At 34.9% G+C, this 144,179-nt stretch overlaps 2 pseudogenes; one reads left to right on the top strand and one right to left on the bottom strand.

Annotated features, from left to right (window-relative positions):
• Window positions 1–42,579: 42,579 nt before the first annotated feature.
• Window positions 42,580–44,337, top strand: LOC108462521 (sugar transport protein 8-like; annotated as a pseudogene).
• A 137-nt stretch (window positions 44,338–44,474) lies between these two features.
• On the bottom strand, window positions 44,475–115,203 carry LOC108464585 (chemocyanin-like; annotated as a pseudogene).
• Window positions 115,204–144,179: the final 28,976 nt, after the last annotated feature.

The following is a 144,179-nucleotide window of genomic DNA, read 5'->3' as shown; positions in this document are numbered from 1 at the left end:
ACCCTCTTTCCTTTCCCTCCTTTGTAGTTTCGCCAAGCTAGCTCAGGGATCGGAAGCTATAACACCCCAAACCCAGCCTACAAGTTTGGCTCGAATCTGGCGGTGTCACAATGAAGTGTTTTTCGAAAACCATGTTTCCATTAATAACTCTTCTTAATAATTAAAAACTTATACCCTTTTTAAACCTTGTTAGAAAACCTCAGCTGAATAACATTCTTAACAACTTTGTAAAAATCTTGGTAGTTGCGGAAGCTTAATTTAAAAACAATTGCGGATACATGATGTTTTGAACAACAGTAGTTGCCTTGGAAAATCGTGTTCTAATACTAACAATTATAAGAACAATAAATAAAATTCCAAATTTGAAATCCAAAAAATTACAACGGCTTTACTACAACCCATATAAAAATATTTAAAACTAATAATCAAAACTGTAACATAAACAGTGTGTGTGGCTTCCTCCGAGCCCCTCGCAACTCCGATCGGTCTAAGGCTGGAAATTACCTGAAAGGTTAATAAACGGGGTGACTTTACGAAAACTCAGTGTGAAATCCCCTGCTATATAAAAGGAACAGTCAGTCAGATAAAAGAATTAAAAGTCTGGGCCCAGCCCTACTTACAGTTTCAGTATCAATTGTGCCTTAGCCCATTATAACAAATAGTACCAGATGGGCCTTAGCCCATTACAGAATAAGAAACATTATCAGAACTAGAATTAGGTGACAGAATCAGAATCAGTATCAGGTAATAGAATCAGAATCAGAATGTGAATACAATCCCAACCCAATCCATCCGTATACACCCCCGTACCAACCTTACACCATGTGGGGAGACAACTCAACCCACCCATCTGCTACACACCACAGAATTTGTAGCATAGCTGTCAGAACAGATATTGTGATAGAGTCACCAGAAACAGATATTGTGGCAGAGCCACCAGAACAGATATTTGTGGCATAGCCACCAGAACAGATATTTGTGGCATCGCCACCAGAAACAGATAATGTGGCAAAGCCACTTAACAGAATACGTGGCACAAAGCCATCGATAACTGCATTATGTTAGGCACATAGCCATCAACTAGAGTAACATAACCGGCACACAACCCTAGGTAAATGTGATCGACACAGAGTCATCAATAACCATATATTGGCACATAGCCTTAGGCAAATACGTTTGGCACAGAGCCATATGTAGGTTGGCACAGAGCCATATGTAGGTTGGCACAAAGCCACAATCAGAATAATTGGCTTTAAGCCATTGGTAGTTGTATCATGTTAGGCACACAGCCATCAGCGATGGTAATATAGTCGGCACACAGCCTCGGGTAAATATGATCGACACAGAGTCATCAATAATCATATATTAGGCTTAAAAGCCACTAGTGGATCCACAGTCGTCAAGAACCATGCGATCCTAATAGATCAGATCTTCCTCCGTACAAAATCCCAACCCATGCAACATGTCATGTATGCAGAATGTCATGCCCATATTTGAATCAATCAATCACAGTCAAGTCATTCATATCACCAACATATAGTCACAATCAAATCCGTCAACCACACAATCCAAGCCAGTCACTTGCCCACAAAGGCAAAACAGTCATTTAACACCTTAGGGGCAAAATGGTAATTTTTCCCCACAAGGGTATCTCGGTAATCCTACCATACAGGGGTATTTCGAGGGTATTTCGGTAATTCTACCCTACAGGGGTATTTCGGTAATTCTACCCTACAGGGGTATTTCGGTAATTCTACCCTACAGGGGTATTTTGGTAATTCTACCATAAATGTAACACCCCAAACCCGTCTTGGAAGTTGTGCTCGAATCTGGCGTGTCACATTGAAGTGTTTTTTGAAAACCATGTTTCCATTAAAAACCCTTCTTAATAATTAAAAACTTATGCCCTTTTTAAACCTTGTTAGAAAACCTCAGCTGAATAACATTCTTAACAACTTTGTAAAAATTTTGGTAGTTGCGGAAGCTTAATTTAAAAACAATTGCGGATACGTGATGTTTTGAACAACAGTAGTTGCTTTAGAAAACCGTGTTCTAATACTAGCAATTATAAGAACAATAAATAAAATTCCAAATTTGAAATCCAGAAAATTACAACGGCTTTACTACAAGCCATATAAAAACATTTAAAAGTAATAATCAAAACTGTAACATAAACAATGTGTGTGGCTTCCTCCGAGCCCCTCGCAGCTCCGATCCATCTAAGGCTAGAAATTACCTGAAAGGTTAATAAACGGGGTGAGTTTGTGAAAACTTAGTGTGAAAGCCCCTACTATATAAAAGGAACAGTCAGTCATATAAAAGAATTAAAAGTTGGCCCTGACCCTACTTACGGCCAGATATCAATTAGGCCTTAGCCCATTATAACGAGCAGTGCAGATGATCCTTAGCCCATTACGAATAAGAAACATTATCGAACTAGAATCAAAATGAGAATTAGAATCGAATCGAATCGAATCGGTGTGACGAATCAAAATCGAATCGAATCGAATTCTGAATGTAATCGAATCGATCGTGTCAAATGTAATCGAATCGAACCGAATCGAACTAGGTAACAAAATCGAGAATCGATGTCGAATGTAATCGAATAAGAATGTCAATGCAAACCCAACCCAATCCATCTGTATACACCCCCGTACCAACCTTACACAATGTGGGGAGACAACTCGACCCACCCATCCGCTACACACCACAGAATTTGCAGCGAGGCTGCCAGATATTGTGACAAAGTCACCAGATACAGATATTGTGGCTAGGCCACCAGAACAGATATATATATGTGGCGAAGCCACCAGATTGCAGCGAGGTTGCCAGATATTGTGACAAAGTCACCAGAACAGATATTTGTAGTGAGGCCACCAGATTGCAGCGAGGCTGCCAGAACGCTTCCTCCATCAATATAACCCATATCCCATGCAACAGATATACATGTCATGGCATACAACATACAGAATCAGAATATCATGTCCATATTTGAATCAAACAATCACAGTCAAGTCATTGATATCACCAACATATATTCACAATCAAATCCGTCAACCACACAGTCCAAGTCAGTCACTTGCCCAAAAGGGCAAAACAGTCATTTAACACCCTAGGGGTAAAATGGTAATTTTACCCCACAAGGGTATCTCGGTAATTCTACCTTACAGGAGTATTTCAGTAATTCTACCCTACAGAGGTATTTCGATATTTCTACCCTACAAGGGTATTTCGATAATTATACCCTACAGGAGTATTTTAGTAATTCTACCCTACAGGGGTATTTCGGTATTTCTACCCTACAGGGGTGTTTCGGTATTTCTACACTATAGGGGTATTTCGGTAATTTTGTAAATCGAGGGTAAAACGATAATTCTGTAAATCAAGGGTACTTTGGTAATTTTACAAGTCGAGGGTATTTCAATAATTTTACAGGTTGAGGGTATTTCAGTAATTTCACAAATTAGGGGTATTTTGGTAATTTTCAAAACTAGGGGTATTTTGATAATTTTACAAACCAGGGGTATTTTGGTGATTTTATAAACCAAGGGTATTTTAGTAATTTTACAAACCAGGGGTATTTTGGTAATTTTGTAAACCAAGGGTATTTTGGTAATTTTACAAACCAGGGGTATTTTGGTGATTTTATAAACCAAGGGTATTTTAGTAATTTTACAAACCAGGGGTATTTTGGTAATTCGGTAAACTAAAGTATTCTAAATAGGGATAACAATACGAATGGGCCTAAAGCCCTTTCTCAGCCCAAATGGGCCTATACGCTCGTGTGGCCCTTCTAACCCAAATCTAGCCATAGATATGAGATTCACCTAGCCTAGTCCAATATTTACTACATAATCAAACAACTTATCCAATTGGGCTCGCAAGCCCATTGGGCTCATGTGGCCTTTTCGGCCCATCGCGGCCCGAAGTAGCCATCTTACAGCTAGAGTAGTGAGAAATACACACCTGATAGGAGACTGGAGTTAATCCGCGCTCCGAGCACTCTTAGCCGACGCCCAACCCAAACGAGCACGCCATAAAGCGAAAGGGATCAACCAAGAAAGGTACATTTACTCTCCTCATGGTTCTCTCTATTTAAAGCCAGCTTCGCATCCACTCTTATGTTAGCTTCTCGATGTGGGATCCCTCCATCATCAGAGTTTAAATTCAACACCAACTCTTGCCGCCCCCTGTTAGTAAAATAAGTGCTCTTTAATTGCCATGAGTTTCGAACCCTAGACATCTTTGCCACCTCTATGACACAACCTTCCTGCCTCTTATGTGACGCTACTTTGCCACTAGACCACAAGGCTTTTTGTGGCACAATTTCCCCAACAATATTCTTAAGGCCTACCTACTACACCCAGGGTTTGATTCACCTTAAACCAAAATTTTTGCTAGAGTCCAGATTTGAACCCAGGACTTCTCCAACACTTCTCAGCACACTTAACCACTAAAACAAGCCTTCATTAATGAAATTTACACGCACAACAAAATATTATAAGCTACCTTCAACCGCTCCCATGCTCAAGGCCCAAAACTTCTAGGCCCAAATTCAGGGTGTTACAACTCTACCTCCCTTAAAGAAATTTCGTCCCCGAAATTTCCATCTAACAGGGTGGTCGTGTAACATCTATCCCACTACGCTACCGCTGCGCACTCTAATCCTACTATCACTATCAAACTTCAACTAGAACTTGAAACATCTCATACATAGAACACTTATTCACTGAAGCGGACACATATTTATCACATATATATACAATTTCTATATCCAAACATCACATCCACAAAAAATAAATACCAAATTTAAATTCAGACCAATATCTAAAGAATCCACAGTATTTCAATTTCTAAACAGACAAAAGTATCCAGAAGACTTACGGATTCGGTGCCTGAGACTCGGTGTGCCACACTTTTTAAGAGAAATACTTCAAACTGAGCACGTGGTTGAAAATAATTTTCTGAACTTCAACCATCGAAAACCAATCCATAGCCGAGTTGTTGCAACCCAAGCTCTGATACCACTAAATGTAACACCCCAAACCCGTCCTGGAAGTTTGGCTCGAATCTAGCGTGTCACATTGAAGTGTTTTTCGAAAACCATGTTTCTATTAAAAACCCTTCTTAATAATTAAAAACTTATACCCTTTTTAAACCTTGTTAGAAAACCTCGGCTGAATAACATTCTTAACAACTTTGTAAAAATTTTGGTAGTTGCGGAAGCTTAATTTAAAAACAATTGCGAATACGTGATGTTTTGAACAACAGTAGTTGCTTTGGAAAACCGTGTTCTAATACTAGCAATTATAAGAACAATAAATAAAATTCCAAATTTGAAATCCAGAAAATTACAACGGCTTTACTACAAGCCACATAAAAACATTTAAAAGTAATAATCAAAACTGTAACATAAACAATGTGTGTGGCTTCCTCCGAGCCCTTCGCAGCTCCAATCCATCTAAGGCTAGAAATTACCTGAAAGGTTAATAAACGGGGTGAGTTTACGAAAACTCAGCGTGAAATCCCCTACTATATAAAAGGAACGATCAGGTCATATAAAAGAATTAAAAGTTGGCCCACCTACTTACGATTTCGATATCAATTAGGCCTTAGCCCATTATAATGACGAGTACGGATGAGCCTTAGCCCATTACGAATAAGAAACATTATCGAACTAGAATCAAAATGAGAATTAGAATCGAATCGAATCGAATCGGTGACGAATCAAAATCGAATCGAATCGAATTCGATATGAGAATCGTAATCGATGTCGTAATGTAATCGAATCGAACCGAATCGAACTAGGTAACAAAATCGAATCGATGTCGTGTAATGTAATCGAATAAGAATGTCAATGCAAACCCAACCCAATCCATCTGTATACACCCCCGTACCAACCTTACACAATGTGGGGAGACAACTCGACCCACCCATCCGCTACACACCACAGAATTTGCAGCGAGGCTGCCAGATATTGTGACAAAGTCACCAGATACAGATATTGTGGCTAGGCCACCAGAACAGATATATATATGTGGCGAAGCCACCAGATTGCAGCGAGGTTGCCAGATATTGTGACAAAGTCACCAGAACAGATATATGTGGCGAGGCCACAGATTGCGCGAGGCGCGTAACGCTTCCTCCATCAATATAACCCATATCCCATGCAACAGATATACATGTCATGGCATACAACATACAGAATCAGAATATCATGTCCATATTTGAATCAAACAATCACAGTCAAGTCATTGATATCACCAACATATATTCACAATCAAATCCGTCAACCACACAGTCCAAGTCAGTCACTTGCCCACAAGGGCAAAACAGTCATTTAACACCCTAGGGGTAAAATGGTAATTTTACCCAACAAGGGTATCTCGGTAATTCTACCTTACAGGAGTATTTCAGTAATTCTACCCTACAGAGGTATTTCGATATTTCTACCCTACAAGGATATTTCGATAATTATACCCTACAGGAGTATTTTAGTAATTCTACCCTACAGGGGTATTTCAGTATTTCTACCCTACAGGGGTGTTTCGGTATTTCTACCCTATAGGGGTATTTTGGTAATTTTGTAAATCGAGGGTAAAACGATAATTCTGTAAATCAAGGGTACTTTGGTAATTTTACAAGTTGAGGGTATTTCAATAATTTTACAGGTTGAGGGTATTTCAGTAATTTCACAAATCAGGGGTATTTTGGTAATTTTCAAAACTAGGGGTATTTTGATAATTTTACAAACCAGAGGTATTTTGGTGATTTTATAAACCAAGGGTATTTTAGTAATTTTACAAACCAGGGGTATTTTGGTAATTTTGTAAACCAAGGGTATTTTGGTAATTTTACAAACCAGGGGTATTTTGGTGATTTTATAAACCAAGGGTATTTTAGTAATTTTACAAACCAGGGGTATTTTGGTAATTCGGTAAACTAAAGTATTCTAAATAGGGATAACAATACGAATGGGCCTAAAGCCCTTTCTCAGCCCAAATGGGCCCACACGCTCGTGTGGCCCTTTTAACCCAAATCTAGCCACAGATATGAGATTCACCTAGCCTAGTCCAATATTTACTACATAATCAAACAACTTATCCAATTGGGCCCGTAGGCCTATTGGGCCCACAAGGCCCTTTCGGCCCATCGCGGCCCGAAGTAGCCATCCTACAGCTAGAGTAGTGAGAAATACACACCTGATAGGAGACTGGTGTTAATCCGCGCTCCGAGCACTCTTAGCCGACGCACAACCCAAACGAGCACGCCATAAAGGGAAAGGGATCAACCAAGAAAGGTACATTTACTCTCCTCATGGTTCCCTCTATTTAAAGCCAGCTTCGCATCCACTCTTATGTTAGCTTCTCGATGTGAGATCCCTCCATCATCAGAGTTTAAATTCAACACCAACTCTTGCCGCCCCCTGTTAGTAAAATAAATGCTCTTTGATTGCCATGAGTTTCAAACCCTGGACCTCTTTGCCACCTCTATGACGCAACCTTCCTGCCTCTTATGTGGCGCTACTTTGCCACTAGACCACAAGGCTTTTTGTGGCACAATTTCCCCAACAATATTCTTAAGGCCTACCTACTACACCTAGGGTTTGATTCACCTTAAACCAAAATTTTTGCCAGAGTCCAGATTTGAACCCAGGACTTCTCCAACACTTCTCAGCACACTTAACCACTAAAACAAGGCTTCATTAACGAAATTTACACGCACAACAAAATATTATAAGCTACCTTCAACCGCTCCCATGCTCAAGGCCCAAAACTTCTAGGCCCAAATTCAGGGTGTTACACTACAAGGGTATTTTAGTAATTCTACCTTACAAGGGTATTTTGGTAATTCTACCTTATAGGGGTATTTCAGTAATTCTACCCTATAAGGGTATTTTAGTAATTTTGTAAATCGAGGGTAAAATGATAATTCTGTAAATCGGGGGTACTTTGGTAATTTTACAAGTCGACAGTATTTCGGTAATTTGGTAAACTAAAGTATTCTAAACAGAGATAACAACACAAATGGGCCTTCGGCCCAAATGGGCCCACATGCCTGTGTGGCCCTTTTAGCCCAAATCTAGCCACTAATATGAAATCCACCTAGCTTAGTCCAATATTTACAACACAATCAAACAACTTATCTAATTGGGCCCGTAGGCCCATTGGGCCCACATAGCCCTTTTCGGCCCATCGCGGCCCGAAGTAGCCATCCTACAGCTAGAGTAGTGAGAAATACACACCTGATAGGAGACTGGAGTTAATCCGCGCTCCGAGCACTCTTAGCCGACGCCCAACCCAAACGAGCACGCCATAAAGCGAAAGGGATCAGCAAAGAAAGGTACATTTACTCTCCTCATGGTTCTCTCTATTTAAAGCTAGCTTCGCATCAACTCTTATGTTAGCTTCCCGATGTGGGATCCCTCCATCATTAGAGTTTAAATTCAACACCACTCTTGCCGCCCCTTGTTAGCAAAATAAATGCTCTTTGATTGCCATGAGTTTCGAACCCTAGACCTCCTTGCCAACTCAATGACGCCACCTTCCTGCCTCTTATGTGGCGCTACTTTGCCATTAGACCACAAGGCTTTTTTGTGGCACAATTTCTCCAACAATATTCTTAAGGCCTACCTATTACACCCAGGGTTTGATTCACCTTAAACCAAAATTTTTGCTAGAGTCCAGGTTTGAACCTAGGACTTCTCCAATACTTCTCAGCACACTTAACCACTAAAACAAGCCTTCATTAACGAAATTTACATGCACAACAAAATATTATAAGCTGCCTTCAACCACTCCCATGCTCAAGGCCCAAAACTTCTAGGCCCAAATTCAGGGTGTTACAGAAGCAGTCGGAGTATTCGGTCACACTATCAAAGAACAATTGGGTATAGTGAATTTGATATTTTAAGTATGGCATGTATAGGAGACTTGGTTATTTTGTGATATGTGTCATACAAATTTAGCCAAGTTGTAAAGGCCTTTAATCTTTATGATTCATTTTGTAATAGCCATGTAACATGGCTTATGCTTGATTTTTGGGTTGTAAGACCAATTGCCCATGTATGCATGAGTTATTGTCTTGATGTTGTGGAATATGATTGCTTGGTGAATGTACAATGAAGTATGATTTAGATGCTAGAAGATAAGGAATGACTTAATGACTTAAGATGACTATAGTCATAAATGTGTAACTTGAAGTCATGGTAACAAATTTGGTCATCCGATAAAATTGGTTTGGAGTGCTTCCAAATGGTGTTGCTAATTGAGTATGCAATAGGATGACATTATGGAGATGCAAATATGCCATGATAGTGAATATTTGATTGTCTAAATATGCTAAGTTGCATGTCATGATACAAGGTTAAGTGTATGAATGATTGAGGGTGACAATTGGCTTGGAAAATAGCCTCTAAATTGTCCACACGGTTAGACACACGGGCATGTGTCTTGGCGTGTGTGACACACGGTTTGCCCTATGGGCATGTTGTCCGACCGTGTGTCCCCTGTACCTAAATTTTGCATGTCAGTATGCCCAGTAGTAAACACATGGGCTATGACACGGGCGTGTGTCTTGGCTGTGTGAGAGACACAGCCTACTATATGGGTGTGGGCTCTGGCCGTGTGAAGTCTGCACCATTTTATGAAAAATTCATTTATTTTTAATTGACCACACGGTTTGGCCACATGGACGTGTGATACGGCCGTGTGACCCTAAATTGGTGCTAAAGTCATAGTCAGAGAGTTACACGGCTGGATGACACGAGCGTGTTGAGAGCACACGGGCGTGTGCCTCTGTGTTAAAGAAATTTTCCCACACTTTTTTAGAGTTCTCAGTTTAGTCCCTGACCACCCCCAATGTATGTTTTAGGCCTTATAATGTTTTTGAAATGGTTAAAATTTTATGGCTCGATTTTTCATGTATGTGTATGTTTAAGTCTAGTAATGCCTTATACCCTGTCCCGGCATTGGACATGGGTAAGGGGTGTTACACTTGGAATACTAAAGGATACTCGGGAAATCTCACACTCATAGTACCATACCAATGCCATATCCCAGATATGGTCTTACATGGGATCTCATATCAATGCCAATAGCCCAGCTATGGTCTTACACGAAGTCTCATATCGATGTTATATCCCAGATATGGTCTTGCACGTAATCTCAAATGACCCTAATGTCATGACATTTGTATCCTATCTATTCCTAAGGTTCAACTGAGATTTCTCTCTTGTCAACTTTGTCGATTACATCCAAGGAGTCAATCATAACTCATAAAATATTAACGTAATTAAAGCATAAATAATAATGCATTATTTACATATGAACTTACCTCAGTACAAAAATAGTGGAAATAGACCTAATCATCAAAGACTTTGTTTTTCCCCCGATCTAGTCCAAACCTCGTTTCTGTTGATCTATAATAGCAAATTTAACTCATTTATTAACCACATTACTCAATCCAGTCCAAAAATCACACTATGAAAAAATTACATTTTGCCCCTAACTTTGACATATTTACATTTTAGTCCCTAGGCTCGTAAAATGAAATCTATTCAATTTCATCAAGACCCAAGCCTATTCGAACCCTATACATGCTTATAACAGCTCATAGTTTTCATTAAATCAAACTTTTACACAGATTTTGAAATCTTTTTTACAAATAGGTCCTTTTGACATTTTCATCAAAAATTAACTAGTAAAAGTTGTTTATCTAACATTAAACTTGCATAATATACCATTATACATCAAAATGCACAAATATCTAACATGGTTCAAACCCTAGACCTCAATCATAGCTCAAATTAATGGTAGAAATAGCTAGATTAGATGATAACAACTTCAAAAATGTAAAGAGCATTAAAAACGAGGGTAGGATGTACTTACAATCAAGCTTGGAAGTTGAACAAACCCTAGCTATGGTGACCTTCTAATTTTCGGCACATGGAGAAGAAGATGGACAAAAATTTTGGCTTTATTTTCCCTTTTTATTTATTTATTTATCAAATGACTAAAATGCCCTTAATGCATAACTTTGAAATTTCATCGATTCATGTCCATTTTTTTTCCACTAACTTATCCAATGGTATAATAACCAACTAAGGACCTCTAATTTAAAATATCATAGCAATTGGACACCTTTAACAAGTAGAACTCAACTTTTGTACTTTTTATAATTTAGTCCTTCTACTAAATTAAGTGCCCAAACGTCAAAATTTTTGAACAAAATTTTCAAAAAATCATTCTATAAAGCTATAGACCACAAAATATAATAAAAACAAGTTTTCCTACGTCAAATTCGTTGTCCCAAAACCACTGTTCCAACTAGCCCCAAAATCGGGCTGTTACACCTTGGTAGATCTTCCAACCACGTGCCCTTTACATCATCAACCTTCTTCTTTAAGGCTGTCAGAATCCTTTTATTTATTGCCTTAACCTAGCCATTTTTTGTGGTGTTCTAACAAAACTCTGAGCTAAGGAAATCGTTAAACCTTTGTAAAAATTCTTAAATTTTCCCTAAAACTACAAACTATTATCTATTATGGTCAAGCGACCAAACCTACACACAATTGACTTCTAGGGAAAAGATTCCATTTGTTTTTTTTTTTTTGTAATATTTTCCAATGCTTCAACTTTTATCCATTTGGTGAAGTAGTCTATAGCCACTACTACGAACTTTTTTTGAGCTGTAACTATCGGGAATGGGACAAGCATATCTGTAACAGCCCAATTTAGACCCTAATCAGAACGGTAGTTTTGGGACCACGAATCTGAGTCAGAAAAATATTTAAAAATTATTTTCTATGTTTATTATGTGTGAAATTTTCGTGATTTAATTTAGTCGCTTGAGTGTCCGATTTAATAAAAGGGCTTAATCGCGTAAAATGAAAACTTGATAGTTTAATGTGTAAGGGCCAAATTATTATTTTCTTTTTAAATGGAGGCATTTAAGTTGCAAATAGACCATTGGAGTTAGTGATGGACGGTTGTATCCTTGATATGTATGCTTTAGTTATTTAATTATAAAGGTTAAATTTGTAAAATGTATAATATGTTAATATATCATAAAACATAAAAAAATTAATATATGGTTTCATAATGCTTGGTTTTGCCGAAACATAAAAGAAAAGAAAAGAAAGAAGTGTTTAAGGGTTCGACCATTGTTGGAGTTCAATCAAGGTATGTAACTAGCTCAGTTTTTGATAATTTTTACGTTTTTGAGATCGTTGCTAAGTTATCTACAAAGCCCATACTTGAATTTCTAATTTTTGTGAATATTTTGCGTTATGCCATTGATGAATATTTGATTTTTGTGATATTAGTTGATGAAATATGAAAGATATGTTTTGGATTGGTATGTTTTGTATTGGAATTTTTGATGATTTTGAGTAATTAGCACTAAATTGCAAAAATAATAAATTTAGGGACTAAAATGTAAAATAAATGAAATGTATGGACTTGTATGAATACTAGGAACATTCGGCCTAAGCATGGTATACTCAAATTTTGCATGTTTTGTGTTTTATGCAATTTGGACTAAATTTAAAAAGTGTAAAATGTCAGGGGTAAAATGGTAATTTTCCTATTTATGTGTTTTTGGATGAATTTTATTGAATATTTGATTAAATAAGTTCAATTTATATTAATTTAGATCAAGAAAAGAGAAAATCAGATTTGGATCAGGGGAAAACTAAAGTTGTCGACTAGCTGTCTCGTTCTGTTTTTCATCGTATGAGGTAAGTTTATAAGCAAATAGACATTGTTAATTTTAATTAAATGTGAGTTATATATGCTTAAATGAAATATGTGAATATATATACGAGTTAGCCAAATGTGTGCAAGCTTGGCAGCTATGTTTATGAATTCATTTCGATTGAGTTACGACATCCGAAAGCCCCGTACGAACCTTAGGAATAGCTAGGATACATATGTCATGACATAGGATTCAGATATGAGATGTGCGAGTAAGACCATGGCATCGATTTATGTATGCGAGTATGACCATGTTTTATACGTTGGCATCGATATGTGACTCTGATATATGTGTGCGAGTAAGACCCTGTCTAGGATAGTGGCATCGATATGTGATTACATGTAAGACCACGTCTGGGACGTTGGCATTGTATGATATATGTGATTATCCGAGTGTCCTATCCAATTCTGAATGGTTCATCGAGCAACGATAAGTTGTGATCGAATGTGTAAAACGAGCTAAAACGACTAGGTATGAGTTAGCTTATTACCTACTTGAATAAGGTAAGTAAGTTATTTAGTATTTGTTACAAATCATGTATGATGTAAATGGAGAATGTATGTGAATATGGAAAGTGTATTCGGCCTTTATAATGTATAATGTGAATGTTTTTGAAATGATTCTTGAATATGTGCATATAAGATTAGGTATATTCGGCCAATGTGAAATTGTATATGGAAGTATATGTTATATATGAAATTATGATCTTGAAAATAAATGTGAATATGATAGCATAAATTAGTTTGGTTAAGTTGAGTTGATGTTAACATAGAGTTATTTATTTGCTTATGACTTACTAAGCTATGATAGCTTACTGTATGTGATTATTTGCATTGTTTTATAGATTTTGGAGTCACGTTACGAGCTCGGGGATCATCGTCAAAGTCTATCACACTATCTATTGCCTTCGGTATTTTATAAGTTGAATTTCGAACTTATGGCATGTATAGGCTAGATTATAGTTTGAAATGTTGGATTTTGGTTTTGTATAATTTGATCCATGCAAAAATGGATTAACTTTTATGCTTGAATTTGGTTTTGTTTGATTATGGTTTAAGTTCATTTTGGTTATCATGCTATGTGTTATGAATGAATGATATTTGTGATAGGTGTTATGTGCTTTGGAAATGGCTTGATAATGACGTTAGTTATAATGTGTAATCAGTCATGTATTTAGCTTATTTTGGTAATTTTGTTCATGGTATATGTGTGTGGTGTGCTTGGCTATATGAATCGGCTTAAGTATAGATTTACTTGATGGATGTGTTTTTGGCCACAATATACATATGTGTTTATAAGCTATGTTATGTATATGTGATTGTTCGTGAAGTTGGTCATTTGAGTAAGAAAAATGTAATTAATTAATAATGTTAATTAGCTAATCATGTCCAAAGATAATGTATGTCTTAATGATATAAAATATGGGTGTGATATGCATGTTATCAAGAATGGATGTATTCGGCAAATACATTTGAAAATGGATTAATTTGTTATATGTTTTATATGTTTTTATAAGCTATGAAATGACTTTGCTATATTATGAATTTGATTATTTGGAGTGGATTATTATTGATATAAATTTTGATATATAATTTGTTGTATAAACTTTGCTTAGAACTGGTAAATGTTAAGTATGTATATTCACTATTGATAGATACATTAGATATGTATGCTTATGACATATATGTGGTAGTTTGATATTTATGTGACAAGTTGATACATGTATTTGGATATTATATGGTTAGTTTAACATAAAAGTAATGGTGGAATTGGTATGACTAAATTGGTTGATTTTTATAGTCGAATATATGAATAAGTGAATAGGTTGTGTATTTGTAATTTGGTAATTATGCTAGCATATACGTTTGGTATGTTTTGATTTAGTAATTATGTTTAAAAATAGTTAAAAGATTGTTTGAATAAATAATGATTATACATGTTATTAACTTGCGAATTTAGGTGTTATTATCATGTTTAAATTCGCTTTTATATCTTATATTATTAGGTAAGTGTTTGTATTTTATATATATATATAAACACAAAATTTTTTGATGTGTTTAATATGAAATGCAAATGTAGATTGACATATTGGTTCGATTATGCGAATTTAATAAAATTGTTTATGTCATGTGTATTAATAAATCCAGAATTGTTAAAACTAAAGTTATAAATGTAAGCCTTTGATTTTGATATAAGTGATTGTATGAATGAATGAAAGTTGTATCTTTTCCAGTAATGTAACCCCATTTCGGAAATGGATACGAGTTAGGGGTGTTACAATATCGACTTCATAAGTTGCAAACGACCAAGGGCTCGACATGATTTGTATGGGCTTTGCTGGTTGCCGCTATATTTGAGCATGCCTTTGATAGGAATCACCAGTACAGACCATATAGTACACATCCTTTTTTACAGTGGGCCAGTAATACCCTTACCTGAAGACTTTCTGTGCAAGGAGCTTGCTCCCCAAATGATCACCACAAATTCCTTCGTGCTTTTCACGCATCACGTACTCATCTTTAATAGATTACAAGCATCGTGATAATGGTTGAGAATACTTTTTCTATAGAGTAAACCCTTCAAGGAGGTATATCTAGCAATTATAATTAACAAACCACTTTAGCAACTTGAGATTTAAACAATTCATAGATAATGTATTGATTGGACTACATTTGGGATATAATTGGTAGAAAAATACCACACAACTTTATGCTGGAGTCTGTCAAACTCTTTTTTGTCCAATAGAGCATCCTATTCTTATAGCGTTCACATGATTGGAGTCATCCAAGTTTCCTCTTGGCTTAAACTATACACTTGTGCCATATCATAATTTGGGACCTCCCTATGCTCCAACAAGATCTTCCATTTTGTTCAACAATAAGGGATGATCCTAATCTCGAGAGATCATCTGCGCATGTAATTTCCTTCTTTGGCAACTTCTGAATGTGCACTTCACCAATCTCGGAGAGCAATCAAGCTACCATGGCATGGTATTTCTTCAATACTGGCTCTCTTACCTCATACTCTTCATTTATTTGTTTTGCCACAAGTTGGGAATCGGTGTAAACAATCAGCTCGCTTGGTTTGAGTTGGCGAGCCAACTGCAATCCTGATATCGAAGCCAAATATTCCACAATGTTGTTGGATGCTTGGAAGCTGAAAGATAGCCCATAGTGTCACTCATTTTTTCAGGATCGATTAATAAAACTCCTGCCCCAAATTCTATTTTCGTTGGAACCATCAATATAAATTGTCCATCTTCTCGGACACTTATCTAAGCTCACTTCCCCCCTGTGGTGGAGTAACTACTATGTCCAACACAACGCATCTAAAAATGACATCTTAGAGAAAAACATGTATTTATTACAAATTATCAAAAACACGTTGGATCCATTAAATACGTACAATGACATATAGTAGTATGCCATACACATTTATTAATGTTCGTAAGTTAATACTATAATCAACAAGTTACTAGCGAGGTTAGTTGTCTACTCAAAAGAGCATTCCACTATAAAATCCACTAAAAACTAGTTCTGTACCATTGTTCTAGGGGCAAATTTTGCCAAATTCAACCAGCTCGATGCTCCACTTAGTTATTCTCTCGGAGGTGTCTACTTTGGATAGCAAATCCTTAAAGGGCTGACTTATCATTATCCTAATTGGATATGCTTGGAAATAAGGCTGCAACTTGTAAGCTACCACAATTAGAGAAAAAATAATCTTCTCGATCTTCGCATACCTTTGCTCTCCACCTTGCAACACCTTACTTACGTAGTCAACTGGGAGTTGATGAGTCCCCTCTGCCCTAACCAATACCGTAGCCACCATCTTATCCGAGGTCGCTAGATAAACAAAAAAAGTCTCACTTGTGGTTGGTGGCATCAACAATGGAGGGGAGGTAAGATATCATTTGAGTTTGTCAAAAGCTTCCTAGCATTCTTTTGTCCATGAGAAAGAAGTCCTCAAAGCTTTGAAAAAGGGTAAATGTCTGCCATTCTGGAAATGAACCTGTTAAATGCCACCACTCTTTCTATTAGCCGCTGAATATCTTTAATTATTCACGAAGGAGGAATATCTAAGATATTATAAATCTTCACTGGGTTCACTTCTATCCCCCTCTCTGAATTTATAAAACCTAAGAATTTTCTGGCTCGCACTCCCAAAGCACACTTCCCTGGGTTCAACTTCATGCTGTGCGCCCTCAAAATAGAAAATGCTTCTGACAAATTTTGCATATGCTCTCTCATAGTTGCACCTTTCACTAACATGTCATCAACGTAGATGTAACACCCCTAACATGTATCCGTCGCTGGAATAGGGTTACAAAGCATTACTTCAAAAAATTAACTTTAAAATATACACTTGCAAAATTTAATATAAACATATCATATCCATTTATATACATGTATATCATCCCATAATCAAGACCTCGAGGCCCTAGAAACACTTTAGAAATGATTCAGGATTAAATCAAAAACATTTGGAACATTTAAGAAAAAGTTTGAAAAATTGAGCTCCATGGCCACACGGCCAGGCCGTGTGACTTACACGGCTGAGACACACACCCGTGTCTCAGGCCATGTAACAATAGAAATAGGGAACACGGCCGTGTCCCAACCCGTGCCCGTGCCTGTGTAACTCTCTGAGTTGGGTCACACTGCCAAACCACACACCCGTTTCTAAGGCCATGTCCTAGGCCGTGTAATTGTCAGAATTGTAACCTTTAAAACCTATAGGGGACACACGACTGTGTCACATGGTCGTGTTTCACACACAGTTGAGACACACGCCCGAGACATATCCCCGTTTCTTAGGCCGCATGGACATGAAATTGGCCAAAATCAAGCCATTTCCTTCTCCTACTCCAAGCATATACCTACAAGCCATTTGCACACTTAACCAAGGCATCAAAACATACCAAAACATGCATAAAATAAGCAATTCAAATAACCAAATTCCATTCAACCAATATGCTATATAGCACCTCAATCACAATCAAACTTACATACCTAAACATATGAATATTTGATCACATTGCTACCATATTAAAACCTACCATACTTGATCTATACCATTTCAATATAAACTTGCCACTTGGACCATTACTCACATGCATTAAAATCACATAAATGACCCAAACCAACCATTTTCAAATGGTACCAAATAACCAACATATATATACATACCAAAATCAACCATTAGCATTCAACCCAAACTTTAAACATAAGTCCACCTATACATGCAAATACAACATTGGCCAAAACATCAAAAACTAAAAATATGTTTTTTGGATAATATGATAGGTCTTCGACGAGCTTCCACATCAATTGAGCTTCTGATAAACTATAAAACATAGGAAAGAAAACTACATAAGCATATAATGCTTAGGAAGTTCTTAAAACATGAACATAACTTACCATTTCATTATATAAATTTAAAATTAATCATGATATAACCCAACAACAAGCTTGGAACAAGCCTAAGAATCAACAACAACATATGTTAGTGCCTTAACACATAACTTAATTAAACTATGACATTGTAAGATATATTTACATGAACATAGTACCATTGAATTTATACTTTCCATAAGCATAAATATACATTCCTTGAACATTATCATTTCATACCTTTCCATAGGTTCATAACATAGCCGATTGGAACACTTACCATTCATTCCCTTTACATGTTGTTGAACCACTTAGAATAATATCAGATATGTGGGAAAGCTCACACAAAGAGTGCTAAATATATGGTCGAAATGATTCCTTTTCCTTTTCCTTTACATCGTTGCTCACTCGAGCCATAAAATAGGTCTACTCACCCAAGCTGATGGTCAGAATGTAAGCTACACGATGCCGATCACACAAGCTAACGAGTATCCATAACAAATGCCAAAACTCAGTCAACGATAGGAGATTCAGGACCAGCACCTGAACCATGGTAACCCTAATGACATGTCATTTGTATCCTATATATTCCAAAGGTTCAAATGGGGAATGATAATCGTTGTAATGTTGTTGGATTTCCATCATTTCTTTACATAATAAGTAGCATAATAACACATATATCAAAATAACATTAAAAAGTTATTAAACATACGAACTTACCTCGATAACAAAGATGTCGAAATCAGATCAACTAATCCGTGGTTTTATCTTTTCCTCAATCTAGATTTGTACAAAGTTTTTCTTGATCTAAATAAGAAAATTGTAACACCCTGAATTTGGGCCTAGAAGTTTTGGGCCTTGAGCATGGGAGCGGTTGAAGGCAGCTTATAATATTTTGTTTTGCGTGAAAATTTCGTAGTTGAAGGCTTGTTTTAGTGGTTAAGTGTGCTAAGAAGTGTTGGAGAAGTCCTGGGTTCAAACCTGGACTCTAGCAAAAATTTTGGTTTAAGGTGAATTAAACCCTGGGTGTAGTAGGTAGGCCTTAAGAATATTGTTGGAGAAATTGTGACACAAAAAGCCTTGTGGCTTAGTGGCAAGTAGCGTGTGGAGCATTTAAGGGGAGGCATGGGTTTGAATCCCATGGCAAGCAAAGAGCATTTATTTTGCTAACAGGGGGCGGCAAGAGTTGGTGTTGAATTTAAACTCTGATGATGGAGGGATCCCACATCGGGAAGCTAACATAAGAGTGGATGCGAACTGGCTTTAAATAGAGAGAACCATGAGGAGAGTAAAGTACCTTTCTTGGCTGATCCCTTTCGCTTTATGGCGTGCTCGTTTGGGTTGGGCATCGGCTAAGAGTGCTCGGAGCATGGATTAACTCAGATCTCCAATCGGTGTGTATTTCTCACTACTCTAGGCTGTAGGATGGCTACTTGGGCGCGATGGTAGAAAGGGGCCATGTGGGCCCAATGAGCTTACAGGCCCAATTGGATAAGTTGTTTGATTGTGTAGTAAATATTGGACTAGGCTAGGTGAATCTCATATTTGTGGCTAGATTTTGGCTAAAAGGGCCACACGAGCGTGTGGGCCCATTTGGGCTGAGAAAGGGCTTTAGGCCCATTCGTATTGTTATCCATGTTTAGAATACTTTAGTTTACCAAATCACCAAAATACCCCTAGTTTGTAAAATTACCAAAATACCCTTGGTTTACAAAATTACCAAAATACCCCTGGTTTGTAAAATTACCAAAATACCCTTGGTTTGTAAAAATACTAAAATACCCTTGGTTTATAAAATTACCAAAATACCCCTGGTTTGTAAAATTACCAAAATACCCCTGATTTGTGAAATTACTGAAATACCCTCGACCTGTAAAATTACTGAAATACCCTCGACTTGTAAAATTACCAAAGTACCCCCGATTTATAGAATTACCATTTTACCCTCGATTTACAAAATTACCGAAATACTCTTGTAGGGTAGAATGTAGGGTGGAAATACCGAAATACCCCTGTACGGTAGAATTACCGAAATACCCTTGTAGGGTAGAATTACTAAAATACCTCTATAGGGTGGAATTACCGAGATACCTTGTGGGGTAAAATTACCATTTTGCCCCTAAGGTGTTAAATGACTGTTTTGCCCTTGTAGCCAAGTGACTAACTTGGACTGTGTGGTTGACGAATTTGATTGTGAATATATATTGGTATATGAATGACTTGACTGTGATTGTTTGATTCAAATATGGGCATGACATTCTGCATACATGACATGTTGCATGGGTTGGGATTTTGTACGGAGAAAGATCTGATCTGTTAGGATCGCATGGTTGCTTGACGACTGTGGATCCACCGAAGGCTTAAGAGCCGTATATTCGTACTGATTTGATAAGGTCGCACGGGTCGCCCAAGACGACTGTGGATCGATCAATGGCTGAGTGCCGATCATATTTACCCGAGGCTGTGTGCTGACTATATTACCGTCGCTGATGGCTATGTGCCTAACATGATACAGCTACCGATGGCTTCAAGCCTTCTAATTATGGCTTTGTGTCAACCTACATATGGCTCTGTGCCAACCTGATTATGGCTGTGTGCCAAACGTATTTGCCTAAGGCTATGTGCCAATATATGGTTATTGACGACTCTGTGTCGATCACATTTACCTAGGGCTGTGTGCCGGTTATGTTACTCTAGTTGATGGCTATGTGCCTAACATAATGCAGTTATCGATGGCTTTGTCCCACGTATTATGTTAAGTGGTTTTGCCACATTATCATTTCGTGTCTATGCCACAAATATACATTCGGTGGCTCGCCACAATATCATGTTGGTGACTCTCACAATATCGATAACCGAGCGACAATGCCGCAACTGTGGAGTGTGAAATTTGGGTGGGTTGAGCTATTCCCACATGGAGTGTAGGGCTGATACGGGTGGAGTGTAGCGGTTGGTTATAGGTGGATTGGGTTGGGATTGCATTCATATTCGATTTTTTATTACATTACACGATCATCGATTTCGATTTTGATTACATTACACGACATCGATTTCGATTCGATTCTATCACCTAATTCGATTTCGATTACGATTCAAGTTCGATAATGTTTCTTATTCGTAATGGGTTAAAGCCCATCTGCATCTTGTCTGTTAAAATTGTCTAAGGCCCAATTGATACTGAAACTGTAAGTAGGGTTGGGGCCAACTTTTAATTCTTTTATATGACTGGCTGTTCCTTTTATATAGTAGGGGATTTCACACTGAGTTTTCGTAAACACACCCCGTTTATTAACCTTTCAGGTAATTTCCACCCTTAGATGGATCCGGGCTGCGAGGGGCTCGGAGGAAGCCACACACACTTTTTATGTTATAGTTTTGATTATTGCTTTTAAATCTTTTTATATGGGTTGTAGTAAAGCCATTGTAATTTTCTGGATTTCAAATTTGGAATTTTATTTATTGTTATTATAATTGCTAGTATTAGAACACGGTTTTCCAAAGCAACTACTGTTGTTCAAAACATCACGTAACCGCAATTGTTTTTAAATTAAGCTTCCGCAACTGCCAGGATTTTTTTTACAAAGTTGTTAAGAATGTTATTCAGCTGAGGTTTTCTAACAATGTTTAAAAAGGGTACAAGTTTTTAATTATTAAGAAGGGTTTTTAATGGAAGCATGGTTTCCGAAAAATACTTCAATGTGACACGCCAGATTCGAGCCAAACATCCAGGCCGGGTTTGGGGTGTTACAAAAATTCAATCCATTTAATACTTATGCTATTCAATTTAGCCTAAAATTCATACTTTTACAAAATTATACTTTTGCCCTTAATATTTTAAATTCTTTATAATTTAGTCCTTAAGCTTGTAAATTGAAATTATGCAATTTCACCCATATTTATGCTAGCCAAATTACCTAGGGACTTATATCAACCTATACAAATCATCATTTCACAATTTTACCCTGTACTTTTATCATTTTTACAAATAAGTCCTTAAATAATAATTCCATCAAAAAGTCACTTTACAAAACTTATTTATTTAACATCAAGGACTTATTCTTTCATTAAAATTCAAGAATCATACAAACATGTTCATGGAAAACCCTTATATCTCTAACAGATTTGCAAATTAGTCCTTGGGCAAGCTAGATTAAGCTATAACGATCCCGAAAATATAAAAATCATTAAAAACGAGACAAAATATCACTTATATGGAATGGATGAACTAGCTGAACTTATCTTCCCCCTTTCATGGCGTATTCAGCCATGCATGAAAGAAAATAAGGAAGATGACAACCTATTCACCTTTTAATTCTTTTACATTTTTAATTATTTATCAAATTACTTTAATAACCTTTTTAATTAACAAATAAAAACATCAAATTCATTCCCATCTTTGTCCACTAACTATATAAATGGTCTATTTACTATCTAAGTCCTTTCACTTTCAAGTTTCATAGTTATTTAATAACTTTAGCTACTAGAACTCTACTTTTTCATCTTTTATGATTTAGTCCTTTTTACGAAATTAAGCATGCAAACGTCAAAATTTTTGAATGAAATTTTTATATGACCCTACTAACATACGATAGACATTAAAATAATAATAAAATAAATATTTACTCATCAAATTTGCGGCCCTGAAACCACTATTCTAATTTCACTAAAAATGGGCTGTTACATTAGACCTCAATGTTCACCTAATTTTTTCTCTAAAAATTTTATTCACAAGCCTATGATAGGTCACACCTATATTCTTTAGGCCGAAAGGCATAACTCAATAACAAAACAACCCCTCCTCTGTGATAAAAGCTTTTATCTCAGTCATTTAGGGCCATAAATATTTTATTATAACCTGAAAAAATGTCCATGAAGCTCATGAACTACTGACCTAACGATGCATCAACTAAGCGATCAATCGATGGTAAAGGGAAGTTGTCCTTAGGGTATCCGTTATTGAGGTTGGTGAAATTGATGCACATCTTCCACTTGCCACTGCCTTTCTTTACCATGACGAAATTTGAAACCCAGTCCGGGTACTCAACCTTTCTGATGAACCCTTCCGACAACAATTTGGCTACCTCATGTCTCATTCTCTACTACCTGAGGTGCGAACCTTCTGTTCCTTTTCTTAACTGATTTTACCTCAGGGAGCACATTTAATTTATGGACAATTACCTACGGATCTACCCCCGACATATCTACCGTAGACCACGCAAAAACATTAGAGTTTGCTTTTAGACATTCGACTAAGCTCTCTTTCTCCTTATGTGCTAGCGCTAATGAAACCTTTATTGTTCTTCCTTCATCGTTGTAAAATAGCTATAAAGTCTCTATGTCCTCTGTCGCTTTAGGCTTTTTGCTTCTCTTCTCATCTCTTGCATTTACGTTATCCAAATCCAAGACTTGATCACCCAACCCTACTTGCTGGGAACTCTGTTCCCCTTAAGCGCGCTCTCATGTTTTCTTTATAGACAATATATTACACTACCTGGCAGTTCGCTGATCAGATTGCATAAACCCAATTCCTATTCTTATACAAAACTTAATTTTCATACAGAAGCAATCACTATTTTGGCCATTCTCATTATTGGTCGTCCAAAGATAGCGTTGTATGCCATTGGGTGATCGACTATGAAAAACTACTCATACTTAGTTGTTGTGTGCTTGCTATCACCCAACATTACAAGAAGAGTGATACATCCATTAACTTCAACAGGATGATTTTTGAAGCCATACAATGAACTAGCCTTGGACAAAGCTTACTCTTTTAATCTCATATTTTGGTAAACTTCCCAGGTCAAATTCTCAACTGCATTTCACTGCCAACAAGTATTCTCTTAAGCTCGAAGCCAGCAATAGCTCTAGAAATAACCATTGAATCTTTTCCCTCTTCTTCACACACCAATTCATCCTCGTTATTAAATTCAATGCTTTATTTCCCTTACTGGCACAATTTTTTAGGTACATTAACTAACATTACACTCTTCAGGTGAGCCTCCGTCTTCACATTAGAGGTTGTCCAATCCTCATTTGTGCCCACAATTACATGTATAGTACCTCTTACATTTTGCTTGCCCTTGTCCTCAGTATAAGAACTTTGGCCTTGCTGAGTGGTATTTCGAGCCATAAAGTCGATGAGCTTACCATTTCTTATCGCTTCTTCAATAGCATCCTCTAAAGAGAAAAAATATTCAATCCTGTACCCCTTATCATCATGGAAAGCACACCTATCCCTTAATTATGACCGACTTGCACTATGCCTCATAGAGGAAGGAGTAGGTAGGATACCTTGGCTTTTCACCTGATTAAAAATATAAGTACAAGTAGCATTCAATGGTGTATAAACTTCAAACCTACATTTTGGGATACCTCCTGGCGCACTTTGGTTAGGCGCTTTGAGATACCTTAGCTGACTCATTTCATAGTTACTATTTGTTGTCTCTCATTTTGTACCCGCAAAGATTAATGATGGCACCTCTCTATTGCAAGCCTCATCTCTGCTTCTGAACTGTCTATCATCCCTTTAGAATGTGCCACGTGCTGCTCTTTTTATCTCCTGAACTTATGGGCCCTTTCATACAAATCTGCCAAACTTTGAGGCTTATTGTTGGTGAAGGAATACTGTACATGCTCGTTCTGTACTCACATAATAAAAGCATCAATAGCCCACTGATGCTTAAGGTTCTTTGTGTTCAGTGTTGCCGCATGAAAACGTTCCACATAGTCCTATAAAGACTCTCATTCCCTCTGCTTCACAGACATCAAACCCGTGGGAGTACTCATAATTGTCCTATGTATTCTAAGCTGTCCTAAAAACATCTAACCCAACTAGTAAAAATTTCAAATATACCCATAGAGGAGAGACAAGTACTAATCTTTTGCGCTTCCCTTGAGCATTCTGGAGGAATCTTTACACTTCATAGAATCTGAAGCTCCCAACACATTCATGTAATCATTATACTGTATAAGATAGGCTCACAAGTCCTTCATTCCTTCAAACATGTTCGTCGAGACCTTAAAATCAGCTGGTAAACCTATTGCTACGACTTTTTGAGCCAAAAGATTATTGGAGTAAAAAAGTCAATCCATGTCCCGAGTGTAACACCCTTTACCCATGCCTGACACTGGAATAGGATACGAGGCATTGCCAGACTTAAAGCAAACATACAAAACTGGGCCATAAAATTTTACCTAAATTAAAACCATTCAATAATAAGCATTTCGTTCCTTATATGGGCCCACGGAGCCCAAAACATATGTTGGTGGTGGTTCGAAACTAAACCGAGAACTTTCAAAACTTTTACAACACTTAGAAAATTTTTCACATTATAAAGGACCACATGCCCGTGTGGTTGGGCCGTATGGATTTCACACACCTTTGTGGCTTTCGATATGCCCGTGTCCTCAACCCGTGTAACTCTCTAATTATGACATCATGCACAAAATGTGGTCACACGGCCAAGGCACACGCCCGTGTCCTTAGACTTGTGGCAAATTAAATTCCAAAATCAGGTGCAGACTTCACACAGCCTGGGCACACGCCTATGTGCTGAGGCCGTGTCTCTCACACGGTCGTGTCTCTGCCTGTGTATTTACTACTGAACATTCTATTTTGCATTAATTAGGGTGCAGGAGACACAAGGCCGGATCACACGCCAATGGGCAAGCCGTGTGTCACACACATTCTAGACACACGCCCGTGTGTCTACCTGTGTGGGCCACTTTAAGGCTATTTTTCAAGCCAAATGCAACCCGTGTTGTAACACCCCGTACCCGAGCCCGTTACCGGAGTCGAACACAAGGTGCACACAAACTCAGCTAAATTGCTTTCACAGTCCATAAAAATTTTCCAGACTAGCTGGTTACTGCATCACTGTCGCTTCAAAAATCATATCTTGAGTTTTAAAGCTCTAAAATCAGTTTCGTAATTTTTCCCTGAAACTAGACTCATAAGTCCATCAACATATTTTTTTCTAGAATTTTTGGTCAGGCCAATTAGTACAGTTTATTAGTTAAAGTCTCCCCTGTTGCAGGGATCAACTACACTGACCTTTGTGCGTTACGAATTCGATATCTCCCTGTACAGGGATTCAATGCTGATTCCGTTTATTTCTATAGAAACTAGACTCAGAGAGGAATCTATACATATATGGCATGACTCCTAATTATCTCTGGTTAATTTACAATGAATTTCTAAAGTCGGAACAGGGGATCCAGAAACCGTTCTGGCCCTGTTTCACGAGAACTTTAATATTTCTTAACATATAATTCATATGACAGTTTCGTTTCTTCTATATGAAAGTAGATTCATCAAGGTTAATTTACATAATTTATTCACTATTTAATTCCATTCCTACAATTTTTAGTGATTTTTCAAATCCACACCACTGCTGCTGTCAGCATCTGTTTTTCAGGTAAACCTTACCTATTTCGTGGTTTCTATGGACCAACTAAAGTTTTGTCATACATAGGTCCACATATAATCATTTTTAGCCATTCCAATGGCTGATCATTTGCTCACACTTCCATTCAGTCCGTAGTAACATCATAAAACCATACATATATACATAAGCACAAATGGTCTAATGCCATACTCCACTTTTACGAGCCATTTTCGCATGGTCGTACACACATACATCACAAAAGTACTTAAAACGTAACAAAAGGGTAGTCCTATACATGCCATTTCAAAATCCAACCAAAATATATACCGAAAGGGACTTTGATAGTGTGGGAGACTTGACTTCCAGAAATCCGAGTCCGATGGTGACGAGCCAAAATCTATAGACAGAGAAACAGAAAGCGGAGTAAGCAATTTATGCTTAGTAAGTTAGAGCAAGGATTCCAGCACAACAAAAGCATAACATTCATATAGCTAACGGATAATTTCATATGCACAAATTCTCAATATCATACTTATTTCACATTCCAACCCCTATATTCATACATAAGGGTTCATCTTAGCCAAATGCCGAAAGCTCATTTCTCGATTGAGCGAATATTATTCGAAGGGAATCAACTATTCCAAAGCACATACGAACATACCTCATTGCTGGAATTTTCAAGCGTATTAGCTGAAATTTTACAGCAGGTTCGTTCATTCTTGAATCACGTATCTTCGGAGTTTAACCGGATATGGGTACACATTCAAATGCCTTGGGACATAGCCCGATTCTGATAACTTCATACGAATGCCTTCGGGACTCAACCCGGATTTAGTAGCTTGCTCGAAAGCCTTCGGATCTTAGTCCGGATTTAGTAACTCGCACGTGTGCCGTCGGATCTTAGTCCGGATTTAGTCACTTAGCACAAAGCCTTGGGACTTAGCCGGATATCATTCGAATAACCATGTACATTTATCAATAAACCATAACACATTCACATTTCATTTTCATTAGCAAAATTCAGACACAAGTCACTTATCACATTTGTAATTTCGGCTCAATAGCCACACACAAAGAGCATGATTTTAATTTGCTTTAAACATGATCTAATCAATTCGAATTTAAGCTCTATTGCTCAAGAACTTACCTCGGACGTGGTCGAACGATTTCGACGGCTATTCCACGACTTTTTCCTTCCCTTATCGAATTTAGCTCCCTTTGCTCTTGAGCTTAATTTAACAAATAAATTGGTTTTATCATGTGAGCATCGAAGAGGAATTCAAGATACTTAGCCAATATATATACTCATTAGGCATCAAAGTCGCATATGTACGAAATCATGAATCGAACTCAACACATTAGTTAATATTCCTCTTAGCGAATTTTCTAAGCCAAGAATAGGCATCAATATGCTTGCCTCTAACCGAATGCATGCACACCAATTTCCCCTCATGTGGCCGAATATACATGTCCAATTTGAGGCCAATTATACACTTAATACCACACAAAACAGCATACATTTTACTACTAACGCATTACATATCGTAACTCATTGCACATCTCTCATTTACTTCATAATCGAGACATCATCACAAGCAAATATACACCTTGAAATAGCATATATGTCATACCAATACATCGTGTGCGAACATATATACATATATATATGCTAGAGCCAATTCTCAAGTGGCTTATATCCAAATATATACACATATCCAAAGCTTAAATCTTACTTACCATGCAACATGCATGAATCATATTTATGGATATAACATGGCGAATACCACAACACCATACCATTTCAATTTGGTCATGGTAAAACAAAGAACTTAGTATCTCATTCAAAAAATGCTAAAAGAAAATCTAAGAATCCTCAATCCTCCATCACATGTATCATTATCAAGCTTGATATTTAGCATGCAATGGCATTAACACCATATTCACTTTGGCGAATTTCATTCCCATGACATAACAAAGATTTGAACCATGGGCTAACAAGAACATCAAGCTAGCAACTAAAAACATGCATGAATCTCATAGCACAACCTCAAACATACCTTAATCTTGATGCAAGTATAGCCAACCTCTTCCTAATCCTCTTCCAAACCAAGTATGAAGCAAAACTCCTCCTTATTCTTAGTATTTTCGGCCAAAAGAGAGTGAAAATGGATGAACAAAATTTTTGTTTTCTTTCCTACCTACACGGCAATGGGGAGGAGAAGCCTTCACACACACATTTTTTTTTATTCCATACTCCTTATTTTATTTATTCCAACATAACCCACTTACCAAACATGTTTCATGACATGATTTTTGCCCATAATTCCTTGTCATGGCCGGCCACTAGCTATTGGGGGAATTTGACATGCAAGTCCATTGTTTTGCATGCATGCTTTAATTAGTCATCACACATTTCCCCATCATACTTTCAAAGTTTACTACTAGGTCCTTTCTAGTGAAATTCACATTTATAACTCTAAATCAAAGCATAAAAAATGTCACACATGGGTTAACACACATTATAGGCAATAAAATAAATATTAAATTATTTTTATGCCTCGGTTTTGTGGTCTCGAAACCACATTTCGACTAGGGTCGTTTTAAGGCTGTCACACGTGTTTGTTCAAACACATATATATATAAATAAACAATATTTCTTAGACTTGCATGCAAGCATTTTCACACTATCTTATAAAAACACATGACATTCATCAACATTCAGTCATCAATAACCAATAGGTCATATCATAATGGAATTGGCACATACATAGATGAATAGGTTTACAACCCAATAATCATTATGAGCCATATCTCATAACCATAAACAAAATGAATCAACTATCATTATAAGCCAACACATTTGGCTAGACCAATATGACATATAACAAAAAGACTAGGTCCCTATACATGCCATACTCAAAATGTTAGGATTTACTATACCTAAATAATCCAATTGATAGTGTGAACGTGCCCCCGACGTACTTTGATCCCTAAGCTAGCTTAACGATACTATAAGAAAATGGAAAAGAGTGAGGGTAAGAATAAAACTTAGTAAGCTTGCATGTAATTAATAAGAAATAAGAATATGCATTTCCATACACATACATAACATAGCTTGACTTATCTCATTCTCAATAATCATTGTAGTCATACCCTACCTGTACGAGCTTGGCGTACATACCTGTACCCTTTCAACATGATCATACCTCGTCATTTATCTAGCACATCCTCAGACTGCCAGTTGAACCATTTGGAATACTAACGGATACTCGGGAAACCCTGTTCACATAATAAGATGCCAACGCCATATCCTAGATATGGTCTTACATGGGATCACCACTCGATGCCAATGCCATGTCCCAGACATGGTCTTACATGGGGTCTCATATGTCGATGCCAATGCCATGTCCCAAACATGGTCTTACATGGGATCTCATATCAATGCCATACCCCAGAGATGGTCTTACATGATAACACATACCATTGCTGATGCCATATCCCAAATATGGTCTTATGCGGGATCTCATCAACCCAAATGTCGTGATATTTGTACCTTAAGTATTCCTAAGGTTCAACTAGCTTTCATCACCTTAATTCTTTATCGGACGATATCAATAATACTCACAAAGACAAATATACAATTCATGCAATATTAAATGTTAAATACATAATAGGATGTTATACCAATTACACACAAACTTACCTCGGTACAAAATATGGACAACTAATTCAATTTAGTCCAAGATGTTGCTCTTTCCCCGGTCTAGGCCCAAACTCTTATTTTCTTGATCTACAATGGCAAATTTCACTTGTTTAATTACCACATTATTCAAAACAGCCCATAAATCGTATTTTGGAAAAATTATAGTTTTTCCACTAAACTTTCACATAATTACAATTTAGCCCCTAGGCTTGTAAAATGAAATGCGGCCAATTTCTTTGTTACCCAAGCATAGATGATTCATATTCCCTCTATAACATCCCACATTTTTCATCAAATCACATTTTTTAACACATATTTTTACATATTTTACAAACAAGTCTTTTTTGGGTGTTTTCACGAAAAATCGCTTAGAATAAAATGTTCATCTATCACAAAACTTCCATATTCCTCCATTAATCATCAAAATACATGTATGACACACATGGGTAAATTTTTGAACATAAACCCTAGCTCAAAATAATGGTAGAAATAGCTATATTATGCTTCAAGGACTCAAAAACATAAAAAAAACTATCACCAAAATGACTTACATGTAGAGTGTTTATTGTGCTGAAAATTTCAAGCTTCCATGGGGTTTTTCTCCTTAAAAATTTCTGTGGAAAAAGATGGAGAAGAAGATGACCATTTGATTTTTATTTTATTAGTTTTTGCTTTTGTCATCAAGTACCAACCCATACCCAATTTTTCATTTATTACACTTCATGTACAGCCATACACATATATAATGGTCTAATTACTCATTAAGGACCTCAAGTTTTAAGTTCTACAGCTATTTAACACCTTTAGCTAATGGAACACAACTTTCGCATTTTACGCGATTTGGTCTTTTTTTACAAATTAAGCATTCAAATGGTAAAATTTCTTAATAAAACTTTTACACAATCATATTATCATGCTATAGACCTTAAAATAATATTAAAGTAATTTTTAGGACCTCGAATTTATTGTCCCGAAACCACTGTTCCGACTAGACCCAAAAATCAAGATGTTACAACTCTCCCCCCTTTAGGGATTTTTATCCCCGGAAATCTTACCGGTATAGAGGTTTGGGTATTGTGCTCTCAAGGTTTCCTCGGGTTCCCATGTAACCTCTTCAACCCCATGACTTTGCCACAAGACTTTCACAAGAGCAATACTTTTATTTCTCAATTGCTTGACTTCCTGGCCAAAATCTTAACATGTTCCTCACCATAAGTCATATCTAGTCGTATCTCAACCTCTGTCGGTAAAATCACATGTGATGTAACACCCCTTACCCATGTTTGACGCTGGAACAGGGTACGAGGCATTACCGGACTTAATCACTAATCATCGTATAAAACCGATTCATAATTTCACTCTAATTTAAAACTTTTTCAAACACATTCAAGCTGTCCCTTAAAAAGAGCTTACAAGGCCCATATCATGCTTTAATTCAACCACACACATAGGCAAGCATGCACATTCATAAATTGCATCATTTAATTAATAACATAATCCAGACTATCTACAATCATAAACAGGTTCAAAATAAGCTGTCTAGCAGAGTACCAGCAACTAAATTATTTATTTCTGGAGCTACAGAACTCCAAATTACAAACCATTAATTTTCCTTGAAACTTGATTCACATATTCTTACCATAAAATTTGTAGAATTTTTTGTCTAGCCAATTAGTATAGTTTATTCATTGAAGTTACCCCTGTTTCACTGTTCAACTATTCTGACCATACTTCATTACGAATCAATTTTATCCTCATACAGAATTCAAAGGATTTTATCATTTATTTCATTTCAAACTAGACTCATTAAGGATTTCAAGAATATAAATTATATACCCTAATTATTTTTTTACAATTTTTAATGATTTTTCCAAGTCAGAATAGGGGATCACGTAGTCATTCTGAACCAGTCTCTCAAAAACTTAAATATCTCATAATATAGAATTCCTTTGCTTTCTCTGTTTCTGTTATATGAAAATAGATTCATTAAGCTCTAATTTTAGATCTCATTCAGTTTTTGATTCAATTTCTACTATTTTTGGTAAATTTTTAGATTCACATCACTGCAACTATCCAAAATAGTTTTATTGTCAATTTTGATCTTTCACTCTTCAATTGTATTCATCACTTTCCCATAACAATCTTTCCAATTTCCAATCACATATCGAGCATATTGCTCATAATTTACACACGTATATACTTACACTTATCATCACAAAGTCATACACAATTTCATTTAATCAATTTCCCAGTTGAACGCTTCGGAATAATAACAGATACACGATGGTATCGCACACAACCCACCTTTAAAATCGAAGCTCTCTTGTACACATAGTAGCCTTCACTTAGCACCACTCATGTGACCTAGCTCGATTGTACACATAATTTTGGCTCTCTTGTACACATGGTGAACACTTAGTACCACCCATGTGACCTAGCCAGTTTATCTCATAGCTCTCTAGTCTACATGGTGTCCTTCACCTGAGCCACGCATACGACCTAGCTACATATATCCCGTAGCTCTCTTGTCTACATGGTGTATACATAGTATCACCCATGCGACCTAGCTACATTATAATGTCTCGTAGCTCTCTTGTACACATGATGTGCACTCAGCACCATACACGTGACCTAGCTACATACCATCTGTATCATCTAATCTTTCCGAAGGTTCAACCGGGATTTCTCTCTCTTTCTAAAACTTGATTCCATACTTCCAATAGTCAATTATGATTCAAAAATCAGCTACAATACATAAAATATGCTAAAATACAAAAACATAACAAAGATAATGTATTATTTACATACAAACTTACATACTTTCTCATTTCTATGTCGAATTAATATTGAACATTTAAATCATCATAATTATACTTACTTTCAACACCTCAGAAATCATAGTAAATATATCAATTTTACATTGAAACATGCATAAATTAATGCATATTATACATATGAACTTACCTCAATACTAAAACGGCCATTTTACCAACTTTCCCGATTTTCGATTTTTCTCCCATTCTAGATTCAAATCTCATTTTTCGGGATCTAAAACATCATATTTTACTTATTTAATTAATGTACTATTCAACACAGTCCTTAACTCAAACTTTTGCAAAATTACAATTTTGCCCCTAAACTTTTGCATATTTACACTTTTGCCCCTTGGCTCGGGAATTAAACTTCAACCCTTATTCTTATGTTTTATGACATGTTGATCATTTTTCCCTTCTATGGAAACATCAAATTCTCACTCTAACACATAGTTATGAATAATAACAACTTTTACCGATTAAGCCGTTTTACTCATTTTTGCTTAAAACCGCTTAGCAAAAGTTGTTTAACATAATTTCAGCCTTCATATTCTACCATAAAACATAAAAATAAACACATTTCACATATGGGTATTTTTCCAAATATGAACCCTAGCTTAAATTATTGCTAGAATAAGCTTAATCAAGTTACCAGGATTCCAAAATCGTAAAGAACTTGAAAAACAGGGCTAGAACGGACTTACTATTGAGCTTGGAAAGCTTGAAAACCCTAGCCATGGCTTCCCCCATGCTAATTTCAGCCTCCATGAAAAAGATGAGTCAATTTTGGATTTATTTTCCCTTTTTATTTCTTTTAATTACCAAATGACTAAAATGCCCTTAAGGCTTTTCTTTAAAATTTTGTCCTATTCATGCCCATTTATCCAAACGAAATATAATGGTCTAATTACCATTTAAGGACCTCCTCTTTAAACCCCCCATTTCAATCAAGTACTTATGAATTAGAACACATATTTTGCAACTTTTGCGATTTAGTCCTAAAAGTCTAATTAAGCACTTTATCAGTAAAATTACTTAACGATATTTTACACAATATTTTAATCAATAAATAAACCTTAAAACTTAATCAGAATAAATTTTTCGACTTCGAATTCGTGGTTCTAAAACCATCGTTCCGTTTAGGCCCTAAATCGGTCACATATAAAGAACTTCGCAAATAAGCCCTAATAGGCAAATTAAACATGCAATCTATAAAATTTCTTATCAATACTCTAACACATGCATCTAATCACTCAGTAAATCATAAAAATTAATCGAAATAAACTTTTCTATTTTAGATTTGTGGTTTTGCAACCACTATTCCATTTAGGCCCTATTTCAAGATGTTACATGTGAAGGGTTTGATCAGTATCGGAGTAACATAGATACATGGAACACATCATGGATCTTTTCCAATTCAGATGGCAAGGCCAACCGATATGCTACCGGCCTTATCCTGTCTGTAATCTCGTATAGCCCAATAAAACGTGGACTTAACTTGCCTTTCAGACCAATCTGAGAACTTTCTTCCATGGGGACACCTTTAGAAATACCTTATCACCGACTTGAGACTCAATTTCTCTTCGTTTTAAATCCACGTAGGATTTCTGTCTATTCGGAGCCACTTTCAAGCAATCTCGAATCACCTTTACTTTATCTTTGGTTTCTTTGACTAAGTCGACCCCATGAATCTGATTCTCTCTGAGTTTAGTCCAATATAATGGTGTTCGGCACTTACGCCCATACAATGCCTCATAAGGCGCCATTTTCAAGCTCGACTAAAAACTGTTATTATAGGAAAATTCCACCAATGGCAAGTACTTTTCCCAACTGCCTTGAAATTCAAGAACACAACGCCGAAGCATGTCTTCAAGTATCTGTATTACTCTCTCTGATTGACCATCAATTTGTGGATGGAAAGTAGTACTAAAATTCAATTTTGTACCTAATGCTTCTTGTAGCTTTTTCCAAAACTATGATGTGAATCTCGGATCCCTATCCGAAATAATCAACAAAGGTACTCCATGAAGTCTCACAATTTTAGAAACATACAACTTGGCTAGCTTATTAAGTGAGTAGTTGGTACATACCGGAATAGAGTGAGCCGATTTCGTTAATCGATCAACTATGACCCAAATAGCATCTTTCTTTCTTGGTGATAATGGTAATCCTGTCACAAAGTCCATAGTAATCTAGTCCCATTTCCACTCGGGAACCATCACAGGCTGTCGTAAACCCGAAGGTACATGGTGCTCGACTTTCACTTGCTGACAAATTAAGCATTTCGACACAAACTCTGAGATGTCTCTTTTCATACCCAGCCACCAATACGATCTCTTCAAGTCATTATACATCTTGGTACTACCCAGATGAATCGACATACAACTATTATGTGCCTCGTGAAGAATTTTCCCAATAAGCTCGTCATCTCTAGGTACACAGACCCTATCTTGGAACATCAAACAACCATCGGAACCAATATGAAAATCTGATTCGGCACCCGACTCACATTGAGCTCTCTTGGTTTGTGAGTCACTATCACCTTACTGAACTTCACAAATCTCTTGGAGAAACGTCAATCTAGCTCTCAACTCCGCTAGTATAAACCATCATCGGACACAATCAACTGAGTATTCATAGTTCTCAAGGTAAATAAGGATTTCCTACTCAGGGCATCAGCAACCACATTCACCTTACCCGGGTGATAGTCAATCATCAACTCATAATCTTTTATCAACTCTAGCCATCTTCGTTGCCGCAAATTCAAATCCTTTTGAGTCATCAAGTACTATAGACTCTTGTGATCGGTGAATACCCAACACTTCAGACCATACAAGTGATGTCTTCAAATCTTTAACGCAAACATAATGGCGGCTAGATCTAAATCATGTGTCGGATAATTTTTCTCAAGTGGTTTCAATTGCCTTGAAACATATGCCAAAACTCTATTGGCACTTTTCTAACCATTCGAACTTGATATCTTTTTGCAACAATTTTGTCATCAGAGAGGCAATCATGGAAAATCGTGTAACAAACCTTCGGTTGTAGCTGACTAAGCCCAAAAAGCTTCTAGCCTCGGATATGTTTCTCGACGGTTTCCAATCAACAATGGCTGAAATCTTACTCGGATCAACTCGGATATCATCACCTGATACAATATGCCCCAAAAATCTGACTTCTCTAAGCTAGAACTCACTTTTGCTAAACTTAGCATACAACTGTTTATCTCTCAAAGTTTGCAAAATAGTTTGTAAGTGCTTGGCATGTTCAAACTCATCACGAGAGTAAATCGAGATATCATCAATAAAAACCAAAACAAATTTATCCAAATAAGGTCTGAAAATTCAGTTCATTAAATCCATGAAAACCGCAGGAGCATTCGTTAGGCCAAAAGGCATTACCAAAAATTCATAGTGACCATACCTCATCTAAAATGCAGTTTTCGACACATACGAGTCCTTAACTCTCAACTGATAATAACCATACCTCAAATCTATCTTGGAAAATACCATGGATCCCTTCAGTTGATCAAATAAATCATCTATCCTCGGTAAGGGGTATTTATTCTTTATCGTCACCTTGTTGAGTTGTCGATAATCAATACATAGCCTCATCGAACCATCTTTCTTTTTTACAAATAAAATTGGCGCACCCCACAGTGAATAACTAGGTCTCACGAAACCTTTCTCCGCCAATTCTTGCAATTGGGTTTTCAACTCTTTTAACTCAATCGAAGCCATCCTATACGGAGTAATGGAAATGGGTGTCGTACCCAGAGCTAGATCAATACCAAATTCTACTTCTCTAATCAGAGGCAACCCAAGCAATTCTTCCGGAAACACATCCGGATACTCACATACTACCGGTACTGACACAATCTTTAACTCTGACTCTTTTGTATTCAACGCAAAAGCAAGATAAGCTTTGTAACCCTTCCTTACACACTTCTGAGCAGCCATAGAAGAAATCACCATAGGAGAGCTATTCGACTCATCTGATTCAATCCAGAGAATATTACCATTTTCACATTTCAGTTTAATAAATTTTCTTCCATAATTTACTACTACATCATGAGCAGTTAACCAATCCATACCAAGAATTACGTCAAACTTGTCAAACAAAAAAAGCATAAGGTTAGTCGGAAAACAGTGACCTCTAATCATCAAAGGACAATTTTTACATACTTTATCAACTAACACGTATTTGCCTAACAGGTTTGACACTTTTATCACAAATTCCATAGATTAAACAAGCATGCTCATACTAGACACAAATTTCATACAAATATAGGAATGGTAGATCCCGAATCAATCAAAGCAATAACAATAGCATCACAGATAGAAAATGTACCCATAATCACACCCGAGGATGAAGCCTCTTCACTAGCGTGAATAGCGTACGTCCTTGCAGGGGCTCTGCCCTCAGGTCTCACAGCAGACTCTTTAAGGGCATTCTTACTACTCGCTCCATTACTCAAATTTTTCTGGGATCTACCTCGACTAGCAGTGTTACCTGATCTTGCACTTTGATACCTCTCATTTTCTGCCATATCAGGTCACTCACTAATAAAGTGGCTGGGGAACCACACTTGAAGCAGGTCCTGTCATCCCCTCGACACTCACCGAGCTGACGTTTACCGTATTGGAGGCATTTTGGTCTACTTGGTCGAGTATTACCAACACTAGCAATCGAGGTGATCTGGGCCTTAGTACCCGAATACTGCTTACCTCTATTTCTATTTGAAAACTCAACAGAAGCATTGGAACGAGGACGGAAGTCCCTTGACTTCTTCGATGTGGACTGAAATGACTTGCCCATAGTCCTTTCTTTGAATCCCTAGCCTCAGACTCGGCCTTTCTCTTTTCTTTCATCAATTCCTCGGCCTTACAAGCTCTCTCAACAAGTATAACAGACTCTTTCAGCTCAAGTATTCCAACAAACATCTGAATATCTTTGTTTAATCCGTCCTCAAACCTTTCGTACATAATGGCTTCGGTCAACACACACTCTTGAGTGTATTTGATGAGTCTCACAAACTCGCGCTCGTATTCAGTTACGGTCATCCTACCTTGCTTCAACTTAAGAAACTCTTTTTTTTTTTTTTTCTGATCCACAAATCTCTAACTGATATGCTTTTTCCGAAATCATCCTAGAAAAATTTCCATGTTACTCTCTCCTTTAGTACTACTGAGATAAGTGTCTTCCACCAGCGATAAGCCAAATCTCTAAGTAGTGATACAACACATTTCATTCATTCTTCCAGTGTGTATTACAATTCCTCAAAAACTCGGATGGTATTTTCGAGCCAAAACTTAGCTCGTTTCGGATCATCATCGATGTTAGCTCAGAACTCTTCAACTCCTTGCTTTCGAATTTTATCCACCGAAGGTCTATTCAGTCTCATAAAATCCATACCACGGGGTGCCACTAGGATAGGCTGGGGAATAGGTGGAGGTGGTGGGGGTTGAGCATTCGGGTTTGTCTGAACGAACTCCATGTACCAAGCATCCATCATGTGAAGAAAGGCTTCTCAAGCCCCTTCTCCTCCTCCCTGACTAATTGTGGGAGGTCTACTCCCTTGCGGCACTATCCCTTCAGTGGGAGTAGGCACGTTACTTTCTACATTGTTAGCTCTAGCTCGATTGGGATCCATTACTATATAAAAACACAATTAAAAAGGTTAGGAGTCGTCACACTATCACAACGTATTTATGGCATGTAGAGCTAGGCTTGTACACATGCTATGTTAGTCTGAGAATCGACTAAACCGTAGCTCTGATACCACTAAATATAACACCCTTTACTCGTGCCCGACACTGAAATAGGATACGAGGCATTACCAGATTAAACGTAACCAAACATATAAAACCGACCCAAAAAATTTGGCCCAAATTAAAACCATTCGTTAACAAGCATTTTGTTCCTTATATGGGCCCACGAGGCCCAAAACATACGTTGGTGGTGGTTCAGAGCTAAACCGAGAACTTTCAGAACTTTTACAACACTTCAAAAATTTTTCACATTATAAAGGACCACACCCGTGTGGTTGGGCCGTGTGGATTTCACACACCTATGTGGCTTTGAACACGCCTATGTCTTCAGCCCATGTAACTCTCTGATTGTTACGTCATGCACAAAATGTGGTCACACGGCCAAGGCACACGCCCATGTCCTTAGACCGTGAGGCGAATTAAATTCCAAAATCAGATGCAGAATTCACACGGCTTGGGCACATGTCCATGTGCTGAGGCCGTGTCTCTCACACGGCCGAGACACACGGCCATGTTTTTGCCTCTGTGTTTACTATTGAACATTCTGTTTTGCATTAATTAGGGTACAGGGGAAACATGGCTGGATCATACGCCCATGGGCAAGCCGTGTGCCACACACGATCTAGACACACGCTCGTGTGGGCCAGTTTAAGGCTATTTTCCAAGCCAAATGCCACCCTTATTTGTTTAAGCACATATATATACAAATAAACAACATTTCTTAGACTAGCATGCATGCATTTTCACACCATCTTATACACACACATGACATTCATCAACATTCAATCATCAATAACCATAGGCCATATCATAATGGAATTGGCACATACATAGATGAATAGGTTTACAACCCAAGAATCATTATGAGTCATATCTCATGGCCATACACAAAATGAATCAACTATCACTATAAGCCAACACATTTGGCTAGACCAATATGACATATAACAAAAAGTCTAGGTCCTTATACATGCCATACTCAAAATGTTGAGATTTACTATACCCAAATAATCCAATCGATAGTGTGAATGTGCCTCCGACGTACTTTGATCCCCGAGCTCGCTTGACAATACTATAAGAAAATGGAAAAGAGAGAAGGTAAGCATAAAGCTTAGTAAGCTTCCATGTAATTAATAAGAAATAAGAATATGTGTTTCCATACACATACATAACATAGCTTGACTCATCTCATTCTCAATAATCATTGTAGTCATACCCTACCTTATTCAACTTACATAATATTCAATAAAACTTAATGTCATAATTTCTTTATTCTCTTCTTACCGAAGTTTTATCATTTCGTAATCTCAATACTACGAGCTTGTCATACATACCTGTACCCCTTCAACATGATCATATCTCATCATTTCTCTGGCACTTCCTCGGACTGCCTGTTGAACCATTTGGAATACTAACAGATACTCGGGAAACCCCGTTCACATAATAAGATGCCAAGGCCATATCCTAGATATGGTCTTACATGGGATCACCACTTGATGCCAATGCCATGTCCCAAACATGGTCTTACAAGGGGTCTCATATGTCGATGCCAATGCCATGCCCCAAACATGGTCTTATATGGGATCTTATATCAACACCATTTCCTAAATATGGTCTTACATGATAACACATACAGATGCCAATGCCATATCCCGGATATGGTCTTATGCGAGATCTCATCAATCCAAATTTCGTGATATTTGTACCTTAAGTATTCCTAAAGTTTAACTGGCTATCATTACCTTAATTCTTTATCGGACAATATCAATAATATTCACAAAGAAAAATATACAATTCATGCAATATTAAATGTTAAATACATAATAGGATGCTATACCAATTACACACAAACTTACCTCGGTACAAAATATGGACAACTAATTCGATTTAGTCCAAGAACTTGCTCTTTTCCTAGTCTAGGCCCGGACTCTATTTTTCTTGATCTATAATTTCACTTGTTTAATTACCACATTATTCAAAACAGCCCATAAACCATATTTTGGTAAAATTATAATTTTACCCCTAAACTTTCACATATTTACAATTTAGCCCCTAGGCTCGTAAAATGAAATGCAGCCAATTTCTTTGTTATCCAAGCATATCTGATTCATATTCCCTCTTATAACATCCCATGTTTTTATCAAATCACATTTTTAATACCTATTTTTACATGTTTTACAAACAAGTCCTTTTTAGGTGTTTTCACAAAAAATCGCTTAGAAAAAGATGTTCACCTATCACCAATCTTCCATATTCCTCCATAAATCATCAAAATACATACATGACACAAATTTTTGAACATAAACCCTTGCTCAAAATAATGGTAGAAATAGCTATATTATGCTTCACGGATCGCAAAAACATCAAAAACATCAAAAACTATCACCAAAATGTCTTACATATAGAGGGTTTACTGTGCTGAAAATTTCAAGCTTCCATGGGGTTTTTCTCCTTAAAAATTTCTATGGAAAAAGATGGAGAAGAAGATGACCATTTGATTTTTATTTTATTAGTTTTTGCTTTAGTCATCAAATACCAACCCATACCCAATTTTTGACTTTTTAACTTTTCATTTATTACACTTCATGTATAGCCATACACATATATAATCGCCTAACTACTCATTAAGGACCTCAAATTTTAAGTTCTATAGCTATTTAACACCTTTAGCTAATGAAACACAACTTTCACATTTTACGCGATTTGTTCCTTTTTCACAAATTAAGCATTCAAATGGTAAAATTTCTTAATAAAACTTTTACACAATCATATTATCATGTCGTAGACCTAAAAAGAATATTAAAATAATTTTTATTACCTCAGATTTGTTGTCTCAAAACCACTTTCCGACTAGGCCTAAAAATCGGGATGTTAAACCGAGACTCAGGATGTAAAGCCCTCACATCTAGTCACAATGCATCCATCTCACTCTACCGTTCTCTTATAAGCACGCCTGGACCTTCCTCCTGTATGGTTACATTATTATGAAAGTCAAAATTTTCAGATTATACCTTTCTCCTGAGCTCGTCGTTTTGCTTCAAGAGTTTCTGATGAAATGTTTCCCATTACTCAAGCCTCACATTCTTCAAGGCCATTTGATCCTTCATCTACTCTTGGAGAGCTAAAAACTATTGCAACGATGCTTCTTGACCGAAGGAAAATGATAATCCCTAGCTAGTAGGAAGGTTTAAGTCAAATGAGTTCGAAGCTCCTATGTAAGTTACGTTACCCAAATTTTTCAGTCGGGCAACAAACCAACTAGAAAACAACCTCAGTGGGTTGATCACCCAAACCCGAAGCTCCAGCTTGTCCGAATGAAAAGTTAGTAAAGAAATTATCATCTGGGTGAGCCATTTTGGTTTTTCAAACTAAAAGTCTACTGATCTGAAGTCTATCCATGCTCGATGCACCAAATTGTTCAATGTTTTTGTTGGTGTGCTCAAGGTGAGGAGAATCAGGTATTTATAAGACATAGTTACTGTTCATCGAAGTGACTTCCTAGGTAGGCTCCATGCATGCCAACACGTATACTGTCTTAGACTTAACACGTGTTCGCTGGTCCACTAGTTTGACTTCGCACCCTCTACCTGTGAACACCTAAGACATGCGAACTAGGCTTGCAAGCCCTCCTCACGGGCCCCTAATGTACAAGTCGTGGATAGATAGTCCAGGTTATATTCAGATTTCGGGTCGGTAACGGGAAATATCATAACAATACTAATATTGCATTGTGTATTTTGAGTTTGGAAAGAATTAATGGATAGCTCGTAATGTGATTTCTAATAAGTCTCTATTTGTATCCATAGAAATATTCTAGGAATTTACGTTTTTATTCTATGAATTTGTAAAAAAATAAAAAAAATGCAGGTGGGTGACAGCCATGGACGACTTTTTGATGATATTGTTTCCCAAAGTCCATGAAGGAAAGATGCACGCTAAGAACAATTATTGCAAATATGATGATCGATATCTTCAGCTTCGCACATCTTCGTTGTACCTAGCTGCTCTTGTTTCAAGCTGTGCTGCTTCAAAGGTTTGCTCCAAATTAAGCCAAAGCCTACAATTTTTCCTCGCTCGAGCTGCCTTACGCGCTGCTGCTCAGCTCCTCTGGATGCTTTTAATTGGGCGGGTGCTCCTCCGCATTTGTGTTGGCTTTGGCAATGAGGTTTGATTGGATAAAAACACCACTGAAATTCTTCAAAGTTCAGTTCTTCCTTTCTTTATAATTTTTAGATGCATCAACATATTACTGAATTGGTTCTTCAAATGCTCCAGTCACCAATGAAACTAATTTACCAGGCAGTTCCATTGTTCCTATCAGAGATAGCCCCAACCAAACACCGTGGAGCTGTCAATATCCATTTCCAACTATTTCCAACCATAGGGATGTTCTTTGCAAATCTGGTGAACTATAGCACATCCAATAGGCACCCTTACGGATGGAGAGTGTCTTTGAGGATTGCTGGCCACTGTCCTGTTCATAGGTTCTTTAATCATCACTGAATCACCAGTGAGCCTGGTCGAGCACGGAAAGGAGTCATCAAGACACACGATACTACAAAATATTAGGGGTGTTGAAGATGTTGATTCCGAATTCGAACAGATTGTGATAGCCAGTAAAATTGCTCAGGAAGTGAAGCATCCTTGCAATAAACTCATGAACTGCTGTAGTATGCCCCCTCAGATTATTGGCGTGATGCTTCAATTTTTCCAACAATTTACAGGAATCAATACCGTCGTGTTTTATGCTCCTGTCTTGCTTCAAACTATTGGATTCAAGAATGATGCTTCGTTTTTGTTCTCAGTGATTACTGGATCTGTAAATGTTTTCGTCTCGGTCTTTGCAGTTGTTAAGTTTCATAGCAGGATACCGCTACTCAAAGCCAGTATTCAGATGTTTGTATGCCAGGTATGCGTCAGTTTTAACATATTAGAGATCAAGATTTACAAACAAACTCGTTACCAACTTTAGCTGTCAATATCTCCTAGTCTTCCATGTTGGGTTCGAATAGCAAGTTATGTGATGCAGACGGTAATTGGAGCAATTCTTCTTGTTCACTTGCACGCCACTGATTCACTAACAAAAACCCAAGCGTGGTTTGTTGTGTTACTGGTGTGTTTGTTTGTAATGGCCTTTGCCTGGTCATGGGGTCCTCTTGGTTGACTGATACCTAGTGAAACCTTCTCTCTCGAGACAAGAACAGCCGAATTTGCCTTTGCAGTTAGCTCCAACATGCTATTCACCTTCATCATAGCTCAAGCATTGTTCTTGTTACCGGAGGCGAAAGATGTGCCCATTGATGCCATGGTAGACAGGGTCTGGAATAGACGCCCTATTTGGAAAGAGTTCATGATTGATGAGAATTGAAGTAGAAGTAGCTCAAAGCCAACAAATTCAGAGATGACATATGTTGGATTAACTTATGCACAATTTGCTTGATTTGAAACTCAATTGAATTGTTAGACATGGACCAGAGTTTTAAATACTTGAAATATTTCCAATTATATGAAACTTTAGTTGATTAACTAGTACTAGACAATGACATGGATAATATGAATTTCAACTTATCGAGATAATGATATAAGCCAAAAAGAAAGGTACTTTAGCGGTAGCATGCCATCCTCCATAAAGGAGCTGCTGATTAGTATAATTGATTGTACAATTATTAATCTTTGAGATTATAAAAGTATATTAACTATTCCAGGAAAGGTCCACAAAGAGGCCCCTAAATAATTCCACGGAATAAGCAAAACTAGTTTGGTTCAATGGGAAACCTGATACAAAAACTGCAAAACAGTAATTGCTAAACCAAGTTTAGCAAAATTCCCCTTGGAAGCTTTCAAAGTGAGAGCGTTGCTTGGGGAGGATACTGGAACACTCACTGAAGGAACAGGCGGCGGGCTCAAAGTTGACCCAGAGGGAGCTGAGGCCGGAGCTGTTTCAGGTAAGCGAAGCACATTGATGTCTACTTTCTGTCCAGCTTGACAGTGTCCAGGAACACCACAGAAAAAAAAATGGTGACCTTTAGTAGTTATTTTAATGGAGTCATTGCCAGTGGTATATGTAGCCAAAGGGGATGAGGTATTGCAGGCCCTGTACATCGAATGGGTTACCCGCATCACATTGTGTAACTGAGCATTGTACTCGAAAACTGTACGTCAGTATAACATTGGTGTCATCGAATGAACTGATATAAGTTGTGACAAAAGAAAACAGAATTATATAACTGACAAAATCTTAAGCAGCAGGCTAAGTCCCTGACTGTTCTGAAATGGCTATACCCTTCTATTTCAAAATCAATATTTTTATTTTTATTATTATATAAAATAGATAAACATAATTTTGAAAATGCAAATTAAATTATAATTGGTGAGATTTTAACTCAAGATACTAATTTTCCTTAACAACACAATGGAGTAAACGTTAATATATCTTGTTGACACTAATGATCAAGGTTTAAAGTTTAAACCCTATTGATATAATTATAATCTTCCAATTTGTAACTTATTTTGTGCAAAAATAAAAATAAAAACCCAAAGCTAACTTATCATTTCAACCAAAAATTTATTTAATTTTAAAAATATAAATATATTTTCTACCTAAATTTACCTACCAAATAAATTTGTATAATTAGGATAAGCGTGGGCAATTTTAAAACTAGAATCGAAGATTATCTGTGCAGGTTTGGTTTTAAAAGTTTTGCAATATAATTCGGCTGTATAGTATTATTTAAATGATTTGTTGGGTGCTCATTTAATTAAAAATTATCAAAACCAATTTTTTAAAAAAACAAACATAACCATAAGGATAGTTATATCCTTTTTTTAATATAAATATTAAAAAGAATACACATGAGATTTGAAATTAAATCATCATTAGTTCTCAAAATTTTATTTTATCATTATATCTAAAGTCTCATTTATTTTATATATTATTTTTTAAGTATTATTATTCATAACTTTTTCACTCACATCGTGAGTGTACCTTAATCTAATTTTAGTTCTAATTATAGTTCAGTATATCAATTTTATTTTATTTTTGAAGAAATTAACAATTGAAACAATAATGTTTGAATATTATAAATAAAAATTATAACTACACAATAAAATGAATAAACATTAAAAAAGTAAAATATATCATATTTAAAATATTCTGTATATATATAAATAAAGGACGCGTTTGTTTAGCTAAAATTATTTTTATGATCATATCTTATATCAGTTCATCTCATTTTTCGTATTGTTTGTCGAGAAAAATAATTGCATTAAGAATATGTTTGTGTTTTATCTTATTTCATCCTATATTTTTGTATAATATTTCGATTGGATGTAGAGAGAATTTTGTATATTCGTTTCATAGAAGTGTCACTTTTGTGTTCAAAGTGTTGTAAATTTAAATAAAAGTTTATATATACATAATAATTTGTTTTATATTTATTTTGACACTCAATCATTCAATACTCACGTGGTGTTTGTGCTATTTTGTTAATATATTGTATTTTAATTATGTTTATATTATATATCTGTCCTATCTTGTTAGGTGCAAATGAGGCAAGTCAATGAGGTGGTGGTTCTTAGTGTGTCGAGAGCTACGATAAGTGGAGTTATAAGCTCAGGGTGTTCTAATTTTATGTGTGGGTAAGTGTCTTCCCGATGCTAAAGATATAAGTATTTATTTTGCAAGCTTAAGGACATGTGTTTACTGTCCAAAGTGACAATCTATTAGCCTTAGTTTTGACACATGCACCGTGCATGTTCATTTTGATCGACTATTTGGGTAGCACAATAGCCCTTTAGATAGGCGACAATCAAATGAAGATGTAATAGCTGAGGTGTTATGTCTGAGCCATGCAAAAAGGTACTCTTATACTTTTTCTTAGTGAGGTAGATTAAAAGAACTCCATGTGCTATGTATATATATGTTCAAAATGCCTAACCTTAATGAAGATTTATTGTTAATAAGGTCATGGACGAAGTAATGTAATTACAAGGTAAAGGTGGTGAATCTAAATGGATAAAATACTCATAATATGTCTTATATTTAGCATATAACTCATTGTAACAGTTGAATTCAATTCTAATCCACCTCCTTAGAAGAATGGGACCACTGCTAGTTTGTTTGGACAATACATAGTAATTCGATGACAATGTAATTATTAGGATAGTAATTACACTCTCTTGGAATTACAATTCTTTGTAATTCCTTAGACATGTTTGGTTGATAAAGTGTAATTATATTGTAATTCCTTATGGAACATTCCAAATTTTCAATTTGTCATGTGACATTATTCTGGTATCAGATATAATGAATTATTGAGAAATTGAGAAAATTTTGTCAAATAAAGGAATTTACATTAAAATAAGTGATTTTGGATATGAGATTCATTGAAAAGAACTTTTAGGAGTTAAAACATGACAAAAAGGACTAAATTCTGAACATTGAAAAGTTTAGGGACTAAAGAGCATATATGACTAAAATAGGAAAGTAAGTTATTATTGATGAATTGGCCCGACAGTAAGTTGGAATATGTATTGGTATGGTGAAAATCACATTTTGAACCAAATTGGAAAGGATTTGAAAGTACAAGGACAAAATTACAAATTTCCTAACTTTAATAAGAAAAGGGAAATTATGTAATTTTCACCCTTCATAATTTCATATTAAAGATTATAAGTGAATTATGAGATTTAGAATTAATGATTGCCTATTATTGTGAAGAAACTATGTTAAGAGACATAAATGGGAAAAAAGGTAAATTGAACTTGTAAAGGTATTTTGGTCATTTCTAGAGAGTTTCATGATGAAAATAACATTTAAATGTAATATGTAACAGTCTGTTTTCAGTGAAATCAGAACAGTAGTTTCGAGACCACAAATTTGAAGTGAAAATAATTATTGTATTATTATTTTGAGGTCTACAGCATGATAGTATGATTGTATAAAAATTTCGTTAAGAAATTTTAACGTTGCTTAATTTGATAAAAAGAACTAAATCGCATAAAGTGCAAAAGTTGTGTTCTAATAGCTATAGAACTTTATAATGAAGGTCCTTATATGGTAATTAGCCCATTTATGTTGATAGTGGAGTGTGATGGCTTGGTATAAGTGAAATTATGAATGTTTTTAAAGGTTATAATAGTAAAACGGTAAATAAATGATTAATTAAATAAAACAAAGCCAAGCTATCATCTTTATTCATCCTTCTTCAACCAAAAATTAGGTTTTAGGAAGACATTTTTGCGCTTAAGCTTTTGGCAACTTCATCTTACTATTATGTAAGTGATTTTTGTCCCGTTTTTTATGATTTCTATGTTTTTGGAGTCGTTGTAACTTAATCTAGCTAGCCCAGGGACTAATTTGTGAAACTATTGAGTTATTTGAATTTTTCCATTAATGAATGTGTATGTGTTTTGATGTTTGATGATAGAAAATGAATGGTTATTGTTAGATAAACAAGTTTTGTAAAGTGATTTTGGTTGAAAATGTCAAATAAGGATTTATTTGTAAAATGTGAAAATTTTATTGTGAAATGTGTGAAACAATGAAATGAGTGGGCTTCTATGAAAATAGATGAAATTCAACTAGCATGGGTGTGGATAAATTGCATGAATTTGCATTTTTTGAGCTAGGGACTAAATTGTAAAGAAGTTAAATGTTTAGGGAAAAATAGTAATTTTGCCATAACATGAATTTTTGGATTGAATTGAAAAGGATGAGACTTAAAGTAGTTAAATTTTATTATATAGATCAAGAAAGGCCACATTCGGATTTAGATCGAGGCAAAGATAAAGTAGTGGATTGATCAGTAGATTTTCTCCATACTAATTCGAGGTAAGTTCATATGTTATTAAGCATTAAATAATTGTGTGTTAAATGCTTTAATATTGCATTCTTGATAAATGCGATTTCATGGAAATACTCGACGAAGATTTGGCGACGTATTAGATCCAGGTTAAACCTTAGGAATAGATAGGATACGAATGACATGTCATTATGGGTTACCGTGTTTTGGTGCTGGTCCTGTACGTCCTACCGGTGGCTGAGTTTTCCGGTATGTGTTACAGTTACTCCTTAGCTTGTGTGAGCAGCACCGCGTAGCAACGTCTCGACCATCAGCTTATGTGAGCAAATCCAGTGATAACTCGTGAGTGAGCATATATATGAGGTAGAGATGGTTTTGACCATGTACTGGCACGTAGTGTGCGAGATACCCAAGTATCCGATATTATTCCAAATGGTTCAACGGGCACAGTCATGTTCCGAAAGTGTATGAGTTATATATGAACAAGTATAGGTATGTATGTGAATCATGTGAAAATTGAACCTATGAGATTTGTGATTTCATGTCTAACTTTGTGGATGAATATATGTTAGATTTGCGGATTAAATTGAGTTGCATTAAGCTATATTTATTTACCTAAATTATGATTAAATGGTAAGCTAAGTTTTGGGTTATACGAACTTAGTAAGCTTAATTGCTTACTTTGTTTACTTTTCTGTGTTTTATAGTGATTCAGAAGCTCGCTCATTTTGGACGTTGCGGAGATTGCATCACACAATTGAACTCTTATTTTGATACTTTTGGGCTTTATGTATTTCGGTTATATGGCATGTATAGGTCATTTGGCTGATGGAAGCCTATATGTTTTTTTTTTGTAACTAGTCATTTAATATGGCTTGATTTGGTATATGTTGGTATGTATATATATATGTAGCTAGCCTCATTTTGTATGATTTATGATTGCCATGGGAATGTTTTGGTTGTGTGTTGGTAGATTGGTACTTAATAGGTGAACATGATAAATGGTATATATGTTATGTTTAGGCAAGATAGTGCATATATGCAATTGACCATTTAGGTAGTTTTGGAGGTGATTTTGGTATGTTTTAAGAATGGTCATTTGAGATGCTTAAGAGCCCATGATTGTTGGTAATGAAATTGCATGATTTAAACTTGGTTGTGTTTGGTTTGAATGCCTATTGATGATATGGTCATATGCTATTTGGTATGTGTAGGTTGGTACCACATTGGGTGAGAAATATGGCTTGGAAAATGGCCTTTTTTTTGTCCACACGAGCAGAGACACGGGTGCCTGTCTCAGCCGTGTGTGACACACGGGTAGGCAATACGGCCATGTATCCCCTAATACTTATTTAGAAACCAAGTTAGTAGCTTCGCACGGCCTAGTACACGGGCGTGTGGCTTAGCCGTGTGGCATAAGCTAGTATACTCATTAGTTTTTGTACGGCCTAGCACAAGGCCTGGCACAATGGTGTATGAGGTCATTTCGAAGGGCACACTACCTGGCACACGGGTGTGTGGTCTGGCTGTGTGATCCAAGTTAGTAAGTTACACAGGGTCGGACACGAGCTGAGACACTGCCATGTGATCCCATTTCGAATGCCCACACAGCCTGTGACACAGGCGTGTCTCTTGGCCTTGTGAGACACATGGCTTGGCCACACGGTCGTGTATCCCCTACACTTTGAAAATTTTCTATGTTTTTTAATGCTTCTTTTGGGCTTCGAACGCTCATATTACGGACTATATGATTGGAACTGAATGGTTTTAATTTAGAATGGGAAATGAATATGAAATGTATGATTGTGTGTTGTATAGGATCGGTAATGATCCTTAACCCTATTCTTGTGTTGGATATAGGTTAGGGATTTACATTTATTGGTATCAGAGCTACGATTTAGTCGATTTTAAGACTAATGTAGCGTGTTTGAGTCTAGCTATACATGCCATGTTTAACCTGTGATAGTATGATATCTCCTGACAATTTTAAATCATGTTTTCATATAGTAATAGATTCCAATCGAGCAGACTCTGATGATGTAGAAAGTAATGCGCCAGCCTCCATTCACGGAGCAGCGTAGCTTGGATTGAGACCTGTATCTGAGGGTCAAGGAGGAGAGGCCAAGGAAGCGTTCTTCCAAATAATGAATGAGTGGTTTTCTGAGTTTGTTCGAACGAATAAGGCTGCTTAACAACCTTCACACCCAACTATTCCTCAATCGATTCCCGTAGCTTCTTAAGTCTTGGAATCCATACATTTAAGCAAACTGCTTATTGATAAAATTCAAAAGTATGAGACCGAATAGTTTAGAGCTACAGTTGATGACAATCCTGAGAGAGCTGAATTTTGGCTTGAGAATACGATCCGAGTTTTTGATGAGTTGTCTTGTACACCATCTGAGTGTGTTAAATGTGATGTGTCTCTTCTGAGAGATTCAGCCTATCAGTGGTGGAATACTTTGATATCTATTGTACGAAGAGAACGGGTCACGTGGGAATTCTTTCAAACCGAGTTCAGGAAAAAGTATATAAGTCAGATGTTTCTTGATCAAAAGCATAAGGAATTTTTAAAGTTGAAATAGGGTCATATGACCGTAACCGAGTATGAAAGAGAAATTGTTAGACTGAGTAGGTATGCTTGAGAATGCGTCTCCACTGAAGAAATTATGTGTAAGCGGTTCAAAAATGGGTTGAATGAGGATATCAGCTTTTACTTAGAAATCTGGAACTGAAAGAATTTGTTATTTTGGTCGATAGAGCTTGCAAAGCTGAGGAGCTTAGCAAAGAAAAGAGAATAGCCGATTTTTAGGCTAGAGATTTGAGAAAGAGGTCAATGAGTAAATAATATCATTCATCGTCAAAGAAATCAAGGGATTTTTATAACCGTTCAACTGCTTTAGTGGGGTATACTAACAAAGATCGTGGAAAGAAACACATGAGTCCAAAAGCTCAAGTCACTTCAATATCGAGCGTTGGTAGCGTCAAAGTTAACAAACCTAAGTGTCAACAATGTGGAAGACAACATTTTGGAAATTGTTGGATGAATAATAAAGCTTGTTTCAGATGTGGCTCGCAAGAGCATTTTATTCGTGATTGTCCCGAGTTACCTGAGAAAGACAAATATCCAGCTACAAGGTCGAGTAATACAGTTGTCAGGGGGAGACCACCTCGAAATACTAGAAATGTAAATAGTAACAAAAGTGCAACAAAAGATTCTGCTATGAGATCCGAGTCTCGAACGCCAGCCAGAGCTTACGCTATTCGTGCTCGTGAGGATACATCGGCACCAGATGTTATCACCGGTACTTTTTCTCTTTATGACACTGATGTAATTGCTTTGATTGATCTTGAATTGACCCATTCATATGTCTGTACGAATTTAGTGTCTAGTAAGAGTTTACCTGTTAGGTCCATTGAATTTGTGATTAAAGTATCGAACCCCTTAAGCCAGTATGTTCTAGTTGATAAAGTTTGTAAGAATTGTCCCTTGATGACTCAAGGTTACTGTTTTCTAGTTGATTTGATGCTTTTACCTTTTGATGAATTCGATGTGATCTTGGGTATAATTGGTTGACTTTGCATGATGCTGTTGTATGCTGTAGGCAAAAGACTATTGGGTTGAAATGTCAGAATAGTGAAGTTCTTTGTATTGAATCCGATGATTCGAGTGAGTTGCCTATTGTGATATCAGCTATGCTAGCTCAAAAATATGTGAGGAAAGGTTGCGATGCTTATCTTTCTTATGTATTGGATACAAAAGTGTCTGAATCGAAGATTGAATCAGTACCAATGGTTTGTGAATATCTAGATGTGTTTCCAGAAGAGTTACCTAGTTTACCACCAGTCAAAGAAGTTGAGTTTGCTATTGAGTTAGTACCATCACCAATATCAATAGCTCGGAACAGAATGACTCCAACAAAGTTAAAAAAATTGAAATCTCAATAGCGAGAGTTAACAGATAGGGGATTTGCATGACCTAATTTCTCCCACTGGGGTGTACTAGTTTTATTCGTAAAGAAGAAATATGGATAAATGAGACTGTGTATTGATTATAGTCAACTTAACATGGTTACGATTAAGAATAAGTATCATTTGCTGAGAATTGATAATTTATTTGATTAGTTGAAGAGAACAACATTTTTTTCTAAGATTGATTTGCGTTCTGGTTATTATCAGTCGCGGGTTAAAGATTTTGATGTGCCGAAAACTGCATTTAAAACTAGGTATGGACATTATGAATTTCTTGTTCTGCCATTTGGGTTAACTAACGCTCCTACAATATTTATGGACTTCATGAATAGAATTTTTAGACCATATTTACATAGATTTGTAGTTGTATTCATTAATGATATTCCGATCTACTCCTGAGATGAGTCTAAACATGCCGAGCATTTGAGGATTGTGTTACAAACTTTGAGAGATAAACAACTATTTGCTAAATTCAACAAATGTAGATTTTGGCTCCAAGAAGTTGGATTTTTGGGATACATTGTTTCGGTGGAAGGCATCAGAGTTGGTCCGAGCAAAATTTTAGTGGTTGTTGACTGGAAACCACCATGAAACATATCTGAGGTCAAAAGTTTTTTAGGCTATTTTTGGCATTTTGTAAAAGGGTTCTCGATGATTGCTACATTGATGACTCGATTGTTACAGAAATATGTGAAATTTTAGTGGTCTGACAGTGTAAACAGAGTTTTAATCAGTTAAAAACATTGTTAACTGAAGCACCAGTTTTGGTTCAACCTGAGCCGAGCAAAGAGTTTGTAATTTTTAGTGATGCATCATTGAATGGTTTGGGATGTGTTTTAATGCAAGGAGGAAAAGTGATAGCGTATGCTTCTAGCTAGTTAAAACTGCATGAAAAGAATTATCCGACACACGATTTGGAGTTGGCCGCAATCGTGTTTGCATTGAAAATTTGGTGACACCACTTGTTTGGTGAGAAGTGCCACATATTTACCGATCACAAGAGTTTAAAGTATTTGATGTCACAGAAAGATTTGAATTTGCGACAACGAAGATGGCCTGAACTCTTTAAAGACTACGAGTTAGTGATTGATTATCATCCAGATAAAGCGAATGTAGTTGTGGATACTTTGAGTAGAAAATCTTTGTTTGCTCTGAGAGCAATAAATATATGATTGACATTATCTGATGATGGTTTGATTTTAGCTGAGTTAAAAGCTAAACTGATGTTTCTCCAGCAAATCTTTGAAGCTCAGAAATGTGACAATGCATTGAAACCTAAACGAATACAGTGTGAGTCGACTACTGATTCAGAGTTTCAGATTGGATCTGATGATGTTTTTTGTTCCAAGGTAGAGTTTGTGTGTCGAGGAATCCTGAGCTTGTACAAAAAAATTTACATGAAGCACATAGTGGTTGCTTATCTGTTCATCCAAAGAGTACTAAGATGTACAGCGATCTAAAACAGATGTATTGGTGGTCGGGATAAAATGTGACATTTTAGAATTTGTGTCGAGATGCTTGATTTGTCAACAGGTTAAAGTCGAACATCAAATACCTTCGGACTGTTACAACTAGTGATGATACCGGAGTGAAAATGGGATAGAGTTACGATGGATTTTGTATTAGGATTACCTCTGTCTCTGAAAAAGAAAAATGCTACCTGGGTTGTTGTTGATCGTCTGACGAAGTCCACACATTTTATTCCAGTATGTAGAGATTTTCCTCTTGATAGATTAGCTGAGTTGTATATTTCTGAAATCGTCAGATTGCATGAAGTGTCAGTCTCTATTATTTCGAATAGAGATCCATAGTTTACATTATGATTTTGGAGGAAATTACAAGAGGCTTTTGGTACACAGTTACATTTTAGCACTACATTTCCTCCTCAAACTGATGGTCAGCCTGAAAGAAGTGATTTAGATTCTCGAAGATATGCTTCGTTGTTGTGTTTTAAAGTTTGAAGGCAACTGGGAAAAATATTTACCGTTGGTTGAGTTTGCATATAATAATAGTTTTCAATCGAGAATAAAAAAGGCACCGTATGTAGCTTTATACGGTCGTAAATGTCAAACTCTGTTGTACTGGACTGAGCTTAGTGAGTAAAAGATTCATGAGGTTAATTTGATTAGAGAGACTGAAGAAAAAGTGAAATTAATTCGTGATAGTTTGAAAGCAGCTTTAGATCGACAGAAATCGTATGCAGATTTAAAACGTAAAGTTATTGAATTTCATATCGGTGATAGAGCATTTCTGAAAGTATCGCCGTGGAAGAAGATTCTTCGATTTGGTCGCAGAGGGAAATTGAATCTGTGGTTTATTGGGCCGTATGAAATTATAGAGAGAATAGGGCTAGTGGCGTATCAACTTAAATTACTGTCAGAGTTGGAAAAGATTCATAATGTGTTTCATATATCCCTATTACGACGGTACAGATGAGATCCTTCACATATAATTTCTCCGGCAGAAGTTGATATTCGTCCTGACATGTCGTATAGCGAAGAATCGATAAAAAATATAGCACGAGAGATTAAAGAGTTAAGAAAAAAAAGCATAGCTTTAGTGAAAGTTCTTTGGAGACGTCATGACATTGAAAAGGCTACGTGGGAACCCGAGGCTATGAGGAAACAGTACCCTAACCTATTTTCTAGTAAAATTTTTTGGGACTAAAATTCCTAAGGGGGAGAGAGTTATAATAGTCTATTTTCAGTGAATTGGAATAGTAGTTTTGGGACCAAAAATATGAAGTGGAAATAATTATTTTATTATTATTTTAAGGTCTACAGTATGATAGTATGATTGTATAAAAATTTCGTTAAGAAATTTTAACATTTGCATGCTTAATTTGATAAAAAGGACTAAATCGCGTAAAGTGCAAAAGTTGTGTTCTAATAGCTAAAGGTGTCTAATAGCTATAGAACTTTAAAGTGAATGTCCTTATATGGTTATTAGCCCATTTATCTTCATAATGGAATGTGATGTCTTGGTACAAGTGCAATTATGAATGTTTTTAAAGGTTATAATAGTAAAATGGTAAATAAATGATTAATTAAATAAAAGAAAGTCAAGCTGTCATCTTTATTCATCCTTCTTCAATTGAAAATTAGGTTTTAGGAAGCCATTTTTGTGCTTAAGCTTTCGGAAACTTCATCTTGCTATTAGGTAAGTGATTTTTGTCCCGTTTTTAATAATTTCTACGTTTTTGGAGTCGTTGTAACTTAATCTAGCTAGCCCAGGGATGAAAGACAACTTAGATTAGTAGGCGAACCTAAACAAGTCCTTAGTATAGTTGGAAATGATCAAACCAATTATAAGACTAAAATGTTGTTTATCAAGTCCAATTTGGTAGATGTTTTGTCTTGGGCATCGGAGTGGATGGATCCTAGAAGATAGAGAAAGAGATGTGATTGACTGGACTAACAGTACATCAAACAGGACCCAAGCAAAATAGATCCTGAATCTATTTATGCATAAATTCAATTGTGACATTCATAGTATGGCATACCTAAGTCCTAACTGGATGACGAACTATGCATGCGTGACGCGTACACTTTGATTTAAGTAAAAACCTAAGGTTGAATAGATAAAGAACTGAAACTGGTGCATTTGGTGTACGACTTCTATAGTAAGTAACGTCATTCAAAACACTAGAGTTCATAGCCTAAGACATGGGTAAATGATATCCTCTCATTGGCATTACATGGTTGATGAAAAGTAAACATGACCACGGGTTGTTCGTCTTTGTGAAGAATTACTTTATCACTATTTAATAGTGATTGACTTTTCATGAAGAAAGATGTATTGTTTACCATGAGATAAAATAAAATCATATTAGGAGGACAAATATTATCCCAAAAAGATCAAGGATATATTATGAGGGTAACATAGTTATGACCAGGTCATTGGACGGGCACTGGATAGTTGCTTTCATAATGGTATGCCATTATGGAGAGCTCAGCCACAATACTATAGTGGAATGAATTTACGACGAAATGAGTTTATAATTAATAAGAGAAAAGTTGGAACTTACTTATAAATCATTTGAGCCCTAATTATATATGTCCAATCGATCCCTCCGCCAACTCATTAAAACCAAAAATGAATTGTGTGTTTGAATCAAAAAGAATGGAATGAATAGAAATAGAGAAATGGAAAACAATAAAAAAAAGATTATGATTTTCTCTGAAATGGAGCAATGGAATCATTTGGAAATGAATGTGGGTTTCTTAAAAATTGGAAATAGAAATGAAAATAAAAATTAGAAATGATCCATTTGCAAATATATATGGATTACTCAGAAATGGTTGGAAGAATGAGTTTATGTTTTTGACTAGTTTTAAAGCCCATAAATGAAAATAAATCATTCGGTCATAGTGAAAAAGTTAAGTTGTGAAATATTGAATATATTTTCTTGGAAATTTTAACAAGGGTAAAATCGTTATAATTTTATAGAGGGTAAAATTGGGATGACAAAATTATTTAATTAGGAAAATAATGTTTATTTTGGAAAATAGAAAAATATGTATTACGCATGATTAAATTATAAAATACTGGGTTAAAAGTCTAGAAAACACATATAACTAGGCCTAATACAATGAGAGACCTAAATCCCCATCATAATACATATGAGGGTAAGCACACCCTATTTGCCCCTATCCCTTTCTTAGTTGGACTATGAAGTTGTTTTTTCTATTTGAAATAAACTTCTACAATTCAACAAGGGTTCTACCTTCTCTCCTTATAAATAGATTACACCGGTAGAACTATTTACATAACTTTGAAAGATTTTTACTCTACCAAAAAATAAAAAGAATTTATTATCAACTATTAAATATTTTTATCCAAAAAAACAATTGTAACACCTTAAAATAGGGCTTAGGAGTTTTAAGGGTAATTTAAGAATTTTAGCCTTAGAGTGTTCAAAATTTTCTGACATGGTATATCAGTAATGTTTTTGAATATGGTTTTTAGAAATTCAAATCAATTTTTGAAAACTTGTTTTAGAAACCTTTAATTTTTAGTTAAGGTTTGATCTATAAAAGGGGGAAATTTTGTGTGTTTATGAAGCAATTTCACCAAATTTTAAAATCAACCTAATATCTTCCCCACCTATAGCATATTCATGAAAACTTTTCTCCATTCCCTTGTGTTGCCATCCATTGCTCCACTAAAACCCCAATCACCAATTTTGATTCCTAAACTCTATTCATTTGATTTCTATCATCCTTCTAGCCATAAACCTCCACAGAAGTTAAGAAAAACACCCTAAAACACCATAGTTTCCTCCATTGTCAAGCTTGTGAGTTTTTTGAGTTTCTGATCAAACACTCATTTTTTCATCAACTAAGGTCACAGTTCAATTCCTAATCAATTTTAAATTATGTATGTCTTTTAAACATAATTTTTCGCCATTAAATTGCATGTTTTAAATAAAAGATGAAAATAAAGACCTTAATGGTGAATTTCGAGTTTTCGAGTAAAAATGTGATTTCAAAGTATTAATCAGTAGGTGTTGACATAACTATGAGGTTTCTAAACTTATTTAAAAGTTTCATTAATGATTCTTAAGGTTTTAATCAGTTTTCATGAAGAATGACTATTATACGCAAAAAATTTTGATAACATAAATTGAGTAGTTCTGTGAAGTTTAAAGGTTGAGAATCAGTCATAGGTAAATAATTAGATGAATGGAATTCATTTTAGGCAAAAGGATTAAGTATAAACCTAGATATTCAAATTTTAATTTTTCTATGTCAAAAGTTTTGGTCAAAAGAGAACCTAGCTTAGACTTGTGTTTTTGGATTTTTTTATGTGAGTCTTTGGCTGAATGTTGATTGTGTTGTTGTGTGATTTAATTTGTTGAAGCGTTGGAATTGATAGGACCTTCTATAAGTAAAGGTAAAAGCAAGGAAAAACTAGTTTGAGCTTTTGGCTTTTCAGTGAAACCGTAATTGGTGACTGTTTAGATTAGCTGCTTATGGACATGATTCAATGCACTATTTGAGAATTTAGTTGTAGCGTAAACGCCGACTCTACATTCTGAGTGTAAGCTTCCTTGTGCTGATGTTTATATTCTAAAATATGTGCTTGCGTTATGATGAAAAAGGTAAACTGAAATGAGATGCTATATATGTGTTATATGTTCATGATTATTGTTGTGAAAGAGTATATATAGGCATGTCATACATGCTAAGTGACAATGATAATATTGTGCAAATGTTACAAATGTACAGTAATAGTAAACGGAAATCAGTAAGTAACATATGTGTTTAAAGACAGATATTTTGGCCTTGCGATACTTGAGACCATTAGATATAGTTGGCATGCCATAGGATTGTAAGTACTCACCCATATATATATGTGTGTGATTCGGGCGTTGAGGCACTGGGAAATGTTTGGAGAGATAAGGGAATGTGAGCTAAACTCTATTCAACAAGACATGTTTGGTGTGTTGGAGAGTGTTAGTTTAATGCTTCACTTACGGGACATGTTTCACTCTATAAGCCTATGTGGTGTGTTGGAGATCTGTGTATATGATGAGTGGAAATAGTGCCCACTTTTAAGTTTCATAGCTCAAGTGCCAATTTATCTCAAACTATCATAATATATGAATATGTGTGTGTTGTGATATGTGTTTATATGATATGTGACTATTATGGAAATCATCTATAACTATGTTTCTATGTATTGTGATGTATATATGAATGTGTATGGAACGGCTTAGTAAATAAACTATTAAACATGTTGTGTAAGTGGAATATGTCGATGAAGTTGTGATTATTCTAATTATGTCATGTGTGTGTTCTACTAATGCTTGATGACACGTTTGCACAGTAGTTGCTCTAGTTATTCACTGAGCTTGTTGAGCTCACCCACTCCTTTTAGACCCTTGTAGAGTAGTTAAGTGCTGGTGTCAGCGGTGTAGTTGTCGAGGGGTGATCCAAACAAGTCCATTTCCCTTTTTGTAGCTGTTTATTGTTTATTTAGTTAGGTTTTGGGAATAAGGCAATGTGGTAGTTTTTGCTATGATGTTTTAGACGTTCCATAGCTTACTTGCTTTTAGGATTTTTAGGTTTAAATCGTGTTATATTGATTACTACTTGAACTAATTTTTTATGTTAAAATTATTATTATGGTTGTTTTGACGTTTATTTGATAATGTGATAATAGCATGATGTATTGGTACAAGTTGGTATGATCTATGTGCCTATATGTGTTGCATTTTTAGGGTCTAAAGTAGAGGTACTGATATTCAGGTTGTAAAAATGATACCTCTATGATTTTCAAATGTGTAGGAAGCTAAAATTTTAATGTGGTATCGATACCATATCACGAGTATTGATACTCGTGGTAAAATCACCGATACTTTTTCAATGGTACCTATAATTTTCGTGACTTTGGTTTCTAAACGAGAAATGGTAAGCAGTTTTGGTATCAATTTTCAAATTGGTATTGATACCATCCAAAGGAAATATTGATACATTTGTTATAGTATCGATACTTATGTGACTTGTTTTGGTATTTTTTTTTTGTGCTCCTAAAACATGTTTAATTGATGTCATAAGCTCGTTTAAGGTAGATTTTTGCATGTTATATTGATAATTAGTATATGTCTGATTTAAAATTTGCATAAGTGCCAAAATAAAAGATGTTTGCATGAAATGTGACAATGCATGATGTGAGATGGTGGTGTAGCATCTTATTACTCAGGCTCAGCAACCAGACCGGGTATAGTGTGTTACATTTGATGTTATGAGAGCCTAGGTTCATTAATGCTCGGACCTAGGTGATTATTGTATCTTTGGAGTTTTGAAACTTATGAGTCTAGATTTTTCTATTTTCTTGGAGTTATGGTATAACACTGTTTGAATTGCATGAGGTGGCTTGAAATATTCTGATCGAATTGCATATGGGGTTGGAATGGGAACACATTTCCTTATATCTTGAAGTTTGTTTTTAGGAATGAGACTTGGATCATCTATTCGTCACTCACACCGTTTATTTGTTTAATTGTATGCTAGATTTTTAGATATGCCTCCTAGATATGTAAATGTTAGAGCTAGTGCCCAAGAGGATGGTACATCCTCTGCACCTCTTGTGCCACCACATAAAGTGAACATACCTAATGAGGGTGTAGACGCTTTGATGAAAGCTATGATTGGAGCATTTCAAAGGATTGCTAGTGCTAAACTTGCTCTTGCACCTAGAGATCCTGTGCCTGTTAACCAAGGGTTGCTGCTTGAACATCTTCGGGCATTAGGTGGTAAGGAATTTTCTGAGGTAGAAGGTACTGATCCGATCGTAGTTGAGTATTGGTTGGAGGGAGTTGAAAGGATCCTCACGCAGATGTCATGTTCTGATTAGGAGAAGTTGGGTTGTACTGTGTCTTTACTCGACGGTAAGGCTAATCATTGGTGGAATACGGTTAGGAGAGGTACTACTACTGATCGCTTGACTTGGGGATATTTTCTTGAGGTTTTTAAGAGGAAGTTTATTGGTGAACAGTATATGGAGCCTCATAAGCATGCATTTTTGGATTTGGTTCATGGTGATTTGACAGTGGTTGATTATGAGGTAGAGTTCATATGACTTAGTCAGTATGCTCTTAAGATGATACTTTTTGAGAGGGATAAATTTAAGAGGTTTCGATTTAGGCTTAATCGTAGATTCGGGCTATTGAGGAGATGTTTGATGAGTTAGTTGACCAAGGGTTGCTGTGCCTGTTAACCAAGGGTTGCTGCTTGAACATCTTCGGGCATTAGGTGGTAAGGAATTTTCTGAGGTAGAAGGTACTGATTCGATTTAGGCTAAATTTAAGAGGGATACATTTGGTGGCACAAAATGTAGAGATGTTTGATGAGTTAGTTGAGAAAGCCAAGGCTATTGAGGAGACTTTGATTGAGCTGACTCGTTCTATGGTTACTAAGTCTAGTAAGAGGGCTTCTAATGATGCATCTGGATGACTGTCTAAGAGAAGATGTTTTATTCAGGGTTTTAATAGGAGAGCACAATACGAGTTGCGACCAAGCCAGTCTGGGTAAGAAGACTGTGTTGTAGTTAGTACTAGTGGTTCGTCGAGTGGTTCTGGATGCCCGCTTTGTGCATATTGTGAGCGTTGGCATTCTGGTGAATGTTGTAATTAACGGGTGGCTATTTTAAGTGTGGTTTGGAGGAACATTTTCTGAGGGATTACTTGAATAGAGTAAAGGTATCGTAGAATCAGAGTTTGGCACCTGCTAGAGGTTGTGGTCGTGGTAGAGGTAATGGGAGATCGGTTGGGCTGCGAATTGTTACTCATGTTGTTGCTACATAGTTTGAGTTTGGAGGTGCAACTCGGGTTTATGTTGTTAAGGAGCTATAGGGTCAAGATTCATTGACGAGATTGAAGGTATTTTTTCATTGTAATCACTTCTTTTATTCTTGTTGGTAGATTTAGGTTCTACACCTCCGTAAATTTTAAGAAGTTTAACTAGTAAGAAGAGAATTTTGATAGGGACTATTGAATTAGGAAAAATGATTACAAGTTATTTAGAGGAGAGAGCGTTATAGCGAATAGAGGAAATTGTTAAAGAAGTTACCATAGAATAGTCCATGGTAGTGAAGATAATCTTTTAGAAAAGCTGTAGAAAGTTAAAGAAAATAGGAATCAGAGTGTGCAACGAAAGTGTGATGGTTAGTTTAAAAGTAGAAATAGCATATTTTGTGATTAAGCAAGTGGCGTGTCAGTAGGTAAATTTCAAGGACGAAATTCTTTTTAGAGGGGGAGAATTGTAACAACCCAAAATAGGGCCTAGGAGTTTTAAGGGTAATTTAGGAATTTTAGCCATAAAGTGTTCGGAATTTTGTAACATGGTATATCCGTAATATGTTTTAATATGGTTTTTAGAAATTTAAATCAATTTTTGAAAATGTATTTTAGAAACCTTTAATTTTTAGTTAAGGACCGATTTGTAAAATGGGTGAAATTTTTTGTGTTTATGAAGCAATTGCACCAAATTTTACGATCAACCTAATATCTTCCCCATCTATAGCATATTCACATAAACTTTTCTCCATTCCCTTGTGTTGTCATCCATTGCTCCCCTAAAACCCCAATCACCCAATTTTGATTCCTAAAATCTATTCCTTTGGTTTCTATCATTCTCCTAGTCATAAACCTCCATAAAAGTTAAGAAAAACACCTAAAAATACCATAGTTTCCTCTATTGTTAAGCATGTGAGTTTTTCGAATTTTTGATCAAAAGATCAGGTTTTCATCAACTAAGGTAACAATTCAATTCCTTTTAGTTTTAAATGATATATGATATTGTAAACGAGATTTTTAACCATTAAATTGCATGTTTTAAATAATAGCCAAAAATAGTCGTTAATGGTGAATTTCAGGTTTTCTAGTAAAAATGTGATTTCAAAGTGTTAATCAGTAGGTTTTGATAAAATTTAATGAAAAACTCTTATTGTTCTTTATAAAATTTCAATATCGTGAATTGAGTAGTTTTGCGAAGTTTAATGGTTGAGAACCAGTCATAGGTAAATAATTAGAAAAATGGAATTACTTTCAGGAAAAAGGATTAAGTATAGACTGAGATATTCAAATTTTAAGTTTTCTATGTCGAAGGTTTTAGTCAAAAGAGAACCTAGCTTAGACTTGTGTTTTTGGAATTTTTTTCTATGAGTCTATGACTAAATGTTGATTGAGTTGTTGTGTGATTTACTTTGTTGAAACGTTGGAATCAATAGGAGCATCTATAAGTAAAGATAAAGGCGAAGTTAGTTTGAGCTTTCGACTTTTCAGCAAAATCATAATTGGTGAGTGTTTAGATTAGCTGCTTCTGGACATGATTCAATGTGTTATTTGGAATTTAGCTGTAGCCTAAACCCCTACTCTACATTCTTAGTGTAAGCTTCCTTGTGCTCATGTTTATCTTATGTAATATGTGTTTGTGTTATTATGAAAAGGTGAACTAAAATGAGATGTTATATATGTGTTATATGTTCATGATTATTGTTGTGAAAGAGTATCTGTGGGCATAACATACATGCTAAGTGATAGTGATAATATTGTGAAAATGTTACAAATGGGCAGTGATACTAAACGAAAATCAGTAACTAGCATATGTGTTTTGGCCTTGTGATACTTGAAAACATTGGATATAGTTGGCATGCCATAGGATTCTAAGTACTCACCCATATATATATATGTGATTTGGGCATTAAGGCCCCTAGACATATTTGGAGAGATAAGGGTATGTGAGCTAAGCTCCATTCAGCGGGACTTGTTTGGTGTGTTGGACAATGTTAGCTTAATGCTTCACTTACGGGAAATGTTTCACTCTATGATTCTATGTGGTGTGTTGGAGATCCTTGTATATGATGAGTGGTGATAGTGCCAACATTTACGTTTCGTAGGTCAAGTGCCAAATTATCTAAAACTATCATAATATATGAATATGTGTGTGTTGTGATATGTGTTTAAATGATATGTGACTATTATGGAAATTGTCTATAACTATGTTTCTATATAGTGTGATGTATATATGAAAGTGTATGTAGTGACTTAGTAAATAAACTATTAAATGTGCATGTGTAATTTGAATATGTCGATAAAGTTGCGATTATTCTAATTATGCCATGTGTGTTTTTTATTAATGCTTGATGACATGTTGCATAGTAGTTTTTCTAGGCATTCACTGAGCTTGGTGAGCTCACCCACTCCTTTTAAATCGTTGCAGAGTAGTTAAGTTTCGGGGTCAGCGGTGTGGTTATCGAGGGGTGATCCAAGCAAGTCCATTTCGATTTTTGTAGGTGTTTATTGTTTATTAAATTTGGTTTTGGGAATAAGGCAATGTGGTGCTAGTTTTTTCCACGATGTTTTGGACGTTCAATAGCTTAATTGATCTTAGGATTTTAAGGTTTAAATCATGTTATGTTGACTACTACTCCGAATAATTTTTTATGTTAAAACTTTATTATGGCCGTTGTGACATTTATTTGACAATGTGATAGTAGCATGATGAATTGGTTCAAGTTGGTATGATCTATGTGCTTATATGTGCTGCATTTTTGGGGTCTAAAGTAGAGGTACCGATATTTGGGTTGTAAAAATGATACATCTGTGATTTTCAAATGTGCAAGAATCCAAAATCATAATTTGGTATCTATACCATATCATGAGTATCAATAGTTGGGGTAAAATTACCGATACTTTTTCAGTGGTACTAATAATTTTTGTGACTTTAGTTTTTAAACGAGAAACAGTAAGCAGTTTTGGTATCAATTTTCCAATTGGTATGGATATCATCTAAAGGAAACATCGATACATTTGTTACAGTATCGATACTTACGTTACTTGCTTTGGAATTTTTGCTTAGTGATCCTAAAACATGTTTAATTGATGTCATAATTAGTATATGTCTGATTTAAAATTTGTATAAGTGCCAAGATAAAAGATGTTTGCATGAAATGTTACAATGCATGATGTGTACAATGTGAGGAGGTGGTGTAACGTCCTGTTATTCAAGCTCGGTGACCAAGCCTGGTATAGGGTGTTACAACAATTCTACCAGTGTTTACTAAAGAAGAGAGAATTTTTCGTTTTTACCTCTAATAGAAAACAATTATTTTTCTAATTTTGTATTTTAATTCAGTTGGTTCGAGCCCACACAAAGCAATTCGTGGTACGGGAATAGCTGAGAAGATCTTTTGGTTGAATGTTGAAAAACATCAAGGATCCACTTATCCAAAAATATAGGTACAATTTTGGTCTAAGGTTTATTGTTATAAATATCACAAAACGGGTTGATTTTCAAAATTATAATTTTTCGTTGTGCAAGAAAACTATTTTCAAACCGAATTTTTTCCAACAATTGGTATTAGAGCTTCAGGTTGTGATATATTTATAGTGTAAATTGAGACCGAATCTCTCTCTTCATCTTGTTTGAGTAATATTTGATAAGATGTGACATTCTTATAATTATTCACATGTTTAGAAGAATGTATGTGAGTGAATTTGTATAATTATTTTGTTTTTATGGATGATAAAGTATTTTTGCCAAAATTGTGATTCTTAAAATTATATTTGTAATTAATTTTTTTTTCGGGCATGTATATTTTAGATTCTGGACTATCATCTCCACATAGGGTTTTATTTTATTATTTATTTATTTAGAATAAAAATGTGAGCCAAAAACAGATATAGAAATTTTTTTAAATTTCTTTCCTAGCAAAAACCCAAAAAATATGATGATGGAAACCCTACCCAGTGGTGGTCGGCAATGATGGTGACATGGAAAGAACGATGAAAAGATGGTGACGACGGAAATGTGAACCGGTACCTCAATAAAAGACCATGGTGGAAATATTGAAGACCCAAAGTATGCTTTGGGGTGAATTTTATGATTTTATAATTTTACTATTTTTCTAGGATGAAATCTTGGAAACTTTGGCTATTCAGAGTCATTTAAATTTGATGCTTTTATTCTTAAGTTAAAATGCTACTCGGTGAGGTTGTACTAAGATGACTCATTTTTGGTGCATGATGCGATCAATGTTGAGTTCATGATGCGATAGGTGTTAAGTTCATGGTTATGTAACTCCCCAAGGATCTATTCTTAAGTTAGAGTGATAGTCAAACATTACACGATTATTAGTACGTGTGAATGCCTAAGGAATTAGGTTCATGTACTAATTGGATGGAAATTCATGCTCTTACTAGTTGATCATGATCACCCCAAGGTGGCTTGATTCAATGGGTGTAGGAATAATTATTGCAACGACTTACAAATGTTTTCAAAGTTTAATGTAAGACGCATGCATCATTTTAATGCATATTGTAATGTTGCAAAACGTTTTCAAACATTTTCTTAATACAATGATAGTAATATATGAATGTTTTACTTTCATTTCGAATATGGTACCAACTCCTTATTGAACATACTCACTGGAAACAAGCCAAATAGAAATAACTATAAGGAATTGAAAGAAACATGATGATTGTCTTAAGCTATGAGAGGCTTAAAATAGTTTTTGATAATAAGCGCCCACTGGCTACTCAAATTGAAGCTAAACAATGCTGCAAGGAGTATGATCAGATAGCTCATTGCTATATGCTGGCAAGCATAACCAACACTTTATATAAGCAGCTAAAGAGCTGTAATATTGCCAAAATGATTCTGGATAAACTAGAAGACATGTTCGGAGGTTAGGCTACGATGGCTCGATAGTCTTCTATAACTAGCTTGATGAATGCCTTTGATAATAAGCGCCCACCGGTTACTCAAATTGAGGCTAGACAATGTTGCAAGGAGTCTGATCAGATAGCTCATTACTATATGTTGGCAAGCATAACCAACACTTTATATAAGCAGCTGAAGAGCTGCAATATTGCCAAAGTAATTCTGGATAAACTAGAAGACATGTTCAGAGGTCAGGCTACGATGGCTCGATAGTCTTCTATAACTAGCTTGATGAATGCCCAGCAAAAACCTGGCACTTCGGTCAAAGACCATATGACTGTTCTACTGGGATACTTTTTTGAGGCCATGGACAATGAGACCAATCTAGATCAGAAAACTCAAATTGAGATGGTGTTCAAGAACTTGTCCAAGGATTTTCTAGCTTTCGGGCCACATGTAACCTTTGTAACAAAACCTGATGCTTACACAACTCATGAATGAGTTACAATCCTATAAGTTGATGTTGAATAGCGATCAGTCAGAAGAGTGGAATCAAACATAGTTGTCGCTTCTTCCTCAAAAGAGAATGGAAAGCACACGAGAAAAGGCAAGGCTAAGGTCTCTAGGCCACCACAGGTGAAAAGGAAGAGAACCAGGAAGCATAAAGACTTATCTAAGTCTAAATACTTCTTCTGCAGTAAGAAAAGGGCACTTCAAGAGAAACTATAAAGAGTGGAAGGAATACTTAGCCATCAAAGGCAAAGGTATGAAACTCTTTATGATAGAAGCTTGTTTAGTGAAGGATTGAATAGACCACAAGATCATTGATTCAAGAGCCACTAATCATGTTTGTGTTTCTCTACAAGGGTTCGAGGAGATGAAAGATCTTAAAGATAAGACTTTATCGTTGTAGATTGGGAACGAGAAAAATGTGGCAATTGAAGTAGTGGGAGATGTACATCTTTATTTTAATAATTATAGGAAGATTACTTTAAGAGACATTTTCTATGTACCAAGTTTCAAAAGAAACTTAATTTATGTTGCATGCTTATATAAATACGGCTTAAACGTGACTTTTAATAATGGAATTTTAGTATTTCGAAATCGCACTCTTATCTGTAATGCATGAATGTCAAATAATCTATATTTTATCAAACCAAATATGTACACACAGCTTAAAATTGAAATATCAAATAAAAAACTTAAAACTTCTTACTCTAATGAGGCATACCTTTGGCATTTGAGACTTGATCATATTAACCGAGAAAGAATCTGAATCTTTCTTAGAAGGTAAGATGACTAAGTGATCTTTTAATGTAAAAGGAACAAGGGCCGAAAAACCCCTAGAGCTTGTGTAGACTAATGTATATGGCCTCATGAGTATTAGTGCAATAGGTGGTTATTAGTATTATGTAATCTTTACTGACGAATATTCCAGATATGGGCATGTGTACCTAATACACCACAAGAGTGAAACATTTGATACATTCAAAAAGTATTGAGTGGAAGTGTAGAAACAACTAGGTTTACCCATAAAGGCACTTTTGTCAGATCGAGGTGGGGAATATTTATCTCATAAGTTCTTAGAGTACCTCATAGAGAATATGATTCTATCCCAGTTAACTGCGTCAGGCACTCCACAACAGAATGGCGTAGCGAAGAGAAGAAATGAAATATTATTAGACATGGTACATTTAATGTTAAGTTATTCAAAGTTGCCAATCTCTTTATAGGAATATGCAGTACAAATGGCTTGTTATATTTTGAATGATGTGCCAACTAAGACAGCATCGAAAACTCTATACGAATTGTGGTATGACAAGAAGCCAAGTCTAAAACATTTAAGGATTTGGGATGCCCGGCCCACGTATTGGACAAAGACACGAAGAAGTTGGACTCAGACAGAATTGTACATGTTTATAGGATATCCGAAGGGAACAAAGGGTGGTTTTTTATAACCCAAAAGAGCAAATTGTTATAGTGTCAACTCATGCTAATTTCCTTAATGAAAGTTACAGGAATGACTTCAAAACTAGGAGTAAAAAGGAACTCAAGGAACTTTCAAGAAATATACAAAAACTTAATGAAACAGTTCCAGAACTAACTCCTAATAGTATACCTGCAAATGATCAACAACACAAGGTGCTTCGTCGTAGTGAGAAGGTCTCTCGTAGGCCTAAGTTCTTCCAATCTAGAAGAATTTTTTTTAACATTGACTCTATCGATCAGGAAGATGATGACTCACTCATATATGACGAAGCGATGTAGAGTGTTCATTTCAAGCTTTAGAAAATAGCTAAATGATATGGCCTCCGTGTATTCGAACTCAGTATGGAAACTTGTAGACTTATCGAAGGGATAAAACCCATAGGGTGTATGTGGATCTACAAGAGGAAAAGAAATGCATATGCAAAAATGGAAACTTATAAGGCCAGACTTGAAGCAAAAGGTTATACTTAGAAAGAATGCATAGATTACAAAGAAACCTTCTCTGCAATTTTCATGCTCAAGTCAATCTGCATATTGTTATCTATTGTGGCAACTCTCAATTACAAGATTTATCAAATGGATGTCAAGCTAGTGTTTTTGAATGACTATCTTGAAAAGAGCATCTATGTGATGTAATCGATCGGATATATAGCTAAAGGAAATGAGTATAAAGTTTGCAAACTACTTAGATCCAAATATGTGCTTAAGTAAGCATCCCACTCATGGAATTAAAGATTTGATCAAGCAATCAAGACTTTTGGATTTGATTAAAACCCACCTTATGTTTATAAATTTTTAGGGGATGAAAATGTGGTCTTTCTCATTCTATATGTCAAATGGCATTTTACTCATTGGGAATGATGTAGGGATATTATCATCAGTTAAATTATGGTTAGCCCAACAATTTAGCATGAAGGACTTGGGAAAAGCTAATTTGGTTCTAGGCATTCGAATCTTAAGGGATTGAAAGAAAAAAGTGATAGCATTGTTTCGGGCTTCATACATAGACAAGTTATTAGAGCATTATGCAATGACTAATTTGAAGTAGGGAAATCAACCCTCTGTATTGAGATTTAATCTCTTTTTAAAGGACTTTCCTAAAACAGTGGAAGAAAGAGAAAACATGAAAAAGGTTCATTATGCTTCGATATTAGGAAGCATCATGCATGTTTTGTTATGTACACACCCAGATATCTACTTTCTAATGGGATTGGTATGTCGATATCAGGCGAATCCAGTACGAAGACACTAGCAAGCAGTTAAGCATGTACTCAAGTATTTATGGAGAATGAGGGATTATATGTTTGTGTATTCGAGAGGAGATCTTACTCCTATTAGATATATTGGTTTTGAATTTCAAACATGTTGAGATTTGAGGAAATCGACATCGGGCTATGTTTTATCCTAGACAACAGGTCTATAATATGAATAAGTGTCAAGAATGGTTGCACTGCTAACTTCACTATGGAGGGCCAAGTATGAGTTATGGAAAAGCTATAGCACTATAATAGTATGGACATAGCTATAGCTCAAAGAAACCACATAAGGACAACTCATTAATATAAAGTATCACAAGGAAGACGGTAGTATTTTGTGGAATAATGGATGTAGTCAAAGATTGCATATGCGAACAAACCTTGGGGATTTGTTTTGCCAAGACTCTACTAGCTGCAGATCTCTTTGAGAAACATTTGGAAGGGAAAAATAATGCAAAACATGACTTATCTACTTCACTAGGCCAAGTAGGAGACTATTGGATTTGGTGCCCTAAGTGTAGTATTTTCGTTCAAATACACTTGAAATTTTTTTAAAATAGATTGGTTAATAAAACAATTTCATTTATTACAATTAATATACTTTTCATTATTTTCTTCAAATGATTTTGGCACGCAAACCAAAATGAAAGCAAAAGTTGTCATTGGTTGTCTAATGTTTAACTAATACTAAACGGTATGACATGGTCAGATCATAATACAAAATGACAACTTCTATTGGTAGACAAACCTGAATATGTTCTTAGTCTAATTGGAAATGAGCAAACCAATTGAAAGACTAATATGTTGTATATCAAGTCCAATTGGGTAGATGCTTTGTCTTAGGCATCGGAGCGGATGACTCCTAGAAGATAGAGACATAGATGTGATTGACTGGACAAATAGTACATCAAACAGGACCCAAGCAGAATAGATCCTGAATCCATTTATAGATCTTTTTTTCACTTGTGGCATTCATAATGTGACATACCTAAATTAGAAGTGGATGACAGACTATGTATGTGTGACTTGTACACTTTAATGTATGTAAAAGCCTGAGTTCGAATAGATAAGGAACCTAAAGCTAGTGTGTTTGGTGTATGAATTCTACAGTATGTAACGTCATTCACAACTGTAGAATTCATAGCTCAAGACATGGGTAAATGACATCCTCTCATTCACAATACATGGTTGATGAAAAGTAAACGTGGCCACGAGTTGTTCGCCTTTGTGATGAATGATTTGATCACTATTTGATTGTGATTGACTTTTTATGAAGAAATATGTAATTATTACCATGAGATAAAATAGGATCACATTGGGAGAGCAGATATTATCCCAAAGAGATCAAGGATATATTATGAGGGTAACACACTTATGACAAGCTCATTGGACAAGCACTAAATACTTGCTTTTGTAATAGTATGTCGCTTGGAAGATCTCAGTCACGATACTATAGTGGAATGATTTCGTGACTAAATAAATTTCTAATCAATAGGCAAAAAGCTAAAACTTAATTAAAAATCATTTGATCCCTAATTACCTATGTCCAATTGACCTCTCTTTTAGCTCGTTGAAACCAGAAATAAATTGCATGTTTGAATCAAAATGAATAGAACAAATAGAAATAGGGAGATGGGAAACAATAAAAAATAATTATGGTTTTCTCCGAAATGGAGAAATGGAACCGTTTGGACATGAATGTGGGTTTCTCAAAAAATAGAAATGGAAATGGAAATGGAACTGAAAAAGGGAAATGATCCATTTGCAAATATTTATGGATTACTAAGAAATGATCAGAAGAATGAGTTTATATATTTTTTTAAAGCCCAAAAATGAAAATAAACCATTCAATAATAGTGAAGAAGTTGAGTTGTGAAATATTGAATATATTTTATTGGAAATTTTACTGGTGGTAATTGTCAAAATTTTACCGATGGTAAAACTGGGATGAGAAAATTATTTAATTGGAAAATTAATGTTTATTTTGGAAAATATAAAAATATGTATTGTGTAGCAGCTTGATTTTCAAAAGTACCAGAAACAGTAGTTTCGAAACTCTGTTTTCTGATGATCGAGTCAATAAATATTATTTATTAGTATTTATGAAGTTATTACAGTATTATACTGAATTCTAGTCTAATAATTTTGGTTATGTGGAAAGTTAGTCAAAGTAGAAGTGTATTGGTTCGAAAGTTAATGTTTTTGGAAATTGAGGTATTTAACCTCATTTCTAAAAATTGAGGTGTAAATACTTTTATTAAATATTTATGGAATTATTGTATAAGTGAATTAAATTTTTGATATGTAATTTTTTGATTTAGTGATTAATTAAGGTATAAGGACTAAATTGTAAAAACCATAAAATTTTATCGATATAGATTTTATTCATTAAAAGGAATAATTGGAAATCATTTAAGGACCAAGGTGGCAATTGGAACACATCTAGAATTGTGGTAATGGTTAGGTTTTTACTGGAAACAATGTTAAAAAAATATTATAATTAAATTACTATAAGATTTTAAAGTATATAAAATGATAAAAACAAAGTCATCATCTTTATTTTTTTACCAGCACTATTTCTTTGCAAAAAGAAAAAGTTTAGAAGCCATGGTTAAAGCTTCATATTTGGCCAAACTTATGTCTTTGCATGGTGAGTGAATGTTGAACCGTTTTTTTAAATTTTATATTTTTTAGATAATTGTATCTTAATCTAGATAGCCTGGGTATTAAATCATAAAAATGTTAAAGTTTTGAAATTTTGCCATTGATGATTTTTGAGGTTTTTAATGTTTAATGGTAGGATTTGACGCTTAGAAATGTAATAAGACTAATTTGAAAAGTAAATTTGTTAATTTTGAGTATAGGGACTAAAATGTGAATGTGTCAAAATTGATAAGAAATTTCTATAATAATTGTATTTAGAGGGCTATAAAGGGATGAAATTGAAATCAGATTGAAAAAAGAAGCTCGATTTTAAAGATATAACTATTTCGATTTTAGGGACTAAATTGAATAAAATGTGAAAATTTAGAGAAATTATATAAGATGAAATTAAGTTTTTATATACATATACTAAGATGTTATAAGGTAGATTGAATTGATAATTTGTAACAAATTATTATACCAATTGACTCTCTTTTAGCTCTGTTGAAACCAAAATAAATTGCATGTTTGAATCAAAATGAATAGAACAAATAGAAATAGGAGATGGGAAACAATAAAAATAATTATGGTTTTCTCAAAATGGAGAAATGGAACCGTTTGGACATGAATGTGGGTTTCTCAAAAATAGAAATGGAAATGGAAATGGAACTGAAAAAGGGAAATGATCCATTTGCAAATATTTATGGATTACTAAGAAATGATCAGAAGAATGAGTTTATATATTTTTTTAAAGCCCAAAAATGAAAATAAACCATTCAATAATAGTGAAGAAGTTGAGTTGTGAAATATTGAATATATTTTATTGGAAATTTTCTTGGTGGTAATTGTCAAAATTTTACCGATGGTAAAAAAGGATGAGAAAATTATTTAATTGGAAAATTAATGTTTATTTTGGAAAATATAAAAATATGTATTATTATAGCGCTTGATTTTCAAAAGTACCGAAGCGATGAGTTTCAAACTACATTTCGATGATCGAGTCAATAAATATTATTTATTAGTATTTATGAAGTTATTACGATATTATATCGAATTCTAGTCTAATAATTTTGGTTATGTGGAAAGTTAGTCAAAGTAGAAGTGTATTGGTTCGAAAGTTAATGTTTTTGAAATTGAGGTATTTAACCTCATTTCTAAAAATTGAAATTTATATACTTTTATTAAATATTTATGGAATTATTGTATAAGTGAATTAAATTTTTGATATGTAATTTTTTGATTTAGTGATTAATTAAGGTATAAGGACTAAATTGTAAAACCATAAAATTTTATCGATATAGATTTTTATTCATTAAAAGGAATAATTGGAAATCATTTAAGGACCAAGGTGGCAATTGGAACACATCTAGAATTGTGGTAATGGTTAGTTTTCTACCGGAAACAATGTTAAAAAATATTATAATTAAATTACTATAAGATTTTAAAGTATATAAAATGATAAAACAAAGTCATCATCTTTATTTTTTACCAGCACTATTTCTTTGCAAAAGAAAAAGTTTAGAAGCCATGGTTAAAGCTTCATATTTGGCCAAACTTATGTCTTTGCATGGTGAGTGAATGTTGAACTGTTTTTTAAATTTTATATTTTTAGATAATTGTATCTTAATCTAGATAGCACTGGTATTAAATCATAAAAATGTTAAAGTTTTGAAATTTTGCCATTGATGATTTTTGAGGTTTTTAATGTTTAATGGTAGGATTTGGCGCTTAGAAATGTAATAAGACTAATTTGAAAAGTAAATTTGTTAATTTTGAGTATAGGGACTAAAATGTGAATGTGTCAAAATTGATAAGAAATTTCTATAATAATTGTATTTAGAGGGCTATAAAGGGATGAAATTGAAATCGATTGAAAAAAAGAAGCTCGATTTTAAAGATATAACTATTTAGATTTTAGGGACTAAATTGAATAAAATGTGAAAATTTAGAGAAATTATATAAGATGAAATTAAGTTTTTATATACATATACTAAGATGTTATAAGGTAGATTGAATTGATAATTTGTAACAAATTATTATAGATTTGGAATTAAATCAATCGAAGTTAATCGAGAAATAGGAGAAATTACAGATTAGTCTCTGGCACTTCAATTGTTGTTGTTTGTAACTGGTAAATTTATAGAGTATCGAAATGTGTTTAGATGTATTTATGGTGGTTAAATTGTGAATATATAATTATATATTGTTAAATTTTAAATTTTAAAAGGTTTATAATTTAGTACTAAAGGTGAGAAATGAAAGGATCTAATTGAAAGTTTGAATACTTGTGAAACATGATTTGTGTGGATTTGAAATGAATGTGATTTGATTATGGCTTGTGTTCTGAAAACATGGAAGTGCCCATGTATTATAAATGTTATGAATCACGTATAAATGCTCGTTTGAACATAGTATTCGATTAAGATACGATTGTCATGCCAATAGGTTTGATTGCATGCTAGTACGGGATATGTGTCAAAGATTGTGTGGAGTAAAAGATATGAGGGTGATATAACTGTTTATGCCAAAATCTTGCACTTATTTCGGATTACCAAGCTTTGTCTTTTCAAAGACCTTGGTGTGGTGGAAGGATGATACATTATATGAAACGATATTGTGCCTAAGGGCTTTGCACTACGGTGCCTTGGTGTGGTGTAGTTATCACTCTATCGAGCCTTTTGGTGTGGTGTAGTTATCACTTTATTTAGCTATCTAGTATGGTGTAGTTACCCACGTATCTATATCTTATTATTTTAGTTTATCGGGGTAATTGTTTAAAAGGAAAGGAATTGACTAACTCTATATGATTTATGAAAATGGATGTATGCATACAAATATTTTGTGTTTTATGGTTGAATTGAATCAATGATGTATATGTTCGACAACTATACATAATTGATACTAGATTGAATTATATAAACGGGGTATGTTATATGTTTGAAGTATAGATATATGTTCTGAATTGATATGTTATGTGATGATTGAATAATGTAGTCGAAATATATAAACAGTTGATGATGCTGATGGCACCATATAAATTGAATTGTTTGAGACTTTTTTCTAATGATCTCACCTTATTGTTGTTAAATGTGAAAACGAGAAAGTTGTTTAGTAGCTAAATTGTTATATTAAGAGCGATTGAGGTAAGCTTACTATTTTAGTTCCTATGAACAAGCATTAAATAATGCTTACGTTATTTCATTTTTATGTCATGAGTTGACATTCTTGCGGGCGTGTCTATCGGATCAATTTCAAGGCTCACACATTCTAGTTTCAATCTCTGGTAGGTTTTTATCGTTCTAGACTTCGACTATGTGGCATGTGTTTAGGTTTAAATGTGATTAAATGTTTATTTATGATGTTGAGGAAATGATTCTTGGCTATAAAGCTTGTTTTCGTGATTTGTTACTATGTTATGTATATAGGCTTTGAATAGTATAAGTGTGGTTGTTTGAGTAATGAAGATTAAAGTCCATATATCATGCTTGATCTTAAGTACTTATATAATATGTATATAAGGTTTGAAACTACGATATGTAATAACCAGCTTTAGGGTCAATCGTAAGCAGGTGGTTTTGGGACCACATCTGAAGTAGAAATATTTATTTTATTATTTCTTTAAGGTCTACAATATAATTGAATGATTACGTGAAAATTTCATTAAGAAATTTTATCGATAGGGTGTCCAATTTGACTATTTGGACTAAATACATAATAAGTGCAAAATGTGTGTTCTAGAAGCTCGAGGTGTCTAAGTGAAATGAAATTTTAAAATTGGAGGTCCTTAAATGGTAATTAGACCATTATACTTTAAGTTGGACAAAAATGGACAAGGTTAGATAAAATTTCAAAGTTTTAAGTGAAGGATATTTTGGTCATTTGGTAAATAAAGACAAAAATAACTAATAGAAAGATGTCATCTTCTCCAAATTAGTCCCCCATGGCCAAAAATAACTAAAGGAAACATAGCTAGGGTTTGACCAACTTCCAAGCTTGATTGTAAGTCCGTCTTTGTCTTATTTTTAATGATTTTCACATTTTTGTGAATGTTGTAACTTGATTTAGCTATTTCAAGGATTAATTTGAAAGAAAATCAAAGTATAAAATTTTACCCATTTTGATTATTTATGCATTTTGGTGTTTAATGGTAGAAAATGTATGTTTGGTGTTAGATAAACAACATTTACCAAGTGATTTTTGATGAAAATGTTAAATAGGGACCTGTTTGTAAAAGTTATAAAATATGTGTAAAAATGTGAATAAATGAAACATGTGGGCTGATATGAGTACTAATAATATTCGGCTAGGCTTGGGTACTGAAGAAATCGAATGAAAATCATTTTATGAGCCTAGGGACTAAAATGTAAAAAAGTTAAAAAGTTAGGGGCAAAAATATAATTTTTCCATAAGATTTTTTGGTATTAAATTGAATAATGTGATGATTGAATGAGTTAAATATGGTATTATAGATCAAGAGAGACGAGGTTCTGACCTAGACTGGGGAAAGAACAAAGTTGTGGACTAAATCGAACTATTAGTCATTTTATGAAGAAGTAAGTTAAATATGTTAAAAATGAGCTTTAATATGATTGTATTTTATTGCTTTAATATAGCATGAACTATATGTTTAATTAATGTGGATGAGCTTAATCTTAATGAGTCTGAAGACGAATCAACAAGCAAGAAATCCCATTTGAACCTTAGGAATAAGGTAGGATACAAGTGACATGTCACTAGGGTCATTATGTGTTTAGTGATTATGTGATTCGAAAGTCTTTTGCCTTGTCGTCCCCACCGGTGGTCGAGTATACTCTGACATATGTTGTGGATACTTGCGACTTGTGTGCGGCAAAGACCACGTCTTGACTGACAAATTGTGTGGAAGCAGGCCCATTGATAGCTCGATAGCGAGCAACTATATGTAAATTTCCCGAGTATTCGACATTTTTATTTCGAGTGGTTCACGGGTATGTCAAAGATGAAAATATGTCTAAGTTCATTTCGAGATGGTTCAGATATGTACGTAAAGCTCATGTTTATTAAATGCTTAAAATGATGAAAATGAGGCAAGTTTGGTGATGGAATGAAATATTGATCATGAGACTATGGTAAATTTACATTTAATTATATTATAATATTTAAATGTTATATGCATGGTAAGGTTGCTTAAAAAAAGGAATTGACTAACTCATATGATTTATGAAAATGATGTATGCATACAAATATTTGTGTTTAGGAGTTGAATTGAATCATGATGAAGTATAAATTGGATAACTATACATAATTGATACTAGATTGAATTATATAAACTGGTATGTTATATATTGAAGTATAAAGCATATGTTCTCAATTGATATGTTATGTGATGATTGAATAATGTAGTCGAAATATATAAACAGTTGATGATGCTGATGGCACCATATAAATTGAATTGTTTGAGACTTTTTTCTAATGATCTCACCTTATTGTTGTTAAATGTGAAAACGAGAAAGTTGTTTAGTAGCTAAATTGTTATATTAAGAGCGATTGAGGTAAGCTTACTATTTTAGTTCCTATGAACAAGCATTCGTAATGCTTACGTTATTTCATTTTTTGTGTCTGTAGTTGACATTCTTGCGGAACGTGTCTATCGGATCAATTTCAAGGCTCACACATTCTAGTTTCAATCTCGGTAGGTTTTTTATCGTTCTAGACTCGACTATGTGGCATGTGTTTAGGTTTAAATGTGATTAAATGTTTATTTATGATGTTGAGGAAATGATTCTTGGCTATAAAGCTTGTTTTCAGATTTGTTACTATGTTATGTATATAGGCTTTGAATAGTATAAGTGTGGTTGTTTGAGTAATGAAGATTAAAGTCCATATATCATGCTTGATCTTAAGTACTTATATAATATGTATATAAGGTTTGAAACTACGTATATGTAACAGCCAGTTTTAGGGTCAATCAGAACAGTGGTTTTGGGACCACAAATCTGAAGTAGAAATATTTATTTTTATTATTTCTTTAAGGTCTACAATATAATTGAATGATTCTGTGAAAATTTCATTAAGAAATTTTATCGATAGGGTGTCCAATTTGACTATTTGGACTAAATCGCAATAAGTGCAAAATGTGTGTTCTAGAAGCTCGAGGTGTCTAAGTGAAATGAAATTTTAAAATTGGAGGTCCTTAAATGGTAATTAGACCATTATACTTTAAGTTGGACAAAAATGGACAAGGTTAGATAAAATTTCAAAGTTTTAAGTGAAGGATATTTTGGTCATTTGGTAAATAAAGACAAAAATAACTAATAGAAAGATGTCATCTTCTCCAAATTAGTCCCCCATGGCCAAAAATAACTAAAGGAAACATAGCTAGGGTTTGACCAACTTCCAAGCTTGATTGTAAGTCCGTCTTTGTCTTATTTTTAATGATTTTCACATTTTTGTGAATGTTGTAACTTGATTTAGCTATTTCAAGGATTAATTTGAAAGAAAATCAAAGTATAAAATTTTACCCATTTTGATTATTTATGCATTTTGGTGTTTAATGGTAGAAAATGTATGTTTGGTGTTAGATAAACAACATTTACCAAGTGATTTTGATGAAAATGTTAAATAGGGACCTGTTTGTAAAAGTTATAAAATATGTGTAAAAATGTGAATAAATGAAACATGTGGGCTGATATGAGTACTAATAATATTCGGCTAGGCTTGGGTACTGAAGAAATCGAATGAAAATCATTTTATGAGCCTAGGGACTAAAATGTAAAAAGTTAAAAGTTAGGGGCAAAATATAATTTTTCCATAAGATTTTTGGTATTAAATTGAATAATGTGATGATTGAATGAGTTAAATATGGTATTATAGATCAAGAGAGACGAGGTTCTGACCTAGACTGGGGAAAGAACAAAGTTGTGGACTAAATCGAACTATTAGTCATTTTGTACCGAAGTAAGTTCGTATGTTAAAAATGAGCTTTAATATGATTGTATTTTATTGCTTTAATATAGCATGAACTATATGTTTAATTAATGTGGATGAGCTTAATCTTAATGAGTCTGAAGACGAATCAACAAGCAAGAAATCCCATTTGAACCTTAGGAATAAGGTAGGAGTGACATGTCACTAGGGTCATTATGTGTTTAGTGATTATGTGATTCGAAAGTGGCCTTGTATCGCCCTACCTAGGTCGAGTATACCAAAGATATGTTGTGGATACTTGATGACTTGTGTGAGCAAAGACCACGCCTTGACGACAAATTTTGTGTGAGCAGGCCCATTGATAGCTCGATAGCGAGCAACTATATGTAAATTTCCCGAGTATTCGACATTTTTATTTCGAGGGTTCACTGTATGTCAAAGATGAAAATATGTCTAAGTTCATTTCGAGATGGTTCGGATATATACGTAAAGCTCATGTTTATTAAATGCTTAAAATGATGAAAATGAGGCAAGTTTGGTGATGGAATGAAATATTGATCATGAGACTATGGTAAATTTACATTTAATTATATTATAATATTTAAATGTTATATGCATGGTAAGGTTGCTTATTTTTTGCATACGAGCTTACTAAGCTATATAACTTACTCCGTTTATTTTCCATGTTTTATAGTGTTGCCAAGCTAACTCAAAATCAGAGATCGTCAGAGATTCGGATCACACTATCAAACTTTCATTTTGGGTATTGATGATCTTAGTATTTTGAAAGTATGGCATGTATAGGGACTTGGTTATTTTGTTATATGTATCACTATGATTCTAGCCAATGTATTGGCTTGTAATGGTCAAAGGCTTGTTTTGATATTTGGCCATGTAAATTGGGTTATTTGGCTAACATGGTTGTAAGCCTAAGTATATTCATATATGTGTTAATATCTTTGATGATATGGTCATGGTATGCTTGGTGAATGTGAAATGTTTGGAAATGTGATTCCTAGAATGAATGTGTAATGTTGGGAATTGTGATCTATTGATGAGATGATAAAATTTGCGTACAATTATGTAACTTGAAAGTAGTTGAATGAAGACTAATGAATGTGAAATTGGAATGTTTATTTAGGGCATAATAAATGTAGTGAATATGTTAGATAAAGATATTGAATTAATATGTTTTAATCATGATTGTGGATGTTTTGGTTGCCTAAGTATATTATGTTTTATGCTTTTGAATTGGTGTAAGTGTATGTAAAAATAAGGGTGGCAAAGAGCTTGGTAAATAGCCTTTATTTTCACCCAGATGTGTCCCCTGCACCTTAATTTTTAGAAACAATATGCTCAGAATTGAGCACACGGGTAGAGACATGAGTGTCTGACCATGTAGATATACGACGACTAACACGCATGTGCCCTGTCTAAGTTTGCACTATTTTAGGAAAATTAATTTTTCACATGGCCTAGCACACGGGCATGTGACTTGGCCGTGTGATCTCAATTTGTTCATGAGTTACAAGTCAGAGAGTTACATAGGATCGGGACACGGGCATGTGTGACCACACGGCCTACTTACACGGGCGTGTCCCATATCCACATGGGCGTGTGACCCCTGTTTAGTGAAAAAAAATTTAAAGTTCTCAGTTTAGTCCCGAACCACTTCCAATACATGTTTTGGACCTCGTAGGCTCGTATTCGGGACTTTATGATTAATTGCAATTGGTTTTAATTTGGACGCAAATTTATGACTCGGATTTGTATGATTACTTGTGATGTAAGTCCAGTAATGCCTCGTACCCTATTCCGGTATTGAATATGGGTAAGGGGTATTACATTATATTTGTGATAAATGAATTGTAATCCTTCAGAATTTTACTAAGGTTGGGATGTCAAATGGTTTGACTTAAAATGTGAAATGGTAATATTGGTTAATGGCATGAATGGTATTAAACTAGTTGAATTATTTGAAATGTTTTAAAACTCTTGTTTTGTGATGGTAACATTGTGGCATATTGGTTAGGCATTAGTAAGATGTTATATGACATATTTTTGTGTAGCTTTGATATGTTTTGAACAAGTTTAAAGTTGTCAAAATGTATTTTTGAAGTTACCCTAATGGTTGGTTTTGATACAAGAGCTTAAATGACATATTTTGTTGTCACACAGTTTAGCCATACGATTGTGTGTCACACACGGGCTTGTACATGATCGTATACAGCTGGAAAATAAGGTGCATTTAGATCTCACGATCTCAATTAGTTACACGGCCGTGTGACTTTTGTTAGATTTTTCCATTAAGGTCCACAAGGCTTCAATGAGTTACACAGTCGTGTGACTCCAAATTTCACATGGTCTCCGTTTGTAGCACGGCCTAAGCACATGGTCGTGTGATCCTGTTTTGAAAATTTTCCTGACTTTTGAAAAGTTTTTAATTTAATCCTTATTTGTACTCAAATCAACTTAAGAGTTTTCATAAGCTCAAATAAGACTCGAATTTAATTATATATTTTAATATTTGAATGATTATGACATGATTGATTATTTGATGGGTTTATTTATGATTTAATTGATCTATAATTTTGGGAATGTTTCAAATTAGTCCTAATCAAATTCTAGGCTAAAATTAAAGCATATGTAAATTCGTTTAAGGGCCAAGAAAAGTTATATTTGATGACTATGCATTGAATTGACTGTCATTGTATGAATCATGCTTAATCTGAATGTTAGTTGTGTATTTATGAAGTCATTCTATGTTTATTTGAATTAATTAATGTTAATTGAATGCATTCTGTTCTGGCTTGACTGTAGCACTCCATAGCTCGAGTCCAACGATCGGACTGGGTGAGGGGTGTTATATTTAATGGTATCAGAGCTACGGTTTAGTCAATTCTAGGAATGAACGTAGTGTGTGATGAGTCTAGAAATACATGTCACATTAACTTGTGATAGTGTGATGCTTTTGATCCGAGTTGACTCTATTTTCTTATAGATATACTATATTAGTCGAGCCTAATTAGTGTCGTATCTGATGAGGTAAAAGGTAATTATTCCGCTTCCAATTAGGGAGCAAGTCATAGTGCAACCATTCCGTAAGAGCCAGATAGTGATATGTGATTTGTTTTCTGTTAAAAGATGAACCAATGATTCTTAGAGTCTTTGTGAGCTAGTCTTTTGGCTTTACAACCTCTACCCCCGATTATGCCTTCCACGATAGTCTATTGTCCTCAAAATCTAGTAAGTGTTCATAGACTTCCAATTGATAAGATTCAAAAACATGGAATTGAATGATTCAGGGTTAAAACTGATGAAGATTCGATCAGAACTGAATATTGTTGGAAAATACTTAATGAATTTTTTATGAAATAATATGTTCTTCTTAAGGCAGTCTGAAACGTTATGTCACTTGGAAAGATGAAGCTTATCGGAGATGATAATTTTGACAACAGTTGTTCTTAAAGATTGAGTAAATTAAAAAGAAATACAACCCGTAGATGGTACCAAGATAAGAAGTACAGAGAATTTCTAGAGTTCAAATAGATAATTATGTCTATAGTAAAGAATGAATGAGAATTTATCGCCTCAAGAATATACCGTAGATATTGTGATTGAAAGAAATATATTAGTAAAGTGGATTGAACATGATGTTAGAGTAATGAACTTGTTAGATCAGTATGTTCTCATTACATAGATGTGTAAAAGTGTTCACTAAAAATACAGAACTGTGAATTTTCTATTGTTCTGATATTATTGCCACTGACAAATTTGATATTGTTCTTGATACGGATTGATTGACTTTGTATGATATAGTAGAAACTGTAAACAGAAGAGAATTGTATTGATGTCAAAAGATTGAATCAGTTAATGTTAGTGTTGACAAATCTAAATGTTCCACCAATATCAAGGTAGTGTTATCTTCTCAAATACTTACGGAGAAGGTCTTGCAATTTAAGTCTTGAATATAGAGATTAAAGGTGAAACAAGTCCGACGGTTAATGTATATTTTAATGTATTCTTAGAAGATTTGCGAAAGTTCTCACGCAAAAGAAAGGTTGATTTTGTTATTGAATTAGCTGGACGCTTCAATATCTTTACACCATATTAAATAGCACTAATAATATCGAAAGAATTGAAGCCTTAGTTGAAAGAGCTATTAAACCAAGAGTTCACTCAATTGAGTGTGTCACCTTGGGATGCTTTGGTCCTAATTGTGAAAAGAAAGATGAAACTTTAAGATTTTGTATTGGTTGTAGACAACTAAACAAAACTCATAAATAATAGATATTTATTGTTCTATATTGATGACATCCTAACTTAGTCGAGGAACAAAAATAAACTTGATCAACATCGAGATCCGATCTTGAAGAATTTATAAGAAAAGTAGTTGTATGCAAAATTTATGTAATCAATTCTAACTTATAGAAATAATATTTCAAACATGTATTATGGGCTAAGGGTATTCGATTGATCCGAACAAAAGATCATAGATCCGATTTGGAAACTTCAAAGAATGTACAAAAGAGGACAATTTTTTAGAATGGGTAAGTTTCACAAATTGTTAATTGAGGCTTTATGGTGATCAAATTATCGTTAATGAAACTAGTATAGAAAACTACTAGTTTTATTGGGTTAGGAAACGGTTGACAAAGCTTATTGTGAATACTCATTTGACTCGAAATTATGCGATTCTATTTTCAGCAGACTTGATAACTAAACCAGTATTTCTTCAGAGATTTCAAGAATTTCAAAAGATAATTTAAAGTTTGCTAATTAAACGAATACTTGTACTTTTGAGTTCAGTATTGATGGTAACAAAAATCTATGTCTTCATAACTATTTCAATATGCCGAAAGATTTAGAACTGAAATGAGATAACTTATGTGAAGCTCACAGCAGTACCTATTAGTTTCATCAGGGCAATTTTGGAGTATCTGATTATATAAAATAGTTGTATTGATAGTAAAGTATAAAAGAAAGATTTCAAAATATGTAATAAGAAGTTTGTCATGTTAGCAAGCTAAAGGCAAGCATTGAGTTCTATCGGGTTTGTTACGATCTATGATGCTTCTAGAATGGAAATAGGATCAAGTCACTATGGATTTCAGTATCAAGTTTGTGGCTACCATATTAAAAGATGAACCAATGATTCTTAGAGTCTTTGTGAGCTAGTCTTTTGGCTTTACAACCTCTACCCCGATTATGCCTTCCACGATAGTCTATTGTCCTCAAAATCTAGTAAGTGTTCATAGACTTCCAATTGATAAGATTCAAAACATGGAATTGAATGATTCGAGGTTAAAAGCGATGAAGATTCGATCGAAGCCGAATATTGTTGGAAAATACTTAATGAATTTTTATGAAATAATATGTTCTTCTTAAGGCAGTCTGAAACGTTATGTCACTTGGAAAGATGAAGCTTATCGGAGATGATAATTTTGACAACAGTTGTTCTTAAAGATTGAGTAAATTAAAAAAGAAATACACCCGTAGATGGTACCAAGATAAGAAGTACAGAGAATTTCTAGAGTTCAAATAGATAATTATGTCTATAGTAAAGAATGAATGAGAATTTATCAGTCTCAGTAAATATACCAGAGATATTGTGATTGAAAGAAATATATTAGTAAAGTGGATTGAACATGATGTTAGAGTAATGAACTTGTTAGATCAGTATGTTCTCATTACATAGATGTGTAAAAGTGTTCACTAAAAATACAGAACTGTGAATTTTCTATTGTTCTGATATTATTGCCACTGACAAATTTGATATTGTTCTTGATACGGATTGATTGACTTTGTATGATATAGTAGAAACTGTAAACAGAAGAGAATTGTATTGATGTCAAAAGATTGAATCAGTTAATGTTAGTGTTGACAAATCTAAATGTTCCACCAATATCAAGGTAGTGTTATCTTCTCAAATACTTACCAGAGAAGGTCTTGCAATTTAAGTACTGAATATAGAGATTAAAGGTGAAACAAGTCCGACGGTTAATGTATATTTTAATGTATTCTTAGAAGATTTGCGAAAGTTCTCACGCAAAAGAAAGGTTGATTTTGTTATTGAATTAGCACTGGACGCTGCTTCAATATCTGTTACACCATATTAAATAGCACTAATAATATCGAAAGAATTGAAGCCTTAGTTGAAAGAGCTATTAAACCAAGAGTTCACTCAATTGAGTGTGTCACCTTGGGATGCTTTGGTCCTAATTGTGAAAAAGAAAGATGAAACTTTAAGATTTTGTATTGGTTGTAGACAACTAAACAAAACTACTGTAAATAATAGATATTTATTGTTCTATATTGATGACATCCTAACTTAGTCGAGGAACAAAAATAAACTTGATCAACATCTGAGATCCGTACTGAAGAATTTATAAGAAAAGTAGTTGTATGCAAAATTTATGTAATGCGAATTCTAACTTATAGAAATAATATTTCTGAAACATGTATTATGGGCTAAGGGTATTCGTATTGATCCGAACAAAAGATCATAGATCTGATTTGGAAACTTCCAAAGAATGTACAAAAGAGGACAATTTTTTAGAATGGGTAAGTTTCACAAATTGTTAATTGAGGCTTTATGGTGATCAAATTATCGTTAATGAAACTAGTATAGAAAACTACTAGTTTTATTGGGTTAGGAAACGGTTGACAAAGCTTATTGTGAATACTCATTTGACTCGAAATTATGACGATTCTATTTTCAGCAGACTTGATAACTAAACCAGTATTTCTTCAGAGATTTCAAGAATTTCAAAAAGATAATTTAAAGTTTGCTAATTAAGCGAATACTTGTACTTTTGAGTTCGTATTGATGGTAACAAAATCTATGTCTTCATAACTATTTCAATATGCCGAAAGATTTAGAACTGAAATGAGATAACTTATGTGAAGCTCACAGCAGTACCTATTAGTTTCATCAGGGCAATTTTGGAGTATACAGTTATATAAAATAGTTGTATTGATAGTAAAGTATAAAAGAAAGATTTCAAAATATGTAATAAGAAGTTTGTCATGTTAGCAAGCTAAAGGCAAGCATTGAGTTCTATCAGGTTTGTTACGATCTATGATGCTTCTAGAATGGAAATAGGATCAAGTCACTATGGATTTCGTATCAAGTTTGTGGCTACCATTGAAAAAAAAAGATGCAATCTAGGTTATTGTTGATACTCACCAAATCCACACATTTCATCTCGATTAAAACAAATCACTCACTTGATTAGAGAAACAAAACATACGATTTGTATTATCTCAAACTGTTTGGAAGCCACCTCAGACTGTAAGATATGGTATACCAGTCTAAAAAGAAAGAATATTGGGTCTCAGACTTATGACAATGTATTTCTAAAAGTCTCACCTTGAAAAAAGATTTCATAATTCGATAAGAAAGTAAAGCTCAAACCGAGATTCATAGGACTGTATGAAATTACCAAGAGAGTTGGACCAGTAGCTTGCAGGCTAGCGTTGCCTTTGGAACTTGATCAGATTCACAATATTTTTCATCTTTATATGTTATGGCAATATAAATTAGACCCTTCCCATATGATTACTCCCAACAAAATAAAATTACAACCTAACTTATCATATTCAAAAGAACTAGTCAAGATTGTAGCTCGGGAAATAAAAGAACTACGGAATAAATGAGCATTGTTAGTGAAAGTTTTGAGGCTCAAACATGGTACTAAGGAAGATACGTGAGAAATCGAAGACTATGAGATCACAACACTCGGACCTATTTTTAAGGTAAGAAATTTCAAAGATGAAATCTTCTAAGGGAAGAGTTATAACAACCCGATTTTTAATTGTACCGAAAATGATAGTTTTGAAACTCCAATTTTCAATGATCTTGTCAGTAGATATTATTTATGTGAAATGTTATAATGAATTCTAGTCTAATAAGTTCTGCTATGTGGAAAGTTAATCAAGGTACAAAGTATATTGGTTCAAAAGTCAATGGTTTTGAAAATTGAGGTATTGAGACCTTGTTTCTATAAATCAAAGTTGTAAATAACTTTATTAAGTATTTATGGAGTTATTATATAAGTGAATTAAATTTCTTATAAGTAATTTTGTCGATTTAATGATTAATTAAGGTATAAGGACTAAATCGTAAAAATTGTAAAAGTTTATCGCTATAGGTTTTTATCAGTTAAAGGACATAATTGGAAATCATTCAAGGCCCAAATTGGAAATTAGACCACATCTAGAATTGTGGTGGATGATTACGTAGTGTTTTATTGGAAACAATGTTAAAAAAATATTATGATTAAATTAATATAAGATTTTAAAGTATAAAAAATGATAAAATCAAAGTCATATTTAGTTTTTTACCACCACCATTTCTTCACAAAGAGAAAAGCTTGGGAAGCCATGGTTGAAGCTTCATATTTGGTTAAACTTGTGTCTTTCTATGGTGAGTAAATTTTGAACCGTTTTTTAAAAAAATATATATGTTTTTTATATCGTTGTAGCTCAACGTAGCTAGCCAGGGTATTAAAACGTAAAACTGTTAAAGTTTTAATGTTTCTATTGATGATTTTTGAGGTTTTTAATGTTTAGTAGTAGGATTTCAAGAATAGAAATGTAATAGGACTAATTTGTAAAATTTGTTGATTTTGAGTATAGGGACTAAAATATGAATGTATCAAAAGTGATATGAAAATTCTATAATTATTGTATTTAGAGGGATGTAAAGGGATGAAATTGAAACCTAATTGAAAAATGAAGCTTAGAACTTAAAGATATAATCATTTTGATTTTAAGGACTAAATTGAATAAAATGTGAAACTTGAGAAAATTTTTGTAAAATAAATATATTAAGATGTTATAAGGTTTTCAAAATTGATAAATTGTAATGAATTATTATAGATTTGGAATTAAATCAATCGGAAGTTAATCGAGAAATAAGAGAAATTGCATATTAGTCTCTAGCTCTTCAATTGTTGTTTTTTGTACCTGCTAAGTTCATAGAGTATTGAAATGTGTTTCTATGTATTGATGGTGGTTAAATTTTGAATCTATAACTATATATTATTAAAATTTAAATTTTACAAGGTTTATAATTTAGTACCGAAAATGAGAAACGAAATGATCTAATTGAAAGTTTAAATACTTGTGAAACATGATTCATGTGGATTCTGAGTGAATGTGATTTGATTATGTCCTTCATACTAAAAACATGTAATTTCCCTTGTATAATAAGTGTTACAAATCTTGTATAAATGCTCGTTTGAAAATAGTAAATGATTAGGATACGAATGGCATGCCAATAGTGTTGATTGTGTAATAGTACGGTATATGAGTGAAAGATGATCATGAGTAAAAGATATGATGGAGATATCATTGTTTATATCGGAATCCTACATTTGTTGCGGATTACCAAGCTTTGTCCCTACAGATATCTTGGTGTGGTGGAGGGATGATACGTTATATGATATGATATTGTGCCTACGGACTTTGCACTATGATGCCTTGGTGTGGTGTAATTATCGCTCTATCAAACCATTTAACGTGTTCTAGTTATCACTTTATTAAGCTATCTGGTGTGGTGTAGTTACCTGCATATCTACATCTTATTATTTTAGTTCATCGAGATAATTGTTTAAAAGGAAAGGAATTGATTGATTCTATATGATATATGAAAATCGATGTGTGCATACAAATATTTTGTGTTATACAATTGAACTGAATAAATGATGTATTTGTTTGAAAATTATACAGAAATGATATTGGATTGAATTATATAAATGGGGAATGTTATATGTTTGAAGTATAGATATGTGTTTTGAACGGATATGTTATATGATGATTGAATAATGTAGTCAAAATATATAAACAGTTGATGATATTGATATAAATGACATTGAATTGAGTTATATGGAACTTTATAATTGAATTGTTTAAGACTTTTTTCTGATGATCTCACCTTATTGTTGTTAAATGTGAAAATAGGAAAGTTGTTCAGAAGCTAAATTGGTATATTAATAGAGATTGAGGTAAGCTTACTGTTTTAGTTCCTATGAATTTATTAAGCATTTGTAATTCTTACTTTATTTTATTTTATGTGTTTGTAGTTGACATTCATGTAGAACATGTTTATCGAATCAATTTTAAGGCTCACACTATCCAATGTCAATCTCAGTAGGTTTTTGATTGTTCTAGATTCAGTTAGTGGCAAGTGATTAGATGTTTATTTTGGATATTGAGGAAATGATTTTTGGTTGTAAACCTTATTTTGGGATGTGTTACTATGTTTATGTATATGGGCTTTGAATAGTATAAGTGATTAGATGTTTATGCTTGACCTTGAGTGATTATATAATATGTATATAACTTTTGAAATAAATATGCATATATGTTCATGATGATGATGGAATGCTTAAGGTATATTTGTGATAAATGAATGGTAAACCTTGGGAATGCTACTAAGGTTGGGATGTCAAATGGTTTGACTTAGAATGTGAAATGGTAATATTAGTTTATGGCATGAATGGTATTAAACTAGTTAAATGATTTGAAATGATTTAAAACTCTTGTTTTGTGATGGTGTCATTGTGGCGTATTGGTTAGAAATTAGTAGGATGTTATATGACGTATTTTAGTTTAACTTTGAAATGTTTTGAACAGGTTTAAAGTCGTCAAAATGTATTTTTCAAGTTACCTTAATGGTTTGTTTTGATACAAGCCCTTAAATGACATATTTTGGTGCCACATGGCTTAGCCACACGACTATATGTCACACATGTTAGCCATACGACTATATGTCACACATGTTAGCCATACGACTATATGTCACACATGGGCCTATGGTACAACCGTATGCCACTGGAAATAAGGTGCATTTAGATCACACGGCCTCAGTTAGTTACATGGCTATATGACTTTTGTTGGATTTTTGCGTTTAGGTCCATACGACTTCAGTGAGTTAAATGACCAAGATACACGATCATGTGATTCCAAATTTCACATGATCTCCATTTGTAGCACAGTCGTGTGGCCCTATTTTTAAAAATTCCCTAACTTTTTAAATTCAGTCCTTCTTTGTACTCGGATAAACTTAAAGCTTTCATAAGCTCGAATAAGACTTGAATTTAATTGTATGTCATAATATTTGAATGATTATGACATGATTGATTATTTGATGGGTTTATTTATGATTTAACTTATCTGTAATTTTTGAAATGTTACAAATTAGTCCTAATTAAATTCTTAGTTAATACTAGAGCATACGTAAGTTCGTTTAAGGCCCGAGAAAATTTATATTTTATGATTATGCATTGAATTGACTATCATTGTGTGAATCATGCTTAATCTGAATGTTAATTGTGTATTTATGAAGTAATTTATCTTACTGTCATTGAATTAACGTCGCATGGGTCCTCGTCGCGACGACGTGATGACGAAATAGGAGAGAAGTAGAAACGACATCCCCACATGGCAACATGTCATGCAATTTTCTTGATTTTTTTCATCCAGTCAAATTCTGATTATTTGTTCCAGACTAACTCTAATTAGCGTAAAATATTTTAAGATTATTTAACGTACGAATTTAGCTTATAACTAGGCCCTTTTCTATCTTTCCTTAGAAAGATTAACCCCTGACACATTTAAGTATTAGCTTTTATATGCTTTTAGAGAATTTTGTGTTTATGTTTTGAAGGTTCTTATTTTCGGGTTTTGGGGTTCAGTTTTTATCTCCATCTTTGTACTCTTTATTTTTGCCGATTTAGTAAAATTATATTTGCTCGTGCTTTTTTATCCTCTTCAAAGGGGTTTTTCCACATAAAATTTGTTTGTTCGATCATTTCAATTTCTTTATTATTTTTCTTGGTCGTTGCTTACACGGGATTTTCTCTAACAAATTGGTATCAGAGCTTGGTTCAATTTTTGCATTCAACCTATTCAGAGATGGCAACAATAAGGTTCAACATTGAGAGGTTCGTGGCATCAAAAATTTCAATCTATGGCAAGTTCGGATGACAATAATTCTAGTTCAGAATGGTTTGAAAAATGTCATTACCAGGAAAAAGCTCGATAATCTAAACCAGTCAAAATGGGAAGAGCTTGATGAGAAGACCTTGTTTGCAATACAATTTTGTCACACGAATAGTGTATTGAAGGAGGTGTTGATGGAGAAAATGACATCCACCTTGTGGAAAAGGTTAGACACCCTTTCTGCAACAAAGTTTTTAGCTAACCGAATGGTGTTGAAATAGTGGTTATACACGTTTCGTATGGATGAAGATGAGCACCTTAGAGGTCATATCAATCAATTTAGTATTCTTTTGAATGATCTAAAGAACATTGAGGTTCATATTGATGATGAAGATCAAAATATGTTATTATTGTACTCTTTACCCCCTTCATATAAGTCTTCCAGGGAGACCCTGATTTATGGAAGAGATAAACTCTTGCTCAAGGATGTGAAGGGTCACTTGTTGAGTAAAGACAAACTCGACAATATGTTTGGTTCGAATAGAAAGTTAGATAGGCAAGTCGGGATTTTGGTAGCCTCAAGGAATCAAGAAAAGAGATGCTGCTATTGCATGAAGTTAGGTGATGTTAAGGTATATTGTTACAAACCGAAAAATAAGAGGGTTGCTGAGAGCAACGAGGAAGAATTAGCTAAAGCTGACTTGGGTAACGACAAGGGTAATGATTGGTTATTGGTGTCTACAATTGAAAGGTCTAAGTTTACATCCAAATGGATCTTGGATCCAGGTGTTCTTTCCACATGTGTCTCAATAGGGACTGGTTCTCCAAATACAATTCAGTTAAAGGTGGAGTTATGCATATGGGGAATGGTCCATCCATTAAGCCAATTGATATAAGTAACTATAATGGTCTGAAAGTCAGTAGTGTCGAAGAACACGGTTTTGGGACTACATTTTTGTAAACCGGATCTGTGAATATTTTATTTAATAATTATGAGTCTAAATTAGAAATCTATTGAGTTTTGGAATAGTAATTTTTGTGAATTGTTAGTTAATTAATGTACATGGACTAAAGTATAAAAGTAGTAAAATTTCAATTGCTAAAGAAATTGTAAGTAAAAAATTGTACTAAGGGCCCAAATGGAAAATAAACCACTAGGTAAATAATAGTGGATGGTGGTGGCATGGGTTTTATGCATTTTTTATGAAAATTTTAATTTTAAAATTTTAAAATTTCAAATTGAAATGTAAAACATAAAATAAAAGAAAGAAAGTAAGAAGAAAGAGAAAAAACCATTATTTTCATCTTTCTCAACCAGAGACTATTTTGTGAAACTCTTAAAGTGTGTAAAAGTTACCATTGATGAATCTTGAAGCTTTTAATATTGATATGCTAGTTTATAAGCTTAGAGACAAAACGGGGAGTAACTTGTAAAGTGATATTTGTTAGTTTTAAGTTTAGGGACTAAAATGAAAACTAATTGAAATTAACTCAAACTTTCTATAATTACTGAGTTTGGAGGGTTGTATAAGGGTATAATTAAAAATGGTTCGCAAAAGGAAGCTTAAATGTGAAGATATAGTTGTTTCAGTTTTAGGGACTAAATTGAATAAAATCTAAAATTTGCTTAAATTTTCAAATTGAGTGTGAACTTATTGGTATATTGATGATTTGCATGTTTATGTTAATTTGTAACTAAAGACAACACGAGATCATAAAAAAGAACGATGAAAGCAAAAATCGACAACGAATAACTCGAGTTTTGGTAAGTGTTTCTATGGTCAAACACTTATTTAATTTTCATATATGATATTATATATTTTGTACTGCTACGATCAACTGTTTGGTGACAAGTGAAATGATTTGGGATATTACAATTGAATATCGAGACAAGTATCAAACTGAATAGAGGCATGATTGCGGAGTTGAATAATATTGCTATTGGGTACAATTTCGACAGAAGCGTTATGAAGATAAAAATTGAGATATTAAGAGGTATTGACTTTATCCATATGATAAGAGGTGAACATGATCAACGTATCTGTGGACTAGACTCGATAAGCCATTGCTGGGCAACACAAGGCGGTAGGTCATTGTTGTTAGTAAATCCAGGATGACATAAATTAGTTAAGAAACCATCTTTGCCAGGCAATTTGGGGTTGTAAGCCATCATCGTTGGGCAACCCAGGGTGGCAAGTCATCATTTTTTAGCAATCCGAGATTACATAAATGAATTTAGAAACCATCATTGTTGAGCAATTCGGGGTGGTAAGCTACTGTTACTGGGCAACTCGGGATGGCAGTCATCGTTGTCAAGCAATCCAAGGTGGTAAGCCATTGTCTGGACAACCTAGGATGGCAGTCATTGTTTTCGGGCAATCTAGAATGACATTAAAAAGTGAAAAAGATGTTTTACTAGTTCAAAAATTTCAGCAGAAGTAAAATGCAAAATGACATTCATAAATATTGAAAAAAAGGGAAAGAAGTTAGTGATCAAAATCATATTGAAACCTAATGGCATAGCTATTAATCTAAATTTTATAGATTGAATGGTTTTACTATACCATCATAATGTATAAAGATATAAGACATTGCTTACTTATCGTGAGGTTTTACTTTTTGTGTGTAGGCTAGGTTTGTACCTATATTTTGTGTCTCACTTTAGCATTCAATTGAAGCCCCAAACTCCTTAAAGTTTGTATTCCATGTTGGTTATGTAAATTGGCATGTACCTAAGGTTGTCACTTCAAATTTTTAGAGGGTTGATGAGAGTTGAAATTATGTTTGATATAATGGTTGATAACTAGCTTTGTTGTTTATAATGATAAGTTAATTAGTTATGAGTTTTAATGAATGATGATGGTATGTATATAAGCATATGTATAAGTGTGTTTTGGCAAGTTCTTCAATTAACTTGGATAATGGTAGTGCATTGTAGATTTGGTTTATAATGTATGAAGGTGCCTTGAGGCATATTGGCTAAAAATAGGATACATTGTGTTTGGGCATAGTTTTGTGCATTTTTGGATAAGTTTTAGGTATGGTTTATTGCACATCATGATATAGTTGAGGTGTTGATTTAATAGCTAGCATATTAAGGTACCTTTTTGGCATATAGGGCCATGTGTCACACTCAGGCATGCAGCACGGCCTTGTGCTTGTTTTTAATTTGGGAGCTTTAGGTTGGCACGACCTCAGCTTGTTACATGGGTTGGACACACGCCCGTGTGACACTATAGATTTGGTCAAGTAACTTTTCACACAACATCAGTCTTATACACAGTTCAGAGACATGGTCGTGTGACTTTAAGTTGAAAATTTTTCATTTAGATCCACACAGCTTCATTTGGTTACACGACCTGCAACACGGACGTATGACTCCTTTATACATGGCTTCAGTTAGTTACACAACCAAGTGACACGGTCGTGTAATTCAAGCATGTGACACCCCTAATTTGACCCTAGTCGAAAAGTGGTTTCGGGACCACAAAATCGAGTCATAAAAATAATTAGCCGTCATATTTTATGACTATTATATGTGAATACGAATGTGTGAAAGTTTTAAGCTTTGATTTAGTAAATTGCATGTGAATTTAGTCAATAGGACTTATGTGTGACACTTTTGAAATGTGATAGGTCAAAACATAAGGATCTATTAGTGCATGAAATAAAAAGGGTGGACTTGCATGTCAATTTCCCCTAATTAGTAGTGGCTACCATGAGCATGAGAATGGACAAAATGTTATGGGGTGAAACATGTTGGAACATGTTGTGTTAGTGGGTTATGGGAGAAAGAATGAAATAAAGGGTTAGTAATAAAGAAATAAAAAGGGAGGGGTGATGAGAACAAAGTTGTCTCATCCATGTTTCCCCCTCCCCCCATTGCCGTGACTTGAGAAAGAAAGAAAAGAAATTGGTTCTTCTTGGCCGTGAATTGAAAGAGGAAGAAGAGGGGAAGTTCGGCCAAGGTGGTTCTTGAGATTAAGGTATGTTCAATGTTGCTTTTGGAGGTTTACACATCCTTTGGAGGGTTAGCCTACTTCTATTTATCTCATGGATGAAATTGGAGTTGTTGGAGAGTTAGGGTTCGGCTAAGAGGCTTCAAAATTTTAGTTGATGCCTTGATACTACTAGCATGTTAGCTATGTGGATGTGTTAAGTTACTTGAAATGTTGGATAAATTTGAACTTCCTACCAAATTCTTTAGGCAACCCATGTTAGAAATTTCGGTATTGAGATGTCTAGATCTTTCGGCCATTGTGACTATGGAGGAAGTAAGTTTTGTTTCTTGTTAAATTGGATGAATTTTGTTGTATGAGTGCTTGAACAAACTATGATTAAATGGATGCATAGATTCAAAGTGGGAAGAAATGGGCTATTATATTTGATGCTAATGCGAATATGAAGATGATGAACTTGAATAAATAATATTCAGCTAGCATGATAAGTTATGAAATATTAAGTAGATGATATAAATGAGCTATTTAGATGTTAAAGAATGTTGTCTAAATGGGTGAAGACTATGATATCTAAAACTGCTATTTATTTGCTTTACAAGCTGAAATTTAAGGGATTGAATGCGAAATTAATTGTACATGAAGGTTAAAGTTTTGTATCCGATGCTTCAATCCAAGCTGAGTGATGGTGTTCGAAAGTGCTCTGCGGCTTTAGCTTAAGAGCAAAAAGGATCAAAGTCGGATAAGGAAAAAGAGAATGTAAGCGAATAGCCGTGGATACCTAATCGTCGACCACTTGGAGGTAAGTTTTAAGTGATTAATCGTTGAGTAAATTCAATCATAATAGGACATAATGAGTTGGTTTAATAAGATATGATGTGGCCATGATATGTCTTAAACCCAAATAGTAAGTTCATAAGTGTTTGGACTTGGAAATTTAAGAGCAAATTGTAATAAATTGCTTGGACAGCAGCAGTAATGTGATTTTAGAAAATCACTATAAATTGTTGGTGTGGAATTATAGGCTAAATAAAATATGTAATCAAAGCTTAGTTGGTCTAGTTTCTTATAAAAGAGACCGTGGAAGCAAAGAAATTTCCTATAAAGAGATATTTAAAGTTGTGCGGGACAGTGTCAGAATGACTCTGAAATCCCTGTTCTGTTTTGGAAAATCATTATAATTTGTACAAAAATGGTTATAAGATAAGATTTATATGCTTAGACTCCTTAATGAGTCTAGTTTCCAATGGAATCAAATAGAACACATTATGAATTCTGTACAATGAAAAATTTGATTCGTAGTGAAGAATGGTCAGATTAGTCAAACAGTGAAACATGGGAAACTTTAAGAAAAATCTGGTATTGATTGGCCACACTTAAAATTCTGAAAATTTTATGGGTGGAAGATATATGGGTCTATATTCAGGGAAAATTAACGAAAATTGATTTTGAGTTTCGTAGCTCCAGTTATGAATAATTTAGTGACTATTGCTCAGGAAAACAGCTTGTGGTGAATATGTGAATTTGTTGCAAACATTGATCAAACTAATTGAGTTGCTTATAAGCTATGGCTGAAATTGATGTACAAGATAAATAAGTATATGTGTGATATGTATATGTGGTAAAGCCGAATGGCTGATGTGAAATATATGTGTGATATGTATATGTGGTAAAGCCGAATGGCTAATGTGAAATATATGTGTGATATGTATATGTGGTAAAGCCGAATGGCTAATGTGAAATATATGTGTGATATGTATATATGTGATAAAGCCTAATGGCCCATGTGATGAATGTGAAAGTGCATATGTGTGATAAGGCCGAATGGCCAATGTGATGAATGTGAAAGTGTATATATGTGATAAGGCCTAATGGCCGATGTGATGAATGTGAAAGTGTATATATGTGATAAGGCCGAGTGGCCAATGTGATGGATGTAAAAGTGTATAAATGTGATAAGTCCCGAAGGGCATTTGTGTCAGTACTATATCCGGGTTAAAACCCCGTAGGCTTTATGCGAGAATATTATCCTGATTAATATCCGTAGGCTTCATGCTCGTACTATAACCGAGCTTTAAAGACCCGACGGCTAAATGCTAGGATTCAAGTAAGACTTTGATATTGAGTATCTGCATTAAGTTACCATCAAGTAAGCATTATGTGTTTAAGATGTTCAGGTACGTATTACTTACTCATCGGTGGAGTGATTTCGAGGTGAATTATCAGTATCAAAGAGGTAGGTAAATGTGATTAATATTATAACTCCAAATATGAGAATGATCTAATTGGTAATGGTATGTTTGTATAATAAAGTATGCGATGAAATATTCTTATGTATTAGTGCATATTCGCCCAAAAGCCTTATGATTTGAGTATGGGTTGGGTTGAGCTAGATGTGCCAAGACAAGGTAAGGATTATGATTTGTAAGCTTACGTATATGTGATAAGGAATATGTTTGGTTCTTTATGTGCCTATGGTAATTTAGTACTTGTCATGTTGAAATACTTAAAAGTATGGATGTGATTATGAACAAGTGGAATGGATTATTGAAAGTTGAAAATCGATGAAGAATGTGCTTTGGAAATATTTGACCATCTAGGTCATTATTATTGAAAGTATATATGTGGCGACCAAGTGTTGCATTTAATGATATTATAGATCGAGATGAAGCTCTAGATTAACTTCATCGAACAGATGAAATGAATGACCAATGATAGTGATTGAGAACACTTTGTTTTGCTTAAAACTTACTAAGCATTAAATGCTTACTCCGTTCTTTGAATCTCTGTTTTATAGATTTTCGTTAAATCGACTATTGGATTCGGGATCATCAAGTCGAAGTCATCCACACTATCAAAGCCCTTTTTGGTACTCTTTTAGTTGAACTCTGGATATGGCATGTATAGAACTACCCTTTGCTGTTTTTTTTTCAAGTACGTTTTGTGATGTATGTGTGTACACCATGCGAAAATGGCTCGTAAAAGTGGAGTATGGCATTAGACCATTTGTGTTTATGTATATATGTATGGTTTCATGATGTGACTATGGACTGGAATGGAAGTGTTGGGCAAATGATCAGCCATTGGAATGGCTAAATATGATTATATGTGGACCTATGTATGACAAAACTCTAGTTGGTCCGTGGAAACCACGAAATAGGTAAAGTTTACCTTGAAAACAGATGCTGACAGCAGCAGTGGTGTGGATTTGAAAAATCACTAAAAATTATAGGAATGGAATTAAATAGTGAATAAATTATGTAAATGAACCTTGATGAATCTACTTTCATATGTAAGAAACTAAACCGTCATATGAGTTATATGCTAAGAGATATTAAAGTTCTCGAGAAACAGGGCCAGAACGGTTTCTGGATCCCCTGTTCCGAATTTGGAAATTCATTATAAATTAATCAGAGATAATTAGGAGTCGTTCTATATATGTATAGATTCCTATTTGAGTCTAGTTTCTATAGAAATAAACGGCATCAGTATTGAAGCCCTGTACAGGGAGATATCTAAGTCGTAATGCGCGAAGGTCAGTGTAGTCGATCCCTGTAACAGGGGAGACTTTAACTAATAAAATGTACTAATTGGCCTGACCAAAAATTCTAGAAACAATTATGTAGATGGAAATATGAGTCTAATTTCAGAGAAAAATTACGAAACTGATTTTCGAGCTTTGAAACTCAAGATATGATTTTTAAAGCGACGGTGATGCAGTAACCACTTGTGCGGAAAATTTTAAATGGACTGTGAAAATAGTTAAGTTAAGTCTGTGTGCACCTTGTGTTCGACTCTGGTAACGGACTCGGGTACGGGGTGTTACAAGGCACATATAGTTACAGCCTATCTCACGGCTATGTTGTGACAGCCCAAAATTGACCCTAGTCGAGAAGTGGTTTCGGGACCGCTAAACCGAGTCACCGAAATGTTTGAACGTAATATTTATTGTCTAGAATATGTAATTATGAATGTGTGAAAATTTCAAGCTTCGATTTAGTCGATTGCATGTGAATTCAATTAGTAGGACTTGTGTGACACTTTTGAAAAGTGATAGGCTAATCTATAAGGACCTAATAGTGCATGTAGTCAAAAGGGAGGACTTGCATGTCAAATTCCCCCCCCCAAGTGCTAGTGGCCGGCCATGACAAAGAGTGATGGGCAAAAACATGTCATAAAACATGTTGTGACAATGGTGTATGTAAGAAAAAATAAAATAATGAGCATGGGAATTGAATAATGAAAGGGAAGAAAAAAAAAGAGAATGGTGTGAGTGTCCCCCCCTTTTGCCGTGAGTTGAAGAAAAAAAAAAGAAAAAAAAATTGTTCATCCTTTTTCATTTCTTTGAGCCGAAATTCTAAGGAAGAAGGAAGGGGTTCTTGCTTCATGCTTGGTTTGGAAGAGGATTAGGAGGAGGTTTAGCCATACTTGTGTCTAGATTAAGGTATGTTTGAGGTTGTGCCATGAGATTCATGCATGTTTTTAGTTGCTAGCTTAATGTTCTTATTAACCATGGTTCAAATCTTTGCTAAGTCATGGGGATGATATTCGGCCAAGTTGGATTTTGTGTTAATGTCATTGCATGCTAAATGTGAAGCTTGTTAATGATACTTGTGATGGTGGATTGATGACTCTTAAATCTTCTTTTTAGCATTTTTGAGTGAGGCATTAAGTTCCTTGCTAAACCGTGACCAAAATTGAAATGGTATGGGGTTGTAAGGCATTCGGTCATGGTAGGAAGTAAAAGAAAACTATGGTCGTTGTTCATGTTATTTGGATGAGAAATGGTAGTAAGGTGAAGTACAAATGCTAGTGTTTGATTTACTAGTGTATATGTGCATATTAGCCTAGTTTTGAACTTTAAACAAAATGGTGTTTAGTCGATACAAGCGACCATACTTGTGGAATGTATCAAGTGTTGAAATCGGCCTCAACATAGATGTGTATGTTCAGCCACATGAATAAGTACATATGTTGATGTGTATGTTCGGCCTTAGGTAGCCTATTGATGGCTTTAGCTTGACTTAGAAAATTCGGCTAAGGGGGGAATTATTAGCTAGTATGTTGAATTCGATTCGTGATTTCGTACACATGTGACTCTAATGTCTAATGGATATATGGGCTAAGTACCTTGAGCTTCTCTTTGATGTTTGAATGAATTGTATTGAATTGCTTGATGTAATTAAAAATGTGCATGACCATTGTGTATTCGAGCTAAAGGGTGGCCATATGACCATTTAAACTCCTTGTCATATTCGGCCATAAGCTAGCATAATGAGATTTTAATAAGTTAAATTTGTGTGAATTAGCTCAAGAGCTTAGAGGACCACAGTTGGATAAGGGGAAGGAAAAAGTGATCAAATAGCCGTCGAAATCGCTCGACCACGTCCGAGGTAAGTCTTCGAGTAATGATCCTACTTGAATTATATTGAAATGATTTGTCATGTTATGGCGGATAGCCGAATGTGCGTAGGGACTACATCGTAAAGTCAATTGAAATCATGCTCTTTGTGTGTGGCTATTGAGCCGAAATTGGAAAGGTTTGATAAATGTTTTGTGTTTGAGCCTTAGTAACGAAAATGAAATATGGATGTGTTGTGATTATTGATATATGTGTGCGTGAGCAATTGAATGATACCGGGCTAAGTCCGAAGGCATTTATGCTAGTGATTATATCCGGTTAAGACCAAGGCATTTGTGCGAGTTGCTATATCCGGTTAAGACCAAGGCATTTGTGTGAGTTGTTATATCAGGGCTAAGACCGAAGGCATTTGTGCGAAGTTGCTATACGGGTTAAGACCAAGGCAATTGTGCTTGTGGTTATATCCGGCTAAATTCCGAAGAAACTTGGTTTGAAGGTGAGCATTTTGTGCTGCAATAAATTCAACTAATACGCTCGAAAAACCCAAACGATAAGGTATATTTGCATGTGCATCGGAAAAGTCGATTCGTTTGAAACAGTATTCATTCAATCGACTAACGAACTTTGGGCTCTTAGATAGGTTGATACCTTGTGTGTGTATATGTTGATGAAGTGTGAAGTAAGTATGATTATGAGAATGTGTATTAATAAAGTGATTCATTTAGCTATGTGAATGTAATACTTTAGTCAAAGCTGATTTCATTACTTGAGACTTACTAAGCATTAAAATGCTTACCCCGTTGCTTTGGCTCTCTGTTTTATAGATTTTGCTCGTTAGCTATTGGATTCGGGATCGTCGAAGTCGAAGTCATCCACACTATCAAAGCCCTTTTGGTACTCTTTTAGTTGAACTCTGGATATGGCATGTATAGGACTACCCTTTTTGCTATTTTTCAAGTACGTTTTGTGATGTATGTGTGTACAGCCATGCGAAAATGGCTCGTAGAAGTGGAGTATGGCATTAGACCATTTGTGTTTATGTATATATATATATGGTTTCATGATGTGACTATGGGCTGGAATGGAAGTGTTGGACAATGATCAGCCCTTGGAATGGCTAAATGTGATCATATGTGGACCTATGTATGACAAAACTCTAGTTGGTCCATGGAAACCATGAAATAGGTGAAGTTTACCTTGAAAACAGATGCTGACAGCAGCAGTGGTGTGGATGTGAAAAATCACTAAAAATAACAGGAATGGAATTAAATAGTGAATAAATTATGTAAATTAACCTTGATGAATCTACTTTCATATGGAAGAAACGAAACAGTCATATGAGTTGTATGTTAAGAGATGTTTAGGTTTTCGTGAAACAGGGCCAGAACGGTTTTTGGAATCCCTGTTCCGACTTTGGAAATTCACTATATATTAACCAGAGATAATTAGGAGTCATGCCATATATGATAGATTTCTCTTTGAGTCTAGTTTCTATAGAAAGAAACGGCATCAGTATTGAAGCCCTGTACAGGGAGATATCCAATTCATAATGCATGAAGGTCAGTGGAGTCGAACCCTGGAATAGGGGAGACTTTAACTAATAAACTGTACTAATTGGCCAGACCAAAAATTCTAGAAAACAATATGTATATGGACATACGAGTCTAGTTTCAGGGAAAAATTACGAAACTGATTTTCGAGCTTTGAAACTCAAGATATGATTTTTAAGGCGACAGTGACGCAGTAACCAGCTTGTGTGGAAAATTTTTTTTGGACTGTGAAAATAATTAAGTTAAGTCTGTGTGCACCTCGGGGTGTTACAATTTTATTGGTATCAGAGCTACGGTTTAGTCGATTCTAGGACTACCGTAATGCGTTTGGGTCTAGCTATACATGCCATTTTATGTGATTATTTGATAGTGTGGTGATTTCTGACATTTGCAAATGTGTTTATTTATAGTAATGGATCCCGATCCGACCGAAGCGGTGGTGATGATCTTGAGAGTGTAGCGCTGCTCTCCGCACAAGGGATAGCGCCATGACTCTCAACCTAATGCTAGTAATCCAAATGATAAAGCTAGACAAGCTTTCTATAGCGTGATGAATGATTGGTTCAACCAATACATTCGAACTAATACTACTGTTCCACAACCTCCATTCCCAACAAACACAACCCGCACCTACAATGCCTCCGAGAATCGACCAAATAAGGTCGAATAAGCCCCAGTTGATGAATCCGAAAACATGGGGCTCTGAATTTAAAGCTACGGATAGCAGCGATGCCGAGCAAGCTGAATTTTGGTTGGACAATACTATCCGATACTCGATGAGCTATCTTGTACACTCAATGAATGCCTAAAGTGTACTATCTCCTTGCTATGTGATTACGCCTACTATTGGTGGAGTACTCGACTTCACAGTTGTGCCCGAGAGCAAGTAACTTGGGAGTTTTTCCAAACCGAGTTTGGAAAAAGTATATCATCGAGATTTGTTGATCAAAAGCGGAAGGAATTTCTTGAGCTTAAGCAAGGTTCTATGTCAGTTACCGATTATGAGCGAAAATTTGTTAGACTTAGTAGATACGCTCGGGAATGTATTTCTTCTGAGGCTATCATGTGTAAACGCCTGGCATTCTTGAAATACGAGAGTTCGTAGTACTTTTCTAGCGAGCTTGTAAAGCCGAAGAGCTTAGAAAAGAAAAACAAAAAGTTGATGTGGGAACTGGAGAGTTTCGTAAAATATCCTCAAGAAAGTCTCTTCAACAGGCATCGAAGAAATTTCGTGATGATGTGGGCCGGTCTAGAAGTACTTCGGGCTTTTTTAGACGAGATCGTGATCGACCCCCTGTGGGTACACGAGGCACTTCGGTCACCAGTGTTGGGAATGAACGTCGAGACAGAACGGAGTGTCAGCATTGTGGCAAATGGCATTCTGGAAGTTGTAGATTCCATGACCGCTCCTGTTACAAGTGCGGATCAGTTGACCACTTCATTAAAGATTGCCCGAGTTTGCCTGAACAGAATGTAAATCAGAGTGGGAAACCGGGCGCTACCACTGCTCGGGGTAGACCATCTAGAAATATGGGCAATGCTAGTGGTGGTCGAGAGGATCTAGAGATGCTACGACCGGATCCGAGGCTCGCACTCTGCTAGGGCTTATGCAATCGCGACGCGAGGATGCTTCCTCGCCGGATGTTATTACTGGTACTTTCACTCTCTTTGATACTAATGTGATTGCTTTGATTGACCCTGGTTCTACTCATTCTTATATATGCGAAACCTTAGCATCCAGTAAGACTTTACCTATTGAGTCTAATGAGTTCGTAATTCGGGTGTCAAATCCCTTGGGTCGTTATGTGCTTGTTGACAAAGTGTGTAAGAAATGCCCCCTAGTAATTCGAGGTTCCTGCTTTCCGGCGGACTTGATGCTTTTACCGTTCAACGAATTTGATGTTATCCTCGGTTTAGATTGGTTGACCGTGTATGATGCGATTGTGAATTGCAAAAGCAAGACTATGGATTTGAGGTGCGTAAATAACGAGATGATCCGAGTTGAGTCTACGGACTTAAAGGGGTTGCCAACTGTAATATCATCAATGTTGGCCCAGAAATATGTAAGAAATGGGTGCGAAGCATACCTTGCGTATGTACTTGATGAAAAGGAATTAGAAAAGAAACCCGAATTTGTGCCGGTGGTTTGTGAATACCTGGATGTTTTTCCTTAAGAATTACCGGGTTTGCCACCTGTTCGGGAGATGGAGTTTGGTATTGAGCTTGTACCTGGGACTGCACCGATTTCGATAACTCCGTATCGTATGGCACCAACCGAGTTAAAAGAGTTGAAAGCTCAGTTGCAAGAATTGACGGATAGAGGTTTCGTTCGACCAAGTTTCTCACCTTGGGGTGCACCAGTATTGTTTGTGAAAAAGAAGGACGGAACCATGAGGTTGTGCATTGACTATCGTCAACTGAATAAAGTGACGATAAAGAATAAATATCCGTTACCGCGTATTGATGATTTGTTTGATCAACTAAAGGGAGCCTCAGTGTTTTCAAAGATAGATTTGAGATCGGGTTATTACCAGTTGCGAATTCGAGATTCGGATGTACCCAAAACTGCTTTCAGAACGAGGTACGGTCATTACGAATTTTTAGTGATGCCGTTTGGGCTCACTAATGCCCCTGCGGTATTTATGGATTTGATGAATCGGATCTTTAGACCGTATTTGGATCGGTTTGTAGTTGTGTTTATTGATGACATCTTGGTCTATTCAAGAGATGAAGCCGATCATGCTGAACACCCGAGATTAGTATTGTAAATTTTACGGGATAAGCAATTATATGCTAAGTTCATGAAGTGTGAGTTCGGTTAAAGAGGTTAGCTTCTTGGGTCATGTGGTATCTGCGTGACGGTATTCGAGTCGACCGAGCAAAATTTCAGCCATACTTAGCTGGAAGCCTCGAGAAATATTATCGAGGTTCGGAGCTTTTGGGACTTGTCGGTTACTACCGACGGTTTGTAAAGGTTTCTCGATGATAGCCACACCCATGACGAAGCTACTTCAAAAGATGTTAAGTTCGAATGGACGGAAAAATGTCGAAAAGTTTTGATCAACGAAAACTTATTTGTGGAAGCTCAATTTTAGTGCGGCCGAATCGGGCAAAGAGTTTGTCATCTATAGTGACGCCTCCCTACTTGGGTTAGGTTGCGTATTGATGCAAGAAGGTTGAGTTGTGGCCTATGCGTCGAGACAATTAAAGCCACATGAGAAGAATTATCCGACCCATGATCTCGAATTAGCTGCCATCGTATTCGCCTTGAAAATATGGCGACATTACTTATTTGGTGAGAAGTGCCATGTATTTTCGGATCACAAAAGTCTCAAATATTTGATGACTCAAAGAGACTTGAATCTACGACAAGGGCGTTGGCTTGAGTTGTTGAAAGATTATGAGCTGGTCATTGATTATCACCCGGGAAAGGCTAATGTGGTTGCGGACGCCTTAAGCCGGAAATCCTTGTTAAACTGCGGCGATGAATGTACACTTATGCATTCTACCCGACAATGTGTTAGTAGTGAATTAAAAGCCAAACCATTATTGATTCATCAAATTCGTGAAGCTCGAAAGTCGATGATGAATTGGTTGCAAAACGGGTGAGTGTGTTCGAACAAGGAATCGAGTTTCAAATTGATGATGATGATTGTTTGAGGTTCGAAGTCGTTTGTGTGTTCCAAGGAATTGAACTCATTTCGATGATTCTAAACGAAGCCCATTGTAGCCGAATGTCAATTCACCCGGGAGTCGAAGATGTACAACGATTTGAAACGTCGATTTTGGTGGCATGGTATGAAACGAGACATCTCTGACTTTGTTTCGAGATGTTTAATATGTCAACAAGTGAAAGCGGAACATCAAGTGCCCTCAGGATTACTTCAGCCGATCAAGATACCCGAGTGGAAATGGGATCGAGTCACAATGGACTTTGTGTCCGGACTGCCATTGTCCGCAAGTAAGAAGGATGCGATTTGGGTTGTGGTTGATAGACTGACTAAGTCGGCTCACTTTATCCCCGTGCATACGGATTTTTCATTGGATAAACTAGCTGAATTGTACGTTTCTCAGATTGTGAGATTACACGGGGTACCAATTTCTGTTGTGTCGGATAGAGATCCGAGATTCACCTCGCGATTTTGGAAGAAATTGCAAGAAGCTTTGGGTACCAAGCTGCATTTTAGCACCGCTTTTCATCCACAAACCGATGGTCAATCCGGCGGATAATTCGAGATACTTGAGGATATGTTGAGATGTTGCATCCTCGAGTTCGATGGTTCATGGGAGCGGTATTTACCTTTGGTTGAATTCGCCACAACAATAGTTTTCAGTCAAGTATTAAGATGGCACCTTACGAGGCTTTGTACGGTCGAAAATGTAAATGACGCCATTGTTTTGGACCGAACTCGGTGAAAGTAAAATTTTCGGAGTGGACTTGATTAAAGATCTTTGAGAAGTAAAATAATCCGTGAAAGTCTAAAGACGACCACGGATCGTCGTAAATCGTGCGCGGATTTGAAACGAAAAGACATTGAGTATCGGTGGGAGATAAAGTGTTTCTTAAAGTTTCGCCTTAGAAAAGATACTCGATTTGGGTAGTAAAGGCAAATTGAGTCCGAGGTTCATCGGGACATATGAAGTATCCGAACGAGTCGGTTCGATTGCATATCGATTGATTTTGCCTCCGAACTTGAGAAGATTCACAACGTCTTTCATGTTTCGATGCTTCGACGCTATAGATCGATCCATCGCACATAATTAGTCCATCGAGGTCGAAATTCAAGCCGATATGAGTTATGAAGAAGAACCGATTCAGTATCCTAGCTCGTGAAGTGAAGGAGTTGCAAAACAAAAGGGTTCCGTTAGTAAAAGTGTTATGGCTCAAACACGGGATGGAAGAAGCTACTTGGGAACCCGAGAACTCTATGAAAGAGCGATACCCAAACCTATTTACCGGTAAGATTTTCGGGAGGAAAATTTCTTAGGTGGGGAGAGTTGTGACACCAAAATTGACCCTAGTCGGAAGTGGTTTGGGACCGCTAAACCGAGCCACCGAAATGTTTGAACGTAATATTTATTGTCTAGAATATGTAATTATGAATGTGTGAAAATTTCAAGCTTGATTTAGTCGATTGCATGTGAATTCAGTTAGTAGGACTTGTGTGACACTTTTGAAAAGTGATAGGCTAATCTATAAGGACCTAATAGTGCATGTAGTCAAAAGGAGGACTTGCATGTCAAATTTCCCCAAGTGCTAGTGGCGGCCATGACAAAGAGTGATGGGCAAAAACATGTCATAAAACATGTTGTGGCAATGGTGTATGTAAGAAAAATAAAATAATGAGCATGGGAATTGAATAATGAAAGGGAAGAAAAAAAAGAGAATGGTGTGAGTGTCCCCCCCTTTTGCCGTGAGTTGAAGAAAAAAAAAAGAAAAAAAAATTGTTCATCCTTTTTCATTTCTTTGAGCCGAAATTCTAAGGAAGAAGGAAGGGGTTCTTGCTTCATGCTTGGTTTGGAAGAGGATTAGGAGGAGGTTTAGCCATACTTGTGTCTAGATTAAGGTATGTTTGAGGTTGTGCCATGAGATTCATGCATGTTTTTAGTTGCTAGCTTAATGTTCTTATTAACCATGGTTCAAATCTTTGCTAAGTCATGGGGATGATATTCGGCCAAGTTGGATTTTGTGTTAATGTCATTGCATGCTAAATGTGAAGCTTGTTAATGATACTTGTGATGGTGGATTGATGACTCTTAAATCTTCTTTTTAGCATTTTGAGTGAGGCATTAAGTTCCTTGCTAAACCGTGACCAAAATTGAAATGGTATGGGGTTGTAAGGCATTCGGCCATGGTAGGAAGTAAAAGAAAACTATGGTCGTTGTTCATGTTATTTGGATGAGAAATGGTAGTAAGGTGAAGTACAAATGCTAGTGTTTGATTTACTAGTGTATATGTGCGTATTAGCCTAGTTTTGAACTTGAAACAAAATGGTGTTTAGTCGATACAAGCGACCATACTTGTGGAATGTATCAAGTGTTGAAATCGGCCTCAACATAGATGTGTATGTTCGGCCACATGAATGAGTACATATGTTGATGTGTATGTTCGGCCTTAGGTAGCCTATTGATGGGTTTAGCTTGACTTAGAAAATTGGCTAAGGGGAATTATTAGCTAGTATGTTGAATTGATTCGTGATTTCGTACACATGTGACTCTAATGTCTAATGGATATATGGGCTAAGTACCTTGAGCTTCTCTTTGATGTTTGAATGAATTGTATTGAATTGCTTGATGTAATTAAAAATGTGCATGACCATTGTGTATTCGAGCTAAAGGGTGGCCATATGACCATTTAAACTCCTTGTCATATTCGGCCATAAGCTAGCATAATGAGATTTTAATAAGTTAAATTTGTGTGAATTAGCTCAAGAGCTTAGAGGACCACAGTTGGATAAGGGGAAGGAAAAAGTGATCGAATAGCGATCGAAATCGCTCGACCACGTCCGAGGTAAGTCTTCGAGTAATGATCCTACTTGAATTATATTGAAATGATTTGTCATGTTATGGCGGATAGCCGAATGTGCGTAGGGACTACGTCGTAAAGTCAATTGAAATCATGCTCTTTGTGTGTGGCTATTGAGCCGAAATTGGAAAGGTTTGATAAATGTTTTGTGTTTGAGCCTTAGTAACGAAAATGAAATATGGATGTGTCGTGATTATTGATATATGTGTGCGTGAGCAATTGAATGATACCCGGGCTAAGTCCCGAAGGCATTTATGCTAGTGATTATATCTGGGTTAAGACCCGAAGGCATTTGTGCGAGTTGTTATATCCGGGTTAAGACCCGAAGGCATTTGTGCGAGTTGTTATATCCGGGCTAAGACCCGAAGGCATTTGTGCGAGTTGCTATACCCGGGTTAAGACCCGAAGGCAATTGTGCTTGTGGTTATATCCGGCTAAATTCCGAAGAAACTTGGTTTGAAGGTGAGCGTTTTGTGCTGCAATAAATTCAACTAATACGCTCGAAAAACCCAAACGATAAGGTATGTTTGCATGTGCATCGGAAAAAGTCGATTCGTTTGAAACAAAGATTCGCTCAATCGACTAACGAACTTTGGGCTCTTAGATAGGTTGATACCTTGTGTGTGTATATGTTGATGAAGTGTGAAGTAAGTATGATTATGAGAATGTGTATTAATAAAGTGATTCATTTAGCTATGTGAATGTAATACTTTAGTCAAAGCTGATTTCATTACTTGAGACTTACTAAGCATTAAAATGCTTACCCCGTTGCTTTGGCTCTCTGTTTTATAGATTTCGCTCGTTAGCTATCGGATTCGGGATCGTCGAAGTAGAAGTCATCCACACTATCAAAGCCCTTTTGGTACTCTTTTAGTTGAACTCTGGATATGGCATGTATAGGACTACCCTTTTTGCTGTTTTTCAAGTACGTTTTGTGATGTATGTGTGTGCAGCCATGCGAAAATGGCTCGTAGAAGTGGAGTATGGCATTAGACCATTTGTGTTTATGTATATATATATATGGTTTCATGATGTGACTATGGACTGGAATGGAAGTGTTGGACAATGATCAGCCCTTGGAATGGCTAAATATGATCATATGTGGACCTATGTATGACAAAACTCTAGTTGGTCCATGGAAACTACGAAATAGGTGAAGTTTACCTTGAAAACAGATGCTGACAGCAGCAGTGGTGTGGATGTGAAAAATCGCTAAAAATAGCAAGAATGGAATTAAATAGTGAATAAATTATGTAAATGAACCTTGATGAATCTACTTTCATATGGAAGAAGCGAAACCGTCATATGAGTTGTATATTAAGAGATCTTTAGGTTTTCGTGAAACAGGGCCAGAACAGTTTCTGGAATCCCTGTTCCGACTTTCGAAATTCACTATATATTAACCAGAGATAATTAGGAGTCATGCCATATATGTATAGATTCCTCTTTGAGTCTAGTTTCTATAGAAACAAACGGTATCAGTATTGAAGCCCTGTACAGGGAGATATCCAATTCGTAATGCATGAAGGTCAGTGTAGTCGAACCCTGGAATAGGGGAGACTTTAACTAATAAACTGTACTAATTGGCCTGAGAAAAAATTCTAGAAAAAAATATGTAGATGGACATACGAGTCTAGTTTCAGGGAAAAATTATGAAACTGATTTTCGAGCTTTGAAACTCAAGATATGATTTTTAAGGCGACAGTGACACAGTAACCAGCTTGTCTGGAAAATTTTTTTTTGGACTGTGAAAATAATTAAGTTAAGTCTGTGTGCACCTTGTGTTCGACTCCGGTAACGGACTCGGGTACGGGGTGTTACATATGTGACCTTTATTTACTAAATTTTCCCTAGCTTTTGTTAAGTTCTCAATTAAGTCCCTATTTGATTCTGAGTTGGTTTATGAGTTCTCATAAGCTTGATTAAGACTTGAATTTGTTTGTAAATCTTACGAAACATGGGATATGAATTGTGTTATTGATATTATTGAATGTTTAAGTTACAAATGTTTGTAAACTATTCAATTAACTATTATAGCATCTTGTATCTTGGGTTTGACAATCAGACCAGGTAAGGGGTGTTACAATACCGTTCAGATCAGGATGAATGACAGGACAGTAGATGTTAGATATGTACTTGATTTAAAGAAGAATCTCATCTCCTTGAGTATGCTAGACTCAAAAGGTTGTAGAATTAACATTGAGTCAAGTAGCATTAAAGTGTCTTATATGGCTCTCATTCTGATGAAAAGTCGAAAGATTGGCAGTATTTATCTTCTTCAAGGTTCAACGGTGATTGGTAAAACAACAAGGCTCTTATTTGTTAAGGAGTCAGAGTCGATTCGTTTGAAGCAGAAGCAATTTTGTCATAGAAGTGAAAAAGGTAAGGCCATTTTGAATAAAAGAAGTTCCCTTTTGGGTGCAAGATTTGGAAAAACAGAGCACCGCGTTCGTGGAAAGAAGACCCGGATCAGTTTTGATTTGGCAGTGCACACATCGAAGGCTAAAAGTCTTCCAGTTTCAAAGTTCAAGCACAACTTGGACTCAGTTAATATTCTGCAAAGTTCAAGATAGGCCCGTGGCGGGCTCGACAAACAAGGCATTGTAGAAATACGAGTCAATATGGAGATTTGGGGAGTATGCCTCGCATTTCGGTCAAATTAAGACATAAACAGAAAGTGACGTCACGACGAGGAGCCATGCAACGTGACCATGATGCAACGACAAAATAGGGGAGAAGCAAAAATGACGTCGTGCTTGTGGTTTTTTTTATCCTCTTCAAATGAATTTTTCACATAAAATTTGTGTGTTCAATCTTTTCAATTTCTTCGTTAATTCTCTCATTCATTACTTACAAGGGTTTTTCCCCAACAAATATATTAAATTAAAAATGCACAAGTGAATATAAAGTTACCTAAGTGAATAGATTTTTCTTAAATAGACTCTTAAATATTAAATATTCAATACATGGTCAATGTCATTGAATTAAATGAATTGATATGACTTTATATTAATTCACCTTTATTTTGAATAGAATTTTTTAATTTATATTTATCATAATACAAAATCATTATTCTAAAAATTAAATATTTATATTAGCTAGTTATTATTTTCTAAATATTAGTATTGTTAAAATGTTATAAAATTTAATTGATACATACAACTAAATCAGTACATCATTAAAAATTTGCCTCAAGTATGTATTGATAATGTATTATAATTTCATTTATTTAAATTAATATATTAAAATACTTATTGTTAATAATTATTATAAATATATGAAAACTATAATTTAGTCTATAATATGTTAAATTATTTATTACTTTTTAGTAAATTATTTATAAGACTTTGTTAAAAAATACCTATGAGTTTAATTTACACTTAATAATGAATGATTTTACAAAATAAAAGTAGAAATATAGGAAAATAAATGGAAGCTTGCCATGAACAATTCAAAGTGTTTTTTTTTTTTTTTTGTTTTTTTTTTTTTAGGTTTAAAAACTGCAAACAAAAGTTAAATGCTTTTAACACATAGACAATGATATTTAAATAATAATAATTTTGTAAATTACTGTAACATATTTTCATAAATAATTTAATAAATTTAAATGTTAAAATTGTTAAAAAATATTTTAGCATTGTCAGTCTTTTGAAAATATTTTTAATTAATATATTTAAAATTTAAAATTAAATTATTTTTAAAAATGTTTTGTACATTAAAATTTTAATAAAATTTATAAAGAAAACAAAATTTTTAACAAACATATTTAAAACAGCTTTATTTTTACGATTAAAATATGTTAAGTATACTACAATTTATTAATTAAAATATATAATTTTAAAACTATTAACATGATATTTTCAAATTATTTAAAACTATTTATATTTATAAATCTTTTTCAATAAGATAGTTTTTTACAAAACTAATTTCAATTTCAATTTAAAAATCTATATAAACTGTATTTAAAATATTATACGAAAAGGTATGTTTGGAATAAAATTTAAGCAACATATATATTATTTATATAAACAGTTAGCCTTTTTAAAAAAATTTAAAACTAATATCTAATTGAAACTTTCTTGTAAGAAATTCTGAAATGATTAAATATTATTTCGATTTATTCATATAATCAATCTATGTATTGCATTAATATCCAAACTAGTTTTAATTAATTCAAAAATCAACCCACTATTGAATTTCACGATTATTTGCGGTTGATGGATATTGGCTTAGGACCATAATTTAAACCAATTTAAATCTTGAACCACCCATTAAAATCACAAAATCACTTCAAAATTATCTAAAATCATCAGACAATTTGTGGATGAACTAGATTGTTATCCTATTCATAGCACTGCTTTCCCACATGATTCCTTTCTGTAAATAATTCTAGAGTGCGTAGGCCCCACTATCATTGAATCTTGACACATTAGACGGGTTTCCAATTAAATTATGCAAACTGTGATGAAAAGTGGGTACGCATTATATTTAGAACACACAGCCAGGCCCCCTGTTTTTTTTTCATCAATAAAGTTGTTGAACATTATAATAAAGCTGCCACATCTATAATAACAAATAATAAAAGTTGTCCCAAAGCAATGTAATAATAATAAGTATATTTATTATACAAATTTGTTATATATATTTTAAAGAAAATTTGTTATATATTCATACTTATTATTTATAAAGTTTTTTAGTGCGTTCATGTTAACTATCAATCGAATTTTAGGTCACTCAAAGAATTATAAAAATTATTTTATTTATAAAATAAATTATATGATTGCGTGTATATTTTAACTTTTATATGCATATAAAAATATGTAATTTTATTTTATGTTTTAAATACGTAAATTTTATACATATATATGAATAATAAATTTTAATGTATATCATATTTTTCATAATTTGACATCGCAGATCAGTTGAGAGAATATTTTTTCTAATTTTGTGTCCTATTTGCATCAATTTCCCTCTTTAAGGTATTGAAATTCAAAAAAAAAAAAAATCGAAAGTAATCAAACATATATTAAAATTTTATTATTATCCAAAATTATAACATGAATTCATTGAACTTGCCTTCAGTCTTTTCATTTCTCATAGATGCTATTTGTACTAACTCTTAATCAAAAACATTTTAGGATTATTATTAGTTACTCATAGATAGATAATATATCCGATAAATTACGAAGGATTTTTCAAATTTTGATTACATACTGTGCTTTTTATGTCTCTCTATATAAAAGAATTTAAACATTTAACAGTTATTAAACTTTTAGCCTATAAACCGAAAGAAAAGGTAAGTTTTTGTATTTTTAGGCAAACATAGAATGGCTGGTGTGAATTGAAAGTTATAATGAGAGAGGCATGCGAAAGTGAAATTTATACTTTGGACCCCACCAAGTTGGTGAATGTTGGTACCCGTTTTGATATGATTAAAAACATTGTATGTATGTTTGCCAACTGTCTTTTTAGTTTACTTGCGTCTGCCGTTCTCAACAACAGTAGTTTCTTTCCAAGTCTTTACCAGTTATGATGGATTGAAAAACCAAAACAAGGAATTAAACATATAACGGGGAGCATTTATTAGGAACCTGGCTGCTTGGAATTTGACTCCCAGAAAACTGTAAACCCCGCACCAGCTTTAAGGTGGACCATAGTGAGAAGAAAATAGAGGTGAAAGGTGATTTATTTTATAGGACAAAAAGCTAGTGCAAGTATCGAATAACCCCCGCCGGTAAAGGAAGAGTGGATCCAGAAAAGTTTTCTGTTACTAAGAGAGTATCCACTAGCCAGTTCCATTAAGAGATGAATAGTGATGAAAAGATCTAAGCTTAAACATTGAATGATCACCGATAATATTAACAGAGACTTAGGAGAAAGCACAAAGCTTAAAGGGAAACTTACGAATAACGTCACCAACTTGGAAGGTCTTTGTTGCAGCCCACTGTTTGTAGTCAATATTGCCAATGGTGGTCCAACCAGCAGAGTCTCCAACCTTGTAAACAGCTGCAAGGGACAACCGCAGCAAGGCAGGCATCAGTATCAATAAAGCCTGAGCTACAATTCTCTTTGCTGCCATTTGTAAACTGGCTTCGATGCTCCTGAGCAAGGAGAAGAGGTGTTTGTATTTTCCTTTCTGGCTGGGTTTTTGAGGAGGGTAAGGGACTCTTTCCCTCAAGGTGTTTATAAAATCTTTTTGCACCAACTTTTGTTTGGTCGTTGTGGCATCTTAAATTTTCAGTTACATTTGGGAGTATGGGCACCCTACTTTCTGATATTTGTGGTAAGGAACGCCACTTTATTGCAAATTGACCAAAGGATTCATTGTAACTAAAGTTACTTTTCATTATGAGTGAGACATCAAAGGAATAAATACAGACAAATGGGAGTACCAAATTTGATGTCAATGTTTCTACTACTTTCTATTACAGACTAACATAGGTATAGGACCAAATTCCATTACCGGGAATGGAATTTTACAATTTTCACGAGTCTTAACTCCTCTGTTTCAATATTATTGAAACCCACATGTTGGTATGTGGATTTAATTGAATAAAAAAGAGTGAAACATTAAGAACATAAGAAAAGTACTCAGACAACCTTAGGATGTACTTCTTTCCTGTTTTTCCTTTTCGTCCTGTTATTCAGGGCAGATGGCATCAGCTCCAGAGCTCCCTATCACTTTTACTCTCTGGTACTGTTATATGACGATGCTTCAGTTCATCAACATTTCAGTACTATTACTCCAAGTAATTGAATATGTTGAAGTCACTCATTAATTCAGATTCAACTTAATTGTAAAATTATAATAATTTTTTTTGAGGTTTTTACATTAAAATATTAAATAAATAAATATTATAATAGGATAAGGGGATTAATATTTACGAGAATAAAGAAATGGCAACATCACTTTATTTTTTAAAAAACATTTTGGGTACAGCTTGATCAATCGACGGCACCAGACTAAAATGTGACGATCTAAAAACTCCAGACACCTTATATGTAAATTTTCTATGCTGAAAAAAGACTTCAAGGGTGCTGCCTGACCCCAACAAACTTTAAAAGGGTAAATTGCACCCTAAACCTCCTTATTTATTATTAATTTGTATTCTCTTTTAACACCAAAAATAGACTCGCCCTTGATCAATTAGTCTAAAAAGTTTTTCTACCAAAAAATATTTTTGTAAATAAATTGATTCCAACTCAAATAAATTTTATTTATTTTTCAAAAAATATTTTTTTTTCACATTATGTTTGACATAACAGTTAATGGTCATGTCCACACCGAAGGGATGATTCAAGTACAACATCTCATTAGTAGATCTATTAAATTGTTCACTGCAGTTAACTTGTTGTACTTTAATGAAAAAAATTAGTAACTTTAACGATTTTGCCATACAATACAAATCAAAAATTTGTTAACAACGACCAACTTTAATGAAATAACAACTTTTATTAACTTTAATAAATAACAATGTTTGACATCAATGTAATAAACACATTTGATATTTATTGAAATGTTAACATGATAAGTACAATAATAAAGTAAATTAATCCAATCCCATGTCAGAATGTGTACCACACTAGGGTGGTCAACGATTGCGAGTCGGATTCCTTCTCGGTTGAGCCTCCAGAAGAGGTTGTGGTACAAGCCTCTCCTCTTCTTCGCCTTCGTCCGTAGTTGATTGCTACCGGGTGCTCCTTGGTTGCCGTCGTCCATCATCCGGTCCAGGAATAGGTGGTTAGGAAGATGAGCCACTTTGATAGAACAAAGACCCAGGAGGCGTTTGTGTCACCATCGGCGTAAGGGTATAACTATATTGTGTTTCGTACACCAGTGGCTGATCGACTGAACTCTCGATCGGTGGACAAAACATGGACAGCCTATACGTCATCGCCGGCATTGTTGTGGTTGGAAATGTCGACGGCGTAGGTGTGTAATATGCCAGGGACAAAGGTCCGAAAGCAAAATTTGGCATCAAAGTAGAAGCACCAAAATATGGTGGAATACATGGTGCTTGTGTGAATGACAAGGTTCGAATATGCACCAGAATAGGACAACACATACTGACCAGGGGGTGGCGTGGGTGTCAGTGTCGGCTCTTGCATAGGTGTAGATGATGGATCTGCCTCGTCAGACCTTAGATGCATCGATGGTCATCGTGGCCTCCTCGTATGCAGTTGCCCCCTCCTATCTTCTTCGCTTAGCAAGTATGGCTTTTCAATAAGCCTAAACCAAGGCATGTAATTTGAGTAGCAAGCTAACTCTTGAGTGACAATAGCCTCGCAATGAGGTGAAAACTCGTACCGATTATTCCACATTTTGATATATTCATCATGAAATCTAATACAATTATCATCTGGTTTCCCCCGCAAGTCAATAGGATGGAGATCATCGAGGTCCCGAGGTGCCAATAGAATTGATTGTCTGAACCTGAATTACGTCATCACCCTATCCAACTCATGCATCTCCACAGTAGCATACACTACCAATGACACCTTCACATGCCAGATGTTGGGATTGTAACAACCTATTTTTGGGTCATATCGGAACAGTGGTTTCGGAACCACAAATCTAAAATTAAAATATTTATTTTATTATTTTAATAAGGTCTACAGCATGATAGATTAATTACGTGAAAGTTTCATAAAGAAATTTTACAGTTTAAATGTTTAATTCAGTAAAAAGGACTAAATCGCGTAAAGCGTAAAAATTGAGTTCTATTAGCTAAAAGTGTTTAAATGCTATAGAATTTAAAGGAAGAGGTCGTTATATAGAAATTAGCCCATTATTGAGTTAGTGGAATGTGATGGCTTGGTATAATGGAAATTTTAAATGTTATTAAAGGTTAAAATGGTAAAATGGTTAATAAATGATAAAATAATTAAAACAAAGCCAAACTATCATCTTTATTCATTCATCATTAACCGAATATGGAAGGAAAGGAAACCATTTTTGTTCTTTTAAGGTTCGGCCAAGTTCCTTTAAGCATGTAAGTGTTTTCTGACTCGGTTTTTAATAATTTCTACGTTATTGAAATCGTTGCAGCTTAATGTAGCTAGCTCGTATCTCCGATTTTCAAAATTGTTAAAGTATTTGAATGTTGCCATTGTTGAGTGCATGATTATTTTGTTAGTTTATGATGGAAAATAAATCATTTTTGTTAGATGTACAAGTTTTCTAAAGTGAATTTTGGTAAAAATGTCAATTTTGGATTAAATTGTGAAATATGAAAATTTAGTGGTTGAATTTTAAAATAAATGAAAAATATGGGCTGATAATAGAATAGGAAATATTTGTGAAACATGAATTTGTATTAAATTGAATGAATTGTGATTTTATGTGATAAGGAATAAATTGCAAAAATGTGAAATAATAGGGGCAAAAATATAATTTTTCCAAAATGTGTAAATTGTGCTAAATTGAATAAGTAAATTTTGATATTATATAGATTGAGATAAACGAGATTTGGATCAAGAATGGGGGAAAACAAAGTATTGGATTAGTCGACCTAATTCGTCGTTACAGCGAACGAGGTAAGTTTGTATGTAATAAGCACTGTTATAATTATGCTGTTAATGCTTTGATATTGCATAAATTGTATATACAGGACTACAGTCATGTTGGACGACAAATCAACAATATGTGGCATTTAGTATGCGATTTGACATAGCTTCGGCTACGTATGGCACTTAGTGTGGGAGATTGAGATAGCTTCGGCTATATATATGACACTTAGTGTGCGATTTGAGATAGCTTCGGCTATGTATGACACTTAGTGTACAAGATATCGAGTATTCAACGGGAAATGTTGACGAAACATGGTTACAAGTGATGGTACAACTCAGTCAAGGTACACGTGACATAAATCGACAAGTAACTGTTAAAAGTGAATTTCATATGATAAGTAAGTGGAAAATTATGAGAATTCATATGGTTCAATTGAATATATATAAATGTGATGGCTATTGAATTGAATATAGTTCATTTCTATTTGCTTATGCTTATGTAAATATGAATGAATTGATAAGAAGTATTAAAACCATATATGCATTGAAATGAATAAACCTGTGAAATTATTGGTTAACTATGTGAACGGATACATGACATAAAGGTGGAATTATACAAGTTATATTATAGTATTTATAATGGCTTAAAATGTGTTTATTGATGGGATGAGTTATTATCATATGAGCTCACTAAGCTTTATAGCTTACTTTGTTATCTTTTCTATGTTTATAGTGACTCGGAGGCTCGCTCAAGTTGGAAGTCATCAGAGATCATATCACACTATCTAGCTATGGTTTGCTACTTATAAGCTTATATGTTATGTGACAGCCCCAAATTGACCCTAGTCGGGAAGTGGTTTCGAGACCACAAAACCGAGTCATAAAATTTATTTAAAATTTTATTTGCATATCTTATATGTGTGATAGTACTTGTATAAAAATTTGATGTTTTAATTTTATAGGAGGAATGTGAATTTTGCTTGAAAGGATTTAGTTGAGAGACTTAGAGAATTATGATAGGTAAATGAGTAAGGACCAAATAGTATTAAAATAGGAAAGATTGGATTTGCATGTCAAAATGCCCAATCCATGTTAAGTGGCCGCCAAGCAAGGCTTCATCCCACCAAGTTATGTTGTTTATCATTTTATATTGGCAAGTAAAATTAAAATAGATGAGAAATAGAGATTAATAAAAGAGATAATGGAAGAGGAGTGTTCATCTTCTTCTCCATCTTGCCAAAACCGAAACTAAGGGAAGGAAATAGAGAGGTCTTCATTTATGAAGTTCGGCAACCCTTTTGCTAGTTGGAGGTGAGTCTTGAAGTGTTGTTTAAACCTTTGTTTATACATGTTTATCCAATTGTTGCATACATTTTTAACAATGTCAAGAAACTCAAGACTACTATGGAGATTTGGAGCACTAAGCCGTACATCAAGAGTTAGGGGTAGAGGTTGTTTTCATGTTATATGGCATAAGTAGAGGTTGAAATGAGGTTGGAATTGTGAAATCATTAGTTGGGTAGCAAATGGTGCATTCGGCCACATGGGGTAAAATGGGATGTTCATCTTATTTGTTGTTTCATTCTCATGAGAAATGGGTCAAGTGTTCATGAGATAAAATTTTGTGATTTGATGAGTTAAAGGTGATAGCATAGTTGATATATATATATATATATATATATATATACATATTCGACCATCAATAAGGAGCATATGTGATGTCGAGTTGAGCTTGGTCATTCGGCCATAGATGCATATATATGTAAGCCCATTCGTAATATTACCTTAGGATTACGTATACATATAACCGACTGAAAATGAGAAATTAACAAGGGTGATTGCCGAATGCCCAAGTATGGATATGCATGTGTGATTGGACTCATGATAGTATGGTGATTGCATAAGGTTATTAGCGAATAGCTCAAAAGCATAAAGTAGAAATATATGAATTTGTCATGTGTCTCCTATGCTATGAAATTATTAATATTTTGATATAAATATTTAGCAAGACAGTTAAACTAGTTAACTTATTGATTTAGCACAAGAAGTTAAAGGGGAGAATCAAGCAAAGGCAAGGGAAAGAGCATCGAGTAGTTGAGTTGGAACCGTTTTACCTAACACAAGGTAAGTCATTAAGCATATATTTGTTATTGATTAAATGATCGTAATATCTATGCAATTGTGTTTAATGAGATGAAATATATACGAATGTATGTGTATGAAAAGATGATATTGATGAATGTAAAAGAGATAGTGAAAAGTGTAGAAAATTTGCTTTCGGCACTAAGTGTGCGGGCAATAAGTGTGTACGGTGACGAGAATGGCACTAAGTGTGCAAGCTGGAAATATATGGCACTAAGTGTGCGAGCTCAAATTATATAGCACTATGTGTGCGAGCTGATTTTATAGCACTAAGTGTGCGAATTTGATTATATAGCACTATGTGTGCGAGCTGATTTCATAGCACTAAGTGTGCGGATTCACTATATGCTCTTGCATTACAATTGGCACTGAGTGTGCGACATTATGGAGTTAATCCCGGACAGCGGATCGGGTAAGTACCTTGAGCTCATGACGAATAGGCAATATGCTCATGCTCGGGGTTGAGCTTGGTAAGCTTTAAATCTATGTGATGATTGCAATTGTATGATTATGGTGAAAATGAGTTGGTGTGTGAAAATGCCTCAAATATCTTATTGTACGGAATATGAAATGTGGATGTATGACTTGGTATGAGATTGAACCGAAAGGTCCGAGGAATTATGGTATAGTTTTGATATGGATGGAGTACCTAGCGTCGTTTATCGTTTCATGTTGTGATAATTTTATTAATGGATGGTTGATGAATGCTTATGACTTCTTGGGTTATAAACTCACTCGGTGTTTTCTTGTCACCCATTTTAGGTCTCTTGGACTCGTATCGTTTATGCGTGTTTCGGAACCGTCGTTGAAGTCATCACACCGGCTGGAAATCTTTTGGTATTGTCTTCGTAGTTAAACTAGGAGAACATTTGGCATGTATAGGCTATTTTGTTTTGTTGAATTGTGGGTTGTAAACTTTAAGCCATGCGAAAATGGCCTATGTGGTCGGTTGAGTGTGATCCTAAAACCTATAGTCACGAGCCTTAGAAACCTTAATTTTGATAAGGTGGCCATAGTTGTATTATGTATGATGTAATAGTTGGCCATGGAAGAATTATGAAATAGTCATTGTTTGCTTCAGTAACAGATGTTGCCAGCAGTAGTGAGGTGAGATGGAAAAATCACTAAAAATAGTATAAGCAGAATTAAATAGTGAATAAATTATGAAATTTAACCTTGATGAATCTATTTTCATATGGACGAAACGAAACGGCCATATGAGTCGTATTTTAAGAGATATTCGAGATTTTGTGAGACAGGGCCAGAACAGTTTCTGGATCCTCTGTTTCGACTTTGAAAATTTACTATAAATTATCCAGAAACAATTAGGATTCATGCCTTATATTCATAGATTCCCCTTTGAGTCTAGTTTCATTAGAAACAAACGGCATGATCATTGGAGCTCTGTACGAGATGATATCCAGGTCGTAATGCGCAAAGGTCAGTGTAGTCGAACTCTGAAACAGGGGTGATTTTAACTAATAAACTGTACTAATTGGCTTGACCAAAAATTCTAGAAAAAAATGTGTAGATGGGATTATGAGTCTAGTTTCAGGGAAAATTGACGGAACTGATTTTCGAGTTCTGGAACTCGAGATATGACTTTAAGGTGACAGTGACGCAGTTAACTAGCCTGCCTGGAACAGTAAATCAAATATTTCGAGAGAGACAAATAAAGGGAAGTAAGCCGGTAACACCACGTGGTCAAATCCGGTGACGGTCACGGGTTTGGGGTGTTACATTTATTGGTATCGAGCTATGGTTTAGTCGGTTCTAGGACTACCATAGCGCGTGTGAGTGTAGCTATACATGCCAAATTGTTAGTGCTTAATAATGTGATGACTTCGACGGTTGAAATTTTTGTTTTGATTAGCAATGGAACCCGGGATAGAGACCCTTGGCGGATGACGTTGAAAGTGTAGTGGCTGCTCCGCGCAAGGGACACCGCCTGTTGAGCCTCATCATCCGCGAATAATCAAAATGAAGGGCGAAACAAGCCTTTTCACCATGATGAATGAGTGGGTCGCGAATGTGGCCGAACCAACCCTACTGTCCAACCATTCCCGAATTTAAATACTCCGCCCCAAGAGTCGCAATGCCTCGATTCTGAGATCCTGTGAGGCTAAGCAAACCACCTGTAGACTTGGTTAGGAAGCGCGGGGCCGAGGAGTTCAAGGCCATAGTCACTGATGATGCCGAAAGAGCCGAATTCTGGCTCGATAACACCATTCGAGTGTTAGATGAACTGTCATGCACACCCGATGAATGTCTTAAGTGTGCTATATCCTTGTTGCGAGACTCAGCTTACTATTGGTGGAGGACTTTAATTTCCATAGTCCCAAATGAACGAGTTACTTGGGATTTCTTTCAATCCAATTTGAAAGAAATACATTAGTCAACAGTTCATCGATCGAAGCGTAAGGAATTCTTGGAACTCAAGCAATTTGGATGATCAGATATCGAATACGAACATGAGTTCGTAAGACTTAGTCGGTATGCTCGGGAGTGTGTGGCTGATGAGGTTGCTATGTGCAAAAGATTTGAAGAAGGATTGAATGAAGACTTAAAGCTGCTAGTGGATATTTTGGAGATAAAGGAGTTCGTAACACTAGTCGAACGAGCCTGCAAGGCGAAAGAACTCGGAAAGGAAAAGAAGAAGGCTGAATTTGAAGCCAGAGATTATCGTAAAAGATTGGCGAGTAAAGCTCCGTTCTCGGCAGTAAAGAAGTTCAGGGAGGACACTAATAAGTCGAGGGCGACTGCGGGAATTTCCATCAGAGCCCGACCATTGACGGACTCGAGCTACTTCGTAGCTAGTGTGGGCAATAATCGTCAAGAGAGACTGAATGCCCCCAATGTGGAAGACGACACCTAGGTGAATGTTGGGGTAAGTGCATTAATAGGGCTGTTATGGATGCGGTTCAAGGACCACTTCATTAGAGATTGCACGGAGCTAGATGAGAGGAATAAGACGCAAGGTGCAAGACCTAGTGGAGCGACGGTGGAGGTAGGCCCCGAGAATCTCTGGAGGTAGGGGTGGTAGTCGAGAGGAGCCTCTAATATGGCTATCCGATCCGAGACCGTGTTCTGCTAGAGCATATGCCATCCGCAAGACGAGAGGAGGCATCCTCCCCGACGTTATCTTTGGTACTTTCACTCTCTTTGATACTAGTGTGATTGCATTGATTGACCCGGCTCTACTCATTCATATGTATGTGAAACCTTAGCATCCAAGAAGACTCTACTGTTGAGTCTCTCGAGTTCGTAATTCAGTGTCAAACCCTTTGGGTCAATACGTACTCGTTGATAAAGTGTGCAAGAGATGCCCCCTAATAATTCGAGAATCCTGTTTTCCGGCCGATCTGATGCTTCTACCATTTGATGAATTCGATGTTATTCTTGGTATGGATTGGCTGACCGTACATGATGCAGTGGTGGACTACAAAAGGAAAACCATTGATTTGAGGAGTGCAAATAATGAGGTAGTCTGAGTCGAGTCTACTGATTTAAAAGGAGTGCCAGCGATAATATCTTCTATGACCGCTCGGAGGTATGTGAAAAAGGGGTGTGAAACATACCTTGCGTATGTGTTTGAAAGTAAAGAGACGGAAAGGAAACTCGAATCGGTACCAGTGGTTTGTGAGTATTCAGATGTTTTTCCTGAGGAGTTACCGGGATTGCCACCGGTTCGAGAAGTAGAATTTGGCATCGAAGTTGTACCGGGTACTACGCCGATATCAATAGCCCCGTATCGTATGGCATTAACGGAATTAAAGGAATTGAAGGTTCAATTGCAAGAATTGACGGATAGAGGTTTCGCTCGACCGAGTTTTTCTCCATGGGGCGCACCAGTATTGTTTGTGAAGAAGAAGGATGGAACTATGAGATTGTGCATCGACTATCGTCAGTTGAATAAAGTGACGATAAAGAACAAATATCCGTTGCCACGAATTGACGATTTGTTTGATCAATTAAAGGGAGCCTCAGTGTTTTCAAAGATAGATTTAAGGTCGGGGTACTATAAGTTAAGGGTCCGAGAATCGGACATACCCAAGACTGCTTTTAGAACGAGGTACGGTCACTACGAATTCTTGGTGATGCCGTTTGGGCTTACTAATGCCCCTGCGGTATTTATGGATTTAATGAATAGAATTTTCAGGCCATACTTGGATCGGTTCGTAGTTGTATTTATCGATGACATTTTGGTCTATTCGAGAGATGAAACTGAACATCTTTGAACACTTGAGGCTAGTGTTGCAAATCTTACGAGATAAGCGATTATCGCAAAGTTCAGGTAAATGTGAATTTTGGTTGAAAGAGGTTAGCTTTTTGGGGCACGTGGTGTCCGTGATCGGTGTCGAGGTAGACCCGAACAAAATTTCGACCATAGTCGATTGGAAACCTCAAGGAATGTTACCGAGGTTAGGAGCTTTTGGGGCTTGCCGGATAGTATCGACGATTTGTGAAAGGTTTTTGATGATAGCTGCACCGATGACAAAACTACTTCAAAAGATGTTAAGTTCGAGTGGTCGGAATCTTTGTCAAGAAAGTTTCGATCGACTAAAACCTGTTTAACCGAGGCCCGGTACTAGTACAGTCGGAGTCCGGTAAAGAGTTTGTCATATACAGTGACGCATCCTTGCTTGGGTTAGGTTGTGTGTTGATGCAAGAAGGTCGAGTTGTGGCTTACGCGTCGAGACAACTAAAGCCGCATGAGAGAAACTATCCGACCCATGACCTTGAACTAGCGACCATAGTGTTCGCCTTGAAGATATGGCGGCATTACTTGTTTGGAGAAAGGTGTCACATTTATTCGGACCACAAGAGTCTAAAATATTTGATGACTCAGAGAGATTTAAACCTGCGACAAAGACGTTGGCTTGAGTTGTTGAAAGACTATGAACTCATCATTGATTATCACCCGGGAAAGGCCAACGTGGTGGCCGATGCTTTAAGTCGCAGGGCACTGTTTGCTTTGAGAGCGATGGATGCTCATCTATCTGTTTCACCCGATGAGGTGCTAGTAGTCGAATTAGAGACCAAACCGTTATTAATTCATCAAGTACTCGAATCTCAGAAGGTCGACGCCGAATTGGTCGCTAAGCGAGCCGAATGTGTTTCGAATGAGGAATCGGAATTTCAGATTGACGACCATGATTGCTTGACGTTCAAGGGTCGATTATGTATTCCAAGGAATTCGGAACTTGTTTCGATGATTTTGAACGAGACTCATAGTAGTCGAATGTCAATCCACCCGGGTAGTACTAAAATGTACAATGACCTGAAACGCCAATTTTGGTGGCCCGGTATGAAACGAGACATTTCTGAATTTGTTTCAAGGTGTCTGATATGTCAACAAGTGAAAGCGGAACATCAAGTGCCATCGGGATTACTTCAGCCGATCACGATACCCGAGTGGAAATGGGATCGAGTCACCATGGACTTTGTATCCGGACTGCCATTGTCAACGAGTAAAAAGGATGCGATCTAGGTCATTGTTGATAGACTGACCAAGTCTGCTCATTTTATTCCTGTCCGCACGGATTTTTCGCTTGATAAATTGGCAGAATTATACGTCTCCCAAATTATTCGATTGCATGGGGTGCCTATTTCTATCGTGTCGGATAGAGACCCAAGATTTACATCGCAATTTTGGAAGAAATTGCAAGAGGCTTTGGGTACCAAGCGCATTTTAGCACTCGCCACCCCAAACCGATGGTCAATCTGAACGGATAATTCAAATACTCGAGGATATGTTGAGATGTTGCATCCTTGAGTTTAGTGGTTCATGGGAACAGATTTACCTTTGGTTGAATTCGCCACAACAATAGCTTTCAATCAAGTATTAAGATGGCGCCTTACGAGGCTTTATACGGACGTAAATGCCGTACCCACTATTCGGACTGAACTTAGTGAAGGTAAAATCTTGGGTTGATTTGGTTAAGGATGCCGAGCAAAAAGTTCGAGTAATTCGTGAAAGTTTGAAGGCTGCTTCGGATCGCCAAAAGTCGTATGCGGATTTGAAAAGGAAAGACATTGAATATCAGGTTGGAGACAAGGTATTTCTCAAAGTCTCACCCTGGAAGAAGGTGCTTAGATTTGGCCGTAAGGGAAAATTGAGTTCGAGATTCATCGGTCCGTATGAAGTATCCGAACGAGTTGGACCAGTCGCATACCGATTAATTTTACCCCCTGAGCTCGAAAAGATTCACAACGTTTTTCATGTCTCGATGCTTCGACGATATAGGTCCGATCCATCGCACGTAATCACTCCATCTGAGATTGAGATTCAGCCTAATTTGAGCTATGAAGAAGAGCCGGTTCGCATTTTGATGCGTGAAGTAAAAAAGTTGCGAAATAAGAAAATCCCATTAGTGAAGGTGTTGTGGCATAAACACGGAATTGAAGAAGCCACTTGGGAACTTGAGGACTCTATGAAAGAGCGATACCGAGCCTATTTACGGTAAGATTTTCGGGACGAAAATTTCTTAAGTGGGGAGAGTTGTGACAACCCCAAATTGACCCTAGTCGGAAGTGGTTTCGAGACCACAAAACCGAGTCATAAAATTTATTTAAAATTTTATTTGCATATCTTATATGTGTGATAGTACTTGTATAAAAATTTGATGTTTTAATTTTATAGGAGGAATGTGAATTTTGCTTGAAAGGATTTAGTTGAGAGACTTAGAGAATTATGATAGGTAAATGAGTAAGGACCAAATAGTATTAAAATAGGAAAGATTGGATTTGCATGTCAAAATGCCCAATCCATGTTAAGTGGCCGGCCAAGCAAGGCTTCATCCCACCAAGTTATGTTGTTTATCATTTTATATTGGCAAGTAAAATTAAAATAGATGAGAAATAGAGATTAATAAAAGAGATAATGGAAGAGGAGTGTTCATCTTCTTCTCCATCTTGCCAAAACCGAAACTAAGGGAAGGAAATAGAGAGGTCTTCATTTATGAAGTTCGGCAACCATTTTTGCTAGTTGGAGGTGAGTCTTGAAGTGTTGTTTAAACCTTTGTTTATACATGTTTATCCAATTGTTGCATACATTTTTAACAATGTCAAGAAACTCAAGACTACTATGGAGATTTGGAGCACTAAGCCGTACATCAAGAGTTAGGGGTAGAGGTTGTTTTCATGTTATATGGCATAAGTAGAGGTTGAAATGAGGTTGGAATTGTGAAATCATTAGTTGGGTAGCAAATGGTGCATTCGGCCACATGGGGTAAAATGGGATGTTCATCTTATTTGTTGTTTCATTCTCATGAGAAATGGGTCAAGTGTTCATGAGATAAAATTTTGTGATTTGATGAGTTAAAGGTGATAGCATAGTTGATATATATATATATATATATATACATATTCGACCATCAATAAGGAGCATATGTGATGTCGAGTTGAGCTTGGTCATTCGCCATAGATGCATATATATGTAAGCCCATTCGTAATATTACCTTAGGATTACGTATACATATAACCGACTGAAAATGAGAAATTAACAAGGGTGATTGCGAATGCCCAAGTATGGATATGCATGTGTGATTGGACTCTTGATAGTATGGTGATTGCATAAGGTTATTAGCGAATAGCTCAAAAGCATAAAGTAGAAATATATGAATTTGTCATGTGTCTCCTATGCTATGAAATTATTAATATTTTGATATAAATATTTAGCAAGACAGTTAAACTAGTTAACTTATTGATTTAGCACAAGAAGTTAAAGGGGGAGAATCAAGCAAAGGCAAGGGAAAGAGCATCGAGTAGTTGAGTTGGAACCGTTTTACCTAACACAAGGTAAGTCATTAAGCATATATTTGTTATTGATTAAATGATCGTAATATCTATGCAATTGTGTTTAATGAGATGAAATATATACGAATGTATGTGTATGAAAAGATGATATTGATGAATGTAAAAGAGATAGTGAAAAGTGTAGAAAATTTGCTTTCGGCACTAAGTGTGCGGGCAATAAGTGTGTACGGTGACGAGAATGGCACTAAGTGTGCAAGCTGGAAATATATGGCACTAAGTGTGCGAGCTCAAATTATATAGCACTATGTGTGCGAGCTGATTTTATAGCACTAAGTGTGCGAATTTGATTATATAGCACTATGTGTGCGAGCTGATTTCATAGCACTAAGTGTGCGGATTCACTATATGCTCTTGCATTACAATTGGCACTGAGTGTGCGACATTATCGAGTTAATCCCAGACAGCGGATCGGGTAAGTACCTTGAGCTCATGACGAATAGGCAATATGCTCATGCTCGGGGTTGAGCTTGGTAAGCTTTAAATCTATGTGATGATTGCAATTGTATGATTATGGTGAAAATGAGTTGGTGTGTGAAAATGCCTCAAATATCTTATTGTACGGAATATGAAATGTGGATGTATGACTTGGTATGAGATTGAACCGAAAGGTCCGAGGAATTATGGTATAGTTTTGATATGGATGGAGTACCTAGCGTCGTTTATCGTTTCATGTTGTGATAATTTTATTAATGGATGGTTGATGAATGCTTATGACTTCTTGAGTTATAAACTCACTCGGTGTTTTCTTGTCACCCATTTTAGGTCTCTTGGACTCGTATCGTTTTGCGTTTCGGAACCGTCGTTGAAGTCATCACACCGCTGGAAATCTTTTGGTATTGTCTTCGTAGTTAAACTAGGAGAACATTTGGCATGTATAGGCTATTTTGTTTTGTTGAATTGTGGGTTGTAAACTTTAAGCCATGCGAAAATGACCTATGTGGTCGGTTGAGTGTGATCCTAAAACCTATAGTCACGAGCCTTAGAAACCTTAATTTTGATAAGGTGGCCATAGTTGTATTATGTATGATGAAATAGTTGGCCATGGAAGAATTATGAAATAGTCATTGTTTGCTTCAGTAACAGATGCTGCCAGCAGTAGTGAGGTGAGATGGAAAAATCACTAAAAATAGTATAAGCAGAATTAAATAGTGAATAAATTATGAAATTTAACCTTGATGAATCTATTTTCATATGGATGAAACGAAACGGCCATATGAGTCGTATTTTAAGAGATATTCGAGATTTTGTGAGACAGGGCCAGAACAGTTTCTGGATCCTCTGTTTCGACTTTGAAAATTTACTATAAATTATCCAGAAATAATTATGAGTCATGCCTTATATTCATAGATTCCCCTTTGAGTCTAGTTTCATTAGAAACAAACGGCATGATCATTGGAGCTCTGTACGAGATGATATCCAGGTCGTAATGCGCAAAGGTCAGTGTAGTCGAACTCTGAAACAGGGGTGACTTTAACTAATAAACTGTACTAATTGGCTCGACCAAAAATTCTAGAAAAAAATGTGTAGATGGGATTATGAGCCTAGTTTCAGGGAAAATTTACGGAACTGATTTTCGAGTTCTGGAACTCGAGATATGACTTTTAAGGTGACAGTGATGCAGTTAACTAGCCTGCCTGGAACAGAAATCAAATATTTCAGAGAGACAAATAAAGGGAAGTAAGCCCGGTAACACCACGTGGTCAAATCCAGTGACGGTCACGGGTTTGGGGTGTTACATGTTATGTATAGGTTTTGTGATTATTTGATGAGTATAAGTAATTTTGGTGATTGATGCATATGTGCTTGATATGTATTTAACCATGAGATTTGGCTTGATAATGATGTAAGGTTTGATAAGTATAAGCTATGCTTACTTTGGTTTGGTTGTTGGAAGTGTTTTTTGTAATACCTCTTGCCCATGCCCGACGCGGGGAAAGGGTTCAAGGTGTTACCTAACTTAAACTCAATCATTCACACAAAAACCGGGCCGTAAAATTTTAATCAATTTAAAACTTTTTCTTTTCACAAGCAATCTATCTCGTATACGAGGTTATGAGGTCCAAAACATAGATCCAGGGTGATTCGGAACCCAACTGGGACCTTACGAAAAACTTAGAAAATTTCATGCATCAAGGCTCCACACGCCCGTGTGGGTATAGAACGCACGATCGTGTGCTAGAGACACGCCCATGTCCCGAATTCGTGTCTAAAAACCTGGGCATTCTGCCAAATCTACACGGCCCAAGCACACACCCATGCCCTATAACCGTGTCCATCACATGGCTGAGACACACGGCCGTGTCTCTTGTCCGTGTGCTACAAGCATGCATACTGACTTTATGACACGGCCTGGGCACACGCCCGTGTGGCCTGCCCGTGTACTAAAATGACTTGAAAGTTTTAAGTGCAGGGGACGCACGGCCATAACACACACCCATTGGTGTGAGCCATGTGTCACACACGGCCTAGACACACGTCTATGTGTCTTACCCATGTAGATAAACTAGGCTATTTCCCAAGCCATTTTGTCACCCATTTTGTACAACCTATACAAGATCATGTCAATATACAATTTTCACCCCAAAAGTCACCAATTCATTCAAGAAAGAACATTATATGCATTCATTAAAATGAATAATAGCCATTATTCTAGGCCTAATATAAAATGAAGGGCTTTTATCTTAAACCAAAATACATGAACAATTTCTCAATAATACAACTTACTAGCCTAGCTTTATACATGCCACAATCAAAAATATGAATCCAAGTATACCGGGTATAACAGACGATAGCGTGATCGATATCTCTTACTTCAAGGGATCCTTGAGGAAATTGGCAGTACTGAAAGAAAAGGGAAAAGAAAGAGAGTAAGCATAAAGCTTAATAAGTTGCATATAATAAGTATACAACAACATTCTCAACATTTGCCATCATGCTTATAGCTCAAAGGTAAGCATAACTTAACTTACTCAAGTCTCAATCTCTAAATTAAACTCGTTTCTCATGCTTATCATATAGGTACCTGTAACACCCGTAACATGATCATCCTTTCTTTATCAAAATTGAACTACAACTTTCACCATTGAACCATTTTGGGATACTACTGGATATTCTATGAACCTTCGACATGGGATAAATTGCCGATGCCATGTCCCATACATGGTCTTATACTAACTCTCATATATGCGTGCTGATGCATGTCCCAGACATGTTTTACACTAGCACAACTCTTAGCCGATGCATGTGCCAAACACGTTTTACACTGGCTATCTCTGTCGAGGCCGATGCATGTCCCAGACATGTCTTACTCTAGCACTCATAATATGGCTGAAGCATGTCCCAGACATGTCTTACACTAGGCCTTATCTGGATACCAATGCCATGTCCCAGACATGATCTTACACTGGCGCACAAATCACCCAATGTCTTAGCATGAATATCTAATTCATATCCTAAGGTTCAACGGGATATTTCTACTATCTCAAATATTACAAGGCATTCTCGATTTATAACTTAACAATTCGTACAATATCAATTCAATGACAATATGAATACAAGTGTTAACAATGTAGTTGTACTATTTACATACAACTTACCTTGGACTACAAAAAGTGTTTGACTAAATGACTTAATCGGATTGCTGGGCTTTGCCTCAATCTAGGCTCAGTCTTGGAAAATCTTGATTTATATTAACAATATACATCCTTTTAGTCACTAAACACAATTAACCATTCATAAATTCACAACCTTGGGTAAAATGACCATTTTGCCCTTAGGCCTCGGCAAAATGACCATTTTACCCCTATGCCCGAAAATTAATTTTTATCAAATTTATTCATATTTTTAGCCTAGCTAAACTCTTTTTACTACTAGAGAAATCCCAAATTCTCACTATATTACACACTTATTACTTAATTTGCAACTTATGCAAACTAGCCCCTTTAGGTGTTTTCATGCTAACACCTTTCACAAAAGTTGTTTATAGCACAAATAGGACTCATATTTTCCATAAAAAATTCAGCATATAACACAAATACATCCATGGAAAAATCTTAAACTCTTAACTATTTTGTAAGATATCACCGTCATTTGAAAGCTTATGCTTCAAGGGTCTCAAAAATATAAAAATCTTAAAGAAAACTCATTAAAATAACTTACTTATGAGTGATTTAAGTTGCCATAGATTTTTGAGCTTTCAAACCCCCATTTTAGCTGATATTTTCGATGGTAGAGAAGAAGATGAGAAGGTGATATCATCTTTTCTTATTTTATTACTATATTAGTCAAATTAGCCACCAAACCCAATTAAACTTGGACTTTTTGACCAATTTGTGTCCCATGGCTGGCCAAGCACCTACAAAAGGGCCTAATTGCCCTTTAAATACTCCAAATTTTGATTCTCTAGCTATTTAACAAGTTTGGGTACTAAAAGGTAACTTTTGCCTTTTATGCAATTTAGTCCCTTATCGCAATCGGGCTTGAAAACATTAAAATTAACTCACTAAATTTTTCATGCACTAATATAATCATGCTATAATATCATAATTATAATAAAAATAAATTTTATATCTTTAGATTTGTGGTCCCGAGACCACTGTTTCGACTAGGCCCTAAATCGGGTTATTACATATTTGGCTATTTGAAATGGCATGATTAAGTTATGATTGTTTAAGATATTCAAATGGTGATTTGGTATGTGTTGTGTAATAGCTTGAGATGTGCTTGGTTTTGGTTTGGTATTTGAATGCCAAATTGGTTAATAAAGTATGTTGAATTAGTATATGATATATATGTGAATTTTGGCTTATGAATCTTATTGTTTGGTATGTGATTTAGTTATGTAAATGATTATGATATAAGCCTTGAACAAATTGGTATTGAAATGGTTTATAATGTGATGTTTTGAGATTGATTTGGCTACCTAATTGTGTATGGAAATGGTATCATTTGCACTTGTATAGGAGTGTTTTCTTTTGGGTGAGAAAAGTGGCTTGTAACTGGCCTATTTTCATCCATACGGGCAGAGCACGTAGGCGTGTAACTTAATGTTGTGTGGCACATAGTCATAGTACATGACTGTGTGTCCCCCGGTGCTGCAATTGGAAGCAAGTTAGTATGCTCAACACGACCTCACACATGGGCGTGTGGCATAAGTCAGTATGTACCCCATGTTTTCACACGGTCGGTGACACGGGCATGTCTAGTGGCTGTGCGAAACACACGGCCTGCCCACACGGTTGTGTGTCCTCTGTTTTGAGAAAATTTTTCAAAGTTTCGTGAAAGTTTTATAAGTTATCGGTTTAGTCCCAAACCGTTCCTAAAGCATGTTTAAGGCCTCGTAGGTTATTAGAATGGACAAATTGATTGAGATTGAATGAAAATTGTATGAATTGATTGAATGCATGAGAAAAGTATAGTTATATGTTTTATAAGTCTGATAATACTCTGTAACCCTATTCCGGCATTGAATACAAGTGAGGGGTGTTACAGGGATTCACTAGAAATTCTGATGGGATGCATTTCCGAATTGCCGGATCCTCGTATGGCTTCTATACAAACTATATTATAATAATTAGTTATATATATACTGTTAAATCTTAAATCAAATACGTTAAATCTTAATCTTAAATCAATTAGTTATATTTATTAACTTCCTCTTCAGATCATTGGTCTTACAAAAGCCGCATATCTTGCAGCTCATTTAGTTCTCTCGCGTAACTCAGTCCATGATTCCATCTATTGGAATAATTTGTTAATAGAATAATTTAAACTTTAAATTATTTTATCACGGTAAATAGATTATCTAATAAATTTTACCTTATTATAAGTAGAAATGTGTAAGGGTAGTTTGCTTCAAAACGTAAAAATGGTAGTCGTTACCACACCTATGACTACAGTAGTAGCATCCAACCACCAATTTTAAATTTTCATGTTTGTGTCACCCAACACATCTCTCGGTGCAATGTCACCGACACGACAGACCCCTAACTGAGTTTGCCTGCTTGTCTAAAGTTAACGAGTTTCAGCAGCCACCTTAAATGGACGAGATTTCATGACTTATCTGGCATTAAGATACCTTCAATTATCATAAGGATGTAAGCACAAGCATTTTTTTCTCTTTTGAGTTCCGTCAAATCCTCATTGAGTTCACTAAAATTTCTTATTAACAAAGCTATTTCTATCCGACTTCCAAAAATGGTCTCCGGAGCCAACCCCAAAAGTTCCTCACATACCGCTCTCCAATCGACATTAACAGTCTTAGTCACTACGAGACCATCCACTGGTAACCCGAGCTATAACTGCATATTCTCCAGAGTGATAGTACACTCACCGCATGGAAGATGGAAAGTGTGAGTCTTAGGTCTCCACCTTTCCACCAAAGCGTTTAGGAGTGTCAGGTCCAACTTACACCCCTACCTACAAGGGCCACGTGTGAAAACCTGACTTCTCTCAAGTAGGGCTCAATTAGGGGTGCTAGAGGAGCGAGTAGATTACGAATGTTGGTTTGCAAAATTCAATCTTTCGCCTAATGAAGAAAAGGAATTTACAAAAATATTAAATTTAAATATAAAAAAAGAATATAAAAATTAGACAACATTAAATTATAATAAGAAGTATTCTTACCATTTGCAATTGATTGAAGAAAATGTGGTTCTTACCATGACGGATTACAAAACCTGCCTTTGATAATTTCAAAAAAAAAAATGAATACTTTGTATTGGAAAAAATATTTTAGGAAAATGTTAAGGTAAATAATAAATAAATTTGAGAGAGCAAAAAAATAGAGAATTTAAGTGGGTTTTGAGAGGAATTTGAGAAAGAATTGATAATATGAGAGAGAGTTGATATTGACTTGGAAAAAAAATGAAATGTGGGGATTATAAGATAATTTTTTTTTACCGTTGGAGGGGGGCAACAACTAATTAAATAGCCACTGAAAGTAGGTGACTGTCGGGGAATGATGACTTGGTGGAAAGAACTTCCTGCAGGAAGTGCTTTTGCTGAAAAATGGCGATAAGAGCTTCTAGTTGAAAGCACCTTTCTGCGTATCACCTGAAAAAGCTTCCATGTAACAACCCGTTTTTTAGTGGTTTCGAAAACGGTGGTTTCGGGACCACAAATTCGATGAGTAACTTTGTATTAATTATAAGTTCATTCATGCGAGTCGATTATAGTTTTATATTGAATTTTGATTAGATAAAATTTAACTAATTGAATAAATGGTTAAGTATAGGTGGTTGCCCTAAAAGTCAACTGGTTTTAGAAAATGAGGTATCGGGACCTCGTTTTTGTAAATCAAGATTGTGAATATTTCTATTAATTATTTAAGGAGTAATTATTTTAGTATGTAAAAGTTCGTTCTAAAATTTTAATGTTTGATTAGTCAATTAAGGAAAAGGACTAAATCGTAAAAAATGTAAAAGTTAATTGATATTAATTAATATTTGTTAAAAGGAATAATTTAACAATTATTTAAGGATCTATATTGCAATTATGCCATTTTTATCTTATTGGGCAGTTGATATATGTGATAAATGAATATTTATAATTATAAATTAATTAAATTAAGTTAAAATGAATGAATTAAAAGATGAAAAGCATTAAAAAATATGGTCATCTTCTTCATTTCTTTTTCTCTACACCGAATAGCCATGGTTGAGAGCTTCTCACTTTCGGCCAAACTATTTTTCTTGCATGGTAATGTTTTCTAAGCCCGTTTTTAATCTTTTTTATATTTTTGAGATTACTGCAACTAGGTCCAACTAATCCATATCTCTATTTTTTAAACTGTTAAAGATTTTGGATTTCTCCATTGATGAATCTTTGTTATTCTTGTTGTTAAATGATGAATTTGAAGTATTAGTTGATGATTAGGATTATATTGTAAAGTGACTTTTAGTTGATTTTAAAGTTTAAGGACTGAATTGATAAAATAGAAAATTTAGCATGAAATTCTTGAGAAATTTCAATTATTATGTCTTTTATGTATGAGAGAGAATTTGACTATCTTGAATTTGATTTAATTGTGATAAATGTCAAAGTTTTGGTATGAAGGACTAAAATTGAATAAAGTGCAAAACTTTAGGGAAATTGTGAAAAATATCAATTAAGAAATCATACGTATTAAACGGACTTTTATAACGTATTGGGGATTGATAGTTGAAATAAAAATTATTGTATAGATTAAGAATTGATAAATAATTGCAAAAAAGAAAAAATTGCTGAATAATCCTTGATGTTGTTATCTTTGTTGTTTAGCCCTGGTAAGTTTGTATGGTTTAAATTAGAATAAATTTTAATGTTCTACTGGCTTTTGAGTTTTGATTTGTTGAGTATTCATATATATATTTATATAATGCTATAATTATAAAGTTAATTTAAGGTAAGAAATTTAATTGATTTGTAAAATATTATGCGATTATTTGTGTCTAGTCCGGATGAACATAGGATAGGATACAATTGGCATGCCAATAGGTTATATTGTACATTGTAAGGGATTGACTTGTGATGAGATGATAATTCCTAATTTATTCTTGTCCACTAAATATACTAGAGTCCAACATTTGTTGCAGACTATTGTATTATATTTATAGTGTTTCTAGAGTGTTACTGAAGGCGGATGTAAAGCCTTTGGGTTTGGCACTTGGTGTCGAGGTGTGTTTTTGGAGGGATATTAGCCTACAAGCTAGGCACTTGGTGTCAAGGCATGTTCTCGGTTGGTTTGGCTCATTGGAATGTTTTGGCGTGTTACAGTGGATATCCATATCTGTGATATTGTTCATCAGATAGATTTTAAATGGCTAAATGACTTGCTTATTGAATTGTATAAATGTTTGCTTGATTTTCAATAGTATATCATAAATTAATATTGATTGAATTTGTATTATTGAACATATCATGCAACTTGTACATTTGTATAACTCACTATTGATTGATTTTGGTTGACAGTACTAATGTCTATTAACATTGTTATTAAATGATTTATTATGTTTATTCGATAAGTTTTATCATTTTAAACTGTGAGCTTACTAAGCTTATTAAAGCTTACTCGTGTCATTTTTCTATTTCCTTGTAGATAACATTTTGTGGAACCGGGTGCTTGGATCAATGCGTATATCACACTATCCAGATTCTTTTTAGAAGATGAAAACATTTAATTTTGGGATATGTGGCATGTAATAGCAATATCTCATATATGTTTTAAGTAATTATTGCAAGTGATATGTTTTCTACTTGTACGATGAATATATGCTTTTAGTTAATAATGTGCCCTTGGTTTTGGTATGTGTTTTAAATATGTTACTTGTGAACTTGATTTTGGTTATGTGGTATAAGTCTCAAGGAAATATTTGAAATATGATATATTGGTTGTGAGTGGATTGAATGGTAATGGTAGATTTGACATGAGATATTATAAGTATTTGAGAACTTTGAATGAAATCTAAATTGGTATGAGATATGAATTTAATTTGGATATCGAATTGGGGTGTCAATGTGGGGCACATTGGTTAGACACCTAGGTTGGATTATTTTGACATGTTTTGGGCTTGTTTAAGTGTGCTTTGAATAAGTTTAATTGATGGTAAATGAGTTGTTGATGTTCAAGTAAGCATGTTTGGTAAACCTGCATTTGAAGGAAAAATTAGGGGCACACGACTTGGGACACGGGCTGTCACACGACTGTGTGCTGCATACTGTCTCTTTATATGGCCATGTATTTTAAGTCAGTGTCAACAGTCTAACATATGGCCTGCAACATTTCCGTGTAAGGGTATTTTGATTATTACACGGCTTGGCACACAGTCGTGTGAAATTATTTTGAAAGTTACACAGTTTGTCACACAGTTGGTCATATGAGCATGTCCTTGTGCCACGCGGTCTAGCCTTTGTCACACGGCTTGGCCACACGACTGTGTGACCCCTGTTTTAAAAAAAAAAATTGAATTGTTCTAAAACATTCTTTTTTTATTTCAAACTAGTCCCTATTTTTTTCTAAATTATTTTAAGGCCCTATTAGCCTGATTTAAAGTTAATAACAGTATTCATACTATGAATGACATTTGAATTTGATTATTTGATATTTGAATGGTTAAATGTTAGTAATTGTTATGATCCGTGTCATAATACTGCGTAACCTTAATCCGGCGACAAAGACAAGTTAGGGGTGTTACATTCCAGCTAGAAGCGTTTTTGAAAAATTGGCCCATTCCTGTAATTTTTCATTCAATCGGCCTAGTCCTATAATTTTTTTTTTGGTATTTAATAGAAAATTAGTCAAATCTAGTTGTTATAAAAGCAATGCATGTAGTAGTGTTTTTCCCCCCTCTCTTTATCGTTACAATACAATTTAACCACATTAAACATTCTCAAATTATGACCCTTATTAATTGGTCGTCAAACTTCAAAACGTTCTAATTACATTCTCAATCAAGTTCTTCCATTATTGAAACCGTTAATTGAATCATTAAATGACAAGTAAAATATTATGTGACATAATTTAAAATGAAAGTTTAAAAAATTGTTGTTGCATAACTTTTAAAATTAAAACAAAAAATAAAGTGAATGATAGTTTCTATAAAAATTTCAAAAACCTCAAAACCAAGATTTTCAACCATCCATTTTTACAATATTCATTATTTTAAAATTTCATTTTAAATTATATCTTAGAAAATTTAACGCCTTATTTAACGATTAAATTAACAATTTTAATAATAGAAGAAAATTATTGATATAAAATTGATAGTTTGAGAATGTAATTAGAATGTTATAAAGTTTAAAACCAATTTAAAATAAATGCCATAGTTTAGAGATTTTAGTGCAATTAACTATTACAATAAGGATGAGAATATCAAATTTTAAATTTGTGTCATCTAAGTGTAGATAAAAGCTTTAAGCATTGCTTCAAGTAAATATCTATAATCTCCTCATTTAATACAAGAGATATATGTCAATATTAAAAATAAAAAAGTGATTTGTTAACATTTTATTCAAATAATACATAATTTCATGTTGACATTATGTTGATTATTTTTAATACTTGTATAATAATTTTAACTTCTGTTAATATTAACAATTATTTTTATAAATAAAATATATTTTAGAATTTTTTAATAAATTTATTTTTACTTTAAATTTGTATATATTCTTCACTCAATTTTTCTAACTTCAAGACCGGTTATGAATCATAAATATTTATGAAATGATGATTAAAGTTATATTTAATTAGGTGGCTTAAACAATAAAATGGTACTTAAACTATACTAGTTTTCCCATATTGGTACTTAAACTTGTTTTTGGTTAGAATTGGTACCCAAACTATTAAACCATTACCCATTTTACCCCAACTATTAGTCCTGTTAGAAAAAAAAATTCAGCCAATCATAACTTGCCAGGTAGATCTCTATTTATTTTACCCATTTTCTTATTTTTTCTTCTCATCAAACAATTTTTCTTACATTTTCACACAAACCAAACACTTAAAAAAATTGTTTGCTTCCTTGTACAAATCTTCCACCATTTTATCATTTTCAAGCTTCAATTGCTTCTACGAACTTCAATCTTTTAATAAATTTCAAAGTCAAGATTAACGAAAAGTGGATTCATTCAACCTTTATCCCAAACTTCTTGTACTTCTACTGCATCTTTAGACTTTAAAATTGTTATTTTATCAACTTCCCATAAGATATTTCACTCATCAGGTTCATTCTTAGGATCTTTGCCTTAAATCTCTGTTATTGTGAATTGGGTAGCTTTTATATTTTGTTTGATGTTTGATGAATTTGCTGTTCATACTAAATTTTGTTCCATTGCTTCTACTATCTTCTAGCTTCATTGTGGGTTTTCCATATCATTGTATGTAACAACCTGTTTATAGTCAAATCAAAATAATGGTTTCAGGACCACAAATCTAAGGTCAAATTATTTATTTTATTATTATTTTGAGGTTTACAGTATGATAGTATGATTGTATGAAAATTTCATTAAGAAATTAAATTGTTTGAATACTTAATTTGATAAAAAGGACTAAATTGCAAAAAGTGCAAAATTAGAGTTCTATAAGTTAAAGGGATTTAATAGATATGAAATTAAATGATTTGAGGATTTATATTGTAATTAAACCGTTAATAGCATGAGTGGAAAATTATGGACATTAAACCTATGATTTTTAAAGGTTAATTTATAGGGTTAATTAAGTAAATTGGTAAATAAGTTAAGTAAAAATAATAAAAACAAAACATCATCTTTTTGGTTCATCTTCATAACTAAAAATACAAAGGAAAAATAGGGTTTGGGAGGTTGGAAATTTTGGCTAGAAGAATCCTTGCATGTAAGTGATTTTTGAGTCAACTTTTAATGATTTCTGTGTTTTTGGAGTCGTTGTAGCTTAATCTAGCTAGCCCGAGGACTAAATTGTAAAATTGTTTAAAGTCTAGGGTTTTACCATTGATGAATGTGTATGTATGTTGATATTTAATGGTAGAAAATGAATGGTTATTGTTAGATAAACAACATTTGTTAAGTGATTTTTGATAAAATTATCAATTAGGGATTAAATTGAGAAATGTGAAAATTATAAATGTGTGAAATAATGAAAATTTTGGGCTGCTATGAATAAATATATAATTCAATTAGCATGGGTGTGGGTTAAATTGAATGAATTTACAATTTTTATGAGCTAGGGACTAAATTGTAAATAAGTTAAATATTTAGGGTAAAATAGTAATTTTTCCATAATTTGAATGTTGGATTAAATTGATTAGGATGATATTTAAATAAGTTAAATATGATTACATGTAGATCAAGAAAAGCGAAGTTCGGATTTAGATCGGAGGAAAAAATAAAATAGTTGATTGATAACTTGATTCTCTCCGTATAAATTTGAGGTAAGTTCGTATGTTAATAAGTATTAAATTATATGTGTTTTAAATGCGTTCTTATTATAATTGTAATGATACGACTCTAAGGAAATTTTCAATGATGTATTGACAACGTAAATATCCCGGTTGAACTTTAGGAATAGATAGGATACAAATAACATGTCATTAGGGGTTATTGTGTTTTGGGTGCTGGTCCGTACGTTCTACTGGTGGCTAAGTTTTCCGTAATGTGTTGTGGTTACTCATCAACTTGTATGAGCAGCACCATGTAGCTATGTCTTGACCATCGTCTTGTGTGAGCAGACCTGGTGACAGCTCGAGATAAGCATTTACATATGAGATATGAGATCGAGATGGTTTCGACCATGTATTGGCACTTAGGGTGTGAGATTCCTGAGTATCCAATATTATTTCAAATGGTTCAATAAGTATATTGATGGTATTAAAGAATAATTAATTGATACGTATCATAATAGGTATGTATGTAAATCATATAAGCTTTGAGTTTATGAATCTTGTAAACTTCATATCTAACCTTGTGAATGAATATGTGATAGGTTTGTGGATCAATATGAGTTATATTATGATATGTTTGATTACTTAAATTGTGTTTATATGGTAAGTTGAGTTTATTGCTATATGAACTTACTAAGCTTAATAGCTTACTCTGTTAGCTTTTTAGTGTTTTATAGTGATTTCAAAGCTTGCTCGGATTGGGAGTTGTCAGAGATCTCATCACACTATCCAATCGTAGTTTTGGTACTTTTGAACTTGTGTATTTGGCTATATAGCATGTATAGGTGTTGTAGTTAATATGGTCTATATGTTGGTAATGTATATAGCTAATTGATTTGGCTTGTAAATGATGTATGTTTTGGTTATGTGTATTGCCATGTGATTTGGCTTATTTTAGTATACTTGGTTATGTATATATGTGTAAATGGCCTTTTTGTTATGTGGTTTATATTTGCTTTGTGAATGCCTTGTTAAGAATTGTTAATGAAGGTAGCAAATGGTTGGAATTGAGAATGAATTAGCATGCTAAGTATTAGGCAAAATAATGCATATTTGAAAGTGACCATTTAGGTGATTTTGAATATGAAATTGGTATGTTTTTGAATGGCTAATTAGGATACTTAAGAGCATTTTGGTTGTTGGTATTGGTAGTATATGATTTTGGCTTGAAATTTGTTAGCTATAACTGCCTATTTTTGCATTGGTTATTTGTGCAATGTTGAACTTAGGTTGACAACACTTTGGGTGAGAAATGTGGCTTGAAAAATAGCCTATTTTTTTGTCCATACGGGCTGAAACACGGGCAAAGACACGGGCATGTGTCTCAGCCGTGTGTCCCCTGGTACTTATTTAAAAACCAAGTCAGTAGCTCTACACAGCCTAGAACACGAGCGTGTGACTTGGCCATGTGGCATAAGTCAGTATACCCTCCAATTTTCACACGGCCTAGCGTACAACTTAGCACATGAGTGTGTGAGGCCATTTCAAAGGGTACACGGGCTAGTCACACGGGCGTGTGGTTGGCCGTGTAACCCAAGTCAGTGAATCACATGAGGTAGGACATGGGCTGGGACACAGCCATGTGATCCCATTTTGAATGTCCACACGGGTGTGTCTTTAGCCGTGTGAGACACACGACCTGGCCACACGGGCATGTGTCCCCTGTACTTTGAAAACTTTCTATGTTCTCTCAAAATTTCCCTGAGTTCTCGGTTTAGTCCCAAACCACTTCTAATGCTTGCTTTTGGCCTTGTGGGCTCGTATTAGGGACTATATGATTTTATTTGAATGATGTTTGTTTAAATATGAGAATTTTATGATTGTTTAATTGATAAGCTGGTAATGCTCTGAAACCCTATTTTAATGATAGATACGGGTTAGGGGTGTTATATTGTATACGGAAAGAAATGGGTGAAGAAAAAATAAGATTAAAAGCTTAAAGATGGTAGAAGCAGTTGAAGCTTGAAAATGATAAAATGGTGGAAGCATTCTATAAGGATGTAACATCTCGAATTAGGGTCTAGTCAGAACAGTACTTTCAAGACCATAAATCTGAAATAGAAATAATTATTTTATGATTATTTGATAATCCATGATATTATTGCATGTTAGTGTGAAAATTTCATGAAGAAATTCTATGCTTAAAGTGTCGAATTTGACTTTAGGGACTAAATTGAATAAGTTGTAAAAATTTTGTTCTAGAAGCTACAAGCATGAAATTGCATTAGATTATTAATTAGAGGTCCTTAAATAGCAATTTGACCAAGTTCTAAAATTTTAGACAAAAATTGGCATGAATAGGAAAAATTTGAAAAAAAAGCCTTAAGGGCATTTTTGTCATTTGGTAAATAAAAGAATAAAAAGGGAAAATGAAGTGAAAATCTTGTCCATCTTCTCCAAATGCTAGCTAAAAATTTCATGCTCTCCATAGCTAGGGTTTTCAATATTTCAAGCTTGATTGTAAGCGCTCTTACGCCTCGTTTTTAACGTTCTTTACATTTTTGAAGTTGTCATCAACCGATCTAGCTATTTCTACCATTAATTTGAGCTCGGGTTCATGTATGAAATTTGACCCATGTGTGACATGGTTGTATTTTGATGTTTAATGGAGGAATATGAATGTTTGATGTGTGATAAACATATTTTGTTAAGTGATTTTTAGTGAAAACACCTAAAAAGGAGTTATTTGTAAAAGGTGTAAAAATGAGTAGTAGAAATGTGAAATAAAGGAAAATGTGGGCTGATATGAACACGGCGTAGGTCCAGCTAGGCTTGGGTAACCAAGAAAATGCATGCATTTCATTTCACGAGCCTAAAGACCAATTTATAAATAAGTGAAAAGTTAGGGGTAAAATGGTAATTTGACCAAAGTATGTGTTATGGGTTTATTTGACCAATGTATGTATTGAACCAATT

This window comes from Gossypium arboreum, chromosome 10 (assembly GCF_025698485.1).
Source record: "Gossypium arboreum isolate Shixiya-1 chromosome 10, ASM2569848v2, whole genome shotgun sequence".
Classification (NCBI taxonomy): domain Eukaryota; kingdom Viridiplantae; phylum Streptophyta; class Magnoliopsida; order Malvales; family Malvaceae; genus Gossypium; species Gossypium arboreum.
Note: the sequence above shows the minus strand (reverse complement) of the source record. Positions and strands in the feature narration are given on the sequence as shown.